This window comes from Seriola lalandi, unplaced genomic scaffold, assembly GCF_002814215.2.
Source record: "Seriola lalandi dorsalis isolate HSWRI2012SDOR001 ecotype SW California unplaced genomic scaffold, Sedor1 jcf7180002050280, whole genome shotgun sequence".
NCBI classification, from domain to species: Eukaryota; Metazoa; Chordata; class Actinopteri; order Carangiformes; family Carangidae; genus Seriola; species Seriola lalandi.
The window spans coordinates 1-109831 of NW_019520833.1; the positions used below are offsets into that span (position 1 = coordinate 1).

General features: G+C 42.3%; 7 protein-coding genes across 19 annotated transcripts in view; 3 read left to right on the forward strand and 4 right to left on the reverse strand.

The window, feature by feature from the left end:
* Positions 1–14682: 14682 nt before the first annotated feature.
* LOC111649258 (potassium channel subfamily K member 15-like) lies at positions 14683–18292 on the reverse strand. The gene is made up of 2 exons (XM_087171917.1): positions 18010–18292; positions 14683–15659 (listed from the first exon to the last, which is right to left on the reverse strand). Exons 1-2 carry the CDS (start codon positions 18290–18292, stop codon positions 14683–14685), a joined length of 1260 nt encoding a protein of 419 aa, XP_087028043.1.
* Positions 18293–23296: 5004 nt separating this feature from the next.
* Positions 23297–26087, forward strand: LOC111649249 (opioid growth factor receptor-like). Of its 2 annotated transcripts, none has more exons than XM_023399000.2 (8): positions 23297–23845; positions 24083–24145; positions 24266–24307; positions 24411–24465; positions 24592–24670; positions 24748–24814; positions 24894–25042; positions 25141–26087. In XM_023399000.2, exons 1-8 carry the CDS (start codon positions 23351–23353, stop codon positions 25487–25489), a joined length of 1299 nt encoding a protein of 432 aa, XP_023254768.1. In that variant the 5' UTR covers positions 23297–23350; the 3' UTR covers positions 25490–26087. The 2 variants fall into 2 exon arrangements, with proteins under 2 accessions (XP_023254768.1, XP_023254767.1); XM_023398999.2 differs by having other exon boundaries at positions 23298–23845; positions 24080–24145.
* Positions 26088–26722: 635 nt separating this feature from the next.
* LOC111649274 (death-inducer obliterator 1) lies at positions 26723–46892 on the reverse strand. 5 transcript variants are annotated; one of them, XM_023399045.2, is made up of 17 exons: positions 46761–46892; positions 45141–45234; positions 43952–44070; positions 42542–43664; positions 41843–42260; positions 40826–41197; positions 38469–38688; positions 34982–35531; positions 34728–34887; positions 34447–34563; positions 34122–34280; positions 33625–33787; positions 33019–33526; positions 32658–32805; positions 32427–32516; positions 32117–32312; positions 26723–30827 (listed from the first exon to the last, which is right to left on the reverse strand). In XM_023399045.2, exons 3-17 carry the CDS (start codon positions 44031–44033, stop codon positions 27310–27312), a joined length of 7824 nt encoding a protein of 2607 aa, XP_023254813.1. In that variant the 5' UTR covers positions 44034–44070; positions 45141–45234; positions 46761–46892; the 3' UTR covers positions 26723–27309. The 5 variants fall into 5 exon arrangements, with proteins under 5 accessions (XP_023254813.1, XP_023254814.1, XP_023254812.1 ...); XM_023399046.2 differs by having other exon boundaries at positions 34167–34280; positions 42542–43688; XM_023399044.2 differs by having other exon boundaries at positions 42542–43688.
* A 429-nt stretch (positions 46893–47321) lies between these two features.
* On the reverse strand, positions 47322–61970 carry zmynd8 (zinc finger, MYND-type containing 8). 5 transcript variants are annotated; one of them, XM_087171900.1, is made up of 21 exons: positions 61830–61970; positions 57696–57757; positions 57281–57432; positions 54898–55041; positions 54636–54749; positions 54100–54165; positions 53802–53894; positions 53603–53690; positions 53222–53277; positions 53030–53107; positions 52795–52910; positions 52206–52705; positions 51983–52117; positions 51638–51793; positions 50915–51448; positions 50274–50807; positions 49853–50049; positions 49071–49151; positions 48572–48650; positions 48213–48452; positions 47322–48044 (listed from the first exon to the last, which is right to left on the reverse strand). In XM_087171900.1, exons 1-21 carry the CDS (start codon positions 61841–61843, stop codon positions 47869–47871), a joined length of 3615 nt encoding a protein of 1204 aa, XP_087028026.1. In that variant the 5' UTR covers positions 61844–61970; the 3' UTR covers positions 47322–47868. The 5 variants fall into 5 exon arrangements, with proteins under 5 accessions (XP_087028026.1, XP_023254784.1, XP_087028024.1 ...); XM_023399016.2 differs by having other exon boundaries at positions 54898–55119; XM_087171898.1 differs by lacking the exon at positions 61830–61970 and adding an exon at positions 60859–61806 and having other exon boundaries at positions 54898–55119.
* A 6261-nt stretch (positions 61971–68231) lies between these two features.
* ncoa3 (nuclear receptor coactivator 3) lies at positions 68232–100571 on the forward strand. 3 transcript variants are annotated; one of them, XM_023399021.2, is made up of 23 exons: positions 68232–68353; positions 86329–86396; positions 88478–88582; positions 88875–89035; positions 90283–90383; positions 90570–90744; positions 90925–91116; positions 91277–91363; positions 91742–91885; positions 92685–92832; positions 92964–93541; positions 93683–94653; positions 94758–94881; positions 95068–95307; positions 95528–95740; positions 95836–95953; positions 96079–96250; positions 96829–97197; positions 97380–97502; positions 97621–97858; positions 97964–98156; positions 98282–98492; positions 98636–100571. In XM_023399021.2, the coding sequence occupies exons 3-23, from the start codon at positions 88497–88499 to the stop codon at positions 98645–98647; spliced, it is 4656 nt and encodes a 1551-aa protein (XP_023254789.1). In that variant the 5' UTR covers positions 68232–68353; positions 86329–86396; positions 88478–88496; the 3' UTR covers positions 98648–100571. The 3 variants fall into 3 exon arrangements, with proteins under 3 accessions (XP_023254789.1, XP_023254791.1, XP_023254790.1); XM_023399023.2 differs by having other exon boundaries at positions 97621–97849; XM_023399022.2 differs by lacking the exon at positions 86329–86396 and having other exon boundaries at positions 68294–68353.
* Positions 100572–104306: 3735 nt separating this feature from the next.
* id1 (inhibitor of DNA binding 1, HLH protein) lies at positions 104307–105559 on the reverse strand. The gene is made up of 2 exons (XM_023398993.2): positions 105072–105559; positions 104307–104870 (listed from the first exon to the last, which is right to left on the reverse strand). The coding sequence occupies exons 1-2, from the start codon at positions 105432–105434 to the stop codon at positions 104835–104837; spliced, it is 399 nt and encodes a 132-aa protein (XP_023254761.1). The 5' UTR covers positions 105435–105559; the 3' UTR covers positions 104307–104834.
* A 168-nt stretch (positions 105560–105727) lies between these two features.
* Positions 105728–109831, forward strand: part of LOC111649243 (uncharacterized) — a 9536-nt gene continuing 5432 nt past the window's right edge. The window contains exons 1-2 of one of the 2 annotated variants that reach the window (XM_087171902.1): positions 105756–105863; positions 106472–106778. In XM_087171902.1, coding sequence (XP_087028028.1) covers positions 105801–105863; positions 106472–106778 — 370 coding nt within the window. In that variant the 5' untranslated portion in view covers positions 105756–105800. Of the gene's footprint in view, positions 105864–106471; positions 106779–109831 lie in introns of both variants that reach the window. The other variant, XR_002760264.2, reaches the window with a different exon arrangement.

Below are 109831 nucleotides of genomic sequence, written 5' to 3' on the forward strand. Positions count from 1 at the left end.
CACACACACACACACACCCCACACACACACACACACACAAACACACACACACACACACACACACACACTGCAACTTCAGTAACAAAGCCTTTTTGCCTGTGATTTACATATTCTCAAACTCTTTTAGGAAATAGCAAATGTGTAGCTTTTACATTTCACTGTGAATATTTTGCATCATGATCCAGTTCATCAGATCCACACAACAATACTGTGTTTTACATTCACATGGTAACACCTTCCATGTTAGCTAGCTGACTGCAGTTGTATTAAATGAGGCGACTTTTGGCAACTTTTCTCTGTCAGATTTGGTTTTTGTTTGTGCTTTAAACACGCGCTCATTGTCTCAGCTGCCTTATGACTGTCTGTAACTGAACTGGAGATCAAACATGTAACAACTACAAGCAGCTCAGCTCTTGCATCCACTCATATGTGAAAATTTTCAACTTAATCTGATCATCTGTGCAAAATCGTAACAGATTAACGAGGGATTGAATGTGTATATCCTGTTATCTATACATCCAACTGTGTAAAATCCATACGCATCCAACATCCTGTGATCTTTACACTACACATTTTTAAAGAGCTGAGATTTTTTTCTCAAGTTATTTTTGTTGGGTATTTTTGCCTGTATTCAGATATTGAGGTGAAAGAGAGAGACAGGGGAGTCAGGGATGACATGCAGCAAAGGGCCTCGGTCAGATTCAAACCCATGGCCACTGCGGTTGGGAACAAGCACATGTGGTATGCGCTCTACCAGGTGAGCCACCTGGTTCTGGTTCCCAGTCAGTGGACCGGCCGACTCCTGCTCCTCGTGACCATTCCCTGGAATACGACCCTTAAGGGGGGGTACTGTCATGGTTTGCCATGGCAGACATTTTATGTTTGAGATTTTTGTCACTTCCTGTTTTATTTTGTAGTTAGTTTCCTTGTGTGTCTTGATTTTTTTAGTTCCTGTCTTTGTCCTGTTTCCCTCCTTGGTGATTGTCTGCCCCGCCCTAATGTGTTTCACCTGTGTTCAATCACCCTTGCCTCCCTTGTGTCTTTTTAGTCTCTGTGCTCCCCTTTGTCTGTGCCGGTTCGTCGTAATTGTCCTCGGTGTTATCTGTTGTTATCCCCTGTGGCTCCTCGTGCTTTGGCTTTCTGTAATTGTCCTCAGTGTTACCTGCTGTTATTGTCCCGTGTCACCTGTTGTAGTTCCTTGTGTACCCTCGTGCTTCGGGTTCCTGTTCAGTTGGTTCACTAGATTTTTATTAGTTCTTTTGTTATTAAAACATTTTGCATTTACTCCCTTGTGTTGGTTGCATTTGGGTCCAGCCATAACCCCAATCATGACACTATGAAATAAATCATCAGCAGCCTTGATTTAGATGATGTCAATTGCTCTTTCTCAGCGCAGCTGAAAGGAGAGCTTCCAAACAAAGAGACAAAACCAAAACCAAGGTCTGCTTGAATTTCATTAGTCTGAAATGTTCTTTAACTTGCACCTGCCAGATAACTATGCATGTGTTTTGAATGGCAATTATTCAGAGTATCAAAGGAACTATTATATAATTGGGCTTTTCCGGTTATAATCAAGGCCTCATTATTGTTTTCTCCTGACACGTTCACACATTCATTCACACTTTTATATATATATATATATAGCTAGGCAATGACCTTAGTGTCGGTGTTAAATTCAAGTCCTATTAAGCAAAAACAGAATTCTATCACTTTCCCACACATTTAAAAGCACAATGTCAGCATCCTCAGCCTAAACTGCAAGAACTCAGCTCCCTTGTGTTTGTTCTGTGTTCGTCAACGTTCTTGTTACAGAAAGAGAGAGCGAGTTAGAGAATCTCTGCAGGTGGCGAAGCTGTTTGGGGACGATGAGCGATGGTGTGTCGTAAGCCCATCTTTAATTCAATGTCTCATGCTTCTGTGGTGCCGAGAAAACAAGAGACTTAAGATACAAGATTGATGCTCAAATGGGAGGCGTGCACAGCCTGTGTGAGTCACACAGCTGGGGCATCATGCAACAAAACAAACGGTAGATTTGCAGTTCATATGTCAGGCTATATCTATCAACTGGGCTGTCTGGTTTTGTTGGTTTATTCATAACTCAGATCAGATCTTGTGTTTTCATGTGTTTTGTTCTACTGAATTATTGCTGAAATATTAACAGAAGGTACAGCTGAGATGAATATTTGAGGATTTTTGTGAAGGATGTTTTCAATATGGAGGAAAACACAGCCAGATAAACCCACTGGAGGGCCTCAGTGGCAAAAATGAGCTGTGGACCCCGGTTGGCCCACCGTCACACTCTCTATACATTGTGTCACCTTCAAGGACCTGTCAAGTAAACCACACTCAAACATATGGCAGCTCAATTTGAAGCCTCAGGAACTAGCAAGCGCTCCTACCCTGCAATATTATGCATTTGTTGTGTCTTGGCAATTTGATAGAAGAGAAATTGATTCATTTAATATGAGTCGTATAATTAAAAGCAAAATAATAACAATCAAAAGCAAAATAACAAATGTGTTGAAATTAATTTAAATGGCCTGTTCAAAATCAGGGCCTCCAGATGAGGCAATAATACAGTATCCACCTTAAGGCCTTTATCATTTCATGTATAATGTACAATGGCAGGTATACACTGCCCCAGACATAAGATTACCAAGGTGCTACGTCACACTGTGAGAGAGGGTCAAAGATGGCCGCTGTCACAGTCTTGTGATCAAAGATAGCCTTGGACAAAATTCTGACAGTGTAAGAAATTGAGGGTGACTATCTCACAATGTGATTGTTGCTACGACATTTGTCTACTAACAAACCAATACGAGTGCAGCATGAATTGAAACATCTGAGATTCTAACAGAGAAGAAAGTCTTGTTGAGTTGTGGCAGCAGAGGCCTTGTTTGTATGACATGACATAGCATGCAGCAGAGGAATTTCATCTCCTGTGTGAGTAGCAACCCAGCAAACCCATGCACACACAAACACACACACTGCAGTATATGCCGCTGTCATTTTTTTAGTCTGTCACCTCACAAAATGGAATTTACATTATTTAATAATGTGACACTCTATGTTGCGCTTCACAGATGGAGAAGTAATAATCCGTGCGTCCTGGTGCACTGCTCAGAACAGGAGGCCATTGCATCCAAAACCAAGTGGAGGTGGGTCAAAATAACTTAACCCACTACAGAAATGGATATTAAAGCACGCAGAGTTTCTACAGCCTCATGTATTGCCTCATCAAGCCTTCAGCACTCTGGAGGTATGTGTGTATCAGTAAACATTGATGGTCAAATAATGCTGAATCTTCCTCATTTCCACTATGGATTCCATTGTATTAAATTGCAATTACTGGACTTGATTTAAATTCAGTTAACATTGGCCATTAATATCTTATTAGTTCATGAGAGAACAGTGTTTTTTGTTTGTTTTTTTTTAATTAAAAAGCCTGCTTAAATCACTAAAGCATGTAAGTACAACGAAGTAGACCAAGTAGCTCAATGAAAAGTTTTTAGGGAGTGCAAACCAGGCTCAACATGGGTATAACCAGGTGTCATACATGCATTATAATAACATTTAATATAAGAGTTTATATGTCTATATTTTATCCCTCATCCAGTTAGATCAAGTTTCACTGCCTGAAATTACAGCAATGCCGAGAAAGACCTCAAGGATGATGAACTTGAGAAGAATCTTTCTTCATCAACATCCTCAGCACAGGATCCACCAAACCCAGTGTCCCGTCCAAAAAAAAGCTGGTGAAGTGCGTAAAGGGGCAAGAGAAGGGAGAATGACCGAAGCCTTGAGAGAGAGAAAAACTGAGATCTTCAAGGAAGTGGCAGCTCATAATGAGATGCTTCTCATGAGATCCTGCTGAGGAGATGCAAGCGAGGCGGTCCATCACAAGGTCCATCACAGCCGGCGTATCACGCCTTCTCACAGATGAAGCTCAGCGTAAGTTCAATCAGGAAGTCAATCTTTATGCCTCATCCATTCACAATTCTCTCTTGCTCTCTCACCCTGCTTCATGTAATCAGCTGACTATGGGGTTTTTGGTAACCAGACCGATCTTACCACTATCTCAATCAGCCAATCACGCTGTAACTGTCAAACTCGCTTTCCACTCCACATCAAAACCAGATCTTCAGGATACTCTTCTTCCCATCACCACCACCAGTGTCTAGACCCGGGGGGGTCTCCCATACTTCGTACTAACTCACGCCCTTTCAAATATGATGTCATCACAATGGGGTCTAATCATCAAAGACTCACATCTCTTCACTCTTCTTCTCTTGTTTTTGCACATGGCAATAAAAGTGTACTTGTTCACTGAGAATCAAGTTTCTCCCAATTGAACTTGGTTCAAACCATTCTTCAAACCACGTTGTTGGCAAGCCAAATATTTTCATTTTTTTAGCTCTTTATTTGAATTTTCTTAAACTTTCATAAAGAACAATAAACAGTTTCTGTTTTGATATAAAGCTGCAGAGATTTCAGGGTTGTTGCTACCATTGTTTGCACAATTAAATGTTAATTTCATTTCATTTGTCTAAATAAAGATTACCTTGTCTGGACATTCCACAGTTTCATTTACTTCTATTTACTAGAAATTATTTATCTATACGCGGCCACAACGTTTCAAAATGGAGCAGGGTTTTCATATTTCCTGGTACATTAAGAACGTATTCCTGCCGAGACACAGACCCTGCCGGTGAGAGAAAGTCTCTGAGTTTGTAGCGCTGCTCCTTTCCAGTTCTGGTGGCATTTCAATCTCTGCCAGCAAACACTGACTGAAGGGTGGTATCACAGCGACAGCTTCCAGAGACGGTGTGGTCGTCTTCATTATCTATGTCTACCAGAGCAGGGGGGGTGTAGGTGTCTGTGGCTTGTACTCACAGGTAGTTGTGCAGGGACAAAGCAGCCAGGGTTATTCAGGACACGGCCTCTGGGTCCAGGGGAATTGTGGTAAGGAAGACTCGCTCTTGAGAGTCTGTAATTGCTGCTCATGGTCGAGATGTCTGCAGGGATATGGCTTCATTAAGTGTGTGTAGAGTGGAAAAGCCTCATCTGCACCTGAAGGGCATGACTACATCTGTGCCTAGTAAACTTTGGCCTGGTGGAACATTTAAGAGGTTTCTGTCTATTGCAGACCAGCCTGGGTGTAAACACCTCCATCAGACACCCTGCCCTGGCTACCAACATAAGCAGACAGAAAACGGTAACAGGTGACTACAACAGCCATCTGGACCACAGAGAAACAAGAATTATAATTACTGAAGGTGCTTCCACAGTTGTGATGATAATATCCCATAGTCATTGTTTTTACCGCTATGACGCACGCTAATGACGGTTTATTCTAGCCTATTGCTGTGTCTCAATTTGTGTACCGCCATACTCGCACTTGTTATTTTGAGTGCATAAGTGCGTTCAATATGCGCACTGCAAGTACCTGTATGATGCACTCTTGATGAAAGGGGAGGGACCGTCAACGTATTTTCAAACTTGTAAAAAATGGTGACTGAGGAAGGAGGGCGTGTCGTCAGAGCCATGGCAGCGTAATGTCCATGTCGCATGACGGAGGGGGCGCACACAGGAAAGTAAAATGTCACATGTTGTGATCGTCATTTCCAGTGAGTGCACAATGGTAGTGTACGATTTGGGACAACGCTACCCTGTTGGACTTCGTGCACCAGGCCAGTGAGGATACTGTGTGCAGTGTACTACATGTCAGTGTAGTACACTACAAGTATCTGATTTGAGACACAGCAAATAATTCAGTAGAGCTGCAGTAAAATAATCTTTTTTGCTCAGGAAGGTTCCTAACGGTGTGAAATGACAAAGAAGTATCAAAGTAGCAGCTATGATAAGATCAAACTTGATGTCATACCTAAGTTTATTAGATCCATCTCGCACTTAGTGGTGCACATTCAAATATAATTAGACAAGACTAAAGATCTAAAGCTCCACCATCACCCACCACAGGCCTCAAACTTGATCACACAGCAAAATATGAAAGTGTTGGACTAAATGAACAATAAACTGACAGTTACACAAAGCCTGGCTAGTGTCATGGGAAGAAAAAAACTAATAATGAATGATCTCTTGAACTCATAAATTAGTAACCTCTGCTCTTGAATTACTAAAGTCATGCTTTTTAATTAATAATTCTTGCACAAGAATTAACTGAAAAATATTTTTGATATTTAGCATATGTTTAAGGGATGTCAAAGATGACATGTTCAAGTTCAAAGTATATCAGCAGCTCATTTATATTTAATTTGTCTCTGTCCAAAATGAAACTGTGTTAAATCTAAGCAGCTCATTTATATCTGATTTGTAGATTTATAAACTCACAACTTTCATGTATGTATTCCTGTATGTTATGTGCACCTAACTGATAGCAGCTATGCTGTCCAAATCTGCTGAAACGACTCCCACTGAGGGATAAGCACTGTATTAAAAAGAGAGTCAAGGGGGCAAAGAGAAATGTAATGAGTGTTATAACCTAAGAACATTAATATTAAGAGATTCATTCAATATTTGTATGCTCCCCAATACCAAAACGCAGATGTTAGTCTGCCTTTAACAACCTGATTGCTCCAATAATAGCTCAAAGCAGCCATAATGACCTGTAACAACACTTCCTGCTTTTACAGTAATTTGACAGTAATTTAAGACCAAAGGTCTAATTCCAGTATATAAAGAAACTGCTCCTGATGCCTCCTGATACTGATTCAGTATGATTGCCAGTGGCAAGGTCATAAAGCTAAAATTTATCCTGAGGGTGGTACTGGAAGAAAGGTCAATAAGTCACTAAACTCAAAAGGGTTTTCATCCCTTGGAAGCAGAGATGTGCTCAGTAAATCTAATGGTAATCTGTTCATTTGACTGTGAGATGATTTACAATGCATTGCAAGCTGACATTTTGACCATGTGGTGGTGATACAGGAAATCAGGGGGTCACCAAAACCAACCAAGAGTCAACCTTTGCAGAATTTGAACTGCATTTTGATGCCAAAAGCAGCACTACTAATGCTTATAGAAATTAGTCTCGCTCATGGACAGACTGTGGACACTACCAACAAGGTGTCATGATGTCTTGTATGGGTGGTCATCATCCAGCCCCCCCACCCCCCACCCCCCCGTGTCGGCATCCCTCACAGGATAGAGGGAATTGCAAGAAGAACTATAAATGGAGTGAGACTTCAGGTGCTTGAATTAATTGTGCGCACAGCAGTTCCCCATGTTCCTCCAGAGACAGGAAACCTCAAAGAATCAAAGGCGACGGCAGCACATAAGAAACACATATCAGAACAAAAGGATATGTCTTATCATTTGCCTAAACTGATTTCTGCCGGTGTCAGATCTGGAAATCACATATTTTCACATTTCTCTGACACATACTATTTAAATTCTAGTTTTTCCAAGTGCACTTTCAAAAACATTGTTAAAATGGATTGAAGCAATACCAAAAAGAATTGTCTACATATTTTAATCCTGAAAGACACCATGAAGTAGTGTTTTTGTACTTATCTTTTTTCTAGAGATTACTGGTTAATCACAGAACCAGGTAATTCTTGTTGCCTTCATTTGGATAAAGTTTAAGATTCTTTGTTGCATGACTTTGCTTATGCTAACTACCCAGTCCTGCTCTTTTGTTCGAAGTAAACCGCTCTACATTGTGTTGTTAAGTCAAAGGCCATTCATAAACTGGAGATAGGTTCAATATCAGGCTGTGATATTTTCATGGAATATTAATTTATGTGAAACATAGTTGACAAATATATTTGGACCCTACTGTATGTATGAGATAAAAATGAAAAACTAATCTTATAAACATAACTTGTAATATACATTGTGCTGCAGCTAACCATGACTAGATGGTGAGTCAGTGGAATGTATCAGTGATACAATAACAAACAAACAAACAGAACGTAATGAATTACCATATTCAGTGAAGCGTCTGTGTTACCACTGTGTTTGTGAGTGTATGTGTGTGTGTATCCACCTATTTTGTTCAGTTAAACTCTAAGTCCTCAGTACACTCCCTTATCTCATTCCATATGTTTGGATCGGCTGTGACGGACAACAATTGTTGCCCCTTCTTTGGCTCTTGCCATAGCAATCCAACTTCCACTGCCAAACTAATTTACTCCTGCCGCCAGCACTCTTCATAGTTGCCTTGGAAACAAAACTTGTGGTAGCTTTTCTGTTTAGTGAAAGTGAAGTAATTGATGCATTATATGCTAATCAGAAATAACAGTGTGGGTAGAATGATGGGGATGTTCACCCAGTTGGCATACCAAGCAGATGCAGATGAGTGTAAAGCTGTCTGTTTCCTGGGCAGACCTTTGATGATGAATGCCAGGCGCAGCTCTGCTGATGGAAACGTCTGCTTCCTGCTCAGCAGACCAGTAAAGACACAGTCAATGGAATATTAAAATCATTATATCTGAGAATGAAAAAAGGGAGAGCACTCGAGGCGGGAAATGGTGCTGCGATAAACAGCCGTGATTGTTCAAAAGAAACCATTTCACCAGGCTGGAAATTCTCAGATGCTGCTGCGGTCATCACTGATATTCCCAGTGCAGATAAAATTTCTCTGTTTATGGTGGACAACGAAATGTTCCACAGGAAAAAAAAAAGATGATTACTTTAATTGACTGTGAGAGTCAATAAGGTTATTAAAGAGGAAGACATGCACATACTGGAGGAGCTATCACAGCAAAAAGCATCACTTTTATGTCACCATGTGGATGATGGCTTAATGGCTAAATGAAGGTTCCCTTTTTTTGTTGCTTCTCTTTGTTGTTATAACATATTCCCAAAAGGTCTTTCTTAATGAGCATGGTTCTATATGAAAAAATACAGCAGTGCCTGTTGATACAGTAGCAATGATTTGTGCTCCTGAGAGCTGACAAGGAGAAAAAAAGATAAAAATGGAATAAAACTGAAGTGCAGTGTACTGAATTATTTAGTGCAGGGGCCGTAGCAAAGATCTGACGACTTGCTCATTTAGGAAGATTAACAGATGTGGCAAATCACTCCACTGTCAATCTTTTACAGTTCTGAGCTGAAGAACTATGAATAAATCGGGTTTCATATCTCCAATGGGAACTATCCTTTATGAGGGTCCTCTTTTCTTTCCACTGCCTGCACAGTACATCTAAAAATAAAAAAGGATGCATTTGTTATCCAGTGGCCATTGTGTTGCGTTTTCCTCTGTGGCCTTATCTCACTCATTCAAATTCTGCCCCGACAGCAACTTCTGAATTGGTCTTACTTACAGGAGGAAACACATTTGTGCAAGTTCTATGTAGAGCTGCACATAATGAGAAAAACACGGCGCTGCTGGACAGGAGATAAGTGTGACTTGTGCGACACTGAGAGGCTAGCAGCCATAGATTCTGTAGAATAGACAAATATCCTCATCTCACAGTGATGTATCTTTTAAAATTCAGCTTCTGTTTTGTTCTTCATTGCGGAGACTTTTGTGTGCCATTAATTTCACAACCTGTCCTCCAACAGAGGAGCACTCAGACCCAATGAAGACAATTTCACACAGACATTAATCAGCCACTGGTCACAGCCTTGCTTAGGATATATTGTCCATGGAGAATAAGAACTTCACTCCACCACAGATCCTGTCTCTCTCTCTCTCTCTCTCTCTCTTACTCTCTCTCTCTCCTATCTCCTCCATCTGCGAGCCACTGTTTAGACAGGAAGCTGTGTGCTCACAGAAGCCGTTGTCTTGTTAAATGGTGCAACTGAGGAGGAAATGGACAACAACCTTGATAACTTTACATCCTCTGCCTCAGACAACAGACTAAATCACTGGGAATGATTTGCGTCACAGGCTGCTCTGCTTTTATCCTGCTTCATTAATTTGTGCTGCCATGTCTTATTTTTACAGCTTAACCACTGACCTCAAATGCATCATTATGTGAGAAACATGACCGAAAGCTTTCAGCCATGCTAACATCCATGCTAATATCATTGTAAGGTTGTAATTTCAAAGAGCAAACATCAGCATGTTAGCCTGCTTAAAGTGACAATGCTAATATGCTGATGTTTAGCAGGTATGAATTCACCATGTTCATCATGTTAGCGTAGCCTGATAGCATGTAACATTTGATAATTAGCACTAAACACAAAGTAGTTTTGTTGAGGCTGATGGAAATGTCATCAGTTCTGCAGGTATTTTGTTCATAAAGAAATTAAAATTGATGATAGCGCTGCATGAAAAGTCGAGGGCTCAGTTAAATTCATAAGAATTTATCCTTTAGTAACCTTGAATATCTGTAGCAAAGTTCACAGCAATCCGTCCTATAGTTGTAAAGATAGTATTTCACTGAAACAAAACGGTGGACCCACCATCCCTTGAGCCCAGCAGCTAGTGTGCCTAAAAATTAAACATGCATTTAACTCATAATAGTTTGGCAAACATACTTGTGAAAACTCCTTAGCTTCTGTTGCAGCAGGACCTAAATTTACTGGGACAATTTTCATTTCAAAAAGAGAAGAAGAGGGGACGTTCAAACTGTCCTGTTTGACCAATAAAATTCAAACGCACACAGCACACTAATGTGGACACGTGAAGGCTGAGGTGAACCATCTCTGAAGGGACACTGGCAAACAGGTTGTGATTTCTCTCATCACATTATTGCAGTCCTGTTGGCCTGCTGATTATGGGTTGATTCAAATTCTCCTTTAAGACTTAATTTAATCAATCAGGGTGATCTCTTTGACACTAGATGTCAAAGAGACACAGTTTGTCAAACACAGTGTCTGATTGGAGAAGACAACCACCGACTAAAAAGCAATGTTTTCACACTGCTCGACACAAGCTTCAAATTGGCTGGAAATTAAAACTAATGAGCAATTACCCCACCAATGAACTTCTATTAATGCCTGTTTTCTCACTGCTCTCCAACTGAATCATAATGTCTACTTATTTAATCAATCTGAATAAATATGACACTTGTTTTTAGTTCCTTAATCCTTCATTGTGTTCATTGGGAGCCACAGAGGATGGGCTTTTGCATTCTGACGCGCATCCAAGAAATCGAAATAATCTCCCAGCTCCTCCTGAAAGACTGTAAATACAGTGCACACAGACAAACATATTACTCCTTAATCAAAACATGGCAACCACTATTGCTTCAGTTTATTTGTGTATTCATAAATACTTCATTTGCATGCGGCTCCTATTATGAACCTCCCGCCCATATTTCCACCATATTAAAGCTATTTACCCTTTAGAAAAAGTTGAATTGCACTCTGCTTGAACCGGCGGCTTGTTTCCAATTTAATCTTGTATCCCCTACCATGCGACAGCATATGAAAGACCCCTCAACACGGCACAGTAATGACTTAACAGGGTGTGTTCACAAAGAGAAATATCCAGCAATATAATCAATTATTCACCCACTCTCTCAGCCCTGAACAACTACAGTGCAACAGAGGATAAGCATGTGTGTGTTGCTTTGATAATGAAATTCAACACTGTAATCAATGAACAGTGAGGTAAATTGAATGTTACTGTTGTTTTTTAATGAACTAAAGCATTTTTGTGTGGATATTAACATTGTGAATTATAAAATTGGAGCTGGGCATAATATGAGGTTATTGAGGAACCTTGGTGGAGATTCATCATAAAAAAAACAACCCCTAATCCCAAAGGTGTCATGATGTCTTGTATGGGTGGTCATCATCCAGCACCCTGCTACCCCCCCCCCCCCCCCCCCCAGTAGCTTCCCACAGGACTGCATTTTCACAAACGTGAACAGATGTGAATATGAGTGAGCATGCTTCAGTTTGTGCATGGAAACTGGACTCACCTGAGGTATTCTGCATTCAGAAAAACGCATGTTTTAAAAAGATCACTACCACCCCCTGCAGCTCACCCCCTGTAATAACAGACATTATATGCACATAAATACCACATCACCTTTCTGAGCATCTTCATTGAAAACAGCTCAGTGGATTGCCACTCACTGAGCCACAACAACAAAAATACACAAAATGTGTGTGCTGCGCTTTGCCACATTCACGCATGAGGTAACATAACAGAAAATCATCACACAAAGGTCCCTGTGAAGGAGTAAAGCTACTCATTCTGCATGTCTAATTCATGTTATGCCATCAATTGCATTTTCTGTGTTGTGGTATTTGACCGGTGGTCTGTGCAGATAGTTTTAGGCTCAGAGTGTTGGAGCAGTGACAGTCACAGATATGAGGAGGCATCTGAGGCATCATAACAGAATAAAGTGAAGCGCCATCAGCAATATTAATGGGGTAATTATGCAAATTAGACACCAGCTTTCATCACTCACAAAACAGTGATTTTTATGCCACGCAGACATGATGCTCATTGTTAAGATGTCTCCTTTCTGCTGGTTCACAAATATCTTTCTAAATCAGAGCTGATAATGCTGGAGGCTGATACATGTCTGTACGCTTGGCTGAAAAGCTTGTGCTCACTTATCAAGTCCCCGAACATCTATTCCCACAGAGGTAATCTGTGTCATGGTTCATGCTCAGAGGAAAACTAATTCCTGCTGTCATACTTTAATTCCACATACAACACTGATGGCACGCAGGAGTAAATCTCTCTGAGGACAAAGTGATATTTCCTGAGCTGCAAATGGCTTAACACACACAAACACACACAGAGAAGATGAGCCATCTTTTCATTAAAAAAGACAAAACTTTACCATGCAAACATTTTAGCAAATATAACTGTCTGTGTTGCAGACCTTGTAGAAATCAGCCTGTGTTTTACGTAGACCAATGCTGCTCCCTAGTGTGAGAAATGGGAACAAGGAGAAATGAAATGCAAGTCACTGCTAGTTAACACAAGAGGCTTCTCTTAGTAATATAATGTAATGCAAAACTTGAGTGATCCTCGTGTTGACCCTCCACAGGGAGGTCAGAGTACAGGTCAACTACAGATTATTGAAATATTAACAGGAGGAGATAAAAATTGTAATTTCAAATGAAGTCATCATGGGAAGCTGCCAGTGGTGAACTTTATGCTGATTGAAGAATCAGCTACAGAGCAGCACTCCTGGAGCTTCAGCGTCCTCTTTCAGTGGTGTTCAGCAGGGCAGGCAGTGGTTTTAAACTCCTGGTCTTCCTCCAGGTTTTCAAGTACATCATCAAATGTGAGGTAAAAAATTGTCCCTGATTGAGCACGAGAATAAAGGTCAGCTGGGTTCTTTTAATTGAGGTCAAGAATTTGAAAACTCTCAACACTATGTCACCCTGCAGAGTAAAAGCAGAAACAGAAGAGGAAAAGATAAACGTGAGGCCGCATGAAGATGACTGGGCAACCTGTGAAAACATGTGTCTTTTTTACATAACTTGTGGCAGTATTAAACAAAAGTAGAGTGTGATTACCCTCCAATGATTTAGTATTGCATTTCTGTAAAGTTGAGGTACTCACTAGAAACATATTAAAATAGGAATGGTCAAAATTAAAGCAACAAATTTCCTCACTTTTAGCCCCTAGTGCAGACGAAGCTCCTAAATTACTGGATCCTACACGTCACATAATGCGCATAAAATCATAACTTTGTTTGACCCATGCTGCCTGATAAATGCTCACCCTTTTCAACCTCCACACCCCCTGTTTGTAATGCAGGTTGTTTGTAATAAATATTTTAGTCTCAAGCCCAAGCTGTTATGACCCTGATGACATCATCACCTGATGATGACATCATCAGGGTTATTTTTTCAGACTTTAGAAAGCTGCTCCAGTGTCACAGGTGCTACTTGAACTGCTTTCACAGGCTCAGTGGGTATCTTTGTAAACTGACCTTTATGTAAATGTTTGGTGGACTACCACTTTAAGTTATTTTAATGAATAAATGGCATATTTTCTATATTAAACAAGCTTTTTTATTCAAAATACTTAAAAGTGGGATTAAAGATTAATTTGTGCCTTGTCTCAGTGGTTTATATTGAAAATCTAATTTGAATAATAGAAATGTGTGACTCAACCACACATCTAACAAAGCAATTAAACACTCGTTTGGAGACATTTTCTAATTTGCCACCATTTTAGTGCAACAACTCATAATCCGTTCTTTGCTGACACACTCATTCATCACAGAGGACGCAGTCTGGAAATCGCAGTTTTAACTGGATGCTGCCTTGAATGTATTGTACGTGTCTGTCTCCACTTTTCCGCTGCACTAAGCAATGGGGAGGGAAAGGTTACCAAGGGAACCAGCCAGAGCGACAGAGTGTACGTTCCTATTAGAAGACAGCTATGATTACTGACTGGAAATAACTGAAGGTCACAGGTGACAACACTTCAGAAAGTCTGACACTTAAAATATTCAAATATTTTATGGTAGCTGATCACACACTTCCTATAGATAACTTAAATATAACATACACTGGGACAGTATTGATGAAAAACATGGGTTTATATATATGCATAAAATAATTAAATTGTGTGAGATATACATCTCACATACTCAATTTTTTTACGCATTTTTAGATTAGCAGTTATCATTGATGTAGAAAAATACATTATAAACTGTATGATTTTTATGATATGCTACATTTTATCTGATAACAAATAGTGCTACATTCATGAGTGTTAAAGAGCAGTTTGTTCCACCAAGCAGAAAACAGACGGCTCTGTGGGGAGACTTTGACACAAAGTTCACAGTGCTAGCATGACTTTCTCCTGGTGTGAGGATTGTTCTTGCCCAGGCAGAGTGTGACGCTGCTGGGGGAGGCCTGTGACGACGCGGTGCAGGAGCTGCACGAGGCCTGGTCCACCCTGTAGGAGATGGAGTTGTAGAAGACGGGATTGCTGTGGCCACGCTCCTGATCACTGGGAGATGGAGGGGGGCTGTTGTGGATATCCAGGCCACAGCAAATACAGGAGAACAAGGCTCTGAGTCTGCAGGGTTCAGGGATCTTTGAGTGCTCTCTGTGTTCAGATATAATGAGTCTGCAATCCTCTGCAGGAGAGGGGAGGAGGTTAGTACAGCTGGTGCCCCCCTCCATGGGCAGGCTCAGGTTGCAGCGGCTGCTGTGTCCATCTTCTCTGTCTTTATATGCCACCTCAGCAGTTTCTGCCTCAGCATCCGATACCTCCCTGTCCTCTTGTGTGTCTTTAGGTTGTGGTCTCTGCTCCTCTCCCCCCGCCTCAAGTCTCACCTCAGGCTCCTCTGAGCTCACAGTGAGGAACCTCAGGACCACCAGGTTAAGAAAAGCTCCAATCACTGTCAGCCCAACCAAAATGTACATAAAGCTGAAGGCCACATAGGGGGGTCGCTTCTGGAGAGTATCTTTCTTCTGCAGGGCTACAAAATCCCCAAAGCCAATGGTGGTGAGCGTGATGAAGCAGTAGTAATAGGCATTGAAGAAGGTCCAGTCCTCAAAATGAGAGAAGGTCGCAGCTCCAATACACAGAGTGCTCATGCAAGACAGCAGACCCATCAGGACCATGTTCCCCATGGATACCTCCGTCTTCCGTAAGCCCAGGCCCTGCTTGGCTCTTCGCAGGAGGTAGCGGACAAAAGTATTGATCCTCTCACCCACGCTCTGGAACATGACCAGTGTCAGAGGAATGCCCAGGAGTGCGTAAAACATACAGAAGGCCTTGCCAGCATCAGTTCGAGGAGTAATGTGGCCATAACCTACAAAGTCACAGTATATTGCAGGTCAAATCATGTCAAATAGTACTGTTTACTGTCTATGAACATTCTCAGGCATCAAGGTATACTGTAGGCTACTACTGCTTTCAGCAGCTCACTTGACAGCCAGTGCAGGTCAAAGGCAAATCTCAAGTTTTTAAAGTGGCTATTTGTAAGTTTTCTCTGCTGCCAAACCAGAATTCTTGCAGGGAGTAGGTGGGGGTGATTGACGCTTGACAATAGCGAACCATTGTTGTCTTTATAATAGAAGAGGTTATAATACAACATCTGAGCAGTCCTACAGTGAGTCACTATTAGAAAGTGACAAGACAGGCCGGGCTAGCTGGATGGCATGCTAACTTCAGTAGAAGAAAACATGTGATAGAAACAAAAGTTAACATTGTCCTGGAGACAGCTCTTGGCGAGTAATGGGATGAAATTTGATGCTGAACTTGCAACGTTTCTTCTATTGGTAAGTAAACGGCTGCCAATGCTAACGGTGGCTAAGTAGCAATAGCAAAACTTACAAACAGCTCCTTTAAATTAGGGGCTCAAACACTTACAGCCAACTCATTTTATGGTGGGTAATATAGCTGTCTATGTGATTAAACGTGGATGAATGAATATTGTGATTCAAGCAGGTTTAATGTGAAACTCAGTGTGACAAAATCATGGAGCATTATCACCAAACTCTGCAGCTGTGGACAGCTTTTTAGCTCAGTGTTTGAGTGTTTGTTCTCATTAATGCAGAAGGCCAATATATTCAGAAAGGGCTCCAATAAAACCACAGTTAGGGTACTGTTAGCAACCAGGAGCCAAGATAGCAGCCAGCTGGTGAAAGCGGGTGAAGAAAACCAAACATCTGTCCGCTTGTTTTATTATTTCTCTGCCTCCTTCTGTTCAAAAAAACCATTAATGCAGCAAGAAAATTAACAGGTGGGCAGACAGCTACCCTGCACACTGACACAGGTATCTACATCATCATGTACATTACATGACTCAGCTGTAAGACAACATAATGACAGTTCAGCCTCTTGATGTTACAGGCTCTGCACACCCACACAGGTGCTTTCACAGAGACATCTGCTCAGGTTGAGGCGAGTCAGGAATGCTTGTAAGGACCAGTGAGAATGAATGAAAGTTGTAACGTCTCCCACAGTAACGTGGGGTCATGTTACACTTCCATCCTACTATTTGTTTGTTGTTGCTTCGTCCACCATGTGTACACACTCAGACAGTCCTCCACCAACAGTGAGTGGACCATGGAGTGTTAAATAACTGGAAATTCTGAAGAGGAAAAAATGGGAAATATAAACATTTCCTTTTTAAGCTTCCAGTTTTGATTTGCTCTGGTTCTCTGGTTAAGAGCTCCCCAGGCTCTCAGTAAATACCCATCTAAATATTGTCATCAGTACGTGACCTATCTTGAAAAATATTACTGCATATGTATTTGGGTAATTGAGATGTTTAAAAGGTTTGCAAAACCTAAATATGAACATTTAAAGTGATACTCCACTTGTTTGAGTATCAGTTACCAGTTTTCAAAGTGGAAAAAGTATCTAAAAGGTCACAGAAAGGTTCAAGTCCTCCTGCAGCCCTGCAATGTGACACACTTGTCTGCTCAATATGTTGCAATCAAATCCTAGCAGAATATTACTAAAATGATTGCTTCCATCTTAAATCTCCCATGATTCTGTCAAGCACCTAGAAAGTTATAGCAATAATGTGACGTGTCGGCTCACACGTTTGACCAGGTTGTGCATCACAGGAGTGTATTTTGCCATATTTGAGCAGAATATTACTGTTGGTATAAACATGATAATCATATAGGTATGAATGTAGAGCCAATGACACTGGATGAGAAGTTTCAGGAAGTGAGAAGTTTCTTTTTTCTCTTTTGACTATATAAAAATGTCACTGTTGGAATCCATGACAACTCTGTGGATCCATGCAGACCACAGACAGCCAGTCCGGCAGGGGTTAATATTTCAATTAAAAACTAAGAATTTTTGGTGGAATATCCCTTTAAATAATTTTCTGTGGAGTTATGCAGGTTGTTAATTAGTTCTTTACTGTCCACACGTTGCTATTCAGTGGCAAATCATCATAGTCACAAACTTAAGTCGACATCATGCAAACACACACAAAATGTTGTTTACTCCCAACACACTGTGCTGCACAGTTTCACCTGTTCAATGTGGCCCCTTAAACTTGGGGCCCTATGAAAGGGCTCACCTTTAAACTATGAAGCACACAAACACACACACACACACAAGCAGAAACTCAGAAATGTTGCTTGCCCTGTTTTGACAACACAACCACGCATGGACGAGCACTGCTGTAGGCTACTTGCCAATCGTGGTGATAACAGTGATGGCAAAGTAAAAAGAGCCGGCGAACTTCCACTGCCTCCCGGCTCGGTGCGGCTCCGACAGCCGGACCACTCTCTCCACCTCCCTGTAGCCATCCTCGGTGAAGCCGTACTTCTTCTTCAGCTCGTTCAGCTTCTGCTCCAGCGCCCTTCTCTTTGAACTCTCACTTCCCGACTCTAGCGCGTCGAAGACGGCGGCTCCTATGAGCAAGTAGAGAATAATGGAGAGGATGAGGGAGAGGGTCCTGATGTTCTGCGTCTTCATCCTCAACTCCGGAGTGCGCGCGGAGCAGAGGCAGGGAGGGAGGGTGCTGCTGCTCAGAGGCACAGACGCACAGAGGACTCCATCCATCCTCAGAGAGCTGATGTGCTGAGGCCCCTCTGGCCTGCTACGATTACCGCAGTATATAGGTTGCGTGTGGAAACTTTAGCCTGTTCTGATAGCGTAGGGTTGGTTTCAGCTGTTCATCAGGTAAAATTGCTCCAAACTCCACGTTTCCACAAGTTACCTGAGCTCAACAGCTGGCAGCACCATGACTGTCCACAGGATGTTAGTGTAGCCTACTTAAAGATGCTTTCATGGCTTAGATATGGGCCAGAGACATCTGAAACACTGTGCTGTACCTTAACAGTATCTGTAAAGGTTTTTAGAAGACCCTCCACTCATAATGTGCTTTCTCAAGTTACCTGGATGTTTGACCTTCACTGTGCAGAATGATGTTTGAGGTTGTTTTCACATTCAGTCTCTGTGCTCACCTTACGGAGGTCAATCATGGTCCAATATGCTAGTGAAAAAAAAGTTTCATGTGAAGATCTTCAAGGCATGAAGGCTTGACTGAAAATCATCTAGCTATTCAATATGGGAGACATCTTGTGTCCGACAGTTAAACTTTTGAAATGAAAACTATTTATATTCACAGATTCAGAGAGGGAGAAGGAGTAGGTATAATCTCAAGATTTGGTGAAAAAACTTACAGTAAAAACATTATTATTCAAAGCAAAAGGATTTCTAAACTTTATTACCATATTACCATAAATGCTGAATAAGGAATATGATACATATACATAGACCCTTCCCTACAGACCTTCCTCTCTAAGGGGACAAGTGGACCCAAACCATCCCAGCAAAATGTCCCCAACAGCATAACAGAGACCAGATCCCCTCACCATATGGGTCAAGCATTCAGGCCCGTTCTCCTGGTGTACGGTGCCCTTGCCCACTTTTGGAGAATATGATGAAGGATGACTCATCTGACCATATCACTTTTTCCCACATCTCTGTAGACACCATTGTCTCTCTCTTCTCTCTTTTACACCACTGAACTCTCATGTGCCTTCATCTCTGTGCTGAGGGGTTTATGCACTGAAACACTATAATATCCCTCTCTATGACTGTTCTTGCTGACACAGTCTGATCACGTCTTGACGTTCTCAGTCTCCTGAGGAAGAGCTGCTCGTTCATGAACGTCATGCTCATCAAATGTGCTGTCGACCACAATTTCAAATGCAGATGTCACTTTATTCACTTCCTATTGAAACAGCTGAGCATCTTTGTGACTGAAGCTGCTGCCATCTGTGCCCCACCAATGAACCCTCTTTCAAAGTCACTTAGATCTTCTCCTCTTGTCATCTTGACACAAAATCAGATCAGCTGGGCCTGCTCAGCATTTTTATACCTGCCTGGATTTTAATTGCTTAATTGTACCATGCAGTGAATCCTTATGTCTCTCAACTCATTTATTCAAACTTTTCCTTTAACTTGTCACTCGTTTGAACATATAATTGAAGATCTTTATGTTCTTGATATTAAGACTATTGATTTCCCTGAATGTATGGCAAGTTTATCTTTACAAAAACAAGTGATGCAGAAAAAGTTCAGCTTGTCTCTTCTAAACATTATCCCATTTTTCTGAAGTATTTATGCTGCAAACTTTCTCCAAGATGTTCATCATTGATCCTGTGTTTGGAAGGGTTTGGGATACACAAGTGTGAGAGTGTTTGTGTGTGTTGTGTCTGTGGCTGCCACAGAGAAGCACAGCAGAAACAGCTGGCCTTTCCAGACTCTACTCTCCTGATTATTTTGCCCTGTGAAGCGTTCATGTGTGGAGTATTCACAATACACTCGGCTAAAGTATTGCTCTGAGCGATGAAGCATTAGCTGGTGGCAGCACTGACCTTTATCAAGCACACTTAGTCGCTGAGTGATCCGCCCAGCCGTCGTCATTAACTAAGTCCAACAGGGACTGGCTGAGAGAGACGGCAGAGATGATTTGTATCAGTGCGACTACACAGGATCCTGGTTTGTGGAGCTTCTCTGAGGTTTTCAGGGACATCTGCCGGGTTTTTGTTCACTGTCATGCTAATTGGGTTCACAGCAGAGCAACCAGAAAATAGGCTGACTGCTGTAGCTCCATGCTGCAAGTTATTTCAGTTTCATATCCTGCATGAAGTTCCCATCTACTTCCAATTTGTGGGGCCTATTCATGCACTAAACGAGGCCATAAAGAGCCTGAGATCTGTCATTAAAATCCACATTTATTGCCTCTACCTCCTACAGAACATATGGCTATCTTTACGCTGTGTTTTTTATCTTCCAGAGACAGTACAAGACCTTATCCCGCTTTAGTAAGCAGAAATGAATCTATTGCCGAGCAGATGTTAACAGTGTAGCGTGCAGACAAGTCTTGATTTTCTCCACTGGCAGTAAGAGCAATTATCTAGTCCATGAGAGATAATAGCCCCGCCAGAGTCCACTCAATAAGAGCACACAGTGCTTACATTGGTATTATTCAAGATCAGGTCCATATGCAAATTTCACATTATGTGTAGGAAACAAATGATACACAAAATAATGTTATAGCCACACACAGAAACATCACTTCATCAGGATACTGTGTAATCAATGCGAAGGGCAAATTACTTATTTTAATAAAGGCCCTGTGGTTTAACAACAGCTTTCTAACAATGAAGTATTATCTGGTGTACTCATCTCATTTCTCCTTGTTCTACAGGCTGGTTCATATATTCCCTTTATCTTCCACAAGAAAGACATTAAGAGCAGGATGTCCACTGACTGCAGTTGAGACTCATCTGTCCAAGTGCTATCCCCACAGGAAATGAGGCCGGGGAATATACTGCAAAGATGATGCTATCTTTACACTGATAACAGCAGGTGACTGCAATGGAGATAAGTTGTTATGATGATCATGTAGAAGGGTGACACAATGTTTTTTAGTCATAAAGATAAAAAATGCATGTTTAATAAATAAATACAAACTTTACTTACAGCCAAACGTCTTTTTGGTGTCACGGGGGGAAACAGGCTTGAACTTTGCAGCTGATGTGAACAGCCGTTTGAGCCTTATTAGCCAAAAGGGCAGCGACGTGGTCTTAAATTCCTCTAAGTCACCGTCATGAAGAGCTTCTGATGTGAGGATGACTGTGGTGACGGAGAAACTACTGTTTGTTTGTTTTTATCATATGGATCGTAAATGACAGTGTACAGTGTCGCTGACTGTCTTTAGAAATGAATTATAGTCATTGTTTCAATTTCTGTGCAAGATCACACATTTTGTCCTGTCATTGTCCTGGTGACTGGTGACTGCATCATCTGTACTGATCACATTTCATAGTGCCGAATAATTTGATTTAGCAAATAATGATTTTTTTTATAATAATAATAGGTACATGCGTGGATGGATGGATGAGGACGGTTTCACAATGACATATTAGCCCTAATGGAACAGCCCAAATGGAGAAGAGGTCACGTTCTACAGACTTCCTGTAGTTTCTGGTCATGTTTAAACAAATGAGATGCACTGACAAAAGGTTAGAAAAGTCACATAACTGTTGCAAATGTGAAGGAGAACTAGAGAATTAGAAAAAGCGTTCAGAGTTTGATGGCACTCAAATACACTTAGATTCCTTCAAGCTTTACACAGTATCACCAGAGGAGGGTGATTGCATGCAGTGCGAATAATAAAAAGTCTGTATTTGAATAACATTTGAGAAGCTCAGTCGTGATTTCCCTGACAGAGAATCACATGGACTCATGGACTTGACACTGACACAACCACACTCTTTATTAATCCTTAATTTATCCCTGAAAACACACTCAACACCTTTATATAAATCACGGTTGCCATAGATCCCTTAATTACATTGGACAAGGAGGTTATGTTTTCACTTTTGGGGCAGATCAGGTTAAAGGGCCTGGTCCAGGAAGTCACACTTTTCTGTGAAGGAGGGCATTTCTTGACAATTTCATCAATTTCTCAGGTAATATTGTACGATATGTATCTTGATGTACAAAATCAGACATTATATAGTGTTGAAATCTGTGAGTTTGTACAAGTTGAGGCAGATCCCGATAATAATCTAGATATGGTGAAAGAAAAGGTGAATCAAATTACACAAAAACAATAGCGGCTGCAACAAAGCACCGAGACAATGCATACAGCTGTAGAGGTGTATGCATTGTATAATGCTGATGTCATCATTTCACACAACAGGTAATAAAGCCACACAGCTGTCTTGTGTAAGGATAATAAATAAATCTATACTTGAGAACAATCGACTGTATTTAAATGTACTGTACATTCAAGACTTCACCCTACATTTTGGGGTTAATTAGGGTAATAAATGCATTGTAATATATGAAGGTATTTTCAGTGAATTATCTACACATTTTAATGGGTTAACACCCCATCCCGAGCCTTAATTAGAAAATAATTCCTCTGTAAATTTCCATGAAGGAAAGGCTGTTGGTCAAAGCCATAAATCGTGCATATAACTGATTAAAATACCTTAATATATAAAAAAACATTAATTATCCAAGTCAGTCTCCTTAAAATGGCTTAACTGCATCAAAATTACACAATTATTAATGTGGAAATTGATGGAGTTTTAAGGTAAGTTTATATGGGCAGGAGGATAATGTCTCAACTGCCCTCAGTCTCTGGCTGCCTCCATCAGCACAGTGACACACAAGTTCAAGTATTTTGACGTCGTTACATATAGGTTGTTTTACCAGCTGTTAAATGAATGTGTTATAATCAGTGTCAGGTTGAATATACACAGTCATTAACATAAATAAAGGGATTACCACGTAGACACCATAATTAAATATATCTATGCATCGATAATAATGTGGACCCTTCAAACACAGAGCCACAGTAAGTCCTCATCACATGACCATTGACATGAATCACTGCTGCCTTGTTTGTGGGCGTTATAGGCGTCCACAAAGTTTCATTTCTCTTTAACCACACAGGAAAGTGAAAGTGAAAGAGACTGAAACTTCACAGACAGTGAGTTTCCTCGCATGAGTCCTTTGCTGTTGGGCCTCAGTGGGCAGGTGGTGCTGAAGATGATCTGGTTTGCCTATAACCGAGCTCGTTGTCTTATTGAGTGGTTGTGGCGCATCACCCGGGGTTTCTTCTTGTGCTGTTTTACAAGAGTCTTCACTCCAATAGCCAGATACGTACTGTCAGCGATAGGCTGGCGGGAGGAGCACGGAAGCCGAAATGAACCTGAAGTAAACGACGAAAACAAACCTCCAACAACCGGTTCACAAGACGATCGGGTCGAGGAACCCGTGGGTAAGTGGGAGGCAGGGAGGCTGACCGCGGGCTTCGACCGAAAGGCTGAAGAAAGGGAGGAGGAGGACGCGGAGGAAGAGGAGGACGAGTTTGACCAAGAGGAGTACCAGGTTGACCCTTCAGATGAGTTGTACTGTGGCTACGATTCAACCTGGGAGACTGGGGAGGATCAGAGCAGCACACACCGGAGGGGCAGGCGGCCAGGAGCCTCCAGACACGTGAGTACCTACTGTACAGCACTGTGAGGGATGGCTTCATGGAGGCCTGCACTACAATCATTTCCTGTTGTCAGAGTCACCCTTACTAGATTATATTCTGCTTAATGTCATGTGAGGAGGTGTGGGAATTCATTTTAAGACAGCTGTTGCATTGATTTGATATATAATCCTAACCCTGTAATCTGTAATCTCTACATGTCTGGGATATAAACTGACTCTCTGTTGTCTTCGTAGCAGTACAAGTTTAGCAGATTTGAAAATGCCTCAAGAGACATGCAGAACTACAGACATGACTACCCTGTAAGTTACACACACACACACACACACACACACACACACACACACACACACACACACACACACACACACCATATTTAAACATAGATCATGCAGAAATTTTTCTTTTACATTTCCCCACAGTCCCAGATCAGGCGGCAGCCCTGGAACCAGAACATGTCCTCTGTAAGTCACACCTTGACTCTTTGCATGGGTTCTGCTTTTCTAACACTCATTTATTACTTCATTTAAAATGAAATTAAAATGCCCCTTCTTTTTTGTTGAGTAGGATGACAAGCCTAATCTGGGATTTTACCTCGGAAATAATCCCTCTTTACCTGACGGTAGGCCTGCAGCTGGTGGTGGTTGTACATTATACATTGTGATTTTTATCTGCGTAAATAGCTTGACATACAGCATATTCAGATTCAAATTAATGAACTTTTCATTTCTACATTTCTATTCATCAGGTCTCTACATACACAATTTCCACAATGACTGGAAAGGAGAGTATAACACACTGGAGTGTGTACATACTTTTATTCAGTGGTAAGTTAATGTGTAGCCACAGGTGTGATATAACATGTTCAATTCCTGTTTATGAAATTTATCTATTTATCTCAAAGGTTGTTCCCGCTGCAGGAACCAGGGATGAACCATGAGGCCAGCACACTGACAAAAGAAGAAATTAAGGTAAACTACTAAAAGCTACCTAGTTCAAATCGTAAAGAAAGTGCTTCACATATCCTGACAAGTTCTACCTTTTCTGCAGGAGTTTCTCAAAAGCAGCACTGCAAAGGAAAATCTGCTGAAGTCATACGAGCTGATGTTGGACTTCTATGGTATCGAGTTGTGTGATAAGGAAACAGGAGAAGTCAAGAGGGCGTCAAACTGGAGACAGAGATTCTCCAACCTGAACAAGTGAACTATCTCTGACTTTTAATTAAACACATGGTTCCCTGAATTGTAACAAAACTCTCTAAGTAACCCTTCATTTGCCTTTTTCCTGCCATTGACAGCCACACTCATAACAACCTGCGCATCACCCGCATCCTGAAGTGCCTGGGAACCCTGGGGTACCCCCACTACCAAGCCCCGCTGGTTCACTTCTTCCTGGAGGAGACTCTGGTCCATGGAGAGCTTCCAAATGTCAAAGAGAGTGTCCTTAACTTCTTCGTGTTTTCTGTCCTTGATAAGAAGCAACGCAGGAAACTCATCAAGTTCGCTTACTTGAATTATGACGCTAAAGATGAGTTTGTGTGGTGCCCAAGGAAAATCCAGATCCTGTGGTCAGAGCCACACAGAGGAGTGCATGGTAGAAAAGATGGTTTTGAGCATTACCCAGATCAGAAGCAGTATCAGATATGACACCTTCAAATTAAACTGTCAAAGCATGTGCCTTATATCTGATGATGGTGATGACAACCTATCACTAAACCCTGAAAACCTGATGAGTAAACACTGCGTCTGTAGAGCAACAGTTAAAATAGATTTGCCCTCACAGCAGCTGGTGGAAGGGGCCACAAAGCATAAAGAACTTGTGCAAGTCTGCCAAATTAATGAGGGTAAAATATCCAGCCTCAGGGTCATAGCAGGAAAAGACACGGTCAGTTATGGTACATCATCCAGTAGTGCACATGCACACTAACTTGATATCATTTAACTTTTCTTACTACTTCATAGTGGTTTATTAGGCTTTACAGACTGAATCAAATATATTGCAGTTATATATGCAAATGTGTGTGGTTACTAATGTTTGGGATTTCTGGATTTTTTTTTTCTTGTTTTATTCTTACTCTTTCACTTTCACAAACAAAAATGTGCAGAATTCTTAAAAGGATTGATTTGTTTTAGGTTAAAAGTGGCACTGTAATATGTTATCGTGTGGGTAGGTGGGACACATGAAGAATTAAGAGTCACTTGTTACCTTCACTGTGATTAATAAAGCGTAAACGATTGTTCCCAATTCTATTTGTCTGAAATCTGTTTTTCTTACTCAGTGTTTTCAGCCTTTTGTCTTATACCTAACTGCCTTATATGATCACTGATTTCTCTCTTGCATTTATTCCTAGTTGTGGTGCTGTCTAACTGTAGTAAAGTGATCCAGTGGTTAAAGAGTAGGAAGGTACTGTATTTTTCAAAGTATAAATCATGTATCTGTCCTGTTGATCATGCATTATAAAAGGTTTTGATGTCTTTCTGGCACAGCTCTTTTATCATCGTAGAAATTAAAAGTGAAGGATTGGGGGCGGCCCAGTGGCTCACTTGCTAGAGCGCGTACCATGCGCTAAGGCTGAATCCTAACTGCAGCAGCCTTGGGTCGAGCCCAGCCTGGGCCCTTTGCTGCATGTCACTTTGATAAATGTGGGTACAAAATCCAATTTAAATATGATCTATTATGCCAAAAAGCAGTTTGATATTTTGGAGACCGCAACAGCTTAAGACACAGATTTGCATTGGTATTGACCTATCTGTCTCTCATGTAATTCCTAATCAGTCGCAGTTACTCTATAACTGAACCTCAGTGTGAAAGCACATTACTATGGATTTAATGGAAGCTCTATGAAAGATTTAAGCAAAAACATGTATTACCACAAGATATATGTTGTCAAACTGGTTTAATTGGTTGATCTGAAACAAACTCAGGACATTTCATTAACGACCATTGATGGGGTGGATACTGTAGATAGTTGAAGCCTTTTAGGTCAAAGCTGCTCGACATATAAACACACATTTGTGTATAAACAGTGTTGCCTTTACTTTCACATTATCCATTTCAGATATATGGCTTTTATTTTCTCTACTTAGAAAAGTATGATTAAAAACATCAGTATATACACAAATATATTCATATTTACATATTGCAAATGGTGTGTTAATCAGTTGCATTATTCTTTTCTTTAAAAAAAGCTTTGAATGGAGGAACGTACATGTAATAGGACTAAGTGACCTACTTAATACATCTGGTAACAAGCAACTCAGATGGCCTTCAGTTTTCTGTTTTTCAAATGTGATTAAACAAACTTAGAAACCTTTATGTGACAAAGAATACAAACACTGTCAAACCTTTCTTCATAGTAGGAACACAAATGTGGAAATTTAACGAAATACTGCATTTACAGTGATGAGTTCAACTGGTGAAAGATGTAAGAGTCTCTTAACTGTAATGTAGTGTCCATGAACAGAGACTAGGACATGTTTTTGTCATTTTCTGCAGTTTTATCACTCTCCTTGGGTGTATCGTGTTTACTGTCCTTTCTCTCCTCTCTCTTTTCTCGGCTTCTGCTCCTGTCCCGACGATCTCTGTCCTTGTCCCGGTCTCTGTCCCTGTCCCTCTCTCGCTCCCTGTCCCTGTCTCTTTCTCTGTCCCTGTCCCTGTCCCTGCCCCGGTCTTTCCCACGGTCTCGATCACGGTCTCGCTCTCTGCTTCTGGATCTGTCCCGTCTTCTGTCACGCTCTCGATCACGTTCACGTTCTCGGTCACGGGTTCTCACTCTGTCGCGGTCGTAGTCCCTCCTGTCAGAGTCTCTTTCCCTGGGCCTGTCCCGTTCTCTCTCTCTGTCTCTCTCCCGGTCTCTCCTTTTGTCTGGCTCTTGATCCCTGTGTCGCTCCCCCTCCGTCTCCCTGTGCCTCTCACCCTCCCTCCCTCTGCTGCGTTCTCTTTCCCGGCTACGGTCTCGATCCCGGTCCCTTTCTCTGCTTCTGTCCCACTCTCGCTCTCGGCTCCATCGCTTTCCCTGTCCCCTGTCCCATAATGTCCTGCCAGCGTGGGGGATTTCCCGCTCTCTTTCCCTCCTGCGATCCTCAGACAGCTCTCTCTGTCTCTCTTCAGAGGGTTGCGAGGGACCAGGAGGATCCCTGTGCCCTCCTTCAAAGCGACTGAAGCGATCTCCACTGCGAGGTTCTGAGTCCTCTTGGGTGCTGCTGCTCCGCCGCCTCAGTTCAGGAGAGTGGCGGCGCCAGTGGTCATCCCTGTGCAGGTCTGGACTGTGGGCTCCTATGCGACTTGGAGGCCCTATGGGAGCCTCTTGAGGAGTTGGCAGTAGCGGCCCACTGTGACGAATAGGTCTAGCCTCATCTGAGTGCCTGTCGAAGCGGTACCGCTCTGATCCTCCAAAAGGCTGAGAAGGATGAGGTCTATTCTCCTGAGGCGGAGGCCCTCTGAGCTCGTCAAAAGATCCTCGGTGTGGCGGTGAGGAGTGTGGTCTGGAGCTCCCATACTGGTTATGCTGATTGAAGTGTTGTCCACTCATTTCCCCACTGACAGGTGGGCCTCTTCTATCCTCATACTGGTTGGGTGGAGGTCCCCGGTACGATGAACCAGGCAGGGGACCCTGATTGTCTTTAAAAATATGGAGCGAGTTTGGATTCTGATCCACATTTAGCTTGAAAGAGTTAGCAGTGTCTTTGTTATAGTGTTCTGCAGGGCCTCGAGGTTGGTCTACCATTGGGGGTTGGGAACCAAGGTCACCATACTGGGATGGAGGGGGGCCCCTAGGCCCTGGGAAGTGGGACGGAGGAGGAAGCCTGTTATCAAAGTGACCAGGAGGCGGGGCCGCGAAAGGTGGAGGGGGACCTCTGTTTGCAGGGAAATTAAAGGGGGGTGGTGGTGGACCCGTGAATCTTGGTGGAGGTAAGGTGTTCTGCCCTTCAAAAGTTGGAGGTAGGGGGAGGGCTGGAGGGGGGCCTTGCTGTCCAATGTGTTGAGGGGGAATGGAGGGATCAAACATTTGAGGAGGAGGGCCTCTCTGGGCCATTGGAGGGAATGGTGGCGGTGGTCCTCTGGGAGGCATGATATTCTGGGGAGGTGGTCCAGGAAGAGGCTGCTGCTGTGGTGGTGGCTGGGTGCCTGGCCACTGGTTCTGATAGGGAGGGTATCCAGCTGGAGGAGGGCCATATTGCTGACTGCTGTCAGCCTGCATGGGAGGAGCACGTACAATGGGAGGAACATGGATGGGCGGAGGGGGTCCCTGCATAGGAGGGGGCCCAGACAATGGAGGAAGACCTTGCATGGGTGGAGGCACAGACATTGGTGGAGGCCTCATTATCAGGTTTTGTCCCTGCATTGGATGGGGTGGAGGGAAGTTAGATGGAGGGGGAATGTCAGCTGGAGGTCTGTACTCACTGTCGAAGCCTGGCGCCGACATGTGATGCGACACGTGATGGGACTGAGTCTCAACCATTGTGCTCTGAGTGAGTACTGGGATTGTTGAAGTTACTGTGGAGGTTTTTTCAGGCTCTTTATAATAGCCTGTAGTTGGTGTATCTTGGCTATTCTCCTCATATTCTGAGTCTTCACCAACCTTTAAAATACTGGCAGCATTTGGCCAAATACTGTACTTGTCCATCTCTGTTTCTGCCTTGACTGGCTCAGCTTCCTCAGTTTTCACTTCTTTCTCATCCATGTAGTTGACCTCCATATCAGGTTCCACCTCCTCTCCTAATAAAGGAATTGACACCTCTGACTTGTCTGACTCCATGAAGGGTAGGGTCTCACCTTTCACTTCTTCTTGAGGCAGTGATGTCTCTGCATCTTGTGAGGAGTCTGGGAGTTCAGGAACATCAGGCGGCTGTAGCTCTGAAGGAAGAGTTGCATCTGCCAACACAGTAGATGTCTCCTCTTTCTCCTCCGGTTCATCAGTCGGTTTCCTGCCAGCCGAAGCCTGACGAGGATCCCTGCTCTGGCGAGGATCTCTCCTCTGGTTGATTAAGGGAGAAACCGATGAAGACTTTACCAGTTCCTCAACCTTTTTGCCAAGCTGCAGTAGTTGACTACTGGCCAAAAGGGATTTATTAGGCTGAGTTAAGAGTGTGTCTGGCAGTGCCAGTGAGGCACCAGGTGTCCCGGTGGATGACAGTGGCTGATCTCCCTGTTTCTGGAATGTCTGATCTCCGATCTGTTTCAGGCTCTCCAGGATCTTTTGTGGATCAGTTATACATTCAGTTGCAGCCTTAGCTTGACCTGGGACTAAAGTTTTGACCTCTTCAAAAATGGAGTCATCCTCTGGGTCATATGCCACATCATCAGCTTCACTTGCAACCACCTCAGGCTGCTTGGGGACTCCAGGTTTACTTACTATCTCAACAGGCTTCTTGGGCAGATTGTAGCCCCTACCGGGGTCATACTCTTCTTCTGGGTCATATGGTCGGTCATCTTCATCTTCCTCCACCGTTTTCTCTTTAGAAATCTGTGCAAACTGCTGCACAATGGGGTCTAGCATTGTAGGTGGTGGGACGGAGAGTTCCCCACCCTGATCAGATGGAGAGTTAACTTCGGAGTCATGCTTCTTCTTCCCAAAAAGAGTGTCGAGGATGGTCTGAAGAGGAGTGGCAGTTGCTGCAGAGGAAGCAACAGAACTGGATGAGGAGGGTGAGTCCTTGCCAGTGGTAGTGGATGTGGTTGGAGCTTTGACAGAGGACAGGATTGAACGGACTGAGGAGGCTGTCACAGTGCTGCTTGAAGTTTCAGAGGAGCTGGATGGAGGTGATCCTGGAGGAGTTGTGCTGAAGGGGATTTCTAGACTGTGCCGTGCGCTTCTTTCCGCTTTGACTGTGGAGGATGGCTTTGGAAGGCCAGTGTCATCAGCATCTTTGGTCTGAGTCTTGGACCGTTTCTCCTCGGTTTCCAGTGGACCACCAGCACGCTTTCTGTCCTTCTGGCATATCAACAACCCCAAGAGGAGGTTGGGACGAGCTGGTTCAAGCCCTGCAAGATGGACAAAACAACAATCTATCAACTGTCAGCAGATACAAGTTAACAAAAACGCACAAAAGACAAAGAAACCAGGTGAAATGAGAGCTTCTAAAAATTCTCCACATTACATATAGAAAGAACACATAGCACACAAGTTTTTATTCAATTAAACCAAAGTTCTTTCAACTCCAAAAACTATACTTTTATATGACAAAGGACAGCGGTAGTTAGTCAGTAGTTGTTAGCTTGTTTGTGAATTGAATTAATTCTCATTAAATTATAGAAGAAAAAAACATAATGACATTAGTAAATGAACAATTGTCAACAGCAGAACTGTGTTGGTTATTGAAGTGATTTGTAGATATTCAGCCAGATATGATGGAATAAAATCACTAAATCATTTTTCACTTCCTGCACCCTTAATTTGGCACAATAAAACTGCAATAAAGATTGGAACAGATGGTAAACTATAATCTTGTTCTGGTTGATCCAGAGTCAGGTGGATAAATGAATTCCTATTGATATTTGATTTGGGCTCATTACCGGTCTGTTCACAGGAACAAATGGCAAAGTCAAAAGATGTGTAATTCCATTTTTCTACAGTGACTCAGTCAATAAAGAAAAAGCCATCTCACCATCTAATATTCTTTTCTGAGGCACACTATGCAGTAGATATACTGATGTTTGAGTCCCTCTGAGATGGACAATCCTTTACTTACCACAGCTGCAATTGCCATGTGGTACTGTTGAATGTGTTGTACTATCTGGCTGCAAAGTTCACATCAAGTGCTGATTCTTCATTTAGGAGGATGAGTTTAAAACCACTGGTTTATTCCAGCGATGCAGCATGTTACCATATGAACAGCATCATGATATAAAGTGACTGACAAGTCAGCTCATAGCAATTTATTGATTACACATGTATTCAATTTTGTTTATATGGAGCCAAGACTTAAGAAACAACAGGCTGAAACTGGACTCAAATGGCACCAACCTGCGATGCAAACTTCCTTTATTAGAAATGTGTGATACAAAGTCAGATATACAGCAGAGAGCACAGCAGCTGTAACATGCACAGAGGTGTTTTCCAGGGGAGATTCAACAAGGAGTGTGAGTGCCCCCTACAGCACAAACCCATGAATCAACCAAGCTCTCATTTCAACTGGAGTCAAAAAAAACATGACACTAAATATACTCACCACATGTACAAAGACACAGCAACAACACAAATGAACAGGAATCCATTAAAACAAATACAATTACATACAGAGGTATATTTGTGTATCCCTGTAACTGCTTACCTGGCCCATCAAACGGTAATAGTTTGGAGGGTAACGGGTCCTTTGAGCCCAATGGGATGAGATAGAGGTCTTTGATGCGGCGGTTGTTGTTAGCCACCACACCAAATCGTTTCCTGCTGCTAAAGTAAGAGAAGAGAGAGACATATGCCACCTCCTCTTCCTCTGTGGCTGGGTGGAAACGGATCAGACACAGCTCCTGTGAGCGCAGGTTAAAAAAGAGACAGCAAAAAACAGTATGTAAGGAATGTAAGGCCTTTAAAAATTAAAATGTTCAGCACTTTTCTACAAGCTAATCTTAGCACAAACAAACCTTGGAGAGCGAAGTTTTCAGCTTCCCAACATAGTCCCACACTGTGTTTGGAGATATCCGTCCTCCAATGTGAATGGTGTCTGGCAAATCCTGAATAACGTTGACAAAACTATGAATGATGCTTTTACATATACACATTGACACAAGAGTTTTTCATTCATTAATGAATGAGGTTTGATATGGTGAATTACATTTGAACTTTTCCTCCTATAATTAGCAAAAACAACTAACCTCCTTCAGGTGTTCGAAGGATCCCGAGACCAGGTAAGCCTTGGTCACAAACTTGGCCACCGACTGCATGTTGATAAATCCTTTCCAAATCTTCTCTTGACCATGGAGGAAGATTGCAGTCTCGCCCTCAGGGGGAGGCTCAGATGTGCTGTAAAACCAAAATAATGTTCCTTTCAGAGAAAAGTCAAAGGCCAAACCTCAAGCCTGAACACAGTAATATACAGGGATTTTCTTAAAACAGCAAACAATGACCCTGCCCCATCATACTCACATTTAATCGTGTTTAAAAATAGAATTTTACGTGTATTCTCAATTTTATGACAGTATACAAAATATATTGCCATACACAAATATTAAGCACCTCGTTTTAGTTGATTTGGAGACGGCAACTGAAGATGGCGAAGCTGGGGGCATCGGCAGTGGTATCTTGGGTCCAACCTCCACTGGAGCAGTAACAGGAGCAGGGAGTGGTTCGGCTGTGTTATTGCTGGGCTTCTCTGGAGCAGTGTAGGTGACAGTTACGCCGGAGCTGTGCCTGGCCATGCGTGGGTCTCTACGGGTGATGGTGACAGAGGAAACAGTCGCGGCAACAGGTGCAGGGGCTTGGGCAGGAGGTACGAGCATGCTGAGGTCCTCCTGGTAAAGCTGCTGCGATTCGGGGGCATCTGTGTTGGACTGGTACGATGGAGGGACTGGGTGTTGGTAGGCTACAGAGTCTTGGTGCGGATAGGCTGCAGGGACCTGTGGTTGGACCACAGGAGAAACATCCCCTGACCTGGACGAATGCAGCTCCTGTCTGAGTGGTTTAGTTTCAGGCTTCTTGGTCAGTTTGGCTTTTTTAGCTGCTGGCTCATCTTCTGTCTTCTGGCCTAAAGGGCAAAATAAAATAAAAAAACACTGTTTTATAACAAATGTAATATCATTTAGTGGAGAATGCTCTCACATCATGTGTTAGCCTCTTATTTACCTGTGCATATTTTACACTTGAGGTCAAATAGATGAGTCCTGTGTTCAGATGTGGTGTCTTTGAGCATGCTACTGAAAATGTCTGGCATGCTGCTGCCACCGCTCCCTTCAACAGCAGAGGACTGAGCCGAAGCTGAAGGAGTGGAGCCAGACTCGTCTTGGTCCTGATGACACAGGAGAGAGGATCTCTGTCAAATATGAGATTAACTACAGCAGATGATAATCAATTTGCATTCATTATTTTTGATTCCTGTGCACAACTGTATTTTGTGTGAGGTAGTTGCAGGTTGGTTTACTACCAACCACTGATTAAGATAGAAAAAGCCTCAGAGAGAAAGAAATTGCCTTGAGGAACAGGACAGTCGGCAAGATAACCAACCACTGATATCTTGGCTACTGTCTTTACTTAGCCAGATTTCACAGTTTGTGCACCAAGACCCACATGCAAAGGTGAAAAGAAGTGTTAAAGCAAGAGAAGAACAGCGTGCCACCACTTACTGCAGCAGAGGCCATGCGAGAGGAAGTGGTGGCAGAAATACATACATCTGCATCAGATGTTGGTGGAGCGTCCTCCATATCCACACTATGAGAGCTAGAGTCATGTCTGTTGCCCAGTCTAGACTGCCCTGAATGGGCTCTTGTATTGGGAGACTGAGCCTAAGGGAGACAACCATACAATATTTAGCAATTTTGAGCATTGTATTCAACAGTATTCAAATAAAACAAACTAATTTTTTTAGTCCCCAATGTGGAGCTCTTTGAAGCTCATAACCTCATGATGTTGACTTGTGCTTGGTATGTAATTAAAGGCAGTAACATTTACCTCAGGAGCGTCAGGCTTCCTCCACTCAGATATTTCTTTGGAAAGCAATTCTTCAGCACTTAGTCTCACCAACCTGAAGGGACTAACCTCTCCCCCCACCACCCTGTAGAACAGGCCCTGAGACAAACATACCACACAGTTATTTAACATCTCCACATGAGGGAAATCAGGTAAAATCATTAGAGCTGCAGGCGTCACCGCCGCATACACAAAACTCAACAAAACTAATAAACACAAATCTAGATTTGTACTTGACTGCATGCACGTCTGTGTTGACTCACTTTGTTTTTCGGATCCTTCAGGTTGAACATGAGGGACCTGTATTTGTTCTTGTACTTGCTGTCAGTGCTAAGGCAGAGGTTAAACATTTCCTTCTCAATGGCAACTGCCAGCCTTCCCACCTCACTCTCAGTCATTTTCAGATCGTCACTGTCGCTCACCCTGGTGGTAAGAAATACAACAAAAATGAGTGTTCAGCCAAGAATTTACTGGATTCTAGAAGCAAAGGTTTCCTGAACCGTGGTGAGACACTCACCTCTTGTAAAGGATGTCTGTGAGCGAGCGGCGGATGTTCTGTCTCATCTGGTTGTTGGGTGGAGGTGGCATGGTGGACACAGGAGGCGCTGAAGCGGCTGGATGTGACGATCTGGAGGACGATGAGTGGTTGGAGGGAGCTGATGGAGACGATGGGACTCTTGAGGATGAAGAGGAGTGACTGTGGGATGGAGTGTCTTTTTGTTGTGGCTGCTTCTTAGGAATGGTGAAGTTAGACTTGGTGACTCGCAGTGCTCCTGTGACGTGGATCGGACCTGGAGGGAAGGGAGATGAGCCGGGTGGTGGGCCTGGTTTCTTGGACTTTGCTGCAGTTTTACTCGGAGGTGTCGCGGGTTTCTTGGATGCCTTTGAGCTGGAAGAATGAAGGGATGGCTTCTTGCCCTTGGGGGAAACCTTGGCTGCTTTAGTGGTCTGGGATTTCTTGTTTCCTTTGACTGGTGTCACCGATGCCGGGGAGGGTTTCTCAGAAGCCGGGGCTGGTTCCTTCTCTTTCTGCTCCTTCTCACTCAGCTTCTCTTCTTTGGGAGGAGCTGAAAATCAAAAATAAAAGCCGACAGTTTAAAATATGCAATCATTTACAATATCAGCAGATGTGACAGATCATCACTACATTTTATCACTTTGCATGTATAATTCAGAGACAATACTATGACTGAAAAGGATCATTTTGAAGTGACTCAATTCCACAGCTGATAAAACAACTCAAATCACAAAAGTTTAAGTGAAACAGTAAAATCTCTAATGAAACCCTCCTTCAATAGATCCAAAAATAGTTGACATTCAGTTACTTGTGCAGACATTGAACACACTGCAACCGACATTCTGAAATAAACACAAAGTTGACAACTGGGCAGATAAGTGGTCCCTCTTTATTTGAAGCAGTGACAGCAGATACACTGTGCTGGTTGTGCAGGTCCATCTGCGAAAAAAGTATTTTCTTCCCAAAAATCACTTGATGGCATGAACTTCAGGAAGCATACGAGTGCCTCATCATCATCATCATCATCAGCGAGCGTGATTCTCAGGACCCATGGATCCAGAAGAGAGGAAACCACTGCACTGGAGTCTTGTGCAAACTCCTAATGTGACCTTGGCATCAGAAGTTATGGAAATGACTACGAGGTTCTATCACTTGAATATGAGCGATAAACACCATTGACCAGTTTGCTAAAATGTAGTTTACCTCTCTTGTGTCACTGGCTACTAAGGCAGAAACAGTCTATAACACTGCCTCACAGAATGAGTCTAAAAACTACATCAAAATGCATTTTGGGAATAATTAAGTTGACGATTAACTGCTCACCCTAAAATTATACCTCTAAAATGTATTCATATCACAAGCTCAGCTACAAACACTATCACCAGCTGATAAAGGGATGAACTCTGACCTCAAAAGCAACCAGACCCAAGTCTTGTTAATGATTCTGTCATTTGAATAAATTATAAGTACACATAAAACATTTAACCATCAACATCTGCATTAAATGTATAGGTATTATGTCAACCAATTGCACCAAGACTAAAATGGCAATACACTTCCTACTTGTCTAACCTCTCTTCAAACTGTCACCTGCACATGCTGGTGCTTTATCTGTCCAAGTTACATGTTGAAGCTGCAATAGTTTGAGTGTTAACTCCACTTGAACACACAAAACTACACACACACACTAAATGGTATAAACCCAGATATTTTTGTTCAGAGCAACAGTACCGACACCCAATGCAACCAAAGTCAACCATTTTCTCAGGATGATAGGTTGTCACACCAATCAAAATATCATTCAGCAAAATATTGGCTATGATGAGCAAATCATTGGGCTATGGTTTCCTCAACAACAATCAGCGGTCATACTGATCTCCTGACCTGACAGGATGCATTCACATTACATTAGCATGCATTATCCTATCAATCAATATCCTGATGCCTTATAAATAGGTGAAAGAAAAATGAAAATGTCCACATTTCATTGCAATAAACGTTCCCATCAATATATAATCAAATCTCATCAGGTGCAAAATGTGTGTGAAAAACTTGAAGGTGGTTGTCCCTCTTCTGAATCTGTGTGCTCTGCCCTGGTCTTCAGCTTCCAACTTCGGCTGTGGCCTTCAATTCCACTGCATTATCTCCAGGTGGTCTGGTCTCTCCCTGCACTGAGGTCTGCCAGAGGTTTTCTTTTTCAGATGTCACCATCTTGGGGCTCTTGATGGTCACATCTCCGTTGCATGTGTAGATTAATCAGTTGTATATGCTGTTTGAGCTGAACTGGTCAGGATATCCTACAGCAAGCCAACACTGCTCACATAATCAATGGAGGCATCCAAAAAACTGTTATATCACCTTTTATTTTAAAGCCAGTTTCCCACGAGAAGGGATGCATCATATTCAATATGAATCAAAAACTTTGAAAAAAGTCAAGTTTGTTACCCACAAAATTAAGGGTAGGGAAAAAACCACAAAATTGAGCTTAACAGGTGATATCAGCTCAATATGAGCTATGTTAGCTTCATTGGTCCACATTAACACGGGGGAATTCTGAAACACCTACCTGCCAGAGAAAGAGAGGGAGGGACCTTTTTGTGGGACCAACAGCTGAGGTGATGAACCCAGGAAGTGGAGACTTGTACAGAAAACAGGTCATTTGAACTCACGCTCCAAACACACCTACAAGCACCATCCCATTCATCACAGCCACACAGTAAACCTCCTCGTACAGTTTCCTGAGAGATCTGCGTTTTGAGATTATTTCCCTCCTGTTATCTCTACCACTTGTTCCTTTATAGGTTTTCATCTGCAGCCCTGCATTTTAAGTATGAGGTATTCAAAAGTGGGACTCCAGCAATTTAGTATTGCACTTCAAAAAGTTTAGTCACAAGTCATATTAAGAAAGGAAAACTCAAATCAATGCAGTAAAGGCCGAGATACTTTTAGTCAACACTATCGGTCAAGATCCAAAAATGCTGGATCCTCCAAATCCCATAATGCATAAGCACTATTTGTTAGACCCTCTGTGCCTTTAAGTGCCCACATCTTTCAAACTACTGCCTCCAGTTTGCACTGCAGGCTTTCTGTTAAGAATTCAAAACTGAGATAACCCTGATGCCATCATCGGGGTTAGTTTTTCAGACTTTCCCAAGTAACCCTCCTTGACTAATAAAATTATTTTGATGTGTGCAATTTACAGAGTGCCACTTAAAATAAATGTTTTGGATTATTGAATACTTACCCAAAGCCAGATGACACTTACCTTTCCACAGCTGCCAACATTTCAGTGACTAACAAAACTTTTACATTAAACTCACAACACTTTGCAAGGCAGTCAAAAGTCTAGTGTACAGATGAGTTCATGTTCTTCCCCAAATGTACGGATCATCTCTAAGATATGTTAGCATGACAGGAACCACATTTATAATGGAAAAACAACAATGTGGTTTCAACAACAGCCCAAGACCTTCAAAGAGATACATACACTTTTTGTTTAACACTGTTGGTGATATGGGTGTAGTCTTTTCTGGTGTTACTGCAATGTAATTATGGTCGCTGGACCAGGATGCAGTGGCCGGCGGGGGCGGGTGTTCCTCAGCATGCTCGTCTTCATCATCCTCGTCTGGATCAGGACTGTGGTCCTCCTCGCTGTCGGATTCCTCTCGGGTCTTCTTCTGTGTCTTTTTCCCACCAGCAGCGCTCCTCTGGGTGGACGAAAAAAAACAAACAAAAAAAAAAAACACACATTCAGGTCTTTCAGTAACAACGCTCTTCAGAGTAGACTCCCTCTATAAAGTGTCAAATGCCAAGACAATCTACTGTTGGCAAACAAACTTAACTCTTACAGTCTTTGGTCTTCCTGCTCTCCCTGTCGTCACTTGTAACCACTGAACACAGTGTGCAGAGTACAACTAATGGCAAGGTCATTGATGGCATTTCTGCACTTACATTGCTTTACATGTAGCAGCTACTTTTCTGCAAACCTGGACATATTTCTATGAAAAATGTACTGCTTACTAAATTATTCTTGGCAGGTACATTTTACTAATCTGAGCTAGTGAGCCAAAAATTTAATTTTAGACACTGCCTTCAGGACTATGTATTATAAAGCAAGTTCAACGCTGTCAGGCGTTTTTAGCAGTAGTTCCAGTTTAAACCCTATGAGGATTGATTCCATGAACATTCATATCACTTGAAATGATGAAAGATATCAATTCATTTAGAATAAAATATCTCTTATTCTCTCAGTGTACATTATTGTTTTCTCACTCCCCTATGCCTTGAAAGTTCAACAACAAATAGCCAATAACTTCGAAAGCATACCATGAAGAACACAATATTAGAACTAGTGAGTCTTGTGGGGAATGTTTTCGTTTTAGAGGCAAAATAATGTTAATATTGGCAAGGCAGAGATACACAATGTGAGCACAAAGTAAATAAAATAGTAAAAACCATAAAAGCTAGAATACTGTGCAGTTATCATAAAGGCTGCTGTATACTGTTGATATTCTTAGAGATTACTTTATATCTTAGAGCAATGTTTAGTATGTATAAACATGAATCATACAGGACATTAGAAATGCAGATAGTGTGACTGCATAAACAAAACATTTTAAAATACATAATGAGTAGTTGGAGCATCAAAAGCCACATTCATTTAGATATATTTGTTGTTAAACTAAAAAAAAAGCTTATCACAATCGTTACGGTGCACAGAAAATCATTCACTTACACAACCCCATTTCCAGACAATCTCTAGACTTTTAACAATTGTCAGTTTACTGACTGACAGTTTGTGTTTGTCCACATCATGATCCGGTGGGAACGATGGCTCTATTGTTCCAGTGAGTTGACTAGTCAACAGTTGAGCCATTCACTCATTTTGACTAAAACCCCTGAAATCTGAAATCAATGGCCTCCCAGACTGGTTAACAAAGGAGCGTGGGTTAGTTGGGTTACATGGATTGAATGTTAGCTAGTCTGGTATTACCAAAACAATCCAATTTAGGTTGCTCACCTACTATATTTGCTTCTTCAGATAGGCACTTCAACATCAAAATATTTAATACCAGAAAGCAGCACCTGCAAGTTATCATTCTGTTTCAAAGTTGTTGTTGTTTTTTCTTTTTTAGAGTAACAGCATTTTACTCAACTCTGAACCAGTTTATTCCGGTCAAAATTGGACTTCTTGTAAAATGCAAAGGGTGCAGCCATAACAAGGAAATTTGACGCAACTAAAACCAATTTTAAAATGGTTTTCTTTTTATAATTTTTTGAAATCCCAGATCTGACTTTAATAAGATCATGTGTAGGTAACAATCATGACCTAAAATGTAATAATTGCTGCGCACACACGGATGTGTTTTCTCTAATGTTAATCAACAGTGAAACAAAAAGTCACAAAGATTCAGCTATTTCCGCATATATGTGTAAAATTGTAAATTATTATGTTTCAAGTCATTCAGAAACGGAAGAGTAAATTACCTGTCTTCAAAGGTCACACAACACAAGTATTCAATGTGACTGGATACTTGACACTGCTAAGCCCTGCTAATAATAGACCAACATTCAACAAACAATAAAATGCACTTAAGGAAATTATTTCTCTAATGTTGTCAAGACATAAGAATCTAAAAAATCAATTATGTTTTACGTTGACACAGATTGCTTGGCAGTTACATGATCTGCCTAAGAACTCAACTGCCATTACTGCACTCTCAACTGCTATTACTGATGTAACTTAAAAGGATGCTACAATGGCTACTTTGCACAACTTTTCCGCATTATACCAAAGTTATGAACATTCAGACAAAGGCCACTATTTCAGGTGGTCCAAGTTACCTTAGGTGTAGACTTGGTTTTCTGAGTCTTGGCCTTGTCCTTCTGCTTAGGCTCTTTGACATCAGTGATGGACTTCATGGCCGCAGCAGCGTGTCTCAGGATACAGTCGTTTCCACAGTACACAGAGTCTGGCTGGGCGTTATTCTCACAGCCAGGCCCGATACATTTAGGAAGAGAAGACTCCTCCTCAGCCTTCTGCCCGCTCTTCTCCTCTGGCACCCCCGCTGCTGGCGTCGTTTTCACCTCAACATTTGATGCCACCTTCTGCTCTGTGTCTGGTAGGGCTTTCTGCTCTGCTGTGGGTGTTGCCCTCTTCTCCACCACTGATGTCGCCTTCTGCTGTGCTTTTGGTACGGCTGTCTGCTGTATTGCCTGCTCCAGTTCAGTACACAATAAAATAAACAGCTAATGACGAGAAATGTCATTTTGTATCATGCTGTCACAATACCAGTATTCTGAATTTCATATTCATTTTATTGATAGCAACACTGATTTGTGAAAATGTGCACACCCTTTTTTTATTTTAGAGATGTTCTCAATGGGCTACTTTATGCTAACATCATGTCTTCAAACATTTGTTTCTGTGATACTGTCTACGACAGAGCAGGCCTGTGTTTGTTTGGGTCCTAATTTACATTTTCAGAAAATAAGAACACCACCCATGCAGAGGCAAAACACAATAACAGTTCGAGTAATGAGGCAATGTACTCTAATCACAGACTGGGGGATAAATAAATACAAATCACATTTCACACACATTGAAGCCCTTTTACAGTGACTGTGGTGAAATGGATTTTGATTTGGTTCAAGTATGAACTGTTTATACCATGAAATTAAATCATTCAGCATCGCTTCAGTCATTTTTAAATTTGGATCATTAGGACCAACACCTGACATGCAGAATGAAGTGCTGTATGACAGAACTATCTGCACCAACTCAGACAATGATTAAAGGCTCGACTCATAAAGACAACATTATTTAAAAAGCTTAAGTTGAGATCAGTTGCAGGGACCTACCGGCTGAAAGATCTTTATCTTCTTTTTCCCAGTTGGATTAGTGGCTTTCTCTATCCTGCCTTTGATGCCCAGATCCTCTGCTCCCTTCTCTTCAGGTCCAAGACCTGTGAAGGACAGAGGTGCTCCCACAGCCTGAGCAGCTGCTCCACTTGGGTTAGCTTTCTCGGCAGCTGCAGAAGAGGTCACAGCAGTGGCGGAAGAAGAAGTCTGAAGAGTAGCATCAGCTTTCGACCTCCCGACCTCTGTACTTGTAGAGAGGATAGATGTGGCGGGCCTGACCACCTGGTTTTTCTTAGCGGTGCAGTTGGGGCAAATGTAGTCCTCCCCATTTCTCTCCATCAGTCGGCCGCGGGCCTCTGTGATGCCCACACAGTCTCCATGGAACCACTCCTCACAACGGTCACAGCAGATCATGAACCTAGTGTGCACAAGACATTTGTACTGCCACTTTTCCAAAGCATGAAGCTCAACACAAACTTACTAGCTTCTAGCCACTAGCTTCTCTCATAATTTCAGACTTGATGAAAATGACAAAAAACAACTTTAGCAAAACAGTGGTTGTAGCTACTAGATGACATAAAGAAGAAATTATAATTAATTAAGATTATTTTACTCTTCTACATCATCATCATCTACATCTTTGAAGCAATCATAATAAATAATAGGCAATTAATAAAGCAACTACAGATGATAAAATACCTTTTGTTGTGTTTTTGGCGACAGATGCAATAAAGTGCATTGGGGTCATATCCTCCTTCATCTGACTCAATGGATGACGAGGAGGTTGAAGAGTCATTCTCGTCGTCGTCATCATCATCATCATCATCATCGTCGTCGTCATCGTCATCATCATCGTCGTGGTGGTGGTCCTCTTGCATCTGGGGCTTGCGAGTCTTTCCAGCAGCTTGGGTAGATTTAGGCTTAGTTTCCCTCTTGACAGGAATGGTGCTCTTGTTGGCAGGGGCAGGAGCTTTAACAGGGGTAGTGTTCTTATTGGCTGCCTTCTTTTTATTGACATATGTTCTTATTGGTCCACGTTTTACCACCAGTGCTCCAGGTGGCTTGTCTGAACTGTCTTCGTCACTCTCTTTCTCCGTTTCCACTTTGTCATTTTTATTTCCGTGTTCGTCTTTCTCCTCACCAACCTCCTTCTTCTCAGAGTCCTGCTCTGGCTGAGACTGTGCTGTGTTGGTAATCCCTACATCTTCAGGACTCGGATCACTCTTTTCATCTTTATTCTCCCCGTTGTTATCCTGTAACTGGTCTATCTTGGTAGCATCTCTGCTGTCCTCCTCATTCTCAGAGCTGCCCTCATCATTGACTGTCGCTCCGCCGCCTCCTCTGGTCTGTCTGCCACCTCGAGTTTTCCTTTGAGTCTGCTTCCTTGCACCACTTCTTGTCCTCCTCTCTGGGGAATCCACCTTGTCCTCCACAGCCTTGGTGTCAGCATTACCATCAAAGCTGGCCTCTGAGGCGGTCTCTGCATCAGTTGGGGTTTGGGAAGGAGGATCTCCACTCTCCAGGCTGGGAGGGGCACTCTTTCTTGACCCCCTTTTGGCAGTCAAGAGGAATTCCTCTAGTTTGTCTGTACGCTTAGACTGCCTGCCACTACGGCGTACAGGACAGCGGTTTTCAGAGCTGTTGGTTGCTGCCTCGACTGGCATTTCTCTCTTTGCAACGGTGGACCGACGGAAACCCCAAGTCTTCTTTACCTCACTGTTGCCCTTGGAAGATTTATCTGGCTCCTCTATAGTCTTTGTGGCCACATTCTCGCTTTCAGTTTGAAACAATTCGTGCTGCTCGCTATTCCCTGCTCCAACACCTGCGGACGGACAATCAAAGAACCCTGTAAGCAAACAATCATAGTATGCAATCACCAGAGTGCAACACAACAACACTGCAAAGAAACTACTGATTGTTTTGTCTAGCATACATATAAATGAATATGAAAATGATTGACTGCATTGGATTTGACCCCTACTTACCCTAGATTTTCACCAAAACTTTAAATCACCCAAATATCATTGAACTGACACCACAATTGTGCCCAGTATTAGAACAACATTCCCACCCATTACTCGTGAAGGAAAAGAAGCTCATCCAAGGTACCTTGAGAGCAGCTATCCATACGGTCCTGGCTCTTCTCTGGCTCAGAGGCTAGAGAGAGCTCAGGGCTCACATTCTCCTCCATAGATGATGGAGTCAATCGCTACTTTCAAACTGAATGTCTACAGTTAAGAGAAGAGCACAAGAGACCAGCTATGAATCACTCTTTTCACTTCATAATGTGAAAAATACTGAGGGCTTTTTATTCAGTAGCCAGTGCTGGGATTGCTCTATGTGTTACAAAATGTAGATATACTAGTTGCTTTTACATTCTCGCTCCAAAATAGTGTTGCAAATATAACACTAAAAGTGTATTTGCACCATACACTGCCCATAGAATTAGTGCTGTGTGGGTATTGAAATGTCGCCCGAAATTGAGTTTCCTGACACAAATACTACACATACATGTGTCTCAAAAACAAGTACAATGAGTACGAGTACAATGCGTCTGAAGGCATGATGTCTGGTATTGCTATAGCCTATTTCATATTTGTCAGCTTAATCAAAATCATTAAATTCTTGTTGTCTAAGAACAGGTTAGAAAAAGTATTTAGAAATGTTTACGTCTCTGAATGAAAATATAATAAAGCTGTGTACTTGGTCTTTAAACATGACACAGCCTCTTAGAAAGTGTAACATCGTATTGCATGCCTTCCATTTACCGTTCTGCCGTCTGTAAAAACTTGGAACTGGATTTCTGTTTTTTCTGAATTAGTGTAGAAGATTGCATTGAACAGCGCATTGCAATTATTGCAGTATTTTCCATGTGAAAGCGTGATGCTGACTGTGGCATGTTTCTCACAGAGGGAGTAACCGTAGCAACTTCTGTGTATAGCCACATCATATACACTCCCTGTGGAGTCTAATGCCACAATTTGGAGTTGTATAGTGAAAAAAACAGGTGGCAGAACATTAAAACAAACAGATTTTTTAACTTGAAAAATACACATTTTATGTTTGTCATGGCTAATAGTCAGGCAATGTCAGGCATTCGCAAGTCTAAAAGCAAAACTATTGTGGCACAACACAATTCAGAAATTGTGCATGTTCAGTTGATTGGTGAAGCTTTCTGGAAAGTCTTACTGCAAATAAGAATTAATGAAAATGTACTTCACTTAAGATTCTCCAAGGCCAAACTTACAATTCTTTAACCTAAAAGCACATTTTGAAAATTTATGAAAATAGTCTGTACCTGCAGTTCAGCAGAGATGGGTGGCAGAGAGCTTCTTCAAACTAAGCAAAGTCTTTGCAGCAGTAATCATCAGTCTTGGTTAAGGTTTAAGGATCTGCCAGTGCCAGAAAGGGAGGAAAACACAAGTTAGGATCAAAGCACACCGCATTTTATAGAAAGGCTAAGACGCAACAACAGTATGGATCAGTTAAGGTAATGAAAGTGATAAAAAATCTGGTTAGTTTTCTGGAAATTAAGGATGTTTACTAGCATATTTACCAATTCCCAGTGCTCAATTAAAATGTGAACTTTATAGAATCAACAAAAATACACCAAGCAATGTGCTGCAATGATGACTTTCTGGTGATAAAAGAACCTAATATGAGCAGGACAACTGCTTACTGTGCAAAACACATGATGGAACTGTTTGAATTTGTTCAGAATTCAGTGCAAGCAAGAAACCTCAATACTTGTACACATGTGTATTCAGTTACCAACATAACAATTACATCTGTTTTTCTACTCTTTTAAACTGATGCATTGATAAGCCTAGCACACTACACCGTGACCCCAGGGAAAGAATCCAACCAAAGACTGGAGGTGATTACAGCGGATTGCTCCAATAGTATGCCAGTGGTCACGACACCGTGCCACGTGAATCGGGGAGGAAAACTGTTGCCAAGAAAGGTGGGAGGGGCCCGGGGCGAAAATCAAATGCCAAACTAACGAACATTTACACATTCAGACGAGATGATGAAAAATCGTTTCTGATATGTGCTGATCACAGTATGTCATGCTCACACTGATGCTGTTTCTCACAGACGTATTGAGGTATAACGGTTGCTGTTCGACACGGAAAGAGGGAAGCTACACACGGCCGTAATGCGCATGATATAACTCTTAATTCAATATCACAACCACGCGTCGATATCACTCGTATCATCATCAAATCCCCTATGTATGGACAAAAAAGCCAAACAGCACCAAAGAGATCACACAACAAACTACGACATATTAAAAATACTTCATATCCACCACCGCTGATGATGGCCGCAAAGCCAACCTAACCACTGAAGAACAGCTAGCTTATTTACCGTTAGCTTACGTGATCCATACGCACAAAATGTGCAGAATTATTGACTCGGTACATTTGAAAACCCTGCGTATAACAATAATCACACATTTGCGTGTTTCAGTTATGTGTTATCGTAGTTTATCGTTTCCTTTCAAACCAAGGGACCAACCGTTGCAAAACGTGCACTTGTAGCTAGCCTCCTGGCTCACGCTATTAGCCACCACGAGCCTGGATGTGTTAGCGGCAGGATATACCTGTAGCAATTAGCTGTTCAGATAACTCAAAAACGATGAAGATGCAATAACTTAAAATGGATCTAAAAGAGACCTGTTGCAAGAAGCATGTCTAACTAACCAATTTGACTGAACAGAGTCTAATGGATCAGCGCAGTTTTACTGTAAACACGTTAACGTTTAAGCTAACGTCAGGCACATCATGATCAACCTCGCCTCGGATACCTGGAGTAGGACAAACCTAGCAGTATGACAAAAACTGAGACACGAACGAATCCCACAAAAAATTCAACGCGATACAACTTAAACATTAAATTGTTGCATTCTACCCACCTACGCGCTAGAAATACCGATGATATGCCCTCGCTCTTTCTTCGGTCAATCCTCCATTTTCCATTCCCGCTGGAGCTAACTGACTGCGGCAGATGGCTGACGGTTTACAGAATACACTCAGCGCCTGTACAGCGCCCCCACTGGATAGGAGGAATACTGAGCGAGCACAGGCAACAATGATGGGTTTGTTTGGCTCAGGCGTACACACACACACACACACACGCACACACACACACACACACACGCACACACACACACACGCACGCACGCACACGCACACACCCTTCTTAAATCTGTATTTAGTCTATTGCCCTAATAAACCTCTTCTTCAGGCCTTCCGATATACAGAGTTCACAAATATTAACGTGCTACTGCTGTTACAGTTGCTGTCTGAGAGCAACACATTTTCAAGACTGCATTATCTGAAATTGAGTTTCAGAAATTAAGTTGTCTGATTAAACACTGCTTACCTACTCAACCTACAAATGAAATTGAACCTATGCTATTTGATTGCAGACTGCTTCATAACTAATTAGACCACAGTATATCCATAGAAACAGCTCATTTAAAATGTTTGTATTTGTTATTTTCTTTGCAGTATACAGCAGGCAACATTAGAATAACAAATAAATTAACATAGAATACAAAATAAGTCATTTACAGACATTCCTGTCAACAGTCCTCTAATCTAAAACTGAGGTGGTCCATTAACATGGTTTACATTTTTGCAATTTGAAACTGTTAAACTGTTGTCCTTTACACTATGTGTATGTTTTGTGACACTCAAGCATGCTCTTAAGATCTTTATACCGACAACTCTCTATAGACTGCAACAAAGTGCATGAATATGCAGTATACATTTTTTAAACTACCCCCTCTAGTGGTTACTAACTATCTGCTGCCAGTCTTGTTTCTACATTTAAAATGCTTCAAAGACCATGTGAACTGGGGGCAGTTGGTGTGCCCAGAAAGGCAAACAAAAATATAAAAATAAAAATAATTTGGATTGCTCCCTTAATAACCGCTTGAACAGAACAATTTACATGCACATATCCTTGTAGTGAAAAAACAATATATACATTTACATTTTCAAGTATGGTAAGTTGCGTTATGACAAAGTGACAGCAACACTGTCAGTACTCTTCTCCACGTCACAGTCTTTGTCTGGTGGTGCAGAGACTGGCGTGTCTCTGAGAGGGTTTGGGCCACTGCTAGTCTGCCCTAACCCTTTGTTTGGGAGGTCTGCTGTGGACTCAGCCTCAGGTTCTTGCTGTGGGGCTGTGGCTACAAATAGAGCAAAAGTGAAAAAAATGTATTACAGCTATGAAAATGTCAGTAGTAATGTGGCTGGCGATTATACAGGCAAGCAAAGGAAAGGAGACATTCAGACAGAATAGTCCTTGTTTGTGTGAATGTCATCAACAGCATGTTGATGCTGGCACGTGCTGTTACCTGACTGAGTGCAGGATTTCATGTGTTCTGGCCAGTGGGCTTGCTGACAGGGGTAATCACAGTAGCTGGTGTTCCAGCAACAGTAGAAGATGGCCTCTTTCCTGCAGTTAGCACACCACTGCTTCTTCTTTGTCTCATCCACTGCCTGTTGCTTCTCCAGCTCCATCTGTTTCTTCACCTCTGTCACCAACCTCTCTCTCTCCTGCTCCAGACTTTGTCTCATCTCTGCCATCGTCAGCTCTAAAATTGAAATACACAAACATGATCGAGCCCAAGTAGAACTCATTACACTGTTTTGGGAAAAGACATGTAGATGCAAATTGCATATGCATATTTTTTACACATTCCCCAAGTCTCACCAAGATTGTGCTTCATTTCTGACAACTCTTGTTGATGCAACCACTGTAATTTTTCTATTTCGATTCTCAGTCGTCTTATCTGTAGGAAAAACACATGGGCATGCCGGGGTAAGTAAAGGGTCATATGCAAAGCCACCGTTATGATCTCAATCATACTTAGTAGCCCCTCATCATGCCACCTTTGCTTGTTTTACTGAACCAACCAAAGCCTGCATAATGTTGCATCAGAGTGTGATTTTAGATAGCGTGCCGTCATTCTGGAATCAGAGGGCTGATGGGTAACACAAAAGGTCAGCGTCTGTCCCGACATGCTAACTCTCCCTTTTACAGAGATCTCAATCCAGCTCTGTGACTACCTGCACTGCCAGCATAAAGGCACTCATTTTGTGTTCATACCTTTTATCCAGAACAGCGAGGTGAAATAAAGGCGCAACATTCCCGCCTTGAACAGGCTGTGTAAAAGGGGCTGGTGTCTGAAAGGCAGAGAGTAAATTCCTACCTCTGCTATTGTATTCCCTGAAGTACTCTTGGAAAGGTCATTGTAGATTTCTGTCATTGTACCTTTGATTGCATCCATTATCTGAAAAAGAGACCACAATAATATATGAATGGACAAGATTAATATATGAACCCGCAGTTTTTTACCTTGTATTCCTTAAATTCATTCAGTGTGGCAGTCAAACATGTGTGTAGCTTGAAAGCTACAGTAAAATGGTTTCTAACTTAACATTAATCTGAAGCCAAGGATATCCATCCATTTTCTACCGCTTATCCTCTAGTAGGGTCGCGGGGGGGCTGGAGCCTATCCCAGCATCTTTTCGGGCGAGAGGCAGGTACACCCCGGACAGGTCGCCAGTCCATCGCAGGGCAAACACATAGAGACAGACAACCATTCACACTCACAGCCACACCTATGGTCAATTTAGAGTATCCCATTAGCCTAGTCACCATTTGCATGTCTTTGGACTGTGGGAGGAAGCTGGAGTACCCGGAGAGAACCCACACAGGCACGGGGAGAACATGCAAACTCCACACAGAAAGATCCCGCGTCCGAGCCGGGACTCAAACCCGGAACCTTCTTGCTGTGAGGCGACAGCGCTAACCACTGCACCACCGTGCAGCTGCTTAGGATACAACTACGTATAATTTAAACATTATTTTAGAATCTATGTCAGAGTTTATGAGACTATCAAAATGAATACTAAAGTTTCACCGAATGCAATACAGCCCAATAAGTGACCACTGGAAATGGCACCTTGCAGGGCAAAAACTTATACTAACTTTATTTGTGTACTTGGCGATGTCTGCAGCCACATCCGCTGACGCCGTGGGGATATACTGGTCTGTTGCCACTGGTGAAGATGAAGCAGCTGTGCCTAGACTTGACGTTGCCATCATGGCAGCAGAAGCTGGACTACTGGATACCAGGGTGACAGCAGATGTGGACGTGCTGAGTGGAGTGTCTTTCTGTTGAACAGCTAGAATAATAAAAAAAAAAGCTATTAATCAACAACATCATTATGGACAAACTGATGAAATGTTTCACATGTACAAAGGTTGCTGTGGAGTAAAAACTGGTAATATTCCAACTGATGATTTATTTAACATATATACTGTACACACCATGGGTCTCAAACATTTGTACACCTCTGACCCACACTCTAAGTCAATTCGTACTTGTGGCTAAAACCATGTTATCTACCTTTGACAGCCTGTCTGGTCTGATAGCGTGTGCTTTGTGAAGACTGCTGTGCTGAAGATGAGGATACCGCTGTCGAGACGTTCCCTGCCTGTGTCTGGGTCACCGCTTGAGTCTGGCCTTGCCTGGGTGACGACGCCTGAGTTTGAGTGGTTGCCACAGGTTGCTGGTTCTGTTGCTGACGCTGCACCTTCTGCATGTGCCACTTCTGTGAGGAAGTCTGAAACTTGGCAGTGGGATTCCACACCACAGCTCTCTGCACCACTGGCACTGTCTCTCTGGGCAGCAGAGGGCGCTGTTTCTTCAAAGCTGGAGTTGTGGAGGTCAAAGAGGAGGAGGAGGAGGAGGAGGAGGAGGAAGAGGGGGGTGTTGCTGTGGCACTGGACACAGTTGAAAGACTTATGGTTGCGGGAGAGGGAGTAGTGAAGGAGACCATGGTGACGGGAATGGCCATTGAGGACTGTGTGGAAACACTGGAGGGTGTGGAAAGAGCTGCACTGCTTTGAGACGGGACAGTGGATGGGGTCAGGGCTTTGCCTAAGGAAAAAAGTACCCACATTATTCATAGTTGCTGATGTTTCTATGTGACATAACATTCAGTGTTTATTTCTCATGGGATGAGGTGAGAAAATTACAATTCTCACCTTCAGTTTTACCAGCAGGTGACTCTTTAGCAAGGGTTGTTTCTTTCTTGCTCCTCTTCCGGTCTTTGCCTCCCTGTTCCTCTCCAAGGTCGATGACCAGCTCCCTCTCAGAGTCAGAGTCCTCCACTGGCATTGGCTGCTTTGCTTCTTCTTTCACCTGAGACTTCTCTCTGGGAGCAGGTGATGCTGGAGGGGCTTTGGTCTTCTCTGGGCTCTCTTTCTCTGAATCAGAGCTTGTTTTCTCCTTAGTTGGAGCATCTGATACTGTTGCAGTGGCATCAGCTGCTGCCGACTCAGATGCCACAGGTGTATCAGCTTTACCTTCCTTATCTTGGCTTGGGGAAGCTTGGTCTTTGACTTTAGTTTTGGTAGGGTCCTTCTGGGCTTCATCATTTGGTGCTGCGTCCTGGCCATCCTTGGTCTTTTGCTCGTCATCACTGGCATACTCACTGTCACTCGAGTCAGATTTATCAGAGTCTTCTGAGTCACTGTGTTCAACACCTTTATACACATCCACAGAGATCTCATCGATACCTGCAGAGCAGAGGAGAAGGGAGGATACTACATGGCTATTCAACATGTTTTAGAACTGGACAAAATGATATAATCATATGATGACATCATATTAACAGACACATTCTATCCAAAATGTGTTTCCTTAGCAAATAAATAAATCAGAAATGTCTATTTTCTGTACATTCTTTCAATTTCTTCTGTACTGACCCAACTGTGCCTTGCAACTCTCAATGGTTTTGTCCAGGTTCAGCTGGAAACGGCTCTTAATCTGTCTTTTTGGAGAAGTAAGGACTGGTGTGGCTCCTTGCTTCTGCTGAACTGTTTCACTAAGCTCTTTTAGGTCCATTTCTGCTTTGCTCCGATCTGGAAGAATACAATGTACAATAATTTCAAACAGCAATATGTGCACAAGAGAAAGATCTTTTTTCTTTGTTCATTACAATTTATAATTTCTAGGAGAATCATGTCCCATAGTGACCTGTATTCACTCATAGAGAATGGACATTATTAAACACTTGAATGCATATTACATACTTGGAATTAAAGTCTCACCTAAATTGAGGTTCAGAATGCTTCCTGTCTGTGGTGTCTTCTCCTGCTTGGCGAGGCCAGGAGCTTGAGAGTGGAATGGCTTAGGGCTGTCCAATGAACTGCCTGCAGGACCAGGTCGTGGATGGGCAGGTGATGCTGTTCAAAAATATTTACTTTTAAACAAGTCTTCTCCCATTAGACACAACATACTTGTTGCTATACTAAAATGTGTCTGGTGGAATACCTGTACAGTCCATGGACTCTTCTCCTGCACTGTACTGGCTGTTTGGGCCTTTGCCCTGCGACTTGTCTGCTGTCTCCTGTTCGCCATCTGACCCGGTGTGAGCAGAGGAGTTGGTGCTCATGGGGGAGCGAGGCATGTCACTGAGAGGGAACCGTCGCCCAACGGTGCCACCTCCCACCCCAGCCCCAGACAACATGGTCCTGGTCAAAGGGATCTTAGGTGATGCTGTCATATCAAAGCTCAGCTTGATCTTCTCCTGTTTCTCAGATTTGACTGGGGTGGACGAGGGGTTGGAGGGATCTAGCAGCATCTGGAAGTTGTTGTCAGGAGTGTAGGGTGTCCTAAAGGGGGCATAGTTAAACACTCCAAACTTCTTCCTCATGTTCTCCACATAGACCTCCATCTCTTGCATGGCACTGTTGAAGATGCTTTTGGTCTTCTTCACAGAGAATGGAATCTCTTTGGACATGAGGTAGCAGTTGTTTAAAGGAACCCATGCCCTGAAGGACAAAAAATCACATCATAATTGTTAGAAAAACCTAAAAAAGTGCCTCTGAGCCAGAGTAACTGAAGCACAAAGGGCTGATACCTGTCATGTTGACCAAAGAAACGAGCATCCACTTGTCCATCTTTGTCCCGCAGAGCTTTAGCAGGCCAGAATGGAAATCCTTTCAGTTTGGCCCACACTAGAGGGTGTGGGTTACTCTGCAGACATACAGTAAAACACTGGAACTAAGTGGATGTATTCCAGTGATTTATGTTTGAATGGGTAAACAATCTGGTGGAATCATCAACAGAAACTTCAAGTTACTGTACTAGCTTACACAAGGCTCACAAAACCAGTTGTCTCTCTTTTGGCAAGCAGACAGATAACACTCAGGACAAACTTCAATCTCATTCATCTGCAAAAAAACAAAAAACAAAAAATGAGTTTCAGCTGTCATTTCTACTGTCTTAAATTAATTAACAAATCCAAATTTGGCTTAAATATAAACTCTTTTCTGACACAGACTCACCTCATGTTCACAGATTTTTACTATTACTTTAGCTGTAGCTGTCAGTTTGTGATTGCCTGAAACAAGGACATAAATTTGAGTTAAACTCTTCATATACACTAGACAAAGTGGTAATTCAACATTATTGCCAATTGTCAGTGGAATTGTATTGTTATGATCATATCATGTTATCCATATTAGTGATTTTGAGAAAATAATTAAAACCTGACAAAATAAGTTCTTGACATTGAAGTATAGTAGTAAATTAAATTGAACATCAATCTTAACCACCACCATGATTTTGAATACACTATATTTGATATATACCAATAATGGAAAAAATATTCTCATTAATAGTACAATATTCATTGGTTCATATGGTGCCAAGAATATGCAACATACCTCCATTGTATATAATACAGTTATGCAAAATCCATTTCGCATCTGCCAAGAAGGCCTCTGTGCAGCCATACATTTTCTTTTTGATATTCTGCAGTGCAAAATGAAAAGATGCTCATTTCCCATATTGTTCATGTCCCGTATTGTTCGTCTCTATATTTATCATTTCAAATAAATAAATGTGTGACAGCTTTTGTTGTACCTTCTCAAGTGTGCAAAGATCCATAGGATGAAAAATGTACTCTGCATAATCTGGATGCTGTTCAAGAGAGACAGGTTTCTGGAAGGGTTCAGTCTATAAAATTGAGTAGAAAGAAAAAAAGTGTGAACGTAAACAAAATCTCAGGCCAAACTAACTACACAACCTTCCCCTCTACCGCACATCAACATGCTACCACTATGCTACTACTTAAAACTCTAAAAGCCGCTTCAAACAAAAGGAGGAAAACCAGTGGAGGAGAAAATCATGACGGGGTCTTGTTAGTGGTGTAATTGATTACCCAATTAAAAGTCTTTCTCTGCGTGGAAGCTGCATGGGGGGAGCGAGATGACAAGCGGGGATGATCCTGAAAGAGAGTGAGAGGGGCAGCTGTATCCTCACCACCAGCTAGCATGTTTACCTTCATGGTTTCCAGCCATGACAGGCCCATTATAGCACAATGACTGTGATTGTTAGTTCTGTTATTAGACATCATTAGCACATGCGAATTGATAATATATCATGCTGGACAGATACTGTATGTGGACAGGTTATACATCAGGGTGCAGATATTATCTAGCACAACTGATGGGAATACGATGATCAGAAAAAAGGAGTGTCTTTTGGTTGCAAAGGCAATCTCAAAATCAAGACTGCCAGAAAAGATCACATGCCAATATCCAAGTGATAAATCTGAAGTACGAAGTTAGAAAAGGCAGAAATCTAAATGAGAATAATCAGAGTAACCCATCTGTGACAACGCTACGTGCCCTAATACTGTATAATTAGTTTGGTAGCATGAATTTCCTATAAAAACAGAGGGCCCAGAATACTTACACCTGGTTGTTTCATCTTCTGAAGGGCAAACTTTAGTAGGTAAGACAGCTGGTCTATAGTTAGCATCATCATGGCTTTGCTCTGAGTCTCTATGCACTCTGCAACTGTTATTTTCTAAAAGACATCAAGAGGAAACGAGTTGAACACTTTGTTTATATCCCATTATATTGCATAATTAAACAAATATCACAATAGGTATTGACCACAGGCTTCGAAATATGTTCCCAACACCCACACACTATGCACAGTCCTGGGTGAATACCTCACACTCCGGACAGAACCAGTCGCCCTCGGGCTCGGCTGGTAGTTTGAGGCACTTGGCATGGTACACCCTGGGGCAGAGCTCACAGCAGAGCACCTGGCCCTCGCGGTGGCACAGCCAGCAGTAGAAGTCATTCCTGCCGTCCTGCGGTACAACATCAACAGGGTCTGTGGTGAGTGCTGGCTGCTTCACATAGTAAAAGGGACCATGTCTTAGTTCTGACTGGAATGCAGGCAAAAGAAACACAAAGTTGGGGAAGGTCAAAATCAGGCCAGAGATTAGAAAAGCCAAGCAGACATGCACAAAATCAACAAAAGGTACATTAAAGTCAGGAAGTCCACAACACAGACTGCTGTGAGCCCTGATAAAGTACAATTGTTACACTCTCCCTGCTGGTACATGAGTATGCTGTAACAGTGGAGATTTAATAGTCAACATCGCATTGTTTTCAAACTTGTGATAGAAATGACATCAACAGACAAAAGGTCTATATATTTATTCTAAGTCATATGACTTGCTCAGTCCTGTGATTTCAGTCTGTGTTTAGGACACAACCATCACCAATGTGCAGGAGGGTAAACAGTGTGGACAGCCTTGATTAAACTGACACAAGCTCAGATAGGTACAGTGGCTACTAATCATTTACAAAGGACAACCAAATGTGCCAAGTGTACGATACTAGAAATCATTTAGCTATTGTGCATTTGTGAACTGCTTTAAGCACAAAGGCAACAAAGCATGCACCTAAAAAACACAAGCTGAAAGATATGACATAAGTAATCATGTGATTTCTCAGATTGCTTTAAAAAAGCAGTTTTTTTAATTAGTGATGCACAGATAGCATTTCCTCAAAACTCACTACTAAGTCCTCAAACAGAGTATAAAGCTCTGGAAATGCCAATGCTGAGTGATAATATGAACACTGAATTTATGTTATCATTAGTGGTCAATAAGATTGAACAATTACATCAACAATGTTTATTCATATGTCAATCCTAAACATAACACTGTATAATAGTACAGAACATAACACATTAATAGGCTATACTGCACAATGTTAAGTAAGAAGTAATTGTAAAGCGCTTTGGATACAGCTAATTACCATTTTACAATTCACAATATACTGTGCATCAAAAACCTCAAGAATTAAATCTAAATGGAGTAGACTAGAGGTTGAAATCACAAGGTAACTTATGGTTTATTGTAATTCCATCACCATATTTAGCCCCTGATAGAGGGAGGAATCAAATTTATAACAGAGTTGGAAATAAGCAGTATGACTCTTTCAGGTCTGAACTACCAAAATAGAAAAGTTCAGAGCTAAATTGTCTGGATAAATGAAAGAAATACCTCTGCTTCAGTATCACAATAGAACATATGGTGCTACTGATATAGAAATAATGTCATATAATCACTTTGTCCCATCCTAGGAGCAAACTCTATACCACTGGTGAAAGTCAAGGGCAGAAGGGGTAATTTAAGAAGGATTAAAAGTCTACAGACAAAACAAAGCACTTTTTACAATAAATGTAATGAATTCAAGTTAAAGAACTTATGCTCCAGTGGAGCTGCTCAGTGACTAATAGTTGGTTGTACTGGGCATCTTCCAGGTTTGGATGCATGTAACTATATGAAATTAGTGCTGATGTGGCAAGGCATTCCTGCAAATTAGCATTCATGCTCAGTGAACCTACCCTGAATTAATACAGGCCTTAAAATATTGACAGAATATGAATTACTGATCACAACCAACCATTTTTTCACCACAGCAAAAGAAGTTTATTATGATTGTGTCATTTAAAGTATTAGTTGTGGTATCTGAACAAATAAATACTTTTGCAAATGCTGTAAATGAGCTCTATCGACACCTACACCCAAGCTATAGATCATATCAGTACACTTACAATTATAATTTCCTGAAGGTCTGGATGTACCATAATCAGCTTAATGCCAAGCTAAGCTAATAATTAGTATTAATATATAATGATAGTATAAATAGCTAAGTAGTTTTTTTGACAGGTTTTTTGACAAACCAAAAACATCCGGCTTGCTAGTGCTACAGAGGGACAGAGGCAAAGTACGTTCTTAGGGAGTTGACTGAACTGACCCTTTAATTAGGATAGATTAAAGGTCTAATGTGTATTTTCTGTAACTGTACACCTTTCATTAAAGAGCTCAACTGCTTGATGATGAAAAAGAATCTCATAAGTTTATCATCGAAAAAAATAATATTAACTTTTGTGAATTATTACGTTTTTGTGTGGTGTAAGTCTAAATATCAACCAGTTTGTGTGTGTTTGCAGGTATAATCCTGTTTTTTGGGAGTGGGGCTGGTGCGACCCTTTTGTTTACATTTGGATTGTGGTTTTGCTTTGATTGTTACCTGGTCTTTGCTGCTGCTAACAGCACCAGGTTTCTTCTTCTTTTTCATTGGGCATGGGGATGTTTCAGCAGAGGAGTGACCGTTCGATGAGTGAGAGGGACTCGGCATCTTTCGTTTTTGGGCCATCCGCTCTGTTGACGCTGTGTCTGAAACTACGGACAAAACTCAGAGATTACACAAACCAGGGAGAGCACACTCATGGCCTTTTCAAAGCAGAAACAAATACCAGAAATGGCACACCAGAGGTTTCCTGTACTCACACAGTTGGGTGTGTACATGAGTAAACATGGTGGCATACTGTATAATGTAAAACCAAAATAACCCAAACAAAACCACTTTACGAATCACAGAATTTCATAAGAATAGAAATAAAGCTTTGCCAACCTATTTGAAAACAAATTGGACGGTATGTTACCTTTGGATCGTGTTGAGATCTCCATTCCTTCTGTTGTCTCTTTTCCCTCTTCCTCTGCCACACTGATGCAGAAAAGATTATCGTCAAAGGTTTGACAGTCAAATATAACCTATAGCTGAAGATATCTCATATCTATTATTGATGCTATATCATTAAGTTAAAAAAAAAAGTTATTTGAAATTGTTCCTTTGAACAACATGTTCTTTACAATTATGCTATAATGGGGGTATCCTGATGACCAAGGGGTTTAAAATGTCAGCCCCTCATTTCCTGTCAGCTTTCTATGGTACTCTGTCAGATAAAGGCAGAAAATAAGCACCCTCGAAAAGTTGTGCACAATGCAAATGGTCAAGTTTTCAGTGTTAAGACTGTAATACATTCCTGCAGAGGTCTGATATTAAACAGTCTTTAACTGTTAATACATTCCCCTCATCCTACTACCTTACAGTTGCTCTAGACAAGAAAGGTCAGTTTTGCCAACAGGCTCTCTCTTGACACTAATATAATTCTGGTTAGATATGCGGCGCCCAGCTTGGAACAGAAGCATCATAACTCTTCTGTAAAAATTTATATTAAAACACATCTTCAAATCACTATTTCTAATGCAGGATGGTGAAATACTGAAAAATGACTTGTAAATTCTGATCCCACCAGCACTGTGTGCAGTTGGCAAAAACATCTGTTTTTGCTGAAATTCACATCAAAACAATTATCACAAAATAAGTAAGTGTAAGCCTACACTGTATGAAAACCATCATGGCTGAAAATACTGATAATACAACAATTACATCACACAAACCACATCAACAGCTTGAAGGCAACACATGCACATCTCCCAAATGTTAAAAGAATATCTCAACCGCAATTAAAGCAAAAGTTAACCAATACTAGAGCAATGGCAGCTCAATGCGTAGCCATTCTCAGATTATAAACAGCAGGCTCCTTTCTCCACCGGCCACAGGTCTATAAATAGTAAACATGAGAACACAGAACAGCACAATCTACAGTGTCTGAACCTTCTGACATCCATGACAACGTGCTATGAATCACCTTTTATTGAAAATCTGCCCAACAGGTTATTCTCAGTATCACTTCAACATGATTCACCTTGGTTTGCAGGCGCCCTGTTGTCGATCCTATTATTGTTGCCATTTTCTCTGACGCCACAGCAGATGCACCGGCCTCACTGTTCAGATGGCTTCAATTTTGCCAATTTTCATTTCACTTACTCCTGAGCAAAGCATCATTTTAAAGTATTGTGTGATTAAAAAAAGTAATTCACTGAAAACAAAAATACTGCTTCCATTTCAATTATTTTGTTCATCAACCCCCGCACCCCTCCTCCTCCATCACCAAATAAGGATGAAATGACAGACAGAAACACAGCCAGTCTGCAGACATAGGCAGGAGTGCAGTGAAATGGCTTTACTGGCCTCCTCATCTAAGCTGTCTGGACAGCCTCAGACAATCTAACCCAGCAACATCCTGTCCTGTCCTTGCCAGGAAATACAGCAACAAGAGGCAAAGAGAAAGACATGGACAGGGACGAGGAGGAAAATCAATGCTGCCCATCCTGACACAAACATTTTTAAATCAAAGAGCACAGAGCACACAATACAGCCTATTGTAACCTGCTAAAACATCCCTTCCCACACCCACCATTTCCATTACATTCATGCTTCAATGTAGGAAATCAACAGCATACCTTTTTCCTTACTCACATACAGACTCTTCAGCCTATTCTTTAATCTTTTTCAATTATTGAGGGCGTTGGGGGATGAGGGAATAGATGGGTCCAGGTTTCCCAGAAGGCCTTCTCTCCCTGCTGCTCTCTCCTGCAATTGTCAATCTTTAACCTCGGCTGCAGACCGCCGATTGGCTCGAGCACCACACGGAGATGCCTGATTGGGTGCTCAGCCTCAGTGTGCCACACAGGCTCTCTTCTCCCCGCTCTCCTCAGCCACAGTGCTGCAATGCAGAGAGGACTGCTCCTCGCTGTTGCTAAAACCTACTGAAAACCAAGTCTCTCACTCCCTTAAAACCCCATACAGAAATATACCAGTCATGTGCCTTTTATCAGACATGTAATATGTAGCTCTACGGGCTAGACAGGGAGAGGATCAGATTCCCTCCCTCGCTGTGCTCTCAGCCAGTCTATGTGTATGGCGTCCATTTTGAAGACTCTCTCTCTCCCTGACCACTGTGTGCACCACACACACAACACATACACACAGCATCAGTCAAATCTGCTATAAAGGACCACATGCAGCTTATTATGTACCCCAGCATGTTGATATGCAGCATGGGCCCTAATAGTGGACACAAAGACAGGACTGAAAATGTCACAGGCCTCCCAGATATTGTGGAAGGCGTAAATCTCTCCCTCTCGATCCACTTCTTCTTCAGCATGTACTGCCTCATAATCAATATCTGCCTGGAGATTTAAATGTGAGCAACAGTAAGCTGAAAAATAATATATAACAGAGAGCAAAGCTATACCTTTTTCCATCTTTCAGTTTGACCAACTATAGCCATTTTATTTAATCAATATAGATCTTTAAAGCACGAATACAAACAATGCACCACAATTCAAACACATTGGTGAAAAAAAAGTACAACTCAGTACAATTCATCCTTCAAAACAGAAGCAAATCTTGGTCAAAACGTCAAGGCCAACTACATAATCTAGGCAAGTCCAAGGTCAGCTGGTGGGTATTTCTGAGACACCAAACTAAACAGACTGTTTGTGTCAGTGTAATGCAGATTTAAGTGTGCCTACACCATTCCTCACACCATAGTGGAATGAGGGGATTAAACGCATTACCAAGCACCATTCAGAGAACACTGAGGGGGATTTGCTGTCTCAGTGACTGCAGGCAGCTCCTGAACCCTGGTCAAGCAACATTATGTGCACCATTATATCCAGGCCATAGTTCCCCTGGATATATTTAAAACAAAACCTTTGTCAGACATCATCCACTAATATTGACAAAACACATATCACATATTCCACCTGAAATATATCAAATGTTCAAGAATAACAATATTGAGAAACTGTCTGAAATAGATACAATCATGAACTAAACTGAATGATTTTTATCTGATTCATGCACACAGAAAACCAACACCAACATCATTATATATAAACAGAATTCAATCAAACCTTGTCGACTTCAAACAGGTTTTCAAGCCTCTCTGATGAGATGAGGTTTCTATGCAGAGCCTTTTCAGAGGAAGTCCTTCCCTTCTTCTTTCCTTCTCTCTTACATACAAATACCCAGTGTGCTTGGAGCAGAGGGACAGAAAGGGGAAGCTCTCTAAAATGGCTGACACTCGGCAGCAGAGAACAACACTGGGAGGCAGTGCACACCATTAGGCTCAGGCAGTTCCTCCAACCCTGTGATAAATAAGCTGCTATGGCATATTTAGTCTGTAGATAATTGGTATTTTAGAAAACTGGTGAGCAGCTTACAGGATTGGGGATGTAAAAAGCATGTTTTTTATTCACCAAGTAATATGGGCATTTTGGTGAGGGGAACTAGATTTTGGGTGAGGTGTAGCAAAATTAGGCAACTAGACAGTTTTACAGTCTGTTCTTCATTCGTCTGGCAAACAATTAACATCAGTGCCCTGCTGCCTTGCTCTCTCATGCCAGTTTGAGGCCTAAATTAAACTTGCTGTGCTGTCAGTTTACCATCTGTTAATTCCTCTGGGGACTCCCCTCTGCACTGCTCCCTGTCTCTCCCATCCCGCCTAGATCCCTCACCAGGCCTGCCATCTTGACAGCACAGGCCAGGGGAAGCACCAAAAACTCAGTCCTCTTTTAATCTTGACAAAACAAAGCATGTTCTCTCAGTCAGTATTCTGTGAATATACAGTGACCTTACACTTGACCTGTGGCCTTCTACTGTACGTGTTCAGACAGCCACCCACTTAGCAGAGACAGTCTGTTGTACTGTACCATGCTATGCTCTCTTTCCAAGCTCCACTTCTATGCTGTGGGGTGACAAATACTCTTCCCCCTCCCCCAGTCTGTCAGACAAACATGTATTAGTACTCAGGCACGGATCACACACAGTGGCTGGTGCCTTATCAACAGAGCAGAATATGTGAAAGAATCAAAATAAGGCTTACCTCTGTGGATGCATGGCTAAAAACTCTGTGTGATATGTCAATGCTTATTAAAACATGGAGGACAGCCCTGTCAGCCCTCACCCTGCTCAGAGCATAGCCACGGCTCTCCAAGCTGTCCAACTCACTGCTCTGATATAAGGCACACTGAGAGTGGCCACCGCGCGCTGACAAAATGTAAGGCTGCTGCTGATTGGCTAGTGCATTTCCTGGCTTCTTGTCTTTTGTTCAGCACAGGCAAGCTGAAACGCAGTACTCAGAACAAGAAGAGCTAGGCCCAGATCAAAATAATCTGCCACTGTACACCGATCAGCTGCCAAGAATACTGCATACAGCTTTTTGTTTCATACACATGCTATAGAGCCAGCCTGTGGTGTAACTGTGAAGGGTAGTCAGCAGATGTGTACATAAAGAACCGACCTGAGGCAGTATGCTTATGGAGGAATTTGTCTCTGTAGTTCCCACCCTCAAGTTAAACTAAACATCGTGGGAAAGATTAAAAAACTGCTATACAAATAAAAGGAACAGTCAGACTGAGTAAACAGTTACTAAATGAAATGCACTGTTTCTTTGTTCTCTAAAGGTTTGATGACAATGTTAAAAAAGCAGACTAAATTACAGTTGTGTTTTTTTGCCTGACTCTGGCCTTTGAACTGGTGTGATCACATGATAACAGTGTGTTTCCAGGCCAAGAATATACTGTTAAAGAAACAATGACTCTCCGTTTCTGTTGTATCATTCCACCATGGGGCAAGATTCAAAAATATTTTCACAAGATTTAATGATTTACATGAAAATGTGTTATACCTCACATTATTTTGTTAGTACAGTTCTCCTGTGTTTATTGTAATTTTGCCCTATTTTGGAAATTAGTTTTCTTTATTCCCTAATGAACATCTTGAGACATAAGAGCTTATCTTAACGTCATTAAAACATGTTGAGATAGAGTGTATTTGAAAATTCATTTTTTTACCATGCTAGAAGAAGCGCCATGTAGGCAAATGTCAGCATAGCTTTTTTTTATATAATCCCCTTTATTTTCACTTGCAGCAATTTGTTAAAAATCTCCTATTTGAGTTCCATTTTGACACACAGAAGCTATTGTTTCTCATAAAGCTTCATAAATAATCTTTGGCTTTAGTTACACACTTCAAATATGCCCATACACGCACAGAGCACTTTATTAGGAACACAATACTAATTCTGGTTAGGGCCTCCCATGGTTCTCAAAACAGCCTCAGTTCCTGGTGGCCTGGATTCCACAAAATGTTGAAAACTTTCCTTTGAAACTCTGCTCCATGTTTACATGACTGTATCACGAAATTTCTGCATATTTGTCAGCTGCACATTAATGCTGCCAATCTCCTGTTCTGCCACAATCCTAAAGGTGTTGCACTGGATTCAGATCTGGTGATTGGGCAGACCACTGAAGTTCACTGAACTCATTGTCATGTTCATGAAGTCAGTTTGAGACCGCTGTTGCTTTGTGACATGGTGCATTGTTATGCTGGAAATACTCATTAGACAATACTCAGATAGTTTGTGGCATTTAAATAATGATTGACTGGTATTACGGGATCCAAAGTGTGCCGAGAAAACATTCCCCACACCATTACACCAACACCCGCAGCCTGAACTGTTGGCACAAGGGAGGTTGGGTCGATAGATTCATGCTGTTGACCCCAAACTCTGACCCTACAATCTGCGTGCCTCAGCAAAAATCAGATTAATCAGACCAGGCTACATTCTTCCAGTCTTCAACTGTCCAATTTTGGTGATTCTATCCGCACTGCAGCCTCAGATCTCTGTTGTTGGCTGACAGGAGTGGTCTTCTGCTGTTGTAGCCCATCAACAAATATGTTAATTCTGAGATTAATTTCTGATCACCATACTTGTAAAGAGTAATTATCTGACTTACTGAAGCCTTTCTGTCAGATCCAACCAGCCTGTCCGTTCTCCTCTGACTTCTCTCATCAACAAGCAACAAGTTTCTGCATGTGACCTGCTGCTCACTTGATGTTTTTTTGCACCATTTTGTGTAAAAACTCTACAGACTGCTGTGTAACCAGTCCATCCAGCAGCAACAATCATGCCACAGTCAAAGACACTGAGATCACATGTTTTTCCCCATTGTGACGTTTGATGAGAATGTAATGTGCAGTTCCTATACACATACTGCATGAACTACAGAGCGATGAGCACAGAGACAGCTTGCAGCAGGAAGGGATTAGTGTCTTGCTAAAAATACAGCACTGTATTCTGAATGGCTGAGGGAGAAAACCGGTGCCAAAAGTGTTATTAAAACTTCATAATTTTCTAATTTGTGCAATATTGAATGCAAATGTTAATAACTGGCTGAACATAAAACATTGTATAAATATCAAATAAAATAAAAGTATTTTTAAACAAAGCGGTTAACAAAGACATTTGGTTGACACTACCTGTAAACAAATTGGTCAACGATTTGTTTCACATTTCTCAAAATATATAGAATTAATATGTATTGTTATTTAGTGGTAACTATTGTCCCCCAGCCTGTATAGTAAAGGTTTATGAGCTCATAGGCTCAGTTTTCACTGTCAACACTAAAATGGAACTGGTGACTTAGTGGACAGTAGAGCCATCTACCGAACATTCAGCTGCAGAACAGGTTACTCACTACTTTAGACATATAAATTCCTCTGTTGTAAGTTCATGGCATGCATCACTGCTTTAAGCTGATCCAAGATATATTGGGTTGGAATGTTTTAGGGGGGAAACATATTGCTTCTCTGTTGGTAAATTACTATATGCCAGAATTCATTGTTTATTTTAATTGGCAGTTCACATCTTCAAATGCAAATCATGCACAGTGTCCACAGCAGGAGATAAAGTGCATCTTAATGATATTTTGTCAAATCAGTAACCCTATGCTAGAATACCACATGTAAGTAGTAGTGTACCAAGTGTAAACACAATATCAACATGTAATACCTATTGAAACAAGGCCTTGTGACACAAACCATCTGAGATAATGTGAACCTGTTATGGTTATACAACGTTGCTTTTGGGCATCACTGCTTGGGTTGAGACATTGTAAATCCCTGAGTAAATGCCACACTGACACATGACAGCAAAATACAGATGGTGAAATGACGTTAAGGGATGTTCAGTCTCTGAAATTTGTCGAGCAGCTCTAAATTTTGAATATGTGAGAAATGACCTTGGAAAGAGTCGGTGGACTGTGGGTTGTATGGGTTAATAACGACATGACGTCTTAATGTTAGCAGATAATAAAGCTAGCTAGCCTTATTTGGGTTTAGCTACTGTAACTCCATTGCTAGCGTGACCTAAGCTTCAAAGACATGCACAATATCTAAATGTGTGTAGTCAAATTACTGACACTAAATAAACTGGGAATAACGTTGCGTTTCCTAATTTCAACTATATTTATCTTATGGAACTGGGAGGGTTTCCAACGCAAATCCATTTTCACATCTCTCGCCAGTTAACAGTTGCATAATTAGCTTTTTGTTAACGTCAACAGCTAATAAGTAAAGTTAATGGAAATTAAGAGCTAGCCCTGAGATGTCCAAGACTAAACAGGGATAACTAAGATAACGATGTCGTGAAAATACATGGTCCATTTCCGACTGGCATTACCGATATAACATTATTACTCTGTTGACACCGCATATAACATATTAGCTATATACAAATTATATCGTGTCACATTTGTCAATCTCCACTGTACCGTTTGGTGTCCAGACAGCGACGGTGACCCTTTCAAGTGGCCGCCGACTGGTAACAAACCCTGACGTCCCCAAGATGGCGCCCTAATCAGACTTTCACTGCTCGAACCAGCTGCTTGAAAATCCTTCTAGTCATTGGCTTCAAAGCCTTGAGCAGACCAATCATATACGTAAATGTGTTTTTGTTTTTGTTTTCATTAGCTTTTTGTTTGTTTGTTGTTTCTCAGTATATTCTAGAGGTAAAGTAAATCTTCCTAGTGCTGTTTCACTGTTTTTGTTTTTGTTTTTTTTTTCATTTAAGAGGGGTTAAAGTCTTAATCCTGCAGAAAGTTATGTTGTAAGATGTCTCTGTACCCACTCCTCGAGACTTATACTGTTTTTGATCTACCAGAGGCTTCGTGTTACATGAGCTTATGCTTTACTGTCTAATTTTGAAGAGTTAAAAACAATTTCAGACTAATGTTAATGTTGCCATTCTGGGTATTTTAAAAGGGAAATGTCAGTTTCCAATTTTACACAGTCAAACCATAGATTATAAAGATTATATGCTCTGGATCAGAATTACATTGTCTTCTGGAAAGAAAAAAAAACATGTAAGAAATGTAGTTACTCCTATAGGTCTAACATGATTTATTTTCATTGTGCTTTAGTGATTGGTCCAGTTGAGTAGAATACACCAGTTGGAAAAAATTAGATCAGAAATGTTCATGTTTTTATACTGCTTTCCTGTACTTTTTGAAAAATAAGTAAACACTAGCTACTGATAAGACAATCAGTGTGTTTTAATTGAACTATAAACTTTGAGATATTTAGACGAACAATATCATGGACTGTAGGCCGCACCTTTTCTTTAATCTGCCAATAAAAGTACCCATGTAATTGTATAAGCTGTTTGAAAAGGAAATCTCAAAGATGTTCCTCCCTGTCTCTTTGTTTGGTTATAACTTGTGTTATAGCTGATAATGACAAAACAAGATCTTGCTTTCTTGTTTGTTTGCTTTTTTGGTTTTGTTTTGTTTTTGCTTAATTTCTTTTGCATAGTGTTGAGAAGTTGGGGGATGGGAATCTGTTTGGAACAAAGAAAGGCATGCTGTTAGCTGTTTGCAGGTAAACCCATCTGAATACATCAATGATTATGGGGCTATCTCCTGTCCTTTCAAACTGTTATCTCCTGTCCTTTCAGAGTAGAGAGGGCAAGTGGGGATGGGATAAAGTGTCTCACACTTACTGAGGGGGGAGGTCAGTTTGCCATGGTTTGTGGGGGAGGGGGTACAAACAGAGGGCCACGGGGCCCCTCTTTGGATCTTCATGGAAATGAATTGAGGCTCTCTCATGCAGGCACACACAAACAGAAAACACACAACAAATATATGCACTGCCTTTTATAATTTGATAATTTCATCATGCAATGAATTATCAAGAATCCTCTAACATTAGAAAGAAATCTACCTAGATCTGGATTAATCTGTATGCAAGCAAGGTTTGCCTCAATATTTTTTCATTATTTCAATAATCGCATGCATTCCTTATTTTCCATATTTACTAACTGTGTAATACTTCAGGGACTACACTATGTCTTGCCAACACTGGCTTAGTCAGAGTAAATTTCTTGAATTGGTCACTGGTAAGATAAAATGCTGCAACAGGGTTAATGAACCTCACTGCCTTATAAGCAGCTATGCATTAACTAAATAAACTTTAAGGATATTTCAGTTCTGCATAAACACCCTTTTATTTTTTTACACATCAAAGTTTTTTATGCTGATTGTACAGGGAATTACATTCTGACAGGAAAGAATATTTACCCGGTATATACCACTGCATCTTTTTCACTCCCCTCACTTGTATCCTACTACTCTCCCTTCATCTTTGGACCTAACTCCCTCCACAGTAGAAAAAGTTCAACATTAGTGTGCCTGGGAGATCACCATGGAGACAGTTCCCTCCATCCTCTGTGGCTCCACAGTCACTCCACACTCCACTCTGCACATGTTGGCATGTATGTGAGTGCACTTTATAATTGGCATAATAGCAAGGTACTAAAAGGTCAAATGTGATGCAGTGGGTCGGTTGTTCTGTTTAACAATATGGAGTAGCCTATAAATCATGATTGCAAATAAATATTTGACAGTTACATTTATTCCTGCTCAGTTCAGACCACATCATAGGCCTACATCATTCTTGATCCCATCAAATTCCCAGGACATTTATAATGTCCCAGAGAAACAATACTGGAAAATGTCCAGCTTTTTACATTGTATCGCCATAGAAGTTGCAGGAAAAACAAAAACAAACAAACAAACAAACAAAAAACTGTCAAGCCTCATACTATCTGTCCACGCTGCCCTTAAATAATTTCCAAATGCTATTCAACAGAAGTTTATGTTCTGTTGAATATTTAACAATCTTCAATTCTTTAGTTTTTGTGAAAAATACTGAAGAACATAATAAAGTGATTCACTATGGTTATGATAAGTCATTTGAATAAAGCTGCTTTTCTGCCAGCCTATAAATACATTTATAAATCTCTCCTCTAATAATATCAGTGACTGCTGCTCATATCACCTATGGGTATTGGTGTACGTGTAGTTCATTTACAGAACGTGTCAAACAGTTTGATGTGGATTGCCAAGGAAAGCAACTACATTACCCAGAAGTCCCACTGCTCCGCTACAAGCTGGCTCCCTCCGCTCTGGGAGTGTTTCCCATTTAAACAAACACCGTCCTGCCGAAGATGGCGGAGAGTTTGTAGAGGCGTAAAAGAAACTGCTCCACTCAATGAAAGCGTCGAAGCCGGTGAGTTTTCTGCAAACGGTTTATGATTTGGTTATAACCAAGTTTTGAACACGGATGCTATTGTGTGTTTGAACGCGTTAAATCGTCTCAGGGGCAGTAAGTGTTGCTCCGCTTCCGAGCAGGCTGTGGTTTTTAAGCTACCGTGATACAACGAACCACCTTACTACAGTCGATTTGTTATGAAATGTTTCTCATGATATTTTTGGCTCCTAAACTGTAGACATTATAACAGTCTCTGTTAAGCCTGGCTTAATAATGGGCCATTCTTATCGGTGGCGGTGTTTGTTGGTGTCTCCATTATCCGCTAGCTACAAAGTTTACGAGGCACAGGCTCTCTGATTCGCTGAGGTGCAATAGTCTAGTTGTTAATTCTCAACACTGCTTATGAGTGAACTCGTTTGAGTTTCAAAACGTTAATGTTAACATTTCAGCGCCACTAGGTTGTGTTCACTGTCCACAACACAGCTGAACAGCTCTGGACACCACGTTACTACATTTTTTAAAACCAGACGGTCTGACTTGCCTCACAGTTTCGGTACACGAGACGTTCGCTGCTCACGTTAGTTACACCACAGTAGTTGTCTCGTGTAGCAAAAATAAAGATAAAATAGTGAATTGCTCTTAAAGTTAAGGTTGTCCAGCTTCCTCTATGAATGTAGAGGAAGTTAAACACATTTAACACAATGTACTGTACCTACATTTCTGTTTTATTACCTTAATTTAACACAAAATGTACCAGCATGTAACAAATAGCAACAAACTGATTTAGCTGACGATATGGATTAGAAATAGCTGCTTCTCAGGAAAGACTTCTTTATTACATCTATAATGAGTTGCACCTCATGATAAACTACCGTGTATTTACCAGTACATCACTCTCACTCACCGCTGACAATCAAACTTGAAGCTCAACGTGGCTGCTCTGGAAAATCCACAGCATCTGTTATTTATTTGCATAGCTGTAGTGAGATTATGTATCCATGATTGTAATGGTTGGTAAAATGGCCCATCACACGGTGATGAATGTTGGTTTTCACTGCTGATAAATCATATTTAGGTGAGAGAGAGAGAGAGAGAGAGAGAGACAGACAGACAGGCAGACTGGTGGCAGGAGATGAATATGTGTCAGTGCAGCAGAGTTTTAACACCGGCTGGGTTCAGGTGGAGTCCAGGTTTGCTTTCTCCCTGCTGCACAAGGTGCATGCTGAGCACTCATATTTTGAGGTGGTAAAAGGACATTCTTTGAGCGCATGGTCATGTGTAGGCGGACAATGAGGAGGTAGGTTAGTCATACCACTGAAACGGTTGAGGTCTAGGTGTGCTGTCACTCTCTTCGCCAGGGGCCATCCCTGCCAATACTTGCAGGCATTTACAGCTCAGTGCTTATTTCCTCGTGAGAGTCTCTGAAATCATGTAGGTATTTTGTCTTATGGTACATGGTCTAGATAATAAGTTGTCCCTTATTGACAAATATTCTTGTTTATACAATTTCATGCAGGGCACTCATTAAATGGGCTGTGGTATCTCAGTAATGTGGGTGTTTACACTGCCAGCCCAAAGTTTCAGTACACCCCCATTTTTCCGGTTTTTATTGAAATGAAAGTAGCTCAAGTCCAAATGGTGCAAAGATAATCACTAAACTGCTGCTAAAACAGTTTAGGTCACCAAAAACTGAACAATCATGTGCATATCATAGAAAACGGGCCTTATTCAGAGATTAAGAAATTGGTTAACTCACAACTTTCCTGCAGCAATGGAAGTAAATAAAGCCTTGAAAGTTCATGCAAACAATTCCTACAGGTGTCCCAACTTTAGTTGATGACTTACCCTCTGCCTGTGCAAAGGCAGTGATGAAACAAACTGTGTTTCTACACCCTCAAATGCATTATTAGGACAATACCGTGCTGCAGCATCATGCTGTGTATTGCTACCAGAATGGCCAGGAAAAACGCAAGAAACAAAACAAAAAACAAAAACAGTGGTTGGTCAGGGGTTCATCCTAAAACAAGATAATGAGCCAAAGCAGTAGAGGAAAAGAACGAGACATGATGGAAGAGCAGCTCAGTCTCCAGACTTAAGCCACATGGATCTGGTTTGGGATGAACTAGACAGAAGGTGAAACATTCGTGGGAACTTCTGCAACAGTGTTGGGACAAACTTTCTGAACAATATTTGATTTCCATTGTAGAAAGAAGCCCAGAGTGTGTTCTGCTGCTGGATGAGTCAAAATTTTAGATTAAATTCAGTTCGATAAGTAGATTCCTTGTTTTTAAAATCCCTGATTGTTTATTTGCTCCACGGTTTAATTTCAGAAAAACTGAGACACTGAATTATTTAAATTTAAATAACAGCTGGAAAAGTTGAAGTGTTATAAAACTTTTGACCGGTATATTGTAATTGGTGTGTAGCTGGGAATGAACAAGTGAGAATGGTGCTGCTGGCAGCTTTCAGCCGTCAGATGAGCTAACTTGTCTTTATTTTGAGTCTGATGGAATGCCATTACTCAAGCCCACATATGTGGTATTTTTGTAAGTGGCAGAATGACCACTGTGGGAACCTGTCCAATGAACTGCCTCTGCTCATATTCTTGGCAAATGGAGCCCCCTGTCCCCCATTCTCTGTCCCTTTATCTACCACTTTCTTTCTCCCTCACACAGGGTGTCAGGCGATGTTAACAATGAATCAATCTTTGGGGGGATTCTTTGACTGCAGATGGGGTGAAGAAGTGACTGGGATGCATGGCTTTCGTTCTTTGTCTGCCGGCCCCTGTGCTCTCAATAATTCATTAATTTATCACTTTTTCTCATGGGACTGGGTGAAGTCTCTCTGTGGTTAGATCGCCTGATTGATAATCAAGTGAGCATAAATTTAGTGGCATTACTGACATTTAGCTTATACTCGTCAAGCTGTTGAACATGTCAACAATACAATTAAAATGCAGGATATATTTTTGTGAGATTTTTATCAAACAGACTAATAAACTAATAAGTCTAAGGAGCTTAAATGGCAGATAATCAGGCTGATTTAATTTATTCAGTGATAGTAGATCCTTGATAAAGTTGGGCACACTTTTGAGCTATATCTCGTCCCACTATGTTGTAAACACTGCACATATGCTTTATTATAGATGTGTATGGAAACACAGTAGGTCCAAACTGCATTTTCAGTATGCTGAATTAAAAACAGCTTGTTTCTAAATGAGATTCCCTTTTCAAAAATGACCTCTTAACACTGACTGGTATCAGACAGAGAGGAGAAGAATAAGTAGAGAGCCTGCCTCTTTTGTGTGGCAGGGCCACTTTTGATAACTGTCTCTAGTCTGTCTTTGTCAAGCTGCATTTTTGCCTTGCTGATGTCTGAATAGATGGCATTCCTTTAGTGTTTCGTCAGTCTGTGTGCCTTAAGTGAGACCGAGAGACAGAGATAACAAGTTTCGTTTCAAAGAACTGCCAATCGGTCATATGGTATGTATTCAATTTAAGATTAATAGCTGTGTGGATGAGCAGTTGCTCTGAGAGGACCCTTGATGACACGTAGAGCTAAAAGGACAGCCCGATTGTTTCACCTAATTGAAATATGACCCCTTGGTCTTAGTACCTTTTTGTTAGGTAGTAGTACAAGGAGTGCAGGCTTAAGCTGCTTTTACACATGCGATGTAGCTCAACGTTACCTAGAGGAAATGTATGTGACAGCACAAATGTCCGAATCAGTTGGACCGGACGTTAAACAGGCTCTACACTACCAACTCCCGAGTATAAAGTCCATGAAATGTCCGATTAAGCCCATGTGTTAATAGAGTAGGTAATTGTCTGGAGAATTCACAGCGGGTGAGGGGGCATGTTGATGACATCTCTATCATAAATGTGCTGTAAACAAAACACTAAGATTTCAGTCGCATATTTCTTACAGGACGTCCTGCCTCCTCCGCGCTCTACCCAGGCACCACCTGGGTGGCAACACATCTTACTTACCTACCTATTATTTCTTGAGATGTGTGTCTAAACTGTTGGTCAGGTGAAATAAAAAGTGCATTATGCAACTTCTTTGTGGTCCATTCTTAATGTAAATATTTTTAATAATGCACAATGTACAGAGGTAGAGTTTACAGCATTAGTTCTCTGAGAAACTCATTCACATCCAAGCAAAATTAGTATTGTAACTGAAATATCTGTAACTGAATCGATATTGAGGCGAATCAAATCAAATTTGGAATCGCATTGACCTTGTGAGTTAAGTTGATTTGGGAAATCAGTGGTGATACCCTGCCCTAACAGACAATCTCCCAGGCGACTCTGGACAATGACCGGACCTGAGACTGAATATGAGAAAACAGATTTAGTCAAGGGAAAACACCAGAGTTGTTGAATCTGACTGATACCTCAGAACAAGGGCTTATCATTCAGGGAAATCACATTTCTTTACACTTTCAGTAATCATTTTTTCATCAGTGTTTATGGTATTTACCTTGGCTGGTTTCCAAGTCAGGTTATAGTATTCACCAGTTTTGCAGGATTCTGTGAAACTTTGCTCTGTGCCAGTTAGACTTGACTCTGACTCGGCATTGGAGGCTGTTTTACAACCAGGTTTAAGAATACAAAAGTTTCCTGTGGTCAGCTCAAGCTGTGTAAAACATCCTGTTTAGTCCTCACATCTCAAGGTCACTCATAGAGTGACGGGGATCTTCTGTATTTGTGCTTGTTAAAGTGTTTATACCTCCCGCTGTTGTGTTGGTGTGGTAATACTCAACAGGTAGGTTTGCTTATTTTTCTGCGTAACTCTCTAGAGCTAATTATCGAGAACTGTGCTCAACAAGACAGTCGTGTTTCCAGTGCTAAAATATTTACAGCTACTTCGCCCAAACAAGTAAGAGTGAGAGTATGAGATGAGAGCTGCTGAAACCAGATTGTTATTCACTATTCAGAGGAAGCTGCAGCCAGTCTGCTGGGTCCTAAGTCAAGCGGTGCAGTTTGCACTCTGACTGTATTTGAAGTCACATCTCATTCATCCTTCGGTCCCCTCTTCTTCAACTCTGAGGTAATACCCAAGTGTTAGGCTAGCTGAGCCATATGTGAGCCATGCACACTTCTAAAAGCCAAACGGGCAGCCTGAAGCAATCATTGCACCCAATTCCAGTTTATAACCAGCAAAGATTTGGAACAGTTCACTCTCTGTAGTCCTCGTTGATTGGACGAAGGCAAGAGTTTATTAGGGAAGGGGGTGCCAAGAGCTTTGTCCCCCCTCCCCTCTTTGCCCTTCCTCTTTAACTTGCACTCCCCCTTTAACTTTCGCTCCCCCAGCTGAAGAATGCTCGTAAAACGGGTTCACCTGAACAAGCCAGTGGGAGGGTAGCTCCCTAGCCTAGTTTTGTTACCATTGTAAAATGTTAGCAGGACCTTGTTTGTGTTTTGTTTAGGGCCCCCTTTTATAAAAAAAAAAAAAAAAAAAAAAGAAGTGCTTTGGAGGAGAGACAGCAAGGGTGAAAAAAAGTTTGGTTTGTGAGATAACTGCAACCAGATGCTCTCTCTGTCTGTTATTCAGCATAAAGAGAAGGAGAAAGAGAGGCCAGTGAAGACGGGAAGAGAGAAGTGACATTGTCATTTCTGGGTGAACTTCTCATCTGCTACATGGACCATCTCCACCCTCTCCCTGCCTTAAGTTTTCTCTTCCCATCTACAGTATACTCTCCCTCTGTGGAGTACATAAGAATTGAAAAAGGTGTGTTTGGCCTGGCAAAATAGTAAGTTTGCAACCAAAATAACAACAGACTTAAACTTCAACCGCTGCAGGGTACAATGGTTCCAAATTTTCACAAAGCTTACCTTCACTGCCCCAAAACAAAACAGTGTAATTGGATGGTTGCCTTTGTTTCCCATATTTACATTGTTTTCCTCTTTCTGTCTGTACATCTCTAAGATGAAACTGTTTGATGTTGGACTTATGTGGCAGTAGGGTGTGGTTTCTGGGTCTGTCTGGATTGAGAGGCAGCTGTGGCTGGCATGGTGCTGCAGCAAGTTGTAAGAGGATATGAGACCACGCGAGCAGGGACCGTAGGGGGACTGAGTGTCTCCTAGCTTACATTTCACCTGCAACTTGAAAGTTTCTTTCATTTAAAGAAATTAGCACATACTGCAGTGAGTATGCAGACATTTTCTCACAGCACTGTGCTAGAAAGAATTTTGAATTTTCCACAAGTGCTTTATTGCAGCCTTGAGTTCAAAGAAAAGTCAAGTCGTGAATGACAACCTTCCACGCCATCATTAAAGCCCCAGACATACTACAGCATGTCAACACTGGCAAGGCATGTGTCAGATAATTTATTAGTATTCTTTTTTTCTACAACACTTATTCTTAATTGGGCTGAATTTTTTTTCCCCTGCTTTCTGAATAAAGTGGAAAATGTTCCTTTCAGCATTACTGCTCTTCACTGTGCCTGGTGACGTATCCCCTGTTTATGTGGCTTGTCGTTAAGGCAACACTCCAATCAAAAGGTTGCTGCTCTGGAGCTTACCGTTGTCCCCAGAATAGCCGAGCTAACACTTGCCTCCTGACATTGCCACATCACATCAAGCTTTGCACCAGTGGCAGAGTTCATATACCAAACAACACTCACAAAAAGCTGGACATTAGTGCAGTGTTTCGTATGGTGGCGGCTCTACTTTTGGCAAGTGCCAAATATGCGCTCATATATGCTCATCCGATTGCTATTGCCATACTGGAACAAGTGATTCTATATGACTGCAGTATGACTAAAGTAGGAGAAGTAAGGGTCCCTGTTCAATTAGCACCACAGTAACTAACTTGTTCCACATGGTCACCTTTGAAATCGAATGAAACATTATTTAAAGCAATTTATGAGTTTGGAGATGGTAGAGTTTTGACAGATCTGGGGGCCAAAAACACAGTCACTGTGGCGGACCAGAACAAGTGTGTGGATCAAGTCAACCGGCATAGTTTTGTAAGCTGCAGTAAATTTCCTTGATCAGATGCACAAAGATGGTAATCACAGGTAGTGTAACAAGGATACAAGGTTCACAGTTTCTCACAGATACTCACTGTTTTCAGCTGCGCTTGAAGAAAAACAAGCTGATTAGAAGATGGATTATTTTCTTCCTTAGGCATTGTATGTACGTTGTCTGTCAGTTTAGCCTTTTCTTTGTTTGTTTTTTTGTTTTGTTTTTTATAAAATCTAAAATCTAATAATTGAATGTCATATTTCTTGCAATCATATCCTTTTACATAAAACTGAATTCAAGGGAGTGAAAGGTTGTAGTGTTTTTTATAGTGTTACATTTGGAAGACTAGTTGTTAGTAGTTGAGCAGTCCAGCTTACATAATTTATTATTTGCTTTCCATGTAAGCAGGATGCAACATGCAAAATTTCTATTAAAGCAATAAGTCCGTCATTATGGTGAATTGCACTAATGGATTTTGTTTAATTGCTTAAAGACACGATTATCTACAGTACACTCAAAGCAGACATTTTAAATGTTTGAGTTGTGAAGTCTGAAGAAACCGTGGCCTGTAAGGTAGAAGATGCTGCATTTTCCTTGTCCTACAGATATGATTGTGTAAACATTTTGAGTTCTATTTATGTGGTGTAATTTTACTACTGTAGGAAAAATATGTTCATTGCAGCCCAGCAGTTCTACAAACAACATGTGCTAACACGTTACAAATGAGCTTTTATGCATGGCAGTGGATGTGTCTGACAGGAACCTGCTGTGTGTTCTTCTAACTGAGAGACAAAGAAAGACATTTATGAATGCTGCACAATTATTTTACTTGCATATAGGTGTTACCGTTGTGATCAAGATTATGGTCTCCACAGTTAAATTTGACCAGGTGCAGTATTGATGCATTGTGTTAAGTCCACGTTCAGGTTCAATTAAACACATTTTTACTCCAAATTTGAGGAACAATGGTCCAATTTCTTGCTGCACAGAATTATTAAAGATACGTGAGGCTTTAAGAAGAAAACAAAACAAACTGATGTCATTTGAAGCCCAAGAACAGTGAAGCAGGAGTTCGGCATTCAGTTTCTGGTAGAGATCTGTCATTATTAGTGAGAAAAGATGGAAAGAAATTTTCCAACAAAGTAAATACATGTGTGCAAGTTTTCTTGCTACTTGACTACAAATAAACTAAACTTAAATAAGACTTTAGAAGAGCTGCAGTCAGTATAGTGACAAGGAATTCCAACAGCAGTAAATACAAAACATTTAAACGGCTGGAGGCTGGAGCCAGTTAGATGCATTTTGTAAATACGTGGGGTCCCAACACCAGTTTGACAAAACTCTCCCCTAACTCAGTTTGTTGACATGTGGACTACTACAGGATAATCTTTGAGTTGACAAGAGTTGAGTCCACTCCAAGTACCTTACAGAGTTTCACATGGAAACATCACAAAAAGAACAGACTGCTGTATATTTTCTTTTGTTCATACTTTCAGTTTGATGGCTTGAAAGCATCTCTGAACCCAGCAAATTGGATTTCATTTGAAACAGTATGCTGGTCTACAGGAACAATCACCCTGAATGTGTTTTTGTTCAGTCAAAACTACGAAGCAAGGACTGGCGTGTGTCTGCTCGATCAGTGTGTGTCAGCCTTTCCCCACTCCCTTACAGTGTGAGGGCCTTGATTAGCAGTGCAGGCTTAATCACTCAGCAGATGGGAACAGAGTGCAGTGTCACCAAGACAAAAACAAACGCACAGTTGGATTATGGTTCAGCGTGTGTGTTTGTGTGTGTGTGTGTGTGTGTGTGTGTGTGTGTGTGTGTGTGGTCAGACTGAGCAGCTCTGATTTGACTCATAAACAGATTCTCGAGTGTTGTGAGCAGAGTTCCTCGTTCCTTTTTGCCCCATTTGCTTTCTCTGTGTGTCTTTCAACACTTGGTCCTTGTGACCCCTGTATCCAGCCTGTCCTCATAAGTCATTTAAACACACTTTTAATAGTGTTAACCTAGAACTGAGCAGCATGTGGTGCTGGTGGCAGAATGTGTGGCCAGCTCTGTAAAGCATTGTCAATAAGGAAAACCAAAGCATACCAGTACCCAAAGATGAGGTTTATGTTTTGTCTTTTTATAATCCATAAAGATCTGTGGGGTTTTTTTTCTATGGGATTGAAACAAAGCAAACTCAAATACTCTCTATTTGTCAGACTGTGAAATGATCTTCATGTGATTCTCAGTTGTTATTTATTTTATTTATTTGTTTATCTGCTGTGGTTAACAGCTCATCACACTGAGAGATAAATGACAGCAGGTATTGATAGTTTTCTAAAAATGCATTGCAGTGAGAATGGAAAAAAAAAAAAACAGTTCTGCTCCTGCTCTCCGTTACCCCTCGTACCTCATTTCTTTTTTCATCTTTTTTTTTTACCTAGGCTCTGTCAACACATGAAACTGGCCAGTTGAAAGAAAGGAAAAGGAGTAGTAAGGGGAAAAATGAGAGATGGGGGGGTTGTAGTTCAGAAACTGGCGTCAGACCATCTTTTGAGTGGAATTCTTTGCGGGGGTCAGAGTTCAGCCACTGCAGTGTGGCGCTGTGATTGGCTGAGGAAAGGTGAAATGAAAACCACAGTAAACTTTTGACCCCGGCTCAGGAGCTCTGCAGGAACGCCCAGCTCCAGCTCTGGTGTGGTGGAACAGAGCCGGCTCTCTTCCTGTGTTTACTCCACCAATCCAACAGGGACGGTGGGGAAAGGAGGAGGGGGGGGGAATGAGGGAGGAGAGAAAGACACAAGAGCAAGAGGGAGGGAGGGAGGGAGGGAGGAAGGGAAGAGAGAGAAAATCGTCAGAGCTGTGCTGCGGTCTGAAAATGAATATATGCCGTTTTACATAAAGGCTCAGTTGAAACGTTTACACAAGCACACAAACTGCTTCTGAAAAGCAAAGTTAAATCCCAGCACCGTATTTGTATCAACATGAGGTCATTTAAAAATATGGGCAAAAGTAATTACAATGGTTGACATATCTTCACACTGAATTATCTGTGGCTTTGTGAGATCTGTCTTCCCGCTGCATCTGTATCAGTTGCTAGTGAAGATGTGTGCGTTATCAGACTGGGCAGCATGGAAGCTGATCAGGCCCCGGAGCTCTGGCTCCCCAGATAAAAGACTGTTTAGCCATTGATTAATGAGCTAATTTCCATAATATTAGCCCTGTGTGATCACAGCCGCCTGCATTTTGTTTGGTCACTGTGGTCTCCTTTGGACGATGCTGTGTCCTCCCTCTTATCACCTCCCTGTACACACCAACATGTCAAGCTTATGGAAAATATGAAGGGATTGTTAGAGATGCAGCAGTAAAGTGGTGCTGTGCAGTGAGTTAGCTGGTTTAATCTGTGCCCGCGTGGGTCCTTTCCTGTTCCTTTCTGTTCTTTGTCTGTATTAATGATGGATAGTTGTAGGAGATGCATGTGTGTGACACACACACACACACACACACACACACACACACACACACACACACACAGTGGAATCTGCCACCTCTTTGTTTCCACCTTCATTTATTTTCCCTGGTTTTTCTACACGTTGCAGTTTGTGTGAGAAAAATGGGGAGATGCACACACAGCCTGTCTGAGCTCTGTGTGTGTTGTGTGCGTTAAGCGAGGGTGGGGGATGTTTTTTCTAGGGGGAGAAGCAACCCTATGAAGGCAGTTTTCCCTCTGCTTTGAACTACCTTCTCTCCCTCACCACATTCATCTATGGACATTTTGTACACTTCAAGTTTGAGGAAAAAGCTACTAGAACAAATAGCTGTTTTGTGTTTGTTTTTGTTTTTATGTGTATTGTGAATTTCATATATGAGGAAATTAATCTAATATATTCTAATATAATTGGTGTCACAGTATGTTGCACATGGGTTGAGCAGTGTTTTCATTTATCGATAATTCTCCCCACATTCATTTTTCATCCTCAAAGTTCATGTCTGACTTAGATTATTAGATTTAGAAATTGCTCACATGTACAGAACAAAGCTGACCTTTTACACATTTGCTTTTCCCCCCCGTATTTTAGGCTTTGATTGGTCAATTAAATTGAACCCTCAGGTTGGATTTCATGTTCTCATTGATGCTTTTCTGAAATGCTTCACAAACTTCAATAAGCTTGTGTGAGGGTGTGTCTCTGTCTGCTCTTATATTTGCGTCACCACCGTGGCTTTGAAAGGTGTGCTTTATGCCACTGTGAACTGCTCCTTGTGTGACTTTAATATTAACTCTAAATTCGTCACGCTTGTTGAGGCTTTTCATTTGAAAGACTTATCTAAAGTAGTTTTCACATATGAACTCCAGACGCTGTCCGGAGCTGCTCTTTCACACACAGTAGCACACAACTGGAAGTTGTCCGTGTGAGACACGTTCTCACCTACTGGAAATACTCCGTTTGGTTGAGGTGAGGGGTGGCGTCTGGGTAGAGTGCGTGGGATGAGGATAGAAACGTCACCATCACGCCCACTCGCTCATTGCAAATTCTTTAGACAATGACCTGCTCTAGTCACATATGGGCTCAACTGGACTTTACATTGACTTTGTACTTGGGTTCTGGTAGGGTAAAGTCCGTTTAATGTCCTTTTCAACTGATTTGGATATTTGTGTTCACACATACAGCTCCTCTGGGTAATGTCTAGAGAAGTTCAGGTTTGCAGTGCATTCGGGAAAACAGCTGAAGTCAGTGAAGTTGGTAAAGCAGACATGAAACAAATTAGGCTTTATGTTTTTTTTTTTTTTACTTTTGTCAGTATAGTTTCACAACTCAGACATGGTTTCAATGAACCTTCACATTAAAAATATGCCGAGGAACAAAGTGACAAAAACATATTGCTTTCCACCAGACTCACTACAGACAAACGTCCCTTATGTTTGTTTTCAGTCCTGTTTTGCAGCTTTGCTGGAATTTCACAGCTGCCTCGGCATCTAAATGGAGGCTTTCTCTGAACAATTTACAGCTTGGCTTTTTTTAAAATCCACACTTGTACACACATGCTTGACATATGTCCTCCTCATCCCCATCCTCTAGTGTCATTGTGTGGCGGCACTCTCCATCTTGCCATCAAAACCCCCTGGCTCCAGTTTAGTCCCATTTGCCCATATTTCATTAAAATCATGTGTAAAGCTGGCAAGAAAAGAGCAATAAGCTGTTTTCACCAACAACAACTGGGGTGCATTTGACTCTATGAGAAATGTTTGCTTCTGGAAGTTATCTTCCCTCAGAATTAAGAGGGAATCCCCAAAATGTAAAGATGATAGATGGCTGCAAAACAAAGTGAAATTTGGTTCTAAATTATATGAAGCAAGAGCAGCAACGTCATCCATGGCTCCATTGTTCTTCCTGCCATCTAGCAATGCTAAAAAATGATTGGTTCTAGCATCGTCTGTTCATCTACAATGCAGAACTAATTAACCATCTCAAAAAACTTTAGAGGTCCAATTTCTTTTTTGTATTTTCTAATTTTACTGACATGACTATCAGCAGTCAAAGTATTTGATTTATGTTCACTTTCATTGACTCAAACTGATGTAAGTTTCTCAAGGGAACACCTCTTTTTAATTGCGCTTAAGTTGATTCTTTGTCCTTTCTTCCTTGCTCCGGGCCATAAGGACACAGTGCTTTTGGGTATGGACGTGCATATCCATGTGTCACATATCTCACCATTAGGGGTCTCACTCACTAAAGTGAAAACATCAAGAAGGATAATTTGCAATTACCCTTTGCTAAACCCTTCCCCTGTCCAATCATAGTGTTTTTCCCCTATGAAAGCACAAGAGCAAAAGTGCATAGAATGGATTTAACTGTGTGATTGCCCACTCTTAAGTAAGCTACTAACATTAGCATGCTTAGCTCTCTTAGCTTGTGGATATTTTATTTCTCAGTAGAACCATACGCATTTCCTTTTCTTTGTCACAGCCTTAGAAGTAGATTGTGACAGCATCCTACCTACAGTACAAAGCTACTTCCAGCGCCAAACATTACAGTGTTTCATTCACACATTATGCTGCATGCCACTGACAGACTCAAATACACTGTGGAAAGGTTGTGCTTTATTTAGATTCATTTGGTTGCACAGTTAGTTGCACAAGAATAATTCAGTTGAGTGTCGTTAACAAGCTTCACAGGATGCTCCTCGTCAACTGCTCATTGTTTTTGGACAGTATTTTATTTAGCGTAACATTATTAAACAACACATGCCTGTGATACATCAAACCAATTATAAAGGCAGCCCATTCTAAATTTACTACTGCTACTTTGCTTTCCGTTTAGCTCACAGGGTCTACATCTCCTAATGGCTTTTTTTTTCTTTGTACATGTAGGCTTCCAGTTAAGACTTTGTGTTGGTGTGAATGGGTTCCTGTCATTTAAGTTTGCCACAAACTTGTTAGTTTTGTGATCACACTCAATAAGTTAAGAACAGAAATCTGTAAATACTCAGAGGTCTACCTTAAAACATCTATCTATCTATCTATCTATCTAAAACTCAAGGTGTATCTTTGGCAAAGAGAGAAAATTACACATGTGATCCAAATATACAGTAAACTTTTTAATTTGCATTATTTTAAATAATTTTTTAAGTAAATATTCAGTTTTCTGCATGACTGAAGTCCACGAGGGCCCAGTTTGCACATCGGCAATATGTGCATTACGCGAAACATGGCTTCAAAATTACCCAGGATTTGTTGTTAAATAAAGACATTGAGGCTGGGATTGGCGTGAGCTCCAATTGCACCCAGTGTATAGTTGGTTGTATGCTCAGCAGGAGGTGGAGAGCTTCTTTGAAGGAAAAACAGGAAGTCATTCTGTCCTTTTGTTTCCTTTTTGCACTTGATGTCCCAAACTCTAGTGGACACCTTTTGTTACTTTATTACCTAGCTGCGTGTGTGCGTGCGTGCGTGCGTGCGTGCGTGCGTGCGTGCGTGCGTGCGTGTGTGTGTGTGTGTGTGTGTGTGTGTGTGCGTGCGTGCGTGTGTGTGCGGGTCTTTGCCTGTGTGTGTGTGCGCATTGAAGTAATGATGCAAAATGCTTCTAGTAGCTCAGTTCACGTCCTTCAGCTTCATTGTTGTAGTTTTTCAGTATTTTACTGGGTTTTTTTCAAAACCCTCAAACTATTCTTTTTCTCTCTCTCTCTCTCATACACACACACACATACGCAGTTATAACAGATATAATAAGGACAGTTTGGGTACATGAGTTTTGGGTGTGTTTTGGGGGTCTATAACTGTGTGTATGTGGGCCCAGTTTGTTCTTTGTTTTGGGTGGGTCAGTGTTTATTGTTGGGCCTGCCGCTCTTTGTCACAGGGGGCTCAGATTGCAGGCTTCATTTCAGGCTGAGCAGGAATGTCCTCCTCACTATTCTGGTCCTGACTGACGGACTGACACTGCTGCTGTTCTGGCCTTTTGCCAAACGCCTTTTATATCAAAATCATGTATTTTTATAACACTAACTGAAATATCTGATTGCGCAGAGTGCAGAAAAACGAAATGTCATTGAGTACAACAAAGTTTACCTCATCTCATCAGCCTCACATCTGAGAGAGGATAGGCACATTTGTTTAAAGATCCACAGGGGTGATTGGCTCTCGAGCTTATACCTGCTAGGCATATAGGAAAAACAACACAAGTCTGTATTCTGTAATGTCTTCCATTCAAACATATTTTAGCCAATGAGGAATGTTGGCATTTATGAGGAGAGTTGTTTCTCTCTCTCACACACACACACACACACACACACACACACACACACACACACACACACACACACACACATAAGCTGTGTGCAAAATCATTCTCTGAGAGAAAATGAAAATCAGGAGACAGATACTCTTATGTCCCTGGAGTTTCTCACTGTGCTCCCTTTATTTCCTCATATGAGTGAGGTCATGCTTGATTGGAGAGTTTCCAGGCATGCGATAGATAATCATGCCGTTTAACTACTTGTTTTGTAACACATGGTTGGTATGGGAGTGGCTGCAATGTTTGCAGGTAGTTTCGAAGGTATGAGGATGTAAAGCCCCTCACAGTCAAAGGGGTTAGTTATACAAGAGATTGTGTCTCTTCCCTGCCCCCCCCCCCTTAGTTTTGACCAGCTGAACAAGTGAATTCATTTTCAAAGTTCGTTTACTGACAAGTTAAAGGAAGCACAGTCAACACGAAACACTGAAATATTGTCCATAAAAAAGTATATCCACATGTAATTACACGTGAAGTGTACAAGTGCCCCAAGCTACATCAGATGTTGATTTGAGTATCTCATGAGCCTCTCAACAGTCGGGTTTACAGTCGAATGAGCATTACCAATCTCAAGACTTTCAGTGAGCTGTGTGACAGTGTTAACCACTTTCCCACAGAGCCACTGACTGCAGCTGCAAATCAGAGCCAGTATTTCAATGTCACAACAAAGTTTCTTTTTTTTTTCCCAAATCAACAATGTGGCTGATTGTTAAAAACAGAAAAGATTAAAATGTTCATGTTAAAATGAGCGTTGTACAATCCAGTCACAGCTCTACAATGAAATAAGGCTTTAGCCATTTGAAATGGTTAAAAAGTAAAAACATTGAAAATCAATATGTGGCATTGTAATATTGTGGCAGGCCGCCAATAATTAAAGACCAATTAGACTGTGGCAGAGGACTTCAGGCATCCTTCAATGTGGCCTGGGATACATTTGCAATCACATGCTAAAAGAATCAGGCTACATTTGGCCCAGACCACCTCTGAATGTTGTCTGAGCGATTGGATCTCAGATCTTAAATGCGTCCTCAATGCGTTTTGGGTGCGTTCACACCTGAACTTAGAGCTGTCCACTTGTGATTGGATCACATGTGACCCATGTTAATGCCAGGTCTGAGCGGGGCCTCTGGGTGCTCCTCCAAATCAGACCTGACTAGCAGCAGCAACCTGCAGCTTCACTCCCTGCTGCTTCAGTGATGATTTCACACAACTCAGCATTAGACACATGTTGCATATTAGCATTAATATTTTATTTTGTTTGCAATCCCAGTGATTTGTTATCGGCACTGCACTGAAAGCTTAGACCCACTGAGACTTTCTGTATTAAAATAAAAAGGCATCAAACAAGTTAAGCTAATAAACTATATCAAAGTCAAAGAACTAGAATTGCTACCAATATCAGATTTTTCTGAATGATATCCAGCAGCTCTGTGAACTGTGTCTCTGCTCTCCTCCCCTCCCCCTCCCTGTTCCCCTTCCTCCTCCCCCTCTTTATTCTACTAAATCTGCCCTGACTCCTCCTCCACCTCCTGCGGTCCATATTCATTCGACTCAAGCTCACATCTCTTGGGTCTGAATTACATTTAAGTTCTAGGAGTTAAATGTGCTGTGTGTTTGTAGCTGTGTGTCAGTAAACAAGGACAGAATCTGCAGGAATTAACTAAGTTTCAAATAAATGAAAGTGAAGGGTTTAAAAATAACTTAAACATTAGAAAAATATGCTTAATAACATTCACATGTTGCCTTTTCACCACGGTTTCTGTGAACTCTTCATTTGTTGTATTGGTGTTAGAAAAAGCCGATTTTATTATTAAACTGTTTGGACAGCTGACAGAAAGAGAACGCTTTTCTCTCTTTCACTGTGTTAAATTATTCAGCTGCAGTATTAGCTCAGTAGCAGGACTGCGTTTTGGACTAATGTGATCAGTGGTCTGTGGTGGAGGATCCCACGCACACACACACACACACACACCAGCTGTGGACAGAGCAGGTAGCAGGCCTCTAACTGCTGCCTGTTTGTGGCTGTGATTATTGTGAGCTAAACTTAGGAGTAATAAAACTAAACCTGAATGGAGGCATCATGATTTTTTTTCTGTTAAGGAGCTGAAACATTTTTCAAATCCAAGTTTGTTTGTTTTTCAGTGAAATCTGTTGTTTCTCTTTAGCCTGCCCTTGGAGAACAGCAGTAGTTGAAAAGTAAATCTTTAAGTCACACATGATTGTGTTATGAAGAATTTGTGTTTAGAGCTGTGTGATTATTGGATTTCATGAAGGGCTTGACAGGCTTATCTGTGGCAGTGGGATGATGGTGCTAAAGGTCAGTGGTTTTGGAGCAGCTTGTACCAAAACACAGAGGACTCTTCCAGTGTGTGGGCCAGGGCCATATGACAGGTCCCTTGATATTAAAATGTGGCTAGAAAAATCCTAAGTACACAAAAGTTATTATATATTGAAGTGTAATATTGTAACTGCTGCTTTGAATTGACAAACTCAAGAAGGATTCATTTCTGTTGCCATGATGAAAGCTTATCCAATTGCTATGATGAGAAAACACAAAACACCAGAGGGCCTTCTTTACTGTGATTAGGAATACGATGGTAAAGTACTGAGGCTTATGAAGGCACATGTGTAGTGTCTGACTAACGTCTCTCAAAGTAGTTTTAGCACTGTCAAAGAAAGCAAGAAAATAAATGGTGGCAATGAAAGGTGACATGCTCAGTTGCTTCATGGTTTCTATAAATAGTGACAGAGCAACAAAAAGAGGACTGATTAGTTATTTGCACAGTGAAGAGAGGTCTTTGACCAGTCACAGTTTACATTTATTGTTAGCAGTCATTTGATAACATTTTTTCAGGAATGTTCTGACCTCTGTGAGAGTGGTGTCATGTGCACACGGCCTTCTTTTTTCAGCTAAGCTATGGAAAGCTTCTGGTGGCCAGCGGCAAACATACATGGTGTGAGTAGGAACCAGGACGACAGGGAAAAAGAGACCTGATAAACAGAATATGTAAATAAGGAGGATGAGTGGCCACATTTCCAGGAAAGGGAAGTGATGACGCAGTGGAACGGGCTGAGGGGAGGACACAAACAGGATGTGTTCTGCTGTGGCTTCCTGTGCAATTTTAGAAATCAGTTTTTTCCCATGAATTTCTGTGAAAGCAAAAAAACCCTAAAAGAGCTCGTGCTTTTTTCATCCAGACATTCAGAGAGTACAGCAGTTCCTGAACTTTCTATTTTGTCTTTCTGTTTTCAGGAGATGTTAAGACATTGACGTGACACTGTACCCTGAATGGAGCTTGACTGGGGATTGTACTGGCCAAGGTGAGCATGTGGTATATGTACAGAAACGCACACTTAAATACACACACTCTCCAGGTGGTCAATCCATACCGGCCAAAGGTTCAGACCATTTTATTTTTGACCATGAAATGTTATATTTTGCACATTGGTGGCTGCTGTTTGCAAACCTGATGGTTTGTGCAACACTTCACCTTGTCCCATAGCAAGTTTCACATCGTCAAATGAGTCTGATTCAGGTTAGTGGCATGCTGCCAGGCCTGTTTAGACTCATCTGTGGTTTTGGTGGGCTGCTGCTCACAATCTCACTCTGCACTAAAGGTTTGAAAACTGCCGACCCAAGTAGAGGACACCTATAGAGCAAAGTGTTAAAATGAGTGAACAGCAAATGGTGCCATGCTGTTGTCTGAATTCCAGGAGAACATAGTTGTTTTGCTACAGTGTTTGTAACAAGGAGGCTTTTTATTAAGAAAATCGTATTTCAGTGTTGAAACCTGTTTACATTTATTCAGGTTTTCAGCATTGCCTCCCCGTTGCTGGAGTAGAAATCGTACTACTCTGCTGTGCATTCCCTGTATTCAGAAAGACTCCCAGCAGCCCCCAGCTCTGCTGTTTGTCCGTTTCAGGATGTGAGGCTGACTGAGGGCTGATGTCATCTTTCTACACTGCTGCAGAGGTGAGCCTTAGGACAGAAAGCAGGAAGGAAGGAAGCAAGAAAGAGAGAAACGGGGGGGGGGGGGTCACAGCCAGAGCAGGACAGGCGGATTTTGAAAGGGGTGCTGAAAAGTAGACAGACAAGAAGCATGCGGTTCAGATTTATGGCGCAGAGTGTGTGTCTGAGACTTGGTGCTCTTCTAGTAATAGTGGCGGTGGTGGGTGACTGGACTGCATGTCCTAGCCTGCTGTTGTGGAGCAGGAGTTGCATAATGGGTCTCATCCGTTCTACAGTTTTCCACTCTGGAATGAGCTCACTCTGTGTTTAAGAGTGCTCGCGTGTGCGCATACACACATGCAGACACAAAGTCCAGGATAGACTTGTAGTAGAACAATCTGGTGGAACACGCTACAGCTTTGTGTTCGTTTCTGGGTGGGAATAGGAAAGAGCTGTGACCTTAGAGGCTGGTTGCAGAGGTTTCCTCTAACATGAACTCTGATGGGGTCAGACACAGGGCAATGCCAGAGCAAGGAAATAAGGGCAGGGTCCCCAGCTCAGTACTACTACACCCAGGGTGGGAGGGAGAGAAGGGAGGGGTATTTTGAGGATGGTATGGGGGGGAAACGGCAGTTAAAACCTATTGGAAGAAAGAGCGGATGTAGGCGAGTATGGAGAATGCGGAAGACGGATCATTCTTACTATTCCCTGGAATACACAGTGGAGCCTGGGCTGGACTGTTTTAGGCTACACAAGCCTGACCAGTGTGTATTTTCTGCTCATGCAGTCCCAGGTAGTTCGACAAAGAGGCAGTCTGGTGAATATGTGCCTTCTTGGGACAGTACCTACTAACACACATCTCTCTTACAGACTGTGCCTTGACATGCCTGAGCATGTAAGTGTACTGAAAACAGTTTGTATATGCAGTGTGTACTTGTGTTGCCGCTGCTAGCAGAGTGGTATCATTCTAGTGGGCAGGCTGGCTGAACGCAGGATGACCCATCTCCCCTGAGGCTCCAAATCACTACATCATCATCAGTCGCTCCTCGCAGTGGAACAGATGAGATTTCACTCCCATCGAGCACTAAGAAGGAACCAAGGCTGCTTTACTAACTGGATAGTCTACACTCATAAATCTGTAGGAATCTACACTCTACTCTTCCCCTGGAAGTCACTTCATTTATAACCTCAATAGCTTGGGGAGTTTGTTTGATTTTTTTTTCCCCCTTTAACTTGACACTAAGCTTTCAAGGTTTGCCTGAATTTAGAGTAATTTCAGAGTGGACTTCAAAAACTCTCAGATGAGGGCATGAACCAATTTGCGCTTATCTTTTCATGAGATTTTACTACACACATGTGAGCATATAAAACCACACTCAGTCCATTCCCTCTGATCATGTTCCACTGGCTATGTGTGTGTATGTACATATGACGTGCGGCTGTGTACTTTCAGGTGCTGATGTGTGCTGAAGATGAGTGGCGTAGGAGACAACTCGTTGGAGCCGCTGTGCTCCGACCGCAAGCGTAAACTATCCACCTGTGACACACCAGGCTTAGGGTGAGTGCTGTAAATTCTGTTAAGCGCCGTTCATATATCAGTTCACTTTGGCTGCTGCTGTTTTCGGTGTGAATGTCAGCAAGTGCATCAGGTCACTTCCTTCCTCCCAGCCTCACGTAAACATCCCTACCTCCCTGGTGTGTGTGTGTGTGTGTGTGCGCGCATGTGCATGTGTGCTGCGAGCGAAATAATTGAAGCATCAGAGCCACGGCCGTATGGCCTGCATACGAACGGGGCATAGGGAGGTGAGGTTGCCATGGCAACATGTCTAATCCCCTTGGCGCCCCGGCAGGTGTGACAAGCGTCGGAGGGAACAGGAGAGCAAGTACATCGAGGAGCTGGCTGAGCTCATCTCTGCCAATCTCTCCAACATCGACAGCTTCAACGTCAAGCCTGACAAATGTGCCATCCTCAAGGAGACCGTGAGGCAGATCCGACAAATCAAAGAGCAAGGTACCACCACTGTACAAACTTCAACCACACACTCCCGGTCATGAGCAAAGCAGTATATGAAAACATAGAATTTGACCATAACTTGATTGTTGTTTGATCACAAACACAAACATTTTTTTTTTCCGTCTGGACTAAACAGTGAATAAAGTTGAATCATGTCCAGTACCCTGCTGCAGGACAGATGATGCCAGTGATGAAGTGGTGTGTTTGGTTCGTGGCCAGGCTGCTTCAGACTGACAGCCAGTTTGGCTGTTTGTATCACTGGGGGTAAATGAACACCAGTAATTGAGACCAGTCCTTGTTGGTCATGGCTCAAGGCTGTCAGTGACTGCGTGTATCAGTTAGTGCCAAACCAAGCTTCTCTCTGGGAGACTAACGACACTGGTGACTCAGAAATCAGACCTTAGTGTCGCTCCTATCCCTAGGCCATTTTCCAATCATTTTTTGCAGATTTGACATGATTAGATATGCAAAGGTAGATATTTTCTTCCAGCTTGGTTGAGATTAGATCTCTGAGGTTAAGAGAGAGAGAGACCCGGAGGGTCACAGCTGGCTACTGCTGGCCCCGGCGTTGTGCAGCCAGGTTGCCATAGTTACAGGATGGGAATCATGGAGGGCCTCTCCTTTTTTTTCTTCTTTCTCTCTGTTGTCCATTTCACACACCTTTCTCTCCCCCTGTTTGCACATCTTTGCTTTTTGCATCAGTTTCTCAGGTGTCTATCATTTTTTTTCATTCACTTCTTTCTCTGTTCTGTTTGCTCATGAAGGCAGTTCAGTTAGAAATGGAGTGACGTGAATCCTGTGACGTCTTATTTGTCATTTTGCTTAGTGTTTCGCACCGCAGATAACCCTGGTACATAGAGTGAGTGGTATCTAACAAAGCCTCAGACACATGCTGATTTTAAATATAGAAAGGCATGCTAACCATGCATCCATGACTTTTGCTGCCACCTGGTGGCCAGAAGAAGTGTTTCAATACATTGTATAAATGAAGCTGCCAGCTGTGAATTGTAGAATAGTTGCCTTTAAAATATCACGAACATGATGAAAAATACAAAAAAATAACATCTATTCTGCTGTTGCAGAAAACATACAGGTCATGTGCACTCAAATCTCAAAATAATAGCTTTTCGTGTTGCGCCACACAATGGAAATATACAAAGTACCTTGTAAAAATCCAGATGCGTAGATCATTACTGTAAAATGATAATTCTCTTCATCAGTAGTCATGCTTTATCTGTCCTTAGGAAAAAGCTCTTGCAGTGATGATGATGTCCAGAAGGCGGATGTGTCCTCCACTGGTCAAGGGGTCATTGACAAGGACCATCTGGGACCGCTGCTCCTACAGGTCAGCTTGGGGACAATCCCTGTGGGGCAAAAGACCAACACCAATTAGTTGCCCTTCCATATGCTGGACCAGTGGTTTGCTGTTATTGCTCACTTGAAGTTGGAAGAAATGTCTCAACTGGTTTATATGAAATGTAACAAGTCTTCCTCAATTCGACGCTCCATTTTGTTGCCCTGCTGTTTTTAGGCCCTGGATGGTTTCCTGTTTGTGGTGAACCGAGAAGGCAGCATAGTATTTGTGTCAGACAATGTGACCCAGTACCTGCAGTACAAGCAGGAGGAGCTGATCAACACCAGTGTCTACAACATCATCCACGATGAGGACAGAGAGGAGTTTCACAAGAATCTACCCAAATCCAATGGTGAGACACAAGTTTATACCTGTGTTTGCACAAACGCATTCAAGATCATACACACCTGAGATGATTGAACTCATCTGAATGCTCTTGTGCACATATGCTCACACTCACACACACACATACACACACACAGTCATGCCCATCTGTTAAGCAGTATCTGTTTTGTTTGTTTTTTCTTGGTAGCACCAAATGGGGCATCATGGGGTGGAGATGCGCCCCGGCAGAAGAGTCACACCTTCAACTGTCGTATGCTGGTGAACTTTGGTCATGGTCAGAGTCATGGGTTGTCAGAAGAGAGGCCTGGAGGCCAACGCTATGAGACCATGCAGTGTTTTGCCCTCACTCAGCCCCGGGCTATGATGGAGGAGGGAGAAGGTGAAAGTCATAATTAACAGCTTTGAATGTTTTTTTTTGTGTTGTTGTTTTTTTGTTTTTTTCTAGCTCAAAAAATAGAAAATAAAACAGAATATAACTATTAAATATGTGAAAGCAGTCGACATATACTTACTTAACATTGTGTTGTCTCTTTCCTCAGATTTGCAGTCGTGTATGATCTGTGTGGCACGACGCATCACTGCAGTAGAGAGAACAGAGAGGTTTAGCACACGCCATGAACTGTCTGGTGAGCTACCGTTGTGTTACATGTAATAGATCCATGTACCTCCCCAAGTGTATTCATTTTGTTTACATGTGACATGACTGTTGGAAAGGTTTTTGTTAGGCATACCACCTTACAAAGGCTTTAAGTCCAACTAGCTTCACCCCTTTAAAAAACAAACATTAGAATTAAAATTTCCCCACTGTTATCATCTTTACTTGTCCTGACATGATAATAAGATCTCCAAGTTCTCCGTGTTATTCTAGATATTTAGAGATGTACGCCATAGATTCCTAGTACACTGACTTTGGACTATACACTGCATCTAAAGTTGTCACCTTTTTCCGCTGCCAACACTAGCCATTATCCTTCGGCTAACCCCAGCTGTGTCTTCTGTTCCAGGTAAACTGATTGAAATTGAACAGCACGCCTCTCTTCACACCACTATGCGCCCAGGCTGGGAGGACCTGGTGAGGCGCTGCATGCAGATGTTCCTCCATCGCAGCGAGGGACAACCCTGGTCCTACAAACGTCACTATCAAGATGGTATGTAAATGATGTACTTTCCTACCATCTAACCTTCTCTGTCACCGTCACTTAAATCATTACAAACAAAAACCCTTAAAGCATGCTACATTAGCAGGTGCATGCAATAGCAACTTAAATTTCCAGACTTGTTTTACATGTGAATGGACTACCTAGAATTAGAGCATAGTCACAGACATCGTCATGGTCATGATCCATTATTATGGGCACCAGGAGGGCGGCTTTGAGCTTTGTTTAGAAGGCAGCAGTCACCAGAGTACACAAGGAATGTACCAGGACACCAATCACCTTATGAAAACATTTGGTATGTGGGATATGGCCCTTTAGATGTGAGCAAGAGCCTCAAGACATTAATAAATAATCTTCAATACATCAGGAGACATTACCAGACACAAAGAACACTTGACTTTATGGTGTTCAAGAATTGACTTCTTCGGAGTGAACTACATGTTTAATTAAAAATTAACACTTTATGTCAGTGGATCCGTTTTTAAAAGGGGGAATTATATAAGAAGCAGCTGGAATGAAAAGACGTTACACAAGCTTGTTGCAGTGACTTCAAACATATCAACAGGCTGAGCAACAGCTTTTTCTGTGCGCTTGTGTTGCATGAAAATAACAATCCTCTGTATTGTGACCGCATCGCAGCATGTGTAAATCAACTATATGGAAATTCAGCTTAAGTCCTGCTGCAAGCTGTGGCAGCTCCTCATTCTGTTAATGTTGTTAGTGTGCATGATCTGTCTTATTATCATCTATTTATTAGATGATTGAATTATCCTTTTTTTTCCCGCCCCAGCTTTCCATAATGGCCATGCGGAGACCCCACTGTACCGCTTCTCGCTCTCTGACGGCACCCCAGTCACAGCCCAGACCAGGAGCGATCTCTGCAGGAATCCCAACACCAATGAACCACACTCTTTCTTGTCCACACACTTGCTACAAAGGTGCAAATACTCTAACAAGTAAAACTAGCAAGAGGGGGAATTCACCAAACATAGATGAATGTCTGTCTGCATTGTAGAGCCTAAACTTTGTTTTGTTTTTAATTATTGTTATTTTTCATACTTTCCTGTAGGGAGCAGAATGGATATCGTGGAAACCAGGGAGGAGGCATGAGGCCTCAAAACATGGGTGTGAACAACCCCAACCAACAGATGAACATGGGCCCAGGAGGGGGCATGGGCATGAACAGGGGTTATGGCATGGCTGAACAAGGCAACATGCCACAAAGAGGAATGCCTCCATATGCTGGGGGTAACCGCATGAATCCCATGAACCAGATGAATCAAATGAATCCCATGAATCAGATGAATCCTATGCATCAGATGAACAACATGGGTCACATGAATCAGATGAATCAAATGAATTCCATGCATCCAATGAACTCCCCCATGAACTCAATGAACCAGTTGGGGCCCATGAACCAGATGAATCAGATGGGCCACCATGGCATGCATCAGCAGCAGCACCAGCATCAGCAGATGGGTCAGTTCCATGGAGGAGGAGGTGGACCTGGAGGTGGAGGGTATGGGATGGGAATGACCAGTCCCCCTCAGGTCAGTCCAGGAATTAACGGCCCCCCACACAATGTCATGGGTTCACCCAGAGTCAGAGGAAGCCCCAAGATGGGTGCCAGCCCCTTCTCTCCTGGAGGTACTAACCAAACCTTTTTTTTTTTTTTTTTGGAACTTTGCAGGTTATTTGGATGTAGAAAAAAAAACTCCTTAGACCAAAATTTTGCTTATTTGTTTCATTCATGAATTGTTCCCATGTCTCTTGTTTGTCCTTTTGCAGGTATGAACTCTCCCATGAGCTCCAGTCACCCTGGTAACTCTGGAGGTGGAGGAGGAGGTACCACCTTCTCCAGCAGCTCCTTGAATGCCCTCCAAGCCATTAGTGAGGGAGTAGGCAATCCGATGCCTTCCCCACTCACCTCTCCTCCCCCTCACAAACCTGACAGCTCCCCGAGTATCAACTCCACCAATCAGTCAGCAGGGGGACCATGTAAACCAGGCCTCCCAGCCTACTCTGACACCAAGAGCCCAGGCAGCTCACTGGGGGCTGGAGGAGAGCAGCAGTCGCAGCCACACCCTCGCACCCCCACCAGTGAGGGCCCTCCTGACAAGCCAGACAGCCAGGCCAGCAGAGAGACGGGTCCGACCGGGGGAGAATCCAATCGACGGGTCCCTGACACCAAATGCCACAGGAAGCTTCTGCAGCTCCTCACCTCCCCTACAGATGAGCTGGTGCCACCTAATCACACATCAAACTCTGGACCCAGCTCCACATCTGAGGTAAAAGATGGAACAGTGGGTGTCACCAGCCCCTCCTCCTCAACAGGAGTATCCTCCTCTACGGGCGGGAGTCACGGTGCTGTGTCCTCCTCTGCTGGCACAGGACACTTAACAAGTCAGTCTCTGCAGGAGAAGCACAAGATCCTCCACAAGCTCCTCCAGAACGGGAACACTCCCGATGAGGTGGCGCGTATCACAGCTGAGGCCACTGGAAAGAGCAGCTTGGATTCAGATCCTGGACCTGCAGCCCCTGGAGGAGTTAGGGGATCCGAATCAAAACAGGAGCAGCACAGCCCCAAGAAGGAGAAGCCTCACGCCCTCCTTCACTATCTCCTCAATAAGGACAACTCTAAAGAAGGTGGTGATATCAAGCCAAAGCTGGAGGAGCTGGAGGGGAGAGGAGCTCAGGGGGCAGGGGTCACCAGCTCTGACTGTATGGATGGAAAAGTCAAGTTGGAGCCATCTGATGAGGCAAGTTTTTTTTTTTTTTTTTTTTTTTTTCCCAACAAGGAAAAACAAATTGTTAGAACACTAGAACATGGTATTCTAATCTTTCTTGTGTCTCTGTGGTTCAGACGGAGACCCTGGAGACCATTCTCGGTGTCCCAAGGAACAACACTGGGTTCTACCCTGAACCAGACTCCAGAGCAGGGAAGGAAGTTGCAAACAAACAAGGAAACATGCCTGACAATTTACATGGTAAGTCAGTGATTAAAATCTAAACTATCATCAAATGAAACACTGGACTGCAAAAATGTTTATGCATTGTTAAGTATTGCATTAGGTATCACACCATGGACGTTCATGTAGCACCCGTTGTTTCGAATCTGAGAACCCAAATGTGTGAAGGTATTTACGCTCTCCTTGGTACTGTGTGTGTTTCAGATGGGGAGAAAGGCCCCATGCCTCCAGCTCAGCGTGGTGTCTATCAAAGAGCCTTGTCCATGGACGCCAAGCCCATGGGTGTAGAAGGAGCAGTAGGAGGTGGGCTGGCCATGAGAAGGAATGTCCCCTGTCCCACATTGGTCAAACAGGAGAACATGGATGCTCCGATCCGCCCTGGGGTCGTACCCAATGGCTTTCCTGGAGGCATGGGTCTCTGTCCACCAAGAGGCAATCCAACAAGTAATTTAAACACTTATTTCTTCGCATGCCCAAGACAGCCTGGCTTTCTATATACTGTAGACCAGGGTCCCACAGAATCGACAGCATGGGGATATTTGTTTTCTAAGTACTACCTACTTTAATTTTTTAATGGAACTCCAGAAGCTTAGGGTCCAGTTTTCACTGTGTGGCTAAGTGTACTGATGAAATGCTCAATGGGAATGGGATTTGTGTTTTTCAGGAGGTATGGGCAGAGGTATGGGAATGCCCCAGCGCCCTCCCATGGCAGGACCAGGGGAGTGGGGGATGACGAGGCCCAGTGGCAGCCCTGCGGCCGGACCAGGTCACCCAGGCATGGGTCGCTCTGGCCCAATGGGAGGACCCATGATCAACCGCTCCAATAGTGTACCTGCAAACACCAGGTCTATGCTGCAGCAGCAACTCATGGAGATGGGTATGTCACATGGCTCTGCTTTTACCTACTTGGTGCCAAATATGATGAAGCAAAGTAGATATGTGAATTAGACTCCTCTCTGAATGCATCTGCAGGTACCAATGAAGCCAATATGAGTATGAGCCCATTTGGTGGACATGGACCACCACCTCAGTCGCCCTCCTGGCCAGACTCTGCCATAGGAATGGACAGACCACAGAGTAACACAAACAGGTACACAACCCTATCCCGCTTCATTTTTCCAACTTTCTAGACCTCAAGCTGAATTCAGAAGTTGACATTAATCACAGTCTCCTTTCTTTGAAGCAACTAAACATCTGGGTCATTTGTTGGTTTAGGGAACAGTTTGCACACCCCCTGGATGAGCTGCTGGGACCCCTGGCCAACAGCGACGGCCCGAGTGATGAACGAGCACTTCTGGACCAGCTGGACTCTCTGCTCAACACTGCAGATGTCATTGCTCTACAGGAAATAGATCGAGCCCTAGGCATCCCTGAAATAGTGGGCCAGGTACAGGACACGCTACAGTATAAATTATGTATCGCACTCATTTTGTTTAACAGGAGATGATTACACATCACCAGTGTTGGCACTACAGCCACAAATGAATGTCAGTGGTTCAGTAACTTCACTAATTCTAAATTACACAGTGATTATTGAATAAAGTGAGAGGTATAAAAACAATATTACGACATAAAGTGCTTGTTGCTTTCTCTATTTAAGTAAATACAAAGTTGGTGAAAAAAAAAGGTTCAGATGCTGAGAGAGTGGTCTTACATCACAGCATACATTTATTTTAGCTCCTCTAATTAGATGTGATGTGAATTTGGGCTCATTGAAAGTCTTCAACTTGAATGTTAGCTTGCACTAATGCTATTCAGCTTCCAGTTTTTCAGCTTCTTGTTGCCTAATCTGTAAGCCTGATGTAGTACATGTGATTCTGATGTGGCTGTTTAATGTATATATGTGTTTAATGTATGTTCTCTGGCAGCAGCTAAATCAATTACCCTTAGCCAACCATGTGTTAATATTGCATTACGATTGATGCAGTCCAAACTAGCATTACATGCAGCTTCTCTGTACCCTAGACCCAGGGACCTGAAGGTCACCAGCAGGGCCAGGATCAAGGTCAGGGTCAGTGCCCACCATCAGAGCCGTTCCCAGGGCCAGACTCCTCCATAGGCATAGACCAAAAACCCATGTATGGCCAGGGCTACCCTGGGCCCCCAGGGCCCCCCTCCATGGGCATGCAGTCCGGTTATGGCGGCAACACGATGCAAGGTCAGTCTCCGGGAGGCTTCAACCCCATGATGAATCAGATGGGCCAAACGGGAGGCTTCCCTGGCATGGTGGGTATGGGTGGCATGGGCAACCCCCGCGCAAACATGATGAGACCTCGCATGTTGGCCACCAAGCCTCTCCGACTGCAGCTACAGCAGAGACTGCAAGGGCAGCAGGTGAGCACACTGACAAATTCAGATCATATTTAACCTAAAGGTGACCTTAATATCGTTATATAGAAAATAGGGCAGGTCACCTTGTTTGTTTGGGGGAGTGGGTAGCTTTTTGACTTATGTTAATAATGAACATCAAAATAAACAAACTGTCATAATGAACTTTATCCTGTATCATCCGACAGTTTATGAACCAGACCCGACAAGGCATGAAGATGGAAAATGCCCCTGGAGGAAACCCTGCCATGCGTCCAGGCATGCAACCTGGCATGCAGCCAGGCATGCAGCCTGCAGCCATGGGTGGTCAGGTATGTAGTCAGCACTTCCTCACGTCTTATATAATGTGCATTCACTTGCCATTTTTAATAAAGCGAGTCATGTCACCATTTGACGAATTAAGGTGAAATTATTAATGTTTCTCCGCAGCCTGGTTTCCTAAACGCACAGATGATGGCTCAGCGCAGCAGGGAGATGATGACCATGCAGATGAGGAGGCAGCGGATGATGATGCTGATGCAACAGCAACAGCAGCAGGGGCAGGGGGCAGCTGGAGGCTTCAGTCCTCCTCCAAATGTCACTGCACCAGCAGGCATGGACAGCCCCATGGGAGGCCCCCCCTTGAACCAACCTGGACAGCAGGGTTTCAACTATGGAGGTAACTATGGTGAGTTGACTGAAACAGAGTTGGCTGACTGTATCGTTTCCTCCTGGATGGTCAAGTTTCACACTCATGACTGTTCTTTTGTTGTTATTGTCGTTGAACTTGCAGGGATGAACCAGCAGGGGGACCCATCATTCATGGCTCCAGGCAGCAGCCCTCCAGGAAACATGATGCAAGGACGAATGGGTGGCCCCCCTCAGACCGCAATGATGCCAGGGATGCAGGGAAACCCACAGGGAGGGCCCATGTACCCGTCTGGAGACATGAAGGGCTGGCCACAGGGCGGCATGCCACGCAGCAAGTATGCAACAGCAGGCTTCTTTGAGCAGTAACTTATCACCCATAAGAGTCTTGTCCATGTGTAATATTTCTTTAGGTTAAAGTGGTAAATGGCTGATGTCAAAACTTATTTTTCTGGTCTTCCAGCTCATACCCCCAGCAACAGTTCCCCCAGCAGGGTAACCAGGGCCAGTTTGGGCCCATGATGATGAACAGCTCCATGGGTGGACCTGGGCCAGTCAGCGGGGCCGGTGCAGGACAGATGAGCCAAATGCCAGGACAGATGCAAGGACAGATGCAAGGCCAAATGGGCATGAACCCCATGGGAATGGGTAGAATGCCAATGGGACCTGATCAGGTAGTTAATTGTTTGACACATGGGAGTTTAGTGGCCTTACAAGAGACTCGGCTGAGGTTTTAAAACTCTGTAGAGAGATATAGACATTCTGTTATAACTGGTAGAAAGGTTAACGCGTCCAACCTTTTTTTCTGTCTCTGCAGAAGTACTGTTGACGACCTGTGGCTGACAGCAGAATCTGGAGCCTTTCATCTGTGGCAGAGCAGCCTGGGCCAGGAGAAGAGCTGGACTTACACAAACACACACACAGTAGTTCTCCAGCGTAAAATGTGACACAGGAGACTCGACACATCGCACTGCTCATTGTGGAGGAAGTTAGCTACAAGGACGAGCATGCATCAGGTTTCATCACCAACTGAAGCCTCACATGCTGTAGCCGAACTCTATTTAGGTTATGCACAAACACAAAATACCTGTGTGTGTGTGTGTGTGTATGTGTGTATGTGTGTGCGCGTGTATGCGTGTGGGCGTGTGTGTGTGCGCGCATGTTTGTGTGTGTTCACATGAATGACCCGGAGCTGTCGGGCAGTATTCAGCGTCACGGTAAGGCTGCAGAACGGGACTACGGTACAACTGGCTGTGGCTGCACTTTACCTGGAGGCTTCTGTGTGGAATAAAGATTGATGCAATATTTCTTCATCATTACAGCCTTATTAGAGATTCAATGCCTTCACAACAATGGGTTTCTTTCTTTTATTTCTTTCTTATCCTTTGGATGCGCCTCATTCTTAAAGTCATTGGAAGCTATAAGCACAGTTTACTATGTTATGCAGATTGGAGCAATAACTCTAGCCTCTATGCTTTAGACTGTAACTGAGCATCATTACCCTGTTCTAAGCAAACAAATGGTACTGCAGTATTAGATGTCTCAAATGTCCTCTGTGAATATGAATTGTAAATATCCTACAAAATATATCAGACATGCTTTTTAAAGGCCCATTATTGCACAAAGTATGAGACCTGGTTGTATTTTTGTGTCCCATAGGTCAATACTGATTTGGTTGTTTTGCTTCTTTTTTCTTTTTTTCTTTTTTTTTTTTTTTTGCCGTTGCAAATATTGCAGGTGTGTTTTGGGTTTTCCTTCCTCTGTTTTGTCATTTTCTTAATGCTGTATTTTTAAATTTTCCCAGAAGTCGTGTATTTCATGTTTTAGAGTGGCACTTTTTACTTGTGACGAGGATCTGATGAGTTGAAGGTTTGAGCTTTCACACCGTCAGAGGTTTTATTAGTGTGGTGACGGCGAATTCTGTCAGGACAGTTGATTACGTAAACTAGTTGTTTTGTTGCGGTGCGTGTGTCTGCGTGTGCGTGTGTCTGCGTGTGTGTACGTGTGTGTGTGTGTGTGTGTGTGTGTGTGTGTGTGTGTGTGTGTGTGTGTGTGTGTGCGTGCGCGTGCGCAGTACAGTGAGGACGGGAAAACACCCTTCAGTTCACCAACAGGCCTGGTCCTAGCAGAGTTCTCTTCCTACCACCAGCTTTGTCTGTCGAGTGTATTTTATTCACAGCATCTTCTTTTGACTGTTATTCTCAACCCGCTGAATCTACCTTTTCAACATGCGCGATCCAAAGATATTTTTCCACATCTCTGTATAGTTTCTGAGGTTTCTGGTGTACATTTTTTATGATATGTGTTATATTATTCTGATGGTAAATGGGTACATATCATTGATCTGTAATAGCATATGATGGTTATGTACTGTAAGTGTATCAGCTATCAGTGCAGGGCAAAGAGGACTGGAAGGTCTCAGTCCCACAGCAGAAAGTTTTTACATCCAGAAAAAAACAAAGCATGTTTTGCTGTGAAAGAGAAATACCAATGGAATGAAATCCACTTGAAGACATATCAATTTCTCTTCTATTTTTCAGGAAACAACTTCATTTTATGTCCAGATTTTGTTACTTCAGGAAAATGGAACTTTGTAGAGTTTGAATGAAGTGCAAAAAGAGGCAAGAGATCATTTGGTTTGTTTTTGTTTTCTTTGTGTGGAGGTAAGATAAGCTGTCATTTTACAGGATGTATATTACAGATTTTTTTTCTTTTGATGTTGATATTGATGTAAATACAAATTTCTATTTAAACACTCTTGACTGTGATTCCCTAATTATATACTGACTGATTATGAGCAGTGATGCATGCATGTAATTTACTCAGTTCTCAGTCTGGTAACAGTTAATATCAGCCAGTATATATAGACGTAATAATCATTTCTGATCAAACAAAACAGATGAGCGCTACTGCAGCTTGTCAGGTTATGAAGGAATAATCCACTTCCATTTTTAGATCTAATATTCTTCTGTCAGAAGAAAATCATTCAATATTACTCCTTGCTTAGTATTGGAGAAAGGCTTAGATACAATAGCTTCTTTCAGGTTATTGTAAGACATACACAGTATGAGGCACTAACATCTAAACGAGTGCACGCACAGACAGTGATGGAAGAACAATTCACATCCTTCAGTAAAAATAGATTAAAGTAGTGATCCAACTGTATATAACTACTTGTGAAGAGATGTGATACAGTATTCTGAGGTATTTTAGTTAGCACACTGTAAAATTACAATTGTCCTGTCTTCTAAAATCTGTGCTAGTAGAAGTACAGATGTGTAATTAGCAGAATTTACTTAAATGATCAGAAGAAAAACTACTCAAAACTACTACTAAGTACCTCAAAAATGTAAGTACAGCAGTGATGTGCCGCCAGGGCAAGTTGTTAGAGGTTTTATTACAGAAAGCATTTGGAGCCAATGACCAAAAAAGTAATACTTTCTGTCATTGTGTTACTTATGAATGGAATTATAGTAAAAAGTTTTTTGCCAAGGGCCCCAGGAACCCCCTGAAGGACCCCTGAGGGTCCCTGTACCCCACTTTGAGACCCACTGCCATAAAGAACCTGATGCCTGCCTGCATTCATTATGCAATTTACTGCCCACTTGTGGTGGCAGCAGGGTATTGACCCTGAAAGCTAGCTTGACTTGCAGCCCTTTTATATACAGTTTATGTTCCAGCCATTAAAGACCATTAGAGTTGGTAATGACTTATCAGTTATGATATTGCAGGCCTAATACGCATGCGCAGGGGTCTGGAAAAAAACTTCCGCATTAAGCCTCAAGAGGAATTAGCAGCAAGTAAACGATCAAATGACTGATTTATCATATCTGTGCAGGATCTGCAGTAAGTTTGAGACAGAATATTGTCACAGTAAGAGCGTGGCTCCTTTCAGGAATAGATCAGTACGTATTCAGTGTGTGTAAAGAGCTAGAGAGAGAGAGAGAGAGAGCGGTGATACTAACTGGAGCAGAGGGTTAGTTAGTTAGCAGTTAGCAGTATAGGCGTGAACGTACAGTACAGTGCCATGTACTTTAGTTTGTAAGAAGGTAAATGCTACGACTCCTCAAGACCCAAGTTCCCACGTCTCAGCTGTACTTCAACTATGAGCCGAGAAACGTTAACAATGCTGAGACTGGAAAATACAAGATTCTGCAATGTGACTGGAGTGAGTCAATGTCAGTTAATGGTGAATATGTTGAAGATTGCCATATAAGTGATATTTTTCCTCAATACTGTAAATTTGATGTGTTAACTGACAGTTCAGAAAATAATACTAAAACTTCTTCAGCCAGGAAGGAGAAAGGTGGAGATGTCCAGACAGAGAGAAGCAAGATGCAGGAGAGAGATTTCAGCACAGGAAAGACAGGCGGCACAAAATCATGAGACAGAACAGCCTGCAGCCCTGCTGCTGCTACTGTCATCAAAAGGTATGTTTCAGACTGGTCCATATGTGTGGCATTGGTGTAGTGCAGCTAGTCTGTATGTAAAAGTCACTGCACACCACTGAATACAGTATAAATACCATACTGGAGCTTTAGTGGGAAATGTTTAGAAAAAAATGTGGTAGTGTGGTTACATTCTGTATGATTAGATTATTATTACTGAATTTTAATGCTGTATATCTAACAGTCTATCATATCCTTTGGATGGTCATGTTTTGTATGTAAAGTAATTCAGTTGTCACGAAAACATAATGGACTAGAAAGTGTAATATTTTCTCTGAGTATAAGTATGAAGCTAAAGTAAAGCTTAAGTACAAGTGTTTGAATGATGAATATTCATTTAATAACAAATGTTAATGCAGTAATGTAGTACAGTACCAAACACCATACAGTATAAACTGTACCAGAAGGCGGCGCTGTTGTCTACTAATGTCTCCAGCATCTCCATCGCCTCACACAGCAGCTGATACACAAGCTTTTTACTCTGCAGTTCATTATATGGTCACCAGAGGGCGCTAACTACATGCCTGATGGACTAGAGGCTTGACTCATGTTTATGGACAGGGATTACAATAATAACAATCATTTGGAATGAAAAAAATATAAATTGGATTAAATGGTTATAGAGTGATAAAATAATGGTTATAAATACATTTTTTAGTCGAGAACAGATTTATTGTGAAGACCAGCATAGTCTGTACTTCATTTTCTCCACAGCTCAACCAGATTACGTAAGAGATTTGTATCTGCCTTATAGATAATTACAAGTGATTAAGAGTTCAAAGAAGAAAGACTATTATGATTTAGCAGTATGAAAGAAAACAGTGAGGAGTTTTGATATGTTAGACAGTTTTGTTTAAACACTTATTGACACTTCCCTAACGGCTCAAGCAGAGTAGGTTTCTAAAAAAAAGTCAAGTGTATATATTAATAGCAAACTTATAACATACGACTGTACTGTGGGAATCTCTACCCGAGAGCAACTCTCTCTCTCTCTCTCTCCCTCTCGGAGTGTTGGCGTGGTTCCCGGCCCATCTGCGGCCTGGCCCGTGGATTACTGTTTGTTAATGTTTCAATCAGCTGTGTGTTGAGGAATGTGGAGCTATTTAACCTGAACTTCCCCAGGTGTGCCGAGGCGCCGCTCAGTCTGGGCCCCGCCGCCCTCCCCTGCCCTTGGCACAAAGCTATCACACAAACACAATCACACACTGGCCACGCCGGGGCTGCAGCTGTGCGCATCGCACCGCAGGGAAATGGGAAAAACATTGCACCAGGGAGACAGAATAAATCTTATAACGAGTCGCCTCGCCAAAGCAATTTTAACCCCTGCAGTGCCGGCGAAACTAGAAAACTGTTGATTTACACCGTTACATATTGAAACACCACATTTAAATGGATGTTTTATGAAGTGAAACAAACTTTTATCTTATTTATTTCATATTTTTCATTCCTAGTAAACCATCTTACATAATTCTATCTATCTGAATAAATGTGTTGGATACAAGAAGAATCTTAAGTCCTCTTGGGAAAAAAAAGTAATGACGACGATTTTCTCTTAAACTTTAATTCAAACTCTGTGTTTATTTGCCAAGATCTGTCGACCTGACGATTTAAAGGGAGACTTCCTCTTGTAATGTGATACGTTAATGACCCATAGAGAGGCAAATTACCAATTTAACTGGCTGTGAGCCATTATGTTGACCACCAGCTTTGGTTTTATGTTACCTGAATGACTTAACAGCCCTTTCTTGGTGTAGCACTTTTTTTTAGTGACGACCACTTTACACTCTCCTAGTACTCAGCTACAAGATAAGCTATTCAGATGTATAGGAAGGCCTGCGATTAATCACAATGGTAATAAGGCCATAACAGCCCATAATAACCACCCAAGTGTTGTCTTACAAGACTATATCCCAGCTGTGGTATATGTAAAGTAATCAGCAGTGAAACCTCCCAGCTATATGATGTGATACTACACTTTACTCTGACTCCTTTTCTCCCTCTCCTCTCTCTTACACACACAAACACAGTGACACAGTGGAATTCTTGTTCAAAAATAATTGTCTTGTTTTAATAAAAACACCAATAAGGTACATTGTAAGAAAACAATATCTTCACATAATGAGGCATTGTAATATACAATACAGTTTGTCGCTCAGGAATCTGAGAAATTTACTTTTTTTCTTTTACAAAACGTTGAATTCTCTACATGGTTTACACAAGATACAAAGAGCGTGACAGAAACATTAGCTTTCTTTAGAAACTCTACAAGCAACAAGCGGCTGCTGGCTGCACTGAACTCGTCTTGGTCCTCCGGCTAACCCAGTCTCTATCTGGACACTACCGGTCTTCTTCTCTCAGGACCCTCGGATGAATCGAGAGTCGTGAGCGGCAGAGATCCTCGCCGCCGGAGGATGTCCACACAACGTTATTTTTCTAGCATTGGGAGTTTGAAACGTCCCTACACAGTTCAAGGTTTTTTATTGATGTGGTCGAGAAGTCACATCATGTAGCCTTGTTCGTTCTTGGCGGTGCTCCCTGTGGGGTCATGGTGCAATGCTCCACGAGCTCTTAACGGCACATAATCCTGTCATCTGAGCATCCATTCTGCGGGGAAAGAGAGGAGAAGGGCGATTAGTTCATTTGCTCTGGGAGGATGCAAAGCAGTCACAAGCAATCTGGTACGCCAAAGAAACTTTTACGCACGCATAATGAAATATCAAAAACATGTTACAGGGGTGCACGCACCTCAGTGGCACAGTGAACTGCCCTGTGAGAATATAGCAGTGGATATGAAGAGATATTTACCTCCACTGAGATGCTGGCGATCTCTGCGTTCAGGGTGGTCAGCGGTGTGCGGGGGACGTTGCCGGCGGAGTGCTGGCGGCTCTTCTCCGGCTCGTCCAGCTCGACCTGCAGGTCCCAGATGTAATCGATTACGTGCTGCAGGATCTCCACTTTGCTGGCCTTCTTGTTAGTGGGCAAGGTGGGCACGAGCTCTTTCAGCTTGCTGTAGCAGCTGTTCATGTCCTGCAGAAAGACGGTCATCTGCTCGTCCAGAAGCGGGATCTTGCACTTGGAGATGGTCAGGCTCTGATCGGACAGGCAGCGCACCACGTCCTCTCCGCCGACCTTGCTCTTCAGGGCGCAGGTAGATCCGACAACCTTCATCTTGATTAGTGTATAAGGTGTAGTTTCCAAGGATGACGAGGAAAAAGAAATAGTTGAGCAACGGCGTTTCTACTCCTCTTGGAGATGTGAGCAAGGGAATGTTGACAGTTTGCAACATCCACATGGGCAAACCTCCTCCGGTTTATAGCAGTGCAGGAGCAGGGGGCGTGTCCGAAAGCTCCTGTTTGAAGGCGGTTAGCCAATCACATTGCTACGTTTGTATTGATGGGTCGGTCCACAACCTCACTCTCAGCCAATGATTGCGCTCGCCTGGTTATCGGGATTTACAATCTGTTTGAGGGATGGCGTTACAAATGGAAACAAATGTGTGTCTTTTATTGGTAATATGTGGGAATCCAGCTGTCCATGGCTTGGGGACTCTGCAGGTGTAGATTGCCTGGGGACAGTCAAGGGGTGGTGAATGCCTGGGTATGTACTGTGAGAATGTGTGTGGGATGGGACAGGATGAATAGGATGAATGGCTAATGATAATTAGGTTACCACAGTGCCCCAGATTTGCCTCTCACAATTGTTGGTGGCGCTGCAGATGTTGGCGACAATAGTACAGTAAAGTTAGACAACTGATTACATAGAGAGGCCAAACAATTCTGGGAAAAGATTCACTTTTTATTAACTTAAATTAGTTCAAGATGACGAGGTTTGTTATAAACCCTTTTTGTGAACTGCGTGGAATTCAGTTACAAAAGAGATTAGCAGCTTATTCAATTTATCAGACCATTAGTCTAATAACATTACCATCTGAGGGCAGACTGTTGATCGTTTTGGAAAACATGCTGCGCAGTCATTCCCACACCACTGCTCCCTGGACAAAATCTCTGCCTTCGAGCTCAGAGCTTTCTTTATGTTCTCAAACTGCATTTTTCTCGGAGCACAGAATCTTTTTCCTGCATCTGTGTGCTGAAGGAAGCCCAGTGTGAGCAGCAGCTTCACGGATTCCTTCACATGTTTCTGCAGTGTGTGCTCAGCCTTGTGTGCACACTCAGATCACATCGCCCTGTTCTGAATCTTCCCCCCAGATTGTCCAAACAAGCCCGAGCAGACTGGCAGGCGCCAGCGCGGTGACGTCACCCATTCATCCGAGCCTTGACGCCTGTCAGCCTGGCGCCGCTCGGGCGGTCTCCATGGAGACGTCAAACAAGAGAGCTCGCACTCTGAGCTCCTCCGCTCACCTGCGTGGCGCGCTGAGCCCTGAGAACAAACCGGCTCCGGAGCTTTGTCGTTCATTTATCACCTTAAAGCAGCGGGATGGGATTACCGCCCCGCGCACCTGCAGAGCAGACGCTGTCAGCCGGTTAACAGCGCTGAGGCGGGGGAGGAGGAAGGGTCAGCATTGTGCTGTTACCGCGTTTTAACACTAAATAATAACTGCTGCATTCCCACACACAGCCTGCTTTCACTACTGTATACCCCTGTGGTTAGACTACTATAAAAAAAATAATTTTTTAATTCTGTTTCATGCATTTTATTTTTGCTGTATGACAGTTTATGTCAAATAGTAATAATAATATTTATTAATAATAAATTTAGCTTGTAGCCTACAGACAAATTTCAAAGTAATAATATAAATAAATAAATAATCTAATAAGGAGTAAATACGTTTCCAAAAGACTGAAAAAGTATTTTTCCACAATATTGCAACAACAACAATAATAAGTTGCTTATTATAATATGATATCAACTATCATAATAGTGGAAGAAGTAAGTAGCCTATAAAAGCAACAGCACTGATATACTCCATTACAATAAGCTTAGAACTCCTGCATTCAAAAATCTATTGAAGTAAAAGTACTAAGTATTTCAGTTGTGACATAAATGTAGTGGAGCAACAAGTGCATCATTACCCCTTTGAAATACAATGAAATAAAGTTATAAAGCAGCATAACATAGAAATAATAAAGTAAAGTATGAGCAGCTGAAATTGTACTTAAGCACAGTACTTAACTAAAGTTACTTAGTAACATTTCACCACTGTATAACACCACATGTTATGTTATGGTTATAACTGGTTTTACTGACCAGGATCTGGTCACTGCTTGTAAATGTTTTTTTTTCAAATTTTTTTTTTGGAAATATAAAAAAAAGTTTTTTGGAACATGAATATGCTGGCATTTATACAGACTAACACAGTACACAGTTTTTCACATTGTCTTGAGGGAATAAAAACAGCTTTTTCTCTTCAGATTTGAATATAAATGCTATTTAAAGAGCCACTGCTAATATCTGCACAGATGTTATACCAGCCCACAGATAACGTCAGCATTGCTTTCTTGTAACAAAGTTAACTACCACCGGCACTGTTTCTTCTAGCTCTTGCAGTAGCCTGTAAAAACTTTTTAAAAAACTTTCTTTTTTTCCCTTTTCTTTTTTTGCCCTCTGTCCTAGGTCGCAGCTGACAGGGCGGAGGGAGGGCCGGGTGGGTAGAACAATGGGAGTGCGGTGCAGGGATTGTGGGAGAGAATCTAGGCTGGAGCCACAGTGTCTGGAGCGCCCCTCCACTCCCCTCATCCAGCTTTTGTTCAGCTGCAAAAGCTATCAGCACTTCCTACTGACACCAACAATAACTCCACACAGCTGGGCCCTTTTTAGCCTGTTTACAGCACATCAAGGCGAGGGGAGAGAGAAGACAGAGGGATGAGGCAGAGGAGGGGAAAGAAAAGTGAAACATATTAGCTCCTGATTTTAACTGACAGAATGGCAGTGCCCTCTCCCAGCTCCCCTTCCCTCCTTCATCGCTGACACACAATTAATTTCCCAGTGGACTCGTTATATGTGAGCCGATTATCACTCAGTATTTTATTTCTGCGACAGGCTACTGTTTCTGTCAGTGCTGTTGCAACATCCTGCACCCATCAAACAGCAGAGAGGCAACACTTGTCTTTTTTTTTTTTTTTTTTTTTAGGACATTGTGTATCTTGGCTATATTTGTGCCAGCACACAAACCATTTCCCAGTAGCGTTTTTTTCAGGATAAACTTTTCCATTTGGTGGAGGGGAAACATATTAGCTAATACGCCCTCTTTATCGCTTCAGCAAATAGATCTACAAAAGCACACTACAGGAAGCCGCAAGGGGAAAAGTTGGTGCAGGAATTCATTCAGAGGAAATGGGACATTCCAGCAATGCTTTCACACTTTTGCTGCGGTTATTATTGCTGTGGGGACAATAAGTAATGCTCATACTACTTCCTGAAACATGAAAGTGACCAAGCAACAATGATGGTAGAGGAGAATAAATGGTTTCTTAGACAGAGGATTTTACTTCAGTATGATTATTGAGATACACTGTTGAAAAGAAACAGGGAGGAATTTGATAATGAGAGGAGAGCACCACATGCAAGTTTTCAACAATTTTTACTCACACACACACACACACACACACACACGCACGCACACACACACACACACACACACACACACACACACACACACAGGCCATCTCCTCGCAGCTGTGGGATTAGTTTCCAGTTCCCAGTCAGGTTCTTCCTGTTTGCTTGATAATGATCACACCTGTGTGCAGGTGTGTGGAGAGGCTCATATGAAACTGGGAGGGGTGTGTGTGGTGTCAAATACAAAAAACTTCCACACCACAATGTCACATCTATCCTCGGTTGAGTGATGATTGATTTGTGACACTCAAGACTCATCAGTCACAGGAGGAAGAAGTTTGTGAAGAATGTGAGAGTTTGTAACACAGTGTGTCACTGTTTCAGTGGAGGTGTGTTATGTATGTGTTCGCCTGGATTCCTGGTGTGCCTCGGCGTGGCCTGGCACCTCCCTGGGCAGCCCAGCCTCTGTAATGACTGAGGACCCGTGGTTGGGAGTCACTTCCTGTGGGAGTCCTGGTTCAGAGATGTGTCATCAGCAGTGCAGACCGACTGGAGCCTCGCCGCCTGTTGGGTGTTTTTCCTGTGTGCAGGCAGCAGACTGGGTGGGTGGACGGATGCCTCCCCCTGAGAGCCAGGAGCATGTTATAGGAACACTATCTCCATCTGATAGTTGGTGTGCGGCGAAGCCTCACAGAGGTCCTTGAAGCCCCACAGGTGTCCTCTGCTCTGTGTCCTTGGCCCCTGGAGGACTCACAGGGACAGCTTGGTCTCTATTTTTTTCTCTCACTTGTGTACATGTGTATGTGTGTGTGCATTCACCGGACCCAAAGCTCACCCCTCCTTTACACCCCTGTGGCCATCTCCCTCCGCCTGGTTCCCACACACACTATCAAAGCCCTTTAATGGCTTCTAATTAGCTCCCCATCTGCTGGTGACAGCGCACTGGTGGCATGCTAAAGCACCCATTGAGAGCATAGGCATTGTGCTCTGGAATACTTTCCACTCCAGTGGCAATTGCCTGGTGAGAGAGCTTTAGTTGGGGGTGTGGGGGG

Excerpts from the sequence above, each read along its gene's own strand:
- id1 (XM_023398993.2), bottom strand. The coding sequence starts at position 105,434 with ATGAAGGTTGTCGGATCTACCTGCGCCCTGAAGAGCAAGGTCGGCGGA. Across the intron at positions 104,871-105,071 it reads TCGCCAGCATCTCAGTGGAG|AATGGATGCTCAGATGACAG; the intron begins GTAAATATCTCT and ends CTTTCCCCGCAG.
- LOC111649258 (XM_087171917.1), bottom strand. The coding sequence starts at position 18,292 with ATGAAGACGCAGAACATCAGGACCCTCTCCCTCATCCTCTCCATTATT. Across the intron at positions 15,660-18,009 it reads CACTGTTATCACCACGATTG|GTTATGGCCACATTACTCCT; the intron begins GCAAGTAGCCTA and ends GTGACTTTGTAG.
- ncoa3 (XM_023399021.2), top strand. The coding sequence starts at position 88,497 with ATGAGTGGCGTAGGAGACAACTCGTTGGAGCCGCTGTGCTCCGACCGC. Across the intron at positions 89,036-90,282 it reads CCGACAAATCAAAGAGCAAG|GAAAAAGCTCTTGCAGTGAT; the intron begins GTACCACCACTG and ends ATCTGTCCTTAG. Across the intron at positions 97,503-97,620 it reads CTGCAGCCATGGGTGGTCAG|CCTGGTTTCCTAAACGCACA; the intron begins GTATGTAGTCAG and ends GTTTCTCCGCAG.
- zmynd8 (XM_023399016.2), bottom strand. Across the intron at positions 55,120-57,280 it reads TTAGCAGCAGCAAAGACCAG|TCAGAACTAAGACATGGTCC; the intron begins GTAACAATCAAA and ends CCTGCATTCCAG. Across the intron at positions 49,152-49,852 it reads TCGCCAAGTACACAAATAAA|ATAATGGATGCAATCAAAGG; the intron begins GTTAGTATAAGT and ends TCTCTTTTTCAG.
- LOC111649274 (XM_023399044.2), bottom strand. The coding sequence starts at position 44,033 with ATGGAGGAGAATGTGAGCCCTGAGCTCTCTCTAGCCTCTGAGCCAGAG. Across the intron at positions 35,532-38,468 it reads AACAGTGTTAAACAAAAAGT|CTCCTCCCAAAGAAGAGAAG; the intron begins GTATGTATCTCT and ends TTTGATTTTCAG. Across the intron at positions 34,888-34,981 it reads ACAGACATCCTTTACAAGAG|GGTGAGCGACAGTGACGATC; the intron begins GTGAGTGTCTCA and ends TCTTACCACCAG.
- LOC111649249 (XM_023398999.2), top strand. The coding sequence starts at position 23,351 with ATGAGTCCTTTGCTGTTGGGCCTCAGTGGGCAGGTGGTGCTGAAGATG. Across the intron at positions 24,671-24,747 it reads GTACATACTTTTATTCAGTG|GTTGTTCCCGCTGCAGGAAC; the intron begins GTAAGTTAATGT and ends TTTATCTCAAAG. Across the intron at positions 24,815-24,893 it reads TGACAAAAGAAGAAATTAAG|GAGTTTCTCAAAAGCAGCAC; the intron begins GTAAACTACTAA and ends CCTTTTCTGCAG.